Source organism: Oncorhynchus nerka, linkage group LG18 (genome assembly GCF_034236695.1).
Source record: "Oncorhynchus nerka isolate Pitt River linkage group LG18, Oner_Uvic_2.0, whole genome shotgun sequence".
Classification (NCBI taxonomy): Eukaryota; Metazoa; Chordata; class Actinopteri; order Salmoniformes; family Salmonidae; genus Oncorhynchus; species Oncorhynchus nerka.
The window spans coordinates 66,392,668-66,508,711 of NC_088413.1; the positions used below are offsets into that span (position 1 = coordinate 66,392,668).

Sequence of the window (116,044 nt, forward strand, 5' to 3'; positions counted from 1 at the left end):
GAGTCTTTGCCGGTGTCGGCCACAAACTTGTTCTTGAGCCTTTGATTGAATCTCTCTACGAGCCCATCCATTTGGGAATAGTAGGGAGTGGTCGTCAAGCATTTAATGTCCAGCTGTTGGTGGAGTTGAACCCCATGTCATGAGGTGAAGTTTGACCCTTGGTCCATCATGATTTCATCTGGAATTCCTACACGAGAGAAGAGCTTAACAGGAGCACTGATTATTTTTGCAGTGCCTAAGGAACAGAATGGGAAGGCTTCTGGGAACCGGGTGGCAAAGTCAAAGATCACCAGGATGTACTCGTAACCTGCACTACTCTTCTCCAATGGTGCAACAATGTCCTAGAGAGATCACTAGCAGTGAACAGAGAGGAGCCCAGTCAGACCTATGGACAGCATTGGTTTTCTAGCATGTGGAGCATGTTTTGCAGTATGTTTGCACATGAGTATACATGGAGGGCCAAAGGAAACGGGAGCCTGAGTTAGGTCTTATGATGCCCTAGATGGCCTGCCCATGGAACTGTATGTTCAAGATTGAGAACAAGTGGTCTACAATGAGACGGCACCACTAACTTCCTGCTATCTGCTTCTGACCCAAGGTAGAGTATGTGGTTGTCTACTGTGTAAGTTCCCCCACATGAAAATTGGCTGTCCCAAGCTAAAGCCTTGCCAAACAAAAGTTAATAAGGTTGCATCAGACTTCTGAAGTGTAGCAACATTTTGTGGAACATCCCATTGCACCTCTACCCCAGACACATCAGCAACAAGCACAGGAGTCCCCATATACTTCTCAAGATGCCATGACTTTCTGGGCCCTTTGGTTTCCCCTCACACAGACTATCACAAATCAGGCAGAGGTTGTATACCAGCTTTGGCTTGGGCATGAGTGACAACTGAGCATGACACATGAACATCAGACTGGCAAACTGACTGCTCATATAGCTGACCCCCACATTTCCCAACAGATTAGAGAGTGTTAGCTCAGTTGTGGGCTGCGACTGGTCACCATGGACACACTGGATCAGTGTCTGGTGACAATAATCAATGCCATTACCAGGTACATTACTTTTTCTGATCAAAGACAGGGAACTTCACTGGGCACATAACAGTATCCTGAGAGCTTGGATTTATGTAGTGAACATATTGAAGCTTTGTGCCCTTGCTGCTGACAGTAAAAACAGGTCAATCCCCTCCCATCAGAGCGAACTGCATGATCCCTTACCGCCCTCCTCCCAGACACATACCCCCAGTGTTACTTCCACCATCTCTGATGTTCTTTGTGTCTCTGAAACTCCTTAGAGTAGGTGCTGCAGGTCGTGGTGGGCCCCATTTACGTGCATTAATGTACTGCAGTGCCAGCTTGGCCGCCATAAGCCCATCCTTGGGCTCGTGCTCTCGTCCGTAAAGGCCCTTGAGGCGGTGGTACATCTCCGTCGGCGACTCACCCGATGGCGTCAATGCACCTCTGTAGAGTTGATGGTAGGTCTCCAGGGAGATGTCGAACTTCACCAGAAGTGCCTCCTTCAGGTCCTTGTAGACATTGGACGACCCCTCATTCATTGCTGTGTAGGCCTCTAAGGCCTTGCCCGTGAGCAATCGGACAAGCCTGCAGGCCCACTCTACCTCCGACCACGTCTTGGCCTTTCACTCAAACCTCAGCAGGTAGTTTTCAATGTCCTCCCCATGTTGGTATGAAGGCATCTTTGGCTCCTTCCTCAGGAATGCTGGAGGGTGGACGTTGGCACTGCTGGACTGGTCTCCTGGTGCTGGGGTTGAACTCAATCTTGGGTTCTCACTGACAAATTACGCTTGGTGAGGAGCTGTGAGGATAGATTGTCGTAGACCCCGGAACTCCTGCTTTAGGTCTTCGTCCCTCCTCTCAAGGCAGGTGAGAATTTTCTTGAAAATGGCTAACATGGTTGGGTGTGGTTCTGGTCCCCCAACTGCTCCTTCAGTCGGCTGATATTTTATGGCTGTATCTGGTGGTTCAATCGGCAGCTCAAGCAGTCCTGGTTGTGTTTGGTCCCTTGTTCGGGCTCCTAGTTTCTCATAATTGACCTCTTCTTCACCGGACAATTCAATGGTATTCCACACCTTTTCAATTTTAGGTAAAGTTTCTGACAGTTAATGCTTCTGCTGAGAAGGCAACCCTGTACGCTTTCCTTTACGTCTCATTTTGGAATTCACTGATGTGTCCCAGGGATAAATATACACTCTCCACGCAGACACACTTATTTTTGTTTGAGGCATTTTGTGGCTTGTTTGTTTTGGCACCTCTCAACACCCCTCATTATTACCATCTATGCATGCAATCACTCACATACACTACTGATTACTGACTACACACACCAGCTGTTAAAGATCGCTGAACACTACCAGGTTGAAATGACTGATAAACATTTTTTTTAAATGTTAGGTTGATAATCTGATGGAGAGTGGTGTACTTGTAGGTACCACTGGGGCATCTTCTGCTGAGGACTCGCCATCTCCCCAGCTGTCTCCCCGTTTCGCTAACAATGTCCGCTCCATCTGTTAGCCCTAGTAGTTTCTTTTGAACAGCAGAAAGAATTGCTTCTGTGACAGCTAGAGCATGAAAAAGCTAACTGAGCATGAAAAATCAAGCTGCAACAAGAGTGGCTTGAATTGGTTAGAGAAGGAAAGCTCTCGTTTGGACAGTTTGCTTTGGGGAAGTGACCATGATTTACCTAGGGGTCATGCCTTGGACACATTTGATATTGTTGGAAACTTACAAAATTGAATGAGAAGGACCCGGAGACTTTATTTTCGTTTGAGCGTGTTGCTGACTCTAGGAGTTGGCCTGATTCTGATAGCACTTTATTGTTGCAATGTGTTGACTGGTAAAGGGCAGGAAGCATATTCAGCTCGGTGTAGCTGACAGTGTCAGCTATGATAAAGGTTCAAATGGCTGTGTTACAGAGTTATGAATAGGTTCCTGAGGCTTACCGCCAACAATGTAGAACTTTATAAAGGCTGATAAACAGACTCATGTTGAGGTTGCGCGTGAGTTATCTTCACAGTTTAATTGCTGGACTTCCACCAGGGGCTGTGTGATCTGATTATGCAAGAGCAATTTAAGGACACAAACCCTTATGGCCACATACATTAACAAACGAAAAGTGAAGGCTGTCTCTGAAGCTGCAGTTTCCGCGGATGAGTATGTTTTGACTCACAAAAGTGGCTTTGCAGAGCTCCGTATTCAGAGTGAGTGGGGGCGTTCAGAGAGATTTGGGCCTCGGCCACCGAGATGCTCTGGTTTACGGGCAGAGCTTCATTAATCTAGAGTTGAGCCTGGCTTCTGTTGTAAAGCTGACTTCAGTCAATAGTGTCACTACTGTCAAGGTTCAGGTCATTGGAAAAATGAATGTCCTGTTTTCAGGGCTAAGGCTAAATTCAGTACTCATGCTAACGGTAAACCTAAGCCTACGTTATTTGCAACGCCGGTACAGCATCCTTTCACTCCTGTCACTCCGTTTCATGCCTAGGGGCATTTGACAGTCCCAATTGAGCCAGATGATTTACCTTTCATTACAGAGGGTTTTGTGTCTGTTAGGAAATAACGACCCAGTGCCAGTGATGATCATGAGGGACACAGGTGCCCCTGAGTCATTTGTATTAGCCTGTGTTACCCTTCTCTGCTGAGACAAATTCGGGGAATCGGGTTGAACACTGTCAGTTCCATTGCATAAACTGATGTTGGATGCTGAACTGGTGAAAGGAGAGGAAATGTTAGCGGTGTATCCTTCATTGACTATTGAGGGTATCAACGTTATTCCTGGGAATCATTTGTGATCAGGTATGGCTTGTCATGTTTCCATCTCTAGTGGTTTCCATTATGCTATCGGTTGTAGGGATTCCCCATGAGAGTATGCAGCGTTTCCCAGATGTGTTCTCTGCGTGCACAGTGACGCTGTCCATGAGTCGTGGCGGCCTGGTCACTGAGCCGGCTGACGATGATGTTACAAAGAAATCCGTCACTACTTTCCTTGTGATCATGTTATCTGTGCCCCACTCTGATTTAATTAAGGTGCAACAGGCTAACCACACATCAGAAGAGTTGCATGACCAAATTGTGCCTGTGGAACAGTTGGAAGATGTCGCCCATGGCTATTTTCTCCAGGATGATGTCCTGATGAGAAAGTGGGTTCCTCATAGTAGTTTTGTGGGGAGTCTATTAGTCAGGATGTTGTGCCAGTTAAGTTTCGTGAGTTGGTGTTAAACTTCCCACGGCAATGTTGTTGGACATCTGGGCATGAGGAAAAGCTACAATCGCATACTGAAACATTTATTTTGGCCTAGGTTAAAGTGGGATGTTTCCGCGTTCATCAAAACCTGTCACACCTGTCAATTAACAGGTTAACCAAATCTAGCAAATAAGCCGGTACTGTTGTTTCCTATTCTCGTACTCAGCCAGCCTTTAGATGATCTGATTATTGACTGTGTTGGCCCTCTGCATCACTCCAAGAATGGTAGTAGTTACCTGTTCACTGTAATGTGTTGGACCACTAGGTTTCCTGCTGCCTATCCTCTCCGGTCTATCATGACTAAGTCTGTGCTAAAAGCTTTGACTCAGTTTCTCCCTGTTTGTAATCCCCAAGGTTATTCAGAGTGACCAAGGTTCTAATTTCACCTCTAATCTGTTTGGTCAGGTTCTCAAACTATTAAACACAATTTGGCAAGCGCGCAGTCAATGAGCGCTGGAACGTTTCCATCAAACACAAGTCTTTGTTGATAGCTTATTGTACGGCGATGGATAAGGATTGGGAGGAGGGGTTGCCTTGGGTACTGTTAGCCGCCAGGGAAGTTTTAACAGGAGGGCACAGGTTTCAGTCCAAATTACCTAGTGTTCAGACATAGTGTACGTGGGCTTCTAGTGGTGCTCCAGGATAAATGGAAGTCTCCCGATACACCTCAGTTATCTTATGTGTGATTTCCGGCGACGCCTATACGCCACTGGTGAGAATATTTGATCGGTGAGCTGAGCCTCGTCATTTTAGTCCAGGTGACCAGGTTCTTGCTCTGCTGCCAATTGTTGGTTCTCCTCTTCAAACCAAGTTTCAAGGTCCATATACGGTAAAAATAAAACTATCTAGTTGCCACTCCGGAATGGAAGAAAGCACACAAACTGTGCCATGTAAATCTACTACAACCCTATTATGCACGTTCCTCTGGGGCCTGTTCTTTTGGCCGGTACTGCTACATCACTGGGTTCTTTTTGTCATGCTAGGTCCATGCATGGTGAGGATGTCCCTGGTCCCGAAAAATTCAGTCACTCTATGTTTTGGATTGCCTTCTCGCTCATCTACCTGCAGATAGGCAAGACAAGTTTGTTGTTCTAATTCGTTTTCAAGTTTTGTTTTCTAATACACCTACACATATCATCTTAACAGAACACAATATTGATGTTGGGGATGTTGACCCCATCCGTCAGTGGTTCTACAGAACTTCTTCTGAGAAACTCCATTGTCTGGATGCTGAGATTAGGTACATGCTGGAGTGAGCCTTCTTTCTCCAGCTGGGCTTCTTCCTGGATCTTGGTCAGTAAACCGGATGGGACAAACATATTTTGTACAGACTACCGTAAGGTAAACAGTGTCACTAAGCCAGATTCATCTCCTCTTACTCGGATGGAGGACTGCGTTGATCAGGTCGGAGCAGCAAAGTTTGTGAGCAGTTTTTACCTGCCTTTATTACACCCTACCGGTCTATACTGGTATTCGGTTATGAGTTTCAGTCTGTAATGCACCTGCCACTTTTCAGCTCCTTGTGAATAGGGTTGGCTCCAGTCTGGTCAGGTGCACTGTTTATCTGGACGATGTAGTGATTTATGCAGGTACTTGGGAGGAGCATCTGTCCAGTATTCAAGCCTTGTTAGTATCTCCTGGCTGCGGGTCGCCTCACTATCAATCTGGCTGAATGCGAGTTTGCTCAGGCGACCGTTACGTACCTTGGCAAGATGGTTGGGCAGGGTGAAGTGCACCCTGTTTGGGCTAAAGTGATGGCTATTGATGCTTTAACACCACCAACTACTAAAAAGGAACTGATGTGTTTCTTGAGAATGATTGGTTATTACTGTAGTTTCTGCAGGAACTTCTCTACCGTAGTCAACCCCTGACAGATTTGCTGAAAGCTAAGGTGGTTTACATCTGGTCTCCTCTCTGTCAACAGGCTTTTGAGAATGCAAAGAGGTTGCTTACCTCAACTCCGGTGCTGGTTGCTCTGTCAGTGGATTTGTCATTCACCTTGCAGGTGGATGCTAGTCATGTGGGGCAGGTGCAGTCCTGCTGCAAGCAGATGTGTCCGGTGTTGAGAGGCCTGTTCATTTATTTTACAAGAAGTTGAACCATTATAAGTTGAACTACTCCATGGTGGCAAAAGAAGTGCTAGCACTCATATGGGCGCTACAACACTTCGAGGTGTACGTCAGGCATAGTACCTATTGCGGTCTACACTGACCATAACCCTCTTACCATCTTGAGGTCTATGATGTTTCCTAATCATCACCCCTCATTATCACCATCTATGCACGCATCCACTCACTTACACTACTAACTACACACTCCATTGTTACTTGGATATAGTTTACTTTATTTAATAAATATATTTTTGTTATCTCCACATTATCTCCCTCTGTTACGGGCTACAAGCCAGCTCCTGACAGTAATGGACATCTCAGGAGTTGAAACAATGAAACAATGTATGCTATGTAGAACAAATGCTTAACTTTGACATTAATTGAATCTCTGGCCAAGAAGACAACATCTTATCTTCTTGTCCTTTGCTCACTGTGTGGAATCAAACTGGCTAGTTTGTGAATATTATCATAGCATTCAAATGGTCCAATCCACTAACTTCAGTCCAATCTAAGTTATCCTATTGGACATTTGAGAAGAGTACGCAGCATAGAGGACAGCATAGAAAACGAAAGATCACACAAAATATCACTTTGTATTGCATGTGCTGCTCGGCCTTCCCAATTAACAATGCAGTCACCTCAAACCCTATAAAGCAATAAATCATGCCCAACACCTTTGATCTCTGTCCCTAAAATCCCCTACTGTACAATTAAACAAATGGTATTTATACTGGTCCATCTCATTTCCTAGTGGACATCAGAGTGAACTCAATCATGCGTTGTGATATAAAGAATCCCAGTTCCCATGGGATGGTGCACAGGTGGAATTTCAAATGGTGCAGACATAAATAACCAGAAACAATGTGCCTTGAGCTGGCACCTAGGGAGAGGCTGCTGCTGATCTCCCAGCGTGGTTCGTCTCCATTCTGTCATGTCGGTGCGCACTGCTCTCTCCCAGCTCAGCTTGCAGCTCAGTACTACAAATAAACGGTACAGCATGGGTGTAATGACCCAGCGAAGGGTCGTCCTGTTTGTTCAGATCTTGAGCAAAGGGCATTGGAGCAAATGGGACATCTGACAGAGCGCTAGAGGAAGGTGATGGGACTGCATTAACAAACTAAGGTAGCCAACAAGACAATGACCAGTAGCAAAAGGAAGATTTTCCGGAACATCAGTTGAAGGCCCATTTGTTTATCAGGATAAACATATTACAGTATTTACTTTTCCTAGGGTAGTGTGTTATATACAGTAAATGATTTGTCTTTCTGGACATTTCCATAGTCAGCTCTGTTCCAGACCAGGTCAGTGGTGATTACCACAGACACACAGGAGGCAGGTCAGTCAGTGATTACCACAGACACTCGGGTCTGTGTGTGTCAGGCCAGTCGGCAGACCTAATTGGAGCCCTCAGTCCTTCAATTCCAAAAGCATGATCTCCCCACAGCAGCCCTGATAAACAAAGCACACAGAGGATCAATGTATGTTGCCCAGGGGGCCTTCAACTGGCACAAACACTGCTCTTTACATCTCTCACTGCACTTTTCCCATTCATTAACCTAAATGATCTGCCTTCCTGGGGGGGGGGTGATGTTAAACAATTATCCAATAAGCAATCTTTTGTCCCGAATGACCACTTGGGTATTGACTGGCTTAATGGCTTGATTGATACTTGTGCAGAGCAAAACAGGCACTTCATTAATGAATCAGAGTTTCCTGATACATCCTCTGTGTGATGGTGAAGTGAGATACTAATGTTGTCAGTCTAGGTTATCTAGTATCTGGTTGTTAATGTGCATTAATGCTTTAATTAGTCATTAGCCTGGGATTAGTGGTGTGATGTGTCTTTATAAAATCAATGCAATGGCCCATTTTATAATGGGCTCCCTAGTGGCACAGCGGTCTAAGGCACTGCATCTCAGTGCAAAAGGCGTCACCCTGGTTCGATTCCAGGCTGTATCATGGCCGTGATTGGGAGTCCCATTGGCCCAGCGTCGTCCAGGTTTGACCGGGGTAGGCCGCCATTGTAAATAAGAACACATGAAATGTGTTTTAAATCATTTTGTGGGTGGGAAGCCACCGAAGAACTTGTAATTTCCAAACATTAGGATATTTATGGATTGAAACAAAAGGGCTTGGTGTCGATGAATGGCTGGGCTTCAATCAGGACAGACACTGCATACCTGAGGTATATGAGGACAGGTCTATTGTATCTCGAGGTGACCTAGAATATGCCTTGTTTTGGCATTATATCGTGCAGTAGCTTTATACAAGTGAAATAGCAATGCTAGAATTCAGAGAATTTGAGATGGCATCAACAGGGCCCCAGTGTTGGAGAATGGGAACCCATAGGCTGAATCACTGAATGCAGACAGACACAGAACAGCAGGGTAAGGTTAGCCTCTCTGTATGTGCTGCAGGTAGTTCCCACCATTCATTTGATAGAGGAGTGAGGTGGTAAATGATAAAATTCCATCTCTTATTATTGACTTGATTCTCCCCCAGTTGTTTGAAGTTGTAATCTGACACTAAAAACCCTTTCATGCCAAGCTCTGGCTCCTCCACTCCCTCTCGCTCTCCCTCAGCCCTACTTGGAAAGTATAGTGCCTCGTTAGCTGGCTGATAAATAATTAACAAACCCCAAACTACAGAGAGAGAACTCTGTGGACTGACTATCATCATGGCATTAGGATTTTGCTGTCTGTCTGTCTGTCTGTCTGTCTGCCTGCCTGCCTGCTCGCTCGCTCTGGGTCCCGGGTCTTGCTAGTTCAGAGGCTTTAAAGACGTCAGCTAAGCTTTCATCCACACACCAGCCCAACCTATGCTGGCAGGAAACTTGCGTCATTAATGGTTTAAACATGACCCCGTGTTGTGCAGATGACGTAGTTGCGAAATTGACGGTTATTTGACCATAGCATACTCTTTTGAAATACCAGTTGGCCAAATATCACTTGCACAATGCCACATCTTTAAAGCATAAGGCAATAAAGCATGTATATACATCCTTAATGAACAGTTATAACTTTAAACTAATAAAAAACAATGTCCCTAGTAATTCTGTTTTCGTGCGTTTCTGCCTCAGTATCTGATTGTGTATAAAATCAATAGTTGAATTTTTTCCATTGCTGACCTTGACCATTTCTATTAGCCTGGGACAAAGGACTAAATAGCCCTGAAAAGGGAGGCCTTGCTTCCTTTCTCAGCTAGCAGATAATAATGATGACTTGATACGACTTGACCGCGATAATGATAATGACTGCGATAATGACCGCAATAATGATAATGACCACAATAATGATAATGACTGTGATGATGATAATGTGAAGGAATAGCATTTTACGAGACTTAAAGGTCGAGCAGGTGTTAGCAACCTGTAAGATGTTGCTCTCTAAGAATAATTTTATAGAGGTGCTATATTCCTCATAAGCCAGAGGTAGAGAAGCGTGGTACACTGTCTCTCACCGCCTCTCTCTCAGTTGCGTGACAAGGCAAGTTATTGCTGGCCACTAACTGAATCACAGTGCTTGTTTCAATTGAATTCACTGTAAATGAGTAATCTACCTCAACAACAAGGGGATGGCTTACAGTCTCTGTGAGTTGAGTTCTCCTACCACGTCACCCTGAAAGTAAAAGAAAGAACAACATCGGCCACCGTCGACCTCAACCCCAGCACTAAACACGCATGTACACACACATCTACCCTTAAACTTCCCATATGTGGACAGGAATGCTCTATAGACCATGTTGGTGTATGACAATACCTGCTGTAGTAAGGTGCCGTTTATATAGGAATAACAGTCAGACAGAAGCCTGCCTGTATTTGGCCAAAAGCATAGTAAAGGGAAGTATGCATTTTACCCTGTCTTTGTTTTAGTCTGTAACGAGAACAACTTGGACTCAATGTGGGCAGTGTTAAGAAACCACGCCATCGCCAGAGCATCATGTCCTCAAACTAATATAATCAGTCCCACTGAATGACATTAGGACCTGGTGATAGCAATTTAGTTCACTTATTCTGGGGCTTACTAGTCCTCTTGTAGGACCGGGTCAATCGGTCCAGTGTTCCTGCCACCTTAGGGAGTTCTCAGATGACCAAACAGCACCTCCTACTGGACAACATGAACTTTACAACAACGTGCCACTTGAGGTTCAAATGCTATTCTGCCCATTGAAGATAATTCACTATAACAATCAGGTTTAAGAATCTTCACTCCATTGACCCAGTTTAGGCTTATGGATCTAAAAAAAATGGGGGAAAACCAGAGAGATGGATGAGACCAATGTTGTGTTCGTCATGAATATCAATCATCCAGGGGTCAAAGATGCATACATATCGGCCATAAGCTGTTACAGTTGCACTATCTAGAGACAGACCATATTTGACCCACTCCTGTTCGAAACACACTCTTAGACCAGAGATTATGCCTGTTGGAACACAGCCTGCTGCACATTGGCCAAAGGCTGCACCATCCCACTGACAGAGTTAGCTCTATCTGTCTGAAACAGCCGACCTGCCCAGCAGCTATTCCAGATGGCACCCAGCCATGACAGGAGAGAAATATGACCCAGTCGTCACATATGTTCCATGGTGTTACATATATCAGGCTTTTGTTTCAGTAGTCCCAGGTATCACGTCTGTACTCTTAGCTAAACCTATCCGGTGGGCGTTCTCTACATCTCGGACATTCAAGAACAAGGCAGTACAACTGAACGATCGCTTTAATCACAGTGAGACAGACACACACAAAGAGATGCATTATTACTGTGCGGTAGTTTTGACTTTAGAACCCATCTTGGTTAATTACGTCTTCTTTCCACACATCACTCCAGGAAGTGTGTGGTTATTCCCTAGGATATTTTGCTTATCAAGATGGCTGAGACCTAAACTTCTGAGAGATAATTCTACTATGGCGCAGTAAGTCATAACACAATACTCTTTGAAAAAGGTTAACTGAGTTGAATATAAGGTTGTTTGACAGAAACACACAAAATGACTCGTTTTTATGAGACGTTTTTACATTGAAGTTTGCAGCTGAGTGATGGCGGACGCATGACAACTCCATGTAAATAATCATCATACTGTCTACAACTGTAGTGGAATGGAGCAATTTGCACGGAGCCCTCTTCATTCAATGGAAGTATGCCCTATTTTCCTACAGAAGCTACAGCAACTCTTAAGAATTGGTTTCTGCTCTATATCAACTGCGCACAAAATCATACAAGTTGCTGAGCATTTAAAAGCATTCTAACTGAACTGAGATTGCAAGGTGTGTGGTGAGTTGGAAAAAACAATCTGCCTATAGAAATAGGCCTAACGCCATCCCACCCCATTTCTGTCAACTTCTGATTTCAGTAAAAATTCTTGACAGACTAAGCTTCCTATAAAGTAGTTGATGAGTGGCCATCTGGAATGAGATTTTACCAAGTGCTGCAGATAGTTTAATGGACCATATTCAAGCTTCAGGAGGAAACAGAGGAGATCAATCAGGTGAGACTCCTTTCTGGAGGAATGTTACAACAGCAGTGTGCTCAAGCTCTGTGTCTACAGAGACCTGTCTGTAGTCTGTCCCAGGGAACACTGTCAGAACAATGTTATAGCAGCAGGAAGGAGAGAAAGAATAGTGTTTAAGAGAGAAAACATCTGTTATGTTATTTGAACCTAATTATCATAACATCCTTTGAGAGAGACACTTGTGATAGTCATTCTTCCGGACTTATTTATGTGTTTTAATAAATTGTTGCTAATACATTACAACATGTTTTATTTAACTAGGCAAGTCAGTTAAGAACACTTTTTTTTCAATGACAGCCTTGGAACAGTGGGTTAACTGCCTTGTTCAGGGGCAGATCGACAGATCTTTACCTTGTCAGCTTGGGGATTCGATCTTGTAACCCTTCGGTTACTAGTCCAAAGCTCTAACCACTAGGCTACCTGCCGCCCCAACATTGATTTCCCCAGAGACAAAAAAAGTAATAATAATAATAATCAGCTCTCCATTGTGCGTGGTAAATAGATGAGAAGATCATGGAGAACACATACAGTATACCAGGCATTTGACCAGGGAAACAAATCAGGTGTGAAATTTTCTCTTGGAAAGTTAGGTCTTGGAAGCTGTCATCAACACGTTTGTACCACAGTGTTAAACGGCCTACAATAATATAGCCATGATGAACCTGGCGCCATTTAATATTTATGTACTGTACATGGCCTGCTTTCATATGGGAACCGGTGTGAAATCTCAGGGAACCGTGCTTGAGTAACAATGCATACCAGATGTGGAGGGAACCATATGATCAGTATTAGACAAGCCCACAGGAGGGTCCATTGTCTTCCCATACTGGCAAACCACAAAGACAGCATTCCTGAGGAAGCTAGACAAGAAAACTAACCAACCAACGACTGTTCTTTAGGGAAGAGTTCGTTACAAACAGAGAGAGCGAGAAAGAGCGAAAGAGAGAGAGTAAAATGGATGCTATTCACCAAAGCACCAGCATGACATTCAACTTGTTGAGTGTGAAAACCTGCACTGTAAGCAATCAATGTAAAATAAAACTGTATGCATAATTGAAAGAAATTGACTGGAAAAGAAACAGAGATTCTCATAGACTGTTCATTGTGTGGTGTACAAAACACAGAAAAATACAACTCTTTTGGGAACATTTGGTAGGAAGGAATTTACCATTTATTTATTATTTTTATTGAACCCTTATTTTACTAGGTAAGTTGACTGAAAACACATTCTCATTTACAACAACGACCTAGGGAATAGTTATAGAAGAGAAGGGGGGATGAATCAGCCAATTAGAAACTGGGGATGATAGGTGGCCATGATGGTATGAGGGCCAGATTGGGAATTTAGCCAGGACACCGGGGTTAATAACCCCACTCTTTCGATAAGTTCCATAGGATCTTTAGTGACCACAGAGAGTCAGGACACCCGTTTGACGTCCCATCTGAAAGACAGCACCCTACACAGAACAATGTTCCCAATCACAAGGTGAGGGGTGAGAGTGGCACATGGACACGTGTAGACTCCCGAGTGGCGCACGGTCTAAGGCACTGCAGCTCAGTGCTAGAGGCGTCACTACAGACCCTGGTTTGATTCCAGGCTGTATCACAACCGGATGTGATTGGGAGTCCCATAGGATGGTGCACAATTGGCCCAGCATGCCTAGTTCAATAAAAGGTTCAATAAAAACTAGACAAATAAGAGAAAAGGACAGAAGGAAACCTTTTCATATCTTATGAAACAGGCAAGTGGTCTTTGAAACCAAACTTTTATCTAAACCAGCACAGCGGGAAAGAGACAAACATCACTTTGTTTGACATTCCTTGTAGGCACTTTACAAATTAGATTTTAGACAGGCACTAGTTAAGTAGCTTCAATGAAAAGTAATGGGGGCCACACTGGTAAAAGTTTGTGAGATTTTACATGAAGCATTATTTAAATTGGAGTGTAAGTGTTTCATTGTTTTTTGGGCTGATATGACATTTAAGTAGAACAGGAGCCAGCTTAATTATCATCTCATATTCAGTAACATATTTACATAATTTTACCCTAGTTTTGATTTGCAAAAGGCCACATTGAACATGACATGCTCTGCTGTGGCAGCGGACCAAAACCATTACTGCGTATTCATCTGTAAGTAGATCCATTTTTTTTTTTTAGTTTAATGCTGAATGACAACAAAGATTAAAGACAAATGTAATACTCCAACAGTGCTGAAGTTACATAAACATACTAAAGGATCTTTACTGATCATTTTGACAGACACATCCAGGCCCTTTTACAGCATGTCTTTATCCTCGCTCAGTGTTTTCAGTAAACCCTCCTGGAGCTTGTACCCTTGGCATGACCACAGACCTCAAATGAAAACCATGATTTGCCCCCCCTAATCTCTGTCCTCATTCCCCCTTGCTTTCGCTAACCTCCTGGGTCCCTAGAACACTCTCCAGTCTGCATTGCCAGATGGGAGGCAGATGATCGTCAGTGACGAAGCCCAGCTCAGAGTCTTTCTGGGGCAGACTGAACAGCAGCAGGTGGCTCCTCAACACCTAATCCGGACAGGACAGATGTTAGGAAAGACCATCAGGGGAGAGGGGAGGAGTGGCAGGAGGATAAGAAGGCCCAGGGGAAGGTGAGAGGAGTGAAGAGCTGGAAGGCCCAGGGGAAGGAGAGTGAGTACGAGTGTGTACCTCATCAGTCAGGTAGTAGTGAGTCTTCCTCAGGAGGCTGTGACGTGCTGTTTCAACCTACTGGAGAAGGGGGGGAAAGCCTTTCAGAGGGGCGTACAAAATAGTTCATATCCAAAGTACAGAGCGATTCTCAATTACCCTCAAATTGCCTAGCCCTGTTGAGCAGTATGACATTTCTAGGAACTGCAATGCAACACAGTCCAGTCAATTGTCATCATGTGGGTCTGAGGTGGGACAGAGCCACCACGTAGAGCACACGACACCAGCACCGCCACAGGTGGGACAGAGCCACCACGTAGAGCACACGACACCAGCACCGCCACAGGTGGGACAGAGCCACCACGTAGAGCACACGACACCAGCACCGCCACAGGTGGGACAGAGCCACCACGTAGAGCACACGACACCAGCACCGCCACAGGTGGGACAGAGCCACCACGTAGAGCACACGACACCAGCACCGCCACAGGTGGGACAGAGCCACCACGTAGAGCACACGACACCACACCGCCACAGGTGGGACAGAGCCACCACGTAGAGCACACGACACCAGCACCGCCAGTGTCCCCGTCACCAGCGCACGGAAGTAGAGTATCAGTGGGAGAGAATCCTCTGGGGGCGACGTGAACCTTTCCATAGGGATGGCCAGCTAGGAGGAACACAGAGAGGGGTTCATTTAGCCTATCTTTATGTCACATGATTTAGACACTTTGTCAAATCGCACAATTTTGCAGAAAGTGACAAGAACCACAGTGCTCTATCTACTGGCCGTTTACACAGAAATGTACCCTGTACCCTGACTCTCAATTATTTCAGTCCAGCATGTTAATTAACCAGCCTCCCTCTCACCTGTTCCAGTGTTACCCCCAGGGAGCGCAGCAGGCCCACATGCTCCACAAACACAGCCAACTCCATGGCCAACTCCATGGTGGCATTGAAGCATCTCTGCTGAAGTCGTCAAACAGGGGGTCCCCGACTGACACCGACTCAAACTGTCCAACCAGGGCAGAATAGAGGTAATTGAAGGAGGCCAGGAAGTTGAGTCAGGAAGTTCAGCCCAGGTGATGGTCCTCCTCTGGAAGAGAGGACAGAAGGCTCCATGTGGGCCAGGTGAGAGAGGTAGCAGCCCCGCACAGAGGGCAGCTGGACACAGGCTTCCCTTAGCAAAGGACCCAGTTCGGACAAGGCTCTGGGGGGAGGGGAGGAGCTATACAGCACTAAGTCCACATAAAATAGTGCCTTAATAAGAAGACTAAGGCTGGTTGGCAGTGGCACCAGAGGAATCCCAGCTATAGAGCAGTGATCTAACTGAAAGTGAAAAGGTCAGGAGTTAGATTCCCCCCCCGGACGATCAAGATAGGTCAAGATATTAGGTTAAGATATTATCCCTAGAGTTGGGTTACTATCGATTTCTGTAAATAATGGATGACAGTTTAGCTAATCAGGTAAAACAAATAGAAGGCCAGAGTTAGGGACCAGAACAGATAGACATAGAAGTTGGAGATATCCGAGCAGAACACATGAGAAGACTGTTTGTTAACCAAACCCGTATGTCCAAGATTTTGTGCCCAACAGGTGAATTACAGAAGGTGATTCACTCAATCCAACCAGGAGACGGGGGCTGAATCCAGTCCCAGAGGAGAATAGACTGGAAGCAGCCCCGTTGGGAAGGTCCATACCAGGTTCTGTTAAACCACCGCCTTTGCCATTAGAATAGCTGAGAGAGTCACTTGGGTCCATGTTACCCACTGCAAGAAGGTATGTACACATACAAGCACTGCTGATCACACACAGAGTTAGGAGAAGAACCGAGTACCAACAGGGTCCGGGGGTTACCTCCTTAACGAAGATTCCCTATCCCGACCGTTCATCACTGTGGGTGATCCTAGAAGTGTGAGTATGGGGTGGTACCTAGCAGACCGACTAAGGGAAGGAGAGGGTTTGGCGGTTTTTGGGAAGAGTAGGGGCTCTGAGCTGCATCATAGTCTTGGTAACCTTTCTGATACATCCAGATCCACCACCTTCCGGTACTAATTATATGATGCCATTGTCTTTGATAAGAAGTAAAAGATAAACTATATAATACACTGACCATCAAGGACGAGTGACTTACAGAATAAGGAGTCAAAGAAGATCAAGATGTAGGATTTCAGGTAAACAAACAATTCCCTAGGAAAGCAAATAACTTTACAGGGACTAGGTTGTCCAGATTGAGGTACTCGGCCAACCCACCTCTGTTCACTTTAACTCCTGATGAGTACCAGGGTTATAGACACAAGAATGGCACTGAGAACTTAGATGATTTTAATGGCAGAAAGGTAATCGTTAATGTGACTAAAGTTTGGAAGTACAGGAAAAAAATCTTAACCTAACAGCACCTATAACTGATGTTATATGTTGCTCGTACCAGCAAAGGACGCATACGACAGAAACTACCAGAAAGGGTGGTCAGGAACTTGTGCCCCGGGGTTATTGGTCCAACCAGTTTGAGTTAGTCATCAGAGGCCAGTTATAGGAGGCTAAAGTAGGCATAGGTGGAGTTTTGACCAGGATGGGAGTCTAGATGGATGCTATTGGCATCCTCAGGGAAGTTACCGATTAATACAAAGCTATGAATCAAATAGGTGAAGACTTTACCACTACGTTCTTTTGGTGGTTGACAATAAATAAAAATGTGGATTGGATTAATGACATTTATTATAATCAACAGAGATTTGTGAATGATACTGGGGATGCAGTAAAGGGGTTCTCTGACCAATTATCCGCCACCTCCCTCATGACCTGGTAAAATAGACTGACTCTCGATATGTTAATTGGCAGAAAAGGGCGGGGTATGTAGAATGATTGGGGTTCATTGCTGTACGTTTATTTTTTAATAACATTGTCATTGCTGTACGTTGATTTTTTAATAACACAGCTCCAGACGGATCAGTGACCAGGGCCCTGGCTGGTTTAACCACATTAGCTCACGAATTAGCAGAGAACTCTCGGGTGGATAATGCTCTAACAAATTTGTTTGACAGTGTGTTTGGGAAATGGAAAAATGTCATAATCACTGTGTTGTGGGCAACTTTCACCTGTATGAGTGTTTTGGTTCTGTGTGGATGTTGTTTGGTCTCGTGTATGAGAGGTTTGATAACCAGGACTCTGGAGAGATCAATGATGCAACAGATGGTGAGGTACAGACCGATTCTGAGCTCCGGCAAGTGGGATGACGAATACAGGCCTAGGAGATGGCTCCGTTTCTTTTAACTACGAGGAGGCCATGTTGGATGAGACTGTTTTTGATGTTTAAGAATGTTTTTTTTAATGAAGATTGTAATAGAAATCATAACAGGAAGCGTTATAATTGGATATAGGCCTATAACAATCATTGATGAATATCGGCTGTACATACATGTATTGGTTTGAATTATTATTGGATACCATTTATGTCTCTATGTAGTATTTGAGGAATCAGTGTGTATTATTTAGTCATTAAGGGTGGATTGTTAATGGGATTTATATGTTTAAATGAATGATTAGAATATTCCACCCTGAAACCATATGATTGTATGAAATTGATTAGAATCATGAGATTATTTTAATGGATGTGTGTGGTTTTAGTCAGTAGAATTATATATCCGTGAGTGTAGTTTTAGGCAGAATTAGGGTATAACAATATATCTGTACAATATGTCTATTATAGTATCTTAAAAACAGACTGTCTGAGCAAGATTCGGTGCCGACCTTGGCTGGGGGCCACTGAGAGTACTTCCCAGGGTCTCCCTATCTTGAGGGAGGACGGGGAGTGATTCTCACGGCCTCCCCTAATCTTTGTCGGCTGGGTAGCAGGACAGTATGTGCATAGGATACCTACTGTTTGTGTGGAAGTATGTGCGCAGCTATAAAATGGATGTCTTTGTATTCTTGACTTTAGAACGTTCGCTGAATAAACTGTACTAACCTTTTGCATAAGCTGAGTCTTTGACTAATTATAATTAAACCCATGGTCTTACAAACCTCTGGGATTGGTCAAAGCTATTGATTGATTGTTATTACCATTGGGATTGAAAAGTCTCCTGACAACATTCAGCCAGGAACATTCCAAATCACATAGACAAGGCCCGTGAGAGAATTCTCTTTCAACAGTGAGAACCTGGAAGCATTGAGTACAAACAGCTCAGTCAAATATTGCGAAAAGTATTATGGTCAACTATCTGTATCTGATATAATTAACAGGGGAAATTGCCAAGTATCCCAACAAGTGGAGACTTCACAGATGCACAGATTCACTACTTAACAAAGCCACCTGTCTGAGGAATACAGTGACTGAAGGACTAGATGAGCCTACTGTATAGGGAGATGAGACAGCCTGGCCCTGAATAACTCTATATGATGATGCTATATAGCCTAAGACTAGGGCTGTGGCGGTCAGCTGGTAATTATCATGCAACTGACTGCTGGTCCATTAATTAACATAAAGACCTTTAGCATCTCCAAGAAATCCATTTAATTTACACCACCACAATAAATCCATGATTTATTTTATGCAGGTCTAAAATAAACATTATGTGAAGAAAGTGTATTTCAGAATGTCACGCCTGCTCCTGCTCCCTCCGGCGCTCTACGTCGCTGGTCTGCTAACACCGACCCTGGCAACTATATTAGGCACACTTGTTCCCCATCATTACACACACCTGGTCATGATTTTCTCCTTGATTACTGCCCCTTTATTTAGCCCTCAGTAGTATCAGTCATTCGGTATTATTATTTATCTCACGTTCAGTACGCTTCTCATGTTTCGTCATCTGTATCAGTTCATTATTAAACTCACCTTCCGCACCTGCTTCCTGACTACACTTACACAGAAGAACATAATGAATGGCCTATTGTATGTGCCACACCATAGGCTGTAGTGGGCGTATTCATTTTGCACACAAGATATGCTTAAAATTACATGATTTTACATTAAGAAGAATATAATTGAGCTTTGCTGAATAAAATAGAAAGGATATGTTTTCCATTCCGGAGCGATACTGGCATGAAGTGGCGATGTTGAGCGTAAAAGTGGATCATTTGAAACAGGTCCTTTACGATAGATTTAGAGTTAATTGGCAACTATAGTTAATGATACAAATTTTAGAATGTCTTCGAAATGAAAACAAATATGGGCAGCATAATGCAACTATAATGATTTGAGAAAGTCACAAAAAAGCTTGCGCTCTGTTCCTTGACTCAGGCTGCTCACACTTCTCTCAAAGTGATCATATTTTTCACACGTCAGATTATTCTCATAGTAATCTGGTCTGTGCTAATATGTCAAATTTGCATCGATTTAGAATGGCCCATTATCAAATTGGCAGGAACAGGGGCAGGGGGAAAAAATACGTAATCTGTATGCACTCGAATAGCAAATGGAGGCTGCTTTCACTAGGTTTGTTTTTTAAACATGCCAGGTAGGCTACTCCGGTTTTCATAGCGGAGCATGTGCTTAATACTAGCAGCTGAGAAATAAATATAGTAGCAGCTGGGATCCTCTTCCTCTTCAAGCATCAAAACTAGAAAAGTAGAAATATCTGGGTTTATAAGAACATCTTCACTCCAGACGTCAACCACTGTTTGAGGAGCATGCTCTCGCTGCGCAACAGGTGATACTTCTTCCAAACTCTGTATGTCATGGGCTCTCCAACCCTATTCCTGCAGCTACCCAGTGAAATCTGTTTGAGAACATCGATAGTAACATATTTTCCCAATAAAACAGATTTAATTAAACTGTTAACAGCCCCTCTCTCTGCGAGCTCGAGAAAGGAATGGAGGAGAGAGAGAGGGGTCATGAGCAGATGAGCTCCTGCGTTTTCCAGCATGTTTTTAAAATATAGATTCTGAGTTAGATAAACTAACAGCAGTCTCTCTCATGACCTCAGAGCCCCTCTTCCTCCTCTTCCTGAACAGAGGAAAGTAGGACAGCCCATGGAATCATGAGTGTGCTGTTCAGACACAAGACAGGGACACAATAATTGGCTTTTAACCATGAGTTTATACACGTATAGCAAGCCATGGTATATTGGTGATGATGATACTGTAAGTTACTTCATCGTCTGAGGACACCAGGAGGGCTCTGGGCCCATGCACAGCGGCATACATCAGACAGTGATGGGGGCATGAGGGAAGCCCTACAATATTATGTTTTTCTAAGTAGTGAGAAAAGAGCAGGACATTTTGAAAAGTAATCTTTAAACATGTTGTACTTTTCTTGAATGCATTTTTGTAATTGACTAAAACAAGCAGACAATAAAATTGCGTTTGAGCCAATGGGTAACTTAAGTAACCACAGGTTGTTTTTCCCACAGTCAGGCGAGGCTGTTACGTTATATTCAATATCGACTAGAATATTTTTCAATCATTACTTATTGACGTTCAGGTCTCTCATCATCATCATCGAATCTCTGCTAACTAGCAGCATGCTGATGATTTGTTTAGCATAGCATTGTTGAATGAAAATAATGATTAGAATGAACGACTGGGTCAAAACATGAGAAAATAACTAACGGTAACAACTTCAGAATGCAACAGTTATTCGATGCGGGCCTATTGAGGTAAGGGAAATAACGGCTGTGAGTGTCCATCCGTGTGAGAGCTCACTCAATAGTTAGTTATTGGCTGAACAGAAAGCGTTGGAGTGCCATTTTAGCTGGCAACGATAAGAGTGGGACGTCTCATTCTCCGCCAAAGAAGAGACAAGCACTGACTGACTGTCTGTCACCAACCAGCGCCTGGACCATGCACGGATAGTTCTTCCACCTGTGTGCCATCAACGGACACGTCACCATTAACATAACCAAGCTATTTGGTAAGCTCGGACTCGCCAACCATAGTTGTTGCCTATGTACTGTAGGCTTAATGGATATTTATTCAATCATTATTTATTGAAATTATTGTCTCGCATCATCATCATCGAATCTCTGCTAGCTAGCTACATGCCAATTTGTTTAGCATAGCAACATCGAATGCACATAATTATTAGAATGAACAACTGGGTCAACAGTTAACAACAGCCCATAGTCAGGAGTTATCACAAATTATACCACAGCGTTGTTGAATATTCATTTCTCATTGGTTAGAAGTGCATTCTAGAATGGACATTAAAACCAGATAATGGGACAGTTAGTAGATATCGGGGCACCTTGCAATATGTGCCTACACAGGCAGACCATACTTACTACAAAGTTAGAGAAAGCTAAACCAACAACCACACCAACCTAAATTGGATTCATTGTAAATGCAGGTCCAACGGATAGTTATTTTTTGGGAGCATCTGATGACCTAATGTGGTAAGTGACGAATATGAATTTCTCTGGTCCCCATGTTGCAGTTATGACGCAGGTGTCGCTATGTTGTCAAATCCTCCCACATGTTTCTAGGTTGACCAGCTGTTTTCAGCAATTGGTATTTTTTAAATTCGGTTGTAATATTGGCAGGTTTGCTAGCAACAACTTATTTAGCTAGCTTAGTGTTTGATATTCAATGCGATCTCCTCGTAATGAACAGTGTCCTGATCAGAAAGCAAACTTTTCTTAGGCATTATGCATTCTAGACCGTGCATTATTTCCCTATAACGCATAGTATTATTTGCATGGTACAATTCAATGGATATAGTTCATTCTATGTTTGAGTTGCCTTTGAAAGGAAACGTCGATTTTTGTTGTTGCCATTGTTGAATTCGATCTTCATAATAGCAAGTTAGGACTGATCATTCGGGTAGCTAAAGTAGAAAGTCTGTTTGTTTGGTTACCAGGGCAACTTCTGTCACAACTTCTGCTAGCTACTTGTTGAACATATTTTTAGCAGCAAATGAACACATTTCTAGAAGAAAAATTTAAATTATAGCCATGGTATATAACGGATACTCAACTCGTGGCTCTATGCGTTCTCTGGAAAATAACTCCACAGAGTTAATGTGGAGTCATTTTTGGGATGTCCCTTGAGGGAATTTTACAGCGCTAGTACAACCACTATATAAAGTTTGGACTGCTTTATATAAAAAAAATGCTTTATATCAAAAAACGTATTGCTTTGAACATAAATCCATGTTCTACAGTGTCAAAAGCTTTATAAAAATCAACAAACATAAGAAAACTATCATCAAGGATGAGGTCATTATAGTCAATCATATTGTAGCGACCCGCACAGACAGCTGTGTGTTATGTGCTAGGCTAGGAGGTGGTTGTGTTGTACTGACCAGTACCCGGTGTTCGCGGGGTCCGACATGTCAATCAACCTGCTATCTGCCAATCACGGGAATGCCTGGAATGTTCTGATGCCGGGCATCCTGGTGGTTGGCGGAGTGGCGTGGAGGGGGGTTGGGCATTGGAAGTTAAGACCAGGTTCAGCCTTTGTTCTCTCTCTCTTACGTCTGGGCTTCACAAGAGAAGGTCACGATTGGCTTGTGGGTTATCTGTCATCTATTTGGCGTGTGCTACGGCCCAAACAGTAGCCTGTGTAAAGTTGGTTCAATAAACCGTCAATTCGCAAACTCAAGCCTCTGTCTGGACAATTGTTCATTTATGATCTAGTCAGGTCATTACATTGGTGTCAGAAGTAAAAACGTTGATACAAGTTAGCCAGCTAGCTAGCTGACTTATGTGGCTAGCTACCGTAGGTGAGAACGGGGATTGAAAATGCTTCGAGGAATCCGAAAGTGAAGGTGGAGGTAGGGGACGATTATGGCCAAGGAGGTGCGTGTGAATGGACGTCGGGGGTTCTGTCTGAGGAGATCGCCAGGGCGTCGGAGCGCAGAGGCCGCTTGAGGGAGGATGTTGGAGTGATGGCCGCTGAAGCGGGCATGAGTGCTTCGTCGAGTGTATTTCGCGCGGATTCTGGTGGGCGGACCGAAGTGGCGACGTCGACGCGGCGTGATGAGGAATCTGGGGCTCAGGATGTAAACAAACATGGCGGCGCCCAGTTCCCGGCTGCGTCCGTATCTGTTAAGACCCCGAAGTATTCCGGTAAGGCGGATTGGGAAGCTTTTCATGCTCAGTTTGAACTGTTAGCTCATTTTAGGGGGTGGTCGGATGAAGAAAGGGCACTGCAGTTGGCTTTATGCCTCACGGATGAAGCTCTGGCCTGTTTGATATTGATTAGCCCCGAGGACAGGCACGATTATGGTGCTCTAGTGGGAGCACTGAGGAGGCGCTATGGACAGTGTGTACAGCCCGGGCTACTGCGCTCCGAACTGAGTAATAGACGCAGGCAGCCTGGAGAGCCTCTACGGGTGCTAGCTAATGACATTGAGAGCCTCTCTCGGCGGGCATATGCTCACATGCCCCCTCCGTGCAGAGCGAGCTAGCACGGGACCAGTTCATACAGGCGCTCCCCTACGGAGCTGCGCATACAGACCCAGCTGGCTCATCCTGAGTCATTGCAGACAGCCTTGGAGATGGCTTTGGAGAGGGAGCTGGTGTGGGCTGGGGCTTCAGCTGGGGCTTTGGTGGGGGTGCAGGGAGACACACCCTCTGTGCGAGCTGGGGGGCAGAGCAGCCCGGAGCCGGAAAAGCCTGCTTGGGTGGCCGAAATGACAGAACTCATTCGGGCTGTGTCGCTACAGGCGGCACGAAACACAAGCCCTGGTCCCAGGGTCTGCTGGGGTTGTGGCCAGCCAGGCCATCTGCGCCGAGATTGCCCCATGCCCCAACCGAGCTCAGGGAAACGGCTCGGGGTCCGCATAGACCGGGTAGTGCGGACCCCTGGCTTTCTATCCCAACCACCATCATCTTCAGGAGGAGCCCACCGGCACAGACGGGGAAGCAAGGCTCCACTTCCCCCAGAAGCAGACGAGGGCAAGCGGATGGAGCCTGTTGTTGTGGTGGGCCGGACCTGTGTTGGGGACTTTTGTCATGTCCCTGTCACTGTGGAGGGGGTGCCCTGCTCCGCCCTGGTGGACACTGGGTCCACAGTAACCCTGGTGAGGCCAGATATTGTGCCAGGTTGGACTCAGTGTGAGCCTACAACTGTGCAGCTCCGCACAGTCACAGGTGAGCTGGCACCCATGAAAGGGAAGGGAATAATGACTCTGACTGTAGGGGGCAGGACTGTGCGTCATCCTGTGTGGGTGGCGGCTGTGCAGGACCCTTGTATCCTGGGGTTGGACTTTCTTAGGAGCACAGGCTGCCAGTTAGACCTAAATAGGGGCACACTGAGCTTCCAGGGAGGGACGGAAGTCACCATGGCCCCCCCTAATGTCACATTCACTCAACCCAACAAACCCTTTACTCCAACAGTTAAAGCAGCAGAGACTCATGGCTGCGCCCTCCCCACAGCTGTGTGTGACCTTTTCCCCAGTCCCCCTGTCACCTACGGCGGTGTGTTACATTCCCCAGCTACCTCCATGACACAGCCCTCTGTGAGCCCGGGCCGCACCCCCAGCCCAGCTACCCCAGATGGGAGAGGAGAGGACACTGTCTGCAGTGAGGAGATATGGGGAGGAACTGTGTTGGTCTTGACCCCGAGCAGCAGGAACGGCTGTGGCAGTTGCTGTTTGAATTCAGAGACAGCTTTGCGTTGAGTGAGGAAGAGGTGGGTCAGACCCATCTGGTGCAGCATGAGATCGACACAGGTGATGCTCGACCCATCAAGATGCGTCCCCGCCGTATCCCGCTGGCACGCCAGGAGGCGGCAGACAAGGCTGTGTTGGAGATGCAGCGGGCAGACTTCATTGAGCCCTCAGACAGCCCCTGGGCGGCGCCAGTCGTCATGGTTCCGAAGAAGGGGGGCAAGCTGAGGTTCTGTGCGGACTACAGGCGGCTGAATGAGGTAACCAGGAAGGACTCATACCCCATACCACGTATCGATGAGTCGCTGGACCTGGTTAGGGGTCCTCCTGGTTTTCCTCACTAGACCTCCGCAGCGGCTACTGGCAGGTGCCCCTCTCCCCAGAGGCCAGAGCCAAAACTGCGTTCTCCACTAACAGAGGACACTGGCAGTTCAAGGTCCTGTGCTTTGGCCTGTGCAACGCTCCAGCTACTTTTGAGCGTTTGATGGACAGGGTGCTGGATGGCATCCCCCGACAGCAGTGTCTGGTATACCTCGATGACATCCTGGCCCATGGCAGCTCCTTCCAGTCAGCCCTGGGGCGCTACGGCGTGTGCTGGAGAGGGTGGCTGCCGCAGGTCTGAAGCTCCACCCCGAGAAGTGCCACTTCATGAGGAGAGAGGTGTCCTTCTTGGGCCACCGAGTGGGGAAGGAGGGGATCAGCACCATGGAGGACAAGGTAGGGGCTGTCAGAGACTGGCCCACCCCCACCGACCAGCGTCAGCTGAAGAGCTTCCTGGGCCTGGCCTCGTACTACAGGAGGTTTGTACGGGGCTTCTCAAGCGTTGCTGTTCCACTGAACCGCCTGCTGCCGAAGGCGTTCAACACCCTCAAACGTGCACTGATCGAGGCCCCCGTGCTCGCCCCCCCTGACCTCACCTTGCCCTTTATCCTGGACACAGACGCGAGCAATGTGGGCATGGGTGGGGTGCTGGCCCAGGTGGGGCCAGAGGGGAGAGAGTGGTGGCGTGCAAAACATTTGACAAACACGAGCGCCGCTACTGTGTCACCCGGCGGGAGCTCTTGGCTGTTGTGGCTTCCGTCAAACACTTCAAGTACTACCTGGGTGGTCTGCCCTTTACTGTAAGGACTGACCACTCTGCTCTCCAGTGGCTCATGTCTTTCAGAGAGCCAGAGGGGCAGGTGGCACGCTGGTTGGAGGAGCTTCAGCCGTATGACTTCACGGTGGTGCACAGGGCAGGGGCACGCCACTCCAACGCCGACGCCATGTCCCGTCACTGCAGACGGCTGCCGCCACTGTGAGCGGAGAGAGGGACGGGAGAGAGCTGCGGGCAGAGGAGGGTGTCTGTGCCACAGTGTGTCGGGCGAGCGGGCCTGTCTGCTGTGAGCTGCAGACTGTCGACGTGGCTGAATGGCGGCAGCAGCAGGGACGGGACACAGACCTACAGCCAGTGCTAGTATGCCCGGAGACTCCAGGACCGCCTGGAGACAGCCCACACCTTCGCCAGAGAGCAGCTGGTGAATGCAGGTGTGAGGCAGAAAAGGAACTATGACGTGCACACCCGGGAAGGCACTTTGTGGCTGGGGAGCTGGTCTGGGTCTACAGCCCCCTAAGGAAAAAAGGCAGATGCCCCAAGTTGGACAGTCACTGGGTGGGACCCTGCAGTGTCCTGGAGAGGGTAGGGAGGTTGTGTACCGGGTGCAGCTTCCTCCCAGGGGAGAAAGGTGGCACTGCACCGGGACAGGTTAGCCCCATACAGAGGGGCCTCTTCTCCCCAAACCCCAGGAACCCCCACAATTCCCTCTCTGGCAATGACATTCTCCAGGCACCCACCCTCAGGTGCCGCAGACAAGGCTCCAGACAGCCCACTCCCCCTGTCTCCCCCTGTGTCACCGCGTGGTTCCCCAGAACCACGGACTGTAATACCATTCCCGCTTCCTTGTCCCCCATATCCCTGCCTTCATCCCCTGGTTCCCAGAGGGGCACTCTGCGACCATCACGGCCACGCAGGCAAAGGAGACCTCCGGGTCGCTTCAGAGACTTTGTTTGTTCCCTCGGGGACGAGGGACTTTGTGGTGGGGGGGCTGTGTAGCGACCCGCACAGACAGCTGTGTGTTATGTGCTAGGCTAGGAGGTGGTTGTGTTGTACTGACCAGTACCCGGTGTTCGCGGGGTCCGACATGTCAATCAACCTGCTATCTGCCAATCACGGGAATGCCTGGAATGTCTGATGCCGGGCATCCTGGTGGTTGGCGGAGTGGCGTGGAGGGGGGTTGGGCATTGGAAGTTAAGACCAGGTTCAGCCTTTGTTCTCTCTCTCTTACGTCTGGACTTCACAAGAGAAGGTCACGATTGGCTTGTGGGTTATCTGTCATCTATTTGGCGTGTGCTACGGCCCAAACAGTAGCCTGTGTAAAGTTGGTTCAATAAACCGTCAATTCGCAAACTCAAGCCTCTGTCTGGACAATTGTTCATTCATGATCTAGTCAGGTCATTACAATATCTAAGATCAACCTGATGTTATTACTAATGTGTCGACCATGCATAAAACCAGATTGTTCTTCGTCAATTATATGATGCAAGCCTTGTTTCAACTTCTTAGCAAATACAAGGGCAAATCATTTCCCATAAGTATTCAACAGGCTAATGGGTCTCCAGTTGTCAATATAAAGACTATCCTTATTAGGTTTGGGAATCAAAGTAATTACACCTTGCTTTAAGGAAGCCTTTTTCTTTTGATTCTTGGAACCTAGCAAGAATGAAAGGAATCAATTTATCATTGAATGCTTTATAAAACTCACTTATTAAACCATCATTTCCAGGGGACCTATTGTCCTTAAGGCTTTTAATGCAGTCTTTTATCTCAATTTCAGATAACTCATCATCACAAAAATCCCTGAAATCATTACCTATCTTCTTAGCAATGTTTGCTACATTGTCTAAGAAAAGATCCATATTGGAAGTTGACTGGGGTGATGTATTCAGATTCTGATAAAACTGGGCAACATGCTGAGAGATTTCTTTTGGATTTTCATTGGGAGTATTACTGATAATTAATTTACTTATTTCTTTTCGCCTGCCCTTTTTTCTAAATTAAAGAAATATTTTGTATTTTTCTCTCCCTCTTCCATCCATTTTCATCTTGATCTTACAAACGCTCCCTGGGCCTTTTCCTCATAGATACAGTCTGACTGCATTTGCAATGATGATAGCTCCAATAATTCTTGATTAGTTAGTTCAGTTTTTTTAGTATAATCCATTATTCCCTTTATGATGTCATATTCTTTCTCTCTCTTGGCACAAGCAATTTGTCACGCCCTGACCATAGAGAGCCTTGGTGACTAGGGGGGGTGTTCTAGTTTTCATATTTCTATGTTGGTGTGCTTGGTATGGTTCCCAATTAGAGGCAGCTGGTAATCGTTGCCTCTAATTGGGGATCATATTTAGGTAGCCTTTTTCCCACCTGTGTTTTGTGGGATATTATTTTGTGTTTTGTGCATGATAGTCACATTTCGTTGTTTCTTTATTGTTTTGTTGTGTAGTTAACTTACTTTAAATAAATAAGATGTGGAACCCAGATCACGCTGCAAGTTGGTCCGAGTATGCTTCCAACGACGATCGCGACTGAATATCCCACCACAACAGGACCAAGCAGCGTGCCCAGGAAGAGAAGGTATCCTGGACTTGGGAGGAGATATTGGATGGGAAGGGATCCTGGACTTGGGAGGAAATCCTGGCAGGACAGGATCGCCTTCCGTGTCATTTGTCCGGTGCCATGTGTGCCGGCTTTACGCACCAGGTCTCCAGTGTGCCTCCACAGCCCAGTACGTCCTGTGCCAGCTCCTTGCACTAGCAGTGCGAAGTGTGTCATCGAACCGGTACAATTTGTGCCGGCTCGATGCACCAGGTCTCCAGTATGCCTCCACAGCCCAGTACGTCCTGTGCCAGCTCCACGCATCAGGCCTCCAGTGCCCCTCTCCAGTCCGGTATGTCCTGTGCCAGCTCCACGCACCCGCCCTGAAGTGTGTCACCAGTCCGGTACCACCTGTGCCGGCTCCACGCACCAGGCCTCCAGTGCGCCTCTCCAGTCCGGTATGTCCTGTGCCAGCTCCACGCACTCGCCCTGAAGTGTGTGTCACCAGTCCGGTACCACCTGTGCCGGCTCCACGCACCAGGCCTCCAGTGCGCCTCCCCTGTCCGGTACGTCCTGTGCCAGCTCCACGCACTCGCGCTGAAGTGTGTGTCACCAGTCCGGTGCCCCCTGTATCAGTGCGTGGGCACTAGGCCTCCAGTGTGTACTTACAGTATTCACAATATATGACCTTTAAAGTTGCCTTTTAAAATGGCGACACCTGCTGACCATTTAGTACCAAATGAAAACCAAATATCATTCCCCCATTGACACTTCCAAAATGCAGTATCTGTTATGAGCGGAATTCTGATCGGAAAAGGGGGCAAATGATTAGGGTGAGGCACATTGGCTACTAACAGCTTACTACACAACATACACTTAGTATTACTTTCTTAGTTACAGTCTCCCTGGCATATTACATAATTTATTCAACAGCATACAATACATTTTTGGACTCATCTTGTTGTGCTGTGCTCACTTGAGCAGGAAGGTGACGCAGCAGTCCTTCAGGGGCAAATTTCATCACTAAACTTTGTTATCAAAGTCTGGCATTCTCTGGATTTATGGTGCTTTCAAGACTACTGGGAACTCTGAAAAAACAAGGTTGAATCATGAGGACGTCAATGATCATCAGGTCGGAGCTCTAGAAAGAGGCCCGAGTTCCCTACTTCCAATTCGAGTTGGATGACCTTGAAAACCTATTTTCCCAGTTGGAGCTCATTTTTTTTCAAGTTCCCAGTTGTTTTGAAGTCACTTAAAATCAGATTTCCCAGTTCTGAGTTACAGTTGTTTTGAGCGCGGCAGAAGTCATGCTGGATTGACAGCGTGGCCAATGTTTAATGTTTATCCTTTTAGCTCTTAAACCCATACTTGGGACACACCCACTCCACTGAATAGCAGGCTTGTGATTTCTTTGCAATGCTTGCAGTTAGCCACTGATTCCTTCCAAACCACTCATTGTTGAATTTGCGATTTCCAACTTGTTGTGTAATGTTTATGTTCAATGGCCGATGAACACTGATACGTTTGATCTACAATTTCTCTTCATTATTTCTCTTCTTATGACAAGGATTGAAAAGGATTTGCAAGTAGATTGTCGACTTGATTCATGATGATGATGATGACTGGTAGCTAAGATTTAGAAAGTGTGATCAGTCCAATCAAAGCTACTGAAGATATTTACTATGGGTGCATAATTTAGGAAAAATATCACTTTTTGGATCGAGGCTATCTGGCTGCAGACAACAAGTGGTGTCATGGATTGCTCAGCCTTACCTACAGTATTTAATGTGATGTAATGTAGTAATTGAACAGTCTCGTCTTCTTCTTCTTTAATGGGCTACAGATGCTGATGCTGCACATAGCCTACACACATCATTTGTGCGCATCAATTATTTTGAAATGTAAAATTCTGTTATGCTTTTTCCTGCTTGTAAAAAGCGAAATGACATCACTTTCTCTGTGCACAGAAGCCTACATTAGGATGTTTTGCCATTCATTTTAGATATCGGATCAGTGATCAGGCCATTTATTGTGCGCTCGTGTGACAGCGTATCACTTTCATCACTTTTGTTTTGGTGTTTCCGGGTTCAAGCGATGGGAGTTCCTAAAGCGGGATCCCCATTTGCCTTGGCTCCAGCCCAGATGATCTGAAGCTCTGTTGAGGACCAGAAAGGAGAGGGGGCTTGGCTTCGGGAAGCTTGGACTTGATGCTATCATGTCCAGACAGTAGCATGTTCTCTCCCAATTTGGAAGTTGATACCACTGCGGAAGACACAGCGCCCAACACCCCCAATGATGGAGACGATGCACCGGCCAGCATTGATGTACTGGAAGAGGTGAGAGTTAATGCAACATTTTCATTTAAATGCAGAAGGCTAAGCGTTTAAATGCAGATTACATGATAGGAATGACAGCATCATCCTGAAAGCGCATAATGGTGTTGCCTTTTTTATGAATTAAAATGTAATGATAGATAGCCTTCTACACGCAGTCTCGTAATAAAAGGCACACACTCAATATCTGTGGGCCTATACATGTAGCCCATATCATATATTGATTGTTGCTATTCATGTCATGTCTATTTCAGTCCTCTGCTCAGATGGAAGGAATTCTATACTGAGTGCAATTGGTAACCACAACATCCTTTATCTGTTCACTGGAGTCTAATAATCACTATTAATTCACCAGCAAAATACTATTTCATTTAATAGTTTCTCTGTATGATGTCCATCCCTACCATCATATCTACATGAATGTAATTCTGCATTCAAAAGTACTGTGTTATGTATAACACATTAAACAATGTAATTTCCCTAAGAAATACAAGTCATAGAAGACAGAGCCTAGTAATGACATGTATGCAAGGCTTAATACAGTAATTCTGAGAACCTGGATTTTGTACCCTTTAATGATGTGTACTCGGAATGCGAGAGCTTTACCTCCCGTCTGTAATAACACTTATTCCATCTGGGGAATTGGTTGTGTGCAGCTTACCGTGAAATACAGCTTCTATGAGAGACCATAAAATTACAAGAAGTTGTTTTTACCTCAAACCGACAGTATGTGCATGACCCAGAGGTCTTGACCTATGATGCTGTGTTGCCCTGTACCAGGATGCTCTAAAAAGGTCAATGCTATTTTGGATGTTTTGCTTGTGTTGTCGATGCCTGATTACATGTCCCGTCTGAGTCAGCCCTTTCTGTCTGGTCTGATTCGTTTGGTTCATAACCTTCATGTGAAACACTTTACCAGTAACACATTATTTTCTGTTACTGTACCACAAACTGAATTTTGATCTGCCCAGAGTACCCCAGAAGTACAGTACCACCTCATGTGCATTTTACTAGTAGGCCCTATGGTCTCATGAGTCTTCTCAAGTACCCCTTGTGGATAAACGAAGTACCCCTAGGGGTCCTAGTACCCCTGGTTGGGAACCACTGGGTTATTGGAACCAAGTTGACTGATGATTGACTCATGAATCATTGCTGACTGAGCTCTCCTTTGAGCACATATCAGTTAATGAGACGTTTTTGCATGAAGCAACACTAATTCTGAGAACTGAAAAGACCACAATGACACTTCCACTATGTTGTCAATGGATCTTAATGGGTGAATGGCTATAGACACCTGAAGGACCGTAATTAGCTGAATACAACAAGACAAAGTATAACTAAGTTAACCCTACCTATTTGTAATGTTTTCTGGTCAGTTGCCTTAGGTCTGACTCATTGTACTGGAACAAAATAGAGAAACTTTGTGAGAATGCCTCTGCTGAAGAGGAGACATTTCGTTGGCAGTCAGAATTGCAAATGTGAGCACTTTCGAAGACTGGTTGCTGCACTGAACTGTTCACTTGACACTCCGCAGATATAGGGCACACAGAATGTGTAATCCAATGACTTGTGTGTTTGATTCTGTTGTGGTCAAGTTTAGTATAGAAAGTCAACGTTCATTTTAGCAGCCGTCTGAGGTCCTAGATTATTTAACGAGTCACTGGGGGATTGAGGATACACATGCCTTGTTGGACATGGTGCATGCTTTCTGTAACCCATGCAAAGATGCTTGAAACATTAGCAGAAACATAGGGGGACTGAAAATACAGTTGTGAGGGAGGATTTTGGGACGAATGTTAGTTGTACATTGAGCTAATGTGATTAGCAGCTGTTCCCATTGCAGCATAGCCTAATTAAATTACATTCACGTGACCTACATGCTATCGCTCCAACCTCATTTACTGCATTCTGAGTTTGGAAAAGCTCAGCACATTACAGCCCTGTCATGTTCATTTGCCCACAGCAAAATTGGATCAGTGCCATTTTTTAGGCTCATTGGCGTGTGGACTCCCTTTTCATCATGTTTTACCATTCTCTTTCATGTGGTACTGTAGATCTATTATTCATGTGACACTGTTGCTTTCTGCCCCGTTAAAAACCTTTCAACCTGTATAGGTAAATATCAAATAGACTACATTGTAATCCAGCACGCCTTAAACACAGCCATATCATCGAACTGATTCATCAGACATAGTGTCACAGGAAAGAAGAAACGTGAATAAACTGTTGTACTTTTATTCGATTCTGTAAGTTCTTCAAACCATGTTCTCCTTTTAATCACACTGCTAAAAGTTATTTAAATGCAGCCTTTTGTCATACACATCTATATTTTCAAAGTTAGAGTATTGTATGCAAGCTTTTTTCTCACACTGTTTCTCTTTTTCCTCCTCTCTTTTCCTGCATCAGCGGCCTGCGAAGCAGTCCTTGAGTGCCTGTATGTGTCCAGAGTCCCACTGTCGGTGCCTTCTGCTCTCCCTGCCGATGTACAGCTGCCTGGGCGCTGTGGCTTGGTGCCAGCTCACCCGAGTCACCAAGCTCAGCTTCGACTCATCCGTCACCTCCCTGACTTCCATTTCCTCAATCAAGGAGGTTGGCATGGGAGGAGGCGCTATGATTTACCATGACAGCCCCTGCTCTGATGGCTATGTGTACATCCCTCTTGCCTTCCTGTTCATGCTCTATGTTGTCTACCTGGTAGAGTGTTGGCACTGCTGGGCTCGCAGTGAGCTACATTGTAAGGCTGATGTGGATAGCGTGTATGAGTACCTATTGAGGATGCGACAAGCCCGTCTGTGTGTTTGGTGGAAGGCCATAAGTTACCATTTTGTTCAGAGGACCAGACAGGTGACCCACTACCGGATCGGGGAAGCCTACACCACCACCCAGGTCTACCATGAGCGGGTCAACACACACGAGGGTGAGGGAGAGTTTGATTACAGTCGCTGTGGTATGTGGGACATCTCACGGGATCTACTTGGACTGGAGAGCCACCCGGCAACAAAACTTTGTTTCGGTTTTGCTGGGGCTGGACCAGAAAATAATGACCTCAACCAACGTGCCAGGTTCTTCTCAGAGATTGAGGGTTTAAATGACTACATGGAGGCTCGAGAAGGGTTGCAACTGAAAAATGTTAACTTTAAAGAGCATCTGATAGCCTACGTGGACCCTTACCGGTTGCCCTGGTATACTTCTCAGGTGTCGTTCTGGTCCACTGCTCTTCTCATGCTGTCCTGGCCCCTGAGGGTGCTTATATAGTACCGTACAGCCTTTGTGCACTACCATGTTGAGAAGCTCTTTGGGTTGGAGGACAGCCACAACAGCCCCTCTCCAATAGAGGAGGTTTCCGTCAGGAGAGTTCCCCCTCGGGTAGATACAGTGGATAGCCCTGAGCTGGAGTGGCACATCCTCTCTGAGGAGAGTTGTCCCTCGGGTAGATACAGTGGATTAGCCCTGAGCTGGAGTGGCACATCCTCTCTGAGGAGAGTTCTCCCTCGGGTAGATACAGTGGATAGCCCTGAGCTGGAGTGGCACATCCTCTCTGAGGAGAGTTCTCCCTCGGGTAGATACAGTGGATAGCCCTGAGCTGGAGTGGCACATCCTCTCTGAGGAGAGTTCTCCCTCGGGTAGATACAGTGGATAGCCCTGAGCTGGAGTGGCACATCCTCTCTGAGGAGAGTTGTCCCTCGGGTAGATACAGTGGATAGCCCTGAGCTGGAGTGGCACATCCTTTCCAACCGCCAGTTGAACCCCAGCTACTCAGAGGCCATGCTGATTAACCTGGCGTCTTCAGACTCTGGTACAGCTGAAGATACCAGGTCCTCTAACTACTTCCTGCTGGACAGCCACCCAGCCCAGAGCTATGGCATGCTGGTGCAGGACTGTGAGCACTGCTGCCAGCTTCAGAGCGAGGTTGGACAGAGGCGGGCCACCACCAGCTCCAGTTGTTCCTCCGTCTTCTCCCGTCATGTCTTGTTCTATCCCTGGACAACTCACGCTTCTCACTGTGCTGCATGTACGGTTCTCTGCACACCGTGGGCCTGTGGAGGAGCCTCAAGCCAGCTGGCTCTCAATGAGAGCCCGCCCACTTACCGGGACGCACGCTTCTTCCCCGTCCTCATTGTGCACCGGCCCGAGTGCTGCTGTAGTGGTGACTCCACCACAGAGGTGCTGCTCTACTTTGTCGGCCAGGGATCCACCTGCCTGGAAACCTCACTCTGAGAGGCCAAGAGACATTTGACTGATTCGGTTACAATATATTCCAAATAAGGAGGTTGTGAGTAGAGGTCGACCGATTAATCGGAATGGAGGATTAATTAGGGTCCATTTCACGTTTTCATAACAATCGGAAATCGGTATTTTTGGACACCGATTGTGCCGATTTTATTTTTTATTTTTGTTACACCTTTATTTAACGAGGCAAGTCAGAACACATTCTTATTTTCAATGACTGCCTAGGAACAGTGGATTAACTGCCTTGTTCAGGGGTAGAACAACAGATTTTTACCTTGTCAGCTTGGGGATTCAATCTTGCAACCTTACTGTTAACTAGCCCAACGCTCTAACCACCTGCCTTACATGCATGCAGTAAGAAGCAAAGGTAAGTTGCTAGCTAGCATTAAACTTATCTTATAAAAAACAATCAATCAATCAATAATCATTAGTTGTCACGTCCTGACCTTAGTTCCTTTTTTAGGTCTTTATTTTGGTTTGATCAGGGCGTGAGTTGGGGTGGGCATTCTGTTTTTCAATTCTATTGTTTTGATCTTTGTTGTATTTCTATGTGTTTGGCCAGGTATGGTTCCCAATCAGAGGCAGCTGTCAATCGTTGTCTCTGATTGAGAACCATACATAGGTAGCCTGTTCCCACCTGTGTTTGTGGGTAGTTGTTTTCTGTTTTGTGTGTCTTCACCTTACAGAACTGTTTCGTTTCGTTCACTCTCTCTCTTTGTTGTTTTTTTGGTTATTGCAGTGTTCAGTTTATTTCTTAAAATTAACATGGACATTTACCACGCTGCGTTTGTCTGATCCTTCCTATTCCTCATCCGAGGAGGACAACGATCGCTACACATGGTTGATGATATTACTAGTTTATCTAGCGTGTCCTGCATTGCATATAATCGATGCGGTGCGCATTCGCGAAAAAGGACTGTCGTTGCTCCAACGTGTACCTAACCATAAACATCAATGCCTTTCTTAAAATCAATACACAAGTATATATTTTAAACCTGCATATTTAGTTAATATTGCCTGCTAACATGAATTTCTAGGGAAATTGTGTCACTTCTCTTGCAACAGAGTCAGGGTATATGCAACAGTTTGGGCCGCCTGGCTCGTTGCAAACTAATTTGCCAGAATTTTACGTAATTATGACGTAACATTGAAGGTTGTGCAATGTAACAGGAATATTTAGACTTATGGATGCCACCCGTTAGATAAAATACGGAACGGTTCTGTATTTCACTGAAAGTGAAAATTATAGTTTCCGGATTCGACCATATTAATGACCAAAGGCTCATATTTCTGTGTGTTATAATTAAGTCTATGATTTGATATTTGATTGAGCAGTCTGACTGGGCAATGTTAGGCAGCAGCAGGCTCGTACGCATTCATTCAAACAGCACTTTCGTGCGTTTTGCCAGCAGCTCTTCGCAATGCTTCAAGCATTGAACTGTTTATGACTTCAAGCCTATCAACACCCGAGATTAGGCTGGTGTAACCGATGTGAAATGGCTAGCTAGTTAGCGGGGTGCATGCTAATAGCGTTTCAAACGTCACTCGCTCTGAGACTTGGAGTAGCTGTTCCCCTTGCACTGCAAGGGCCGCGGTTTTTGTGGAGCGATGGGTAACGATGCTTCGAGGGTGGCTGTTGTCGATGTGTTCCTGGTTTGAGCCCAGGTAGACGGCAGCTATACTGTTACACTGGCAATACCAAAGTGCCTATAAGAACATCAGAAATAGTCCTATAATAGTCCTATAATTCCTATAATAACTACAACCTAAAACGTCTTACCTGGGAATATTGAAGACTCATGTTAAAAGGAACCACCAGCTTTCATGTTCTGAGCAAGGAACTGAAACATTAGCTTTTTTACATGGCACATATTGCACTTTTACTTTCTTCTCCAACACTTTGTTTTTGCATTATTTAAACCAAATTGAACATGTTTCATTATTTGAGGCTAAATTGATTTTAATGATGTATTATATTAAGTTAAAATAAGTGTTCATTCAATATTGTTGTAATTGTCATTATACAATTTTTTTTTTTAATGGCCGATTAATCAGTATCGGCTTTTTTTGGTCCTCCAATAATCGGTATCGGTGTTGAAAAATCATAATCGGTCGACCACTAGTTGTGAGCGTGCAAGAGCATACAAAGACACTGAAAGTATGTTACTCACTATAGGTAAAAGGTTCAACATGTTTTATAAGTTATATTGTCATTGGTAAGCATTGACTGTATTTCAAAGGTTCTTGTAAAACTGATGTCTAAGTCGCTGACCGAGTTTTGGAATTTCTTCCAATCACAAAGAATTTTCCGTTCGGACCTCTGGATGTTGCATTGATTTTAGTGATACTTGAATTATGACACTTGAATCACCATTAATTGAATGATGTTTTGTCTCCCTGTGCATAGTCAGTAGATTTCAAATGTTTTGGTCTGCTGTGAAAATTCCAGATATTACATGTACCTTTTCAAATGTTAAAAAACAACACTATTGAAGTCACACTGTGTGCTCCGTCTCAGGCCTCTAGGTCATCAGGTTGCTCGCTATGGCGCACATCTGTCACCATTGTTACGTGCACCTGCGCATCATCAGGCTCACATGGACTCCATCACCTCCCTGATTACCTTATGTCACTCCCTTTGGGTCCTTCCCAGGCATTATTGTTTCTGTTCCAGTGTTAAGTCTGTGCGTTGTTCATGGTTCTTGATGTGTTTATTTATTTAAACACCCACTCCCTGAACTTGCTTCCCGACTCTCAGCGCCCATCGTTACAGAATAACGCCTCACCTAAGGGAAGCATCAGGGAGTGTTTCTTTTGTGGAATGACGTTGGGTCCGGGAGCCACTACAGGCTCTCGTGCCTCAGCCGCATCACCAGGCTCCCCTGCCTCAGCCGGCGACAGGTTCCCGCGCATCAGCAGGGGTGACCGGTCCGCTCCTTATCTCCGGGATCGTCCTTTGGGTTGGCGTCCTGCGGCTGGAGCTGAATGCGCCGGGGAGGGGGTACCATCAGGTATGTTCTCTCCGGCGCTCTAGGTCGCCATGCTCCTGCGTCAGCCGGATTGGCAGGTTTCCTGCGCCTCTGCAAAGGTGACTGGTTCGCTCCTGATCGGCTGGAGACACGTGTCAGTGAGGGGGTACTGTCACGTGTGCTCCCTCTCTGGCCTCTAGGTCACCAGGCTGCTCATTATGGCACACCTGTCACCATCGTTATGCGCACCTGCGCGTCATCAGACTAACGGTTTTGACTTGAGGTTATTATTTATAGGGGTGCCAGGTAGGTTGTGCCTACCAGAGAAAACATTGGTTTCTCCTTTTGGTTTGGGAGGGAATGAGTCCCAACTGGTCCGTCAAGTCTACACCAATACAAAGGACTTATGTAAAAGTCAGGATGGAAATAAACTTTTCATAAACCCTTAAAACATTGGAAAGAACTTAAACAACTATATTCTTTTGCGTGGGTTGTATTAGCAACATCAATGATTACACACACATATATCACAATGAGTTCTGGTTCCTCCAGAAATGTCCTGTACCTCGGGCCTAAAAAGAGTCCAGCCCGGTAAAGGAGTTAAGGGAACTCAAGTGACTTTTGTCACGCAATGTTTGTACGTTAATTCAGTGTGGCGTAAACCCAGTATTAATCATACAATCAACATAATTATTTTACCACAGAACTTTAAAGCATATCAACTCTTACTAAGTCCTCAACTACAACTAACTACATAAATCATCACAGTATACATCACATCAAAACAAATGAAATACCGTATACAAAAAGGTTGTAGTCTGTCGGTCAGTCAGACAATCCAATCCGTCAACTGAGAAAGGTCACGAAGAACCGAGAGGTGTAGTCCACGGACGCAAAGAGTGGATCCGATCCTGGGTAAACTCTATTAGGCTACAAAACAAACGGAATAGAGAAGCATCGGGAACTGAGCGTTGAACACATCCTCATTCAGGTCTCCATCAAAATCCTACTTTTGCGCAGCTGATGCTGGCTATTTAATTGGGTATTAAAGGGAAAGCGCCCTATTGGAAGGAGAAGCACTGAGAGTGTTCAGAAAAATTCAAGGCCGTCACAACATCACCTCCCTGATTCCCCTCCCTATAAATGACACTCCTTTTGGTTCCTTCCCCAGGCGTTATTGTTTCTGTTGTAGTGTTAAGTCTGTGCATTGTTCGTTTCTTGTTTTGTGTTTATTTATTAAAAACACTCACTCCCTGAACTTGCGTGCCCGACTCTCAGCGCACATCGTTACAGAATAACACCTCACCTCTGGGAAGCTTCAGCACGTGTTTTTTTTTTTGTATGTCAGAGTAAATACGTCGGGTCCGGGAACTGCTACGGGCTCTGATGCCTCAACCAGATCGCCAGGCTTCTTTGCCTCAGCCGGCTCGTCAGGTTGCCCTGTCTCAGCCGGCTTGTCAGGTACCCCTGTTGCTTCCCAACTCTCAGCACACTCGTTACACACATCTATTTATGTGAGAGTTTGAATAATACTACTAATTAATAATAATAATCAATTATTAATAATATGAATAATTTGTTACAACAAATGCAAGCCATGTTCAAAAGCTAACATGAGCCTACATACCTATCTTCTCACTTGTGCATGTTGAGATACTTACAATTCTCAAAGTTCGTTTCAAAAGATGAATTGTAGTCTATTTGTGAGTCCAAAGCAGTTAAATTATTGATACAGATTATTTTAATAGAAATCATGATGAGATAATATTGCTTTATAAATTACCATTATATTGCAAAATAACTTTATTGGATTAAATATGGAGTTTGAACAAAGTTATTGTCAACATTTTAAAAGCATACAGAGAGCGATAAAGAAATTGTGCCGTTTTAATTTGATTTAACTAGGTTAGTATCTTGAGTGCCGTTATAAATGGCAGTGACTGTTAATATTAAGGCATCTAACAAAATCATCTGTTTTGTGTAAGCATAAAATATCTGTTGGTTGTTGATACATTGTTGCTACAATCACAAAGACAGCAACAAAGCTATCCCTGGCAAACTCTCAACTGATTTGTTGCCATGACAACCAATGGTCAACAGCTGACACATGTTAGCAGCATTGAAGGTGGTGGTTCTTCCTGGATTATGTCTAGGTTGAAGATAACATTATAGATATAATATATATAAATATATTTTAGACCTAGTATTCTGTTTATTACAACAGGTATACAGACAGACAACAAAATATGCAGGTAAGTGTTTAGGCTTTTTATGGTTTGAAATGTTATGGTTTGAAACATGCATCTTATACTTCTAATTTAAGTGGGCTGATTAGCAGGCTCAAGATACAATATTCTAGCGATTTACATTATTCCTTATAAAGAGATTTTATGCATCCGTTTATGGTATTTTATTCACTCAGCAACATATGAACCTAGCAATGTGAGGCTTTTTGAATTTCACACAATTTATGTTAAAAAAATGTATGAATGGTTTGTTCCCCAAGAGGATACATTAAGCAACATGGATTTGGTAAAACGCACCAAATCAAAGGTGGGCTGTCTACAAAATCTGAAAGGACAGCAGCTCTACAGACAACTCCTCAACAATGCCACCTGCAGTCTCACCTTCTCCAAAGATGTTATATGGGAGATGGGGTCAGACAGTATACCTTACAGTCAAGCTGACTTCCACTGGCTTTTCAGTGCCTCTGGACCTCTGGCACCAAGTCCCAAGCCGAAGAGCACAGGGATAAAATCAATGAAAGGTATCCCCCTTCATCCTTCACCTCAGGATCCTGCCAAGAAGAGAGGCTTCAGAGACCCTCCCTCTATGCTCCCTGAATTACAAATATCCCATCTTGCGCCATTGACTGCCAAAGAGTCCTTTACACTCCCTAGTCACCAGGGGGGGCTCTTGGATTCCTTTAAAAGGACAGGACTACGAGGAGTTTCTAATATTTACAATTGTCTCGAGGAAGCATCTACAGGAGGCAGGGAGGACCGTTTAAAGAGCTGCCACTGGGATGAGTTTGTGCTAAAGAAGCTGACCAAGACCACAGCCCAGTGGATAGTGAGTCAACAGATTCCAAACCAGTGCCAGAATAAGACTCTGCTGCAGTCACTGCTGAGGAGTCAGTATGGTTCAGCCAGTGCCACAGATCTAGTCAATGAGGAGCCCATGTGTGAGGAGGATTTCTGCAGTTACCAAGATCTCCACAAGCAGACTGAGAAGCAGCAGGCTCTTCAGAGCAGCAAGGCTGAGACACCTCTTCCAGTATACTACAGGCAAGGAGACAAAACCTACCGTAATATTTAATGTTGACTTATTGAGTCCCCAGTCAGTTTTACGCCTCAAACAAATAATGTCTAATGCACTAAAGTTGATGTTTTATGTGAGTTTCTATAATGTGTAGATCATCAGAATTTGTATTCACAGTTTTATATCACTGATCTCTATTTTCACTTGACATACATTTACATTTACATTTAAGTCATTTAGCAGACACTCTTATCCATACCTGCTGCAGGGTGCAGGGCTACTCTCTTCCCCCTGCATGTTCTGATGAGCCTGGGGGTATGAACCAGACTGCCAACACTGTAGCAGTCAAGCACATTGAAACCCCTCAACCTCCTCGTCTTCAGGATAGCCTCAACCCCCGTGCTGGAAGCCATGTCTTGCACACAGAGAATAACTTTGAACAGGAGATATTTTCTGGTACAACTTCTCAATACACATGCAACTGAAATAGTATTTTCTATATTGGTTATTGATCTACATCACATTTCCTTGACTTTGCATGTTGCAGGAATAGCCAAACAGGTACATCAGCGAGATCCACGGAACCACGATCGCATCATCATGGACAACAATTCAGAGTACCAAAAGAACCTTCAAGACTTTTTCCCCTGTGGTCCAGATAAGTGGACAAAGGCTTCAGCAGAAACCATGCACAATGAGACACAAGGTTGGGGCTTTAACCAAGGTTGGGGCTTTAACCAAATAAATGCAACCCCTGTTAAAGCACGATTTTACTAAAATTCCATTGGGTAGGAATGCGACGGGTGGAGAAAGGTACTCGGCGGTGGGTGGACCTGCCAACCACTGCTGACTATGCCACAGAGTTGGGTTTGAGACCTCCTGACTACAGCGGGAAGGACACAGAGGTGCCCAGACAGCAACCCCACTACAACCCAATGGCCGAGCTCTCCTCCTTACGTTACGCAGTGGAGGGATGGAGGAGTGCCTGGAAGATCAGTAGGTCTCCTTGTCATTCAATATTGATGTTCTCTACGCATTTGTCAATATCACTGTGTTGTTAAGCCTAATTTATTTCACATCGTTACACTACAGCATGCCCAGATATACTCCAAAGTTACTGTATATTGTTACTTCATTAAAACTACTTCAGTTTGTCTTTAACCTGAGGAGGCTGTTCCTTCCTGTTCTAGAGATCACCTGGCAGAGTGTGACTATTGAAGGGTTGAAGAGGGCCCTTAAAGACCTGCACTACCACGTTCGCCTGTCAGCCATAGCCACTTGTGCATCAGGGGCAGTGAACAGACCGAGGGAAAAGCAACATCCCACAGATGCAGGTGACATGTAATAGATTGCGTCATCTCTCAACTCATCTTTTTTCATTTGTTTTGGTAATTGTGTGTGAGTACAGTTGAAGTCGGAAGTTTACAAACACCGTAGCCAAATACATTTAAACTCAGTTTTTCACAATTCCTGACATTTAATCTTAGTAAAAATCCACTGTTTTAGGCTAGTTAGGAACACCACTTTCTTTTAAGAATGTGAAATGTCAGAATAATAGTAGAGAGAATGATTTATTTCAGCTTTTATTTCTTTCATCATATTGCCAGTGGGTCAGAAGTTTACATACACTCAATGAGTATTTGGTAGCATTGCCTTTAAATTGTTTAACTTTTGTTCAAATGTTTCAGGTAGCCTTCCACAAGCTTCCCACAATAAATTGGGTGAATTTTGGCCCATTCCTCCTGACAGAGCTGGTATAACTGAGTCAGGTTTGCAGGCCTCCTTGCTCACACACACTTTTTCAGTTCTGCCCACAAATTGTCTATGGGTTTGAGGTTAGGGCTTTGTGATGGCCACTCCAATACCTTGACTTTGTTGTCCTTAAGCCATTTTGCCACAGCTTTGGAAGTATGCTTGGGGGTCATTGTCCATTTGGAAAAAACATTTGCGACCAAGCTTTAACTTCCTGACTGATGTCTTGAGATGTTGCTTCAATATAGCTACATAATTTTCCTCCTCATGATGCCATCTATTTTGTGAAGTGCACTAGTCCCTCCTGCAGAAAAGCACCCCCACAACCTGATGATGCCATCCCCGTGCTTCACGGTTGGGATGGTGTTCTTCATCTTGCAAGCCTCCCCCTTTTTCCTCCAAACATAACAGTGGTCATTATGGCCAAACAGTTTTTTTCCAAAAAAGTATGATCTTTGTCCCCATGTGCAGTTGCAAACCGTAGTCTGGCTTTTTTATGGCGGTTTTGGAGCAGTGGCTTCTTCCTTGCTGAGCGGCCTTTCAGGTTATGTCGATATAGGACTCGTTTTACTGTGGATATAGATACTTTTGTACCCGTTTCCTCCAGCATCTTCACAAGGTCCTTTGCTGTTGTTCTGGGATTGATTTGCACTTTTCGCACCAAAGTACGTTCATCTCTAGGAGACAGAATGCATCTCCTTCCTGAGCGGTATGGCTGCGTGGTCCCATGGTGTTTATACTTGCGTACTATTGTTTGTACAGATGAACGTGGTACCTTCAGGCTTTTGGAAATTGCTCCCAAGGATGAACCACACTTGTGGAGGTCTACAATTTTTTTTCTGAGGTCTTGGCTGATTTCTTTTGATTTTCCCATGATGTCAAGCAAAGAGGCACTGGGTTTGAAGGTAGGCCTTGAAATACATCCACAGGTACACCTCCAATTGACTCAAATTATGTCAATTAGCCTACCAGAAGCTTCTAAAGCCATGAATTTTACAAGCTGTTTAAAGGCACAGTCAACTTAGTGTATGTAAACTTCTGACCCACTGGAATTGTGATACAGTGAAGTAATCTGTCTGTAAACAATTGTTGGAAAAAATACTTGTGTCATGCACAAAGTAGATGTCCTAACCGACTTGCCAAAACTATAGTTTGTTAATTAACAAGAAATTTGTGGAATGGTTGAAAAACTAGTTTTAATGACTCCAACCTAAATGTATGTAAACTTCTGACTTCAACTTTATGTACACATATAGTGGACAAGGACAAAACATACATAGCACTTGTTTTTGGGAAACTCCCCCCAGGTCAGTATGGCCGTGTGTGGGACATCCAGCCAGTTCCTCAGGAGCTCCAGCCTCTTCTTCTCCTAGCTCTGGACGACCCTGTGAAGAGAGTTCAGATGGCAGCAGCAGTGTGCCAGTACGCCATGGGGACACCAGACTCCCGAGCCCGCGTAATCCTCTGCAATGCACTACATCAAGGTTAGGTCAGGTTGTATTGATTTTGGAGTACATTGTAATGACATATACCTTAGGGAAAAACATGAGGTGCAACTATGTTCTAACACCAAGACCCATACTGTCTGTGTGAATACTCACATCTGAATGGAATATAAACTGTAAATGTAACACCAATACTTTAAATAAATAACTTAGGTATGGGTTTATTATTCAAGATGAATTGCATTTCACTGACATCAAATGAAGAGTGTAGTGTTTTGTGTCAGACTCTGCAGGTGTAGGTGCAGACAGCTGGGTGGCAGCACAGTGCCTGGCCGTGGAGGGGGATTACAGTCGGCCAGTCATTCAGAGACTTCTCTCCCAGCACTTCGTCAGTGAGGTTCACACAGATAATAAACAGTCAGCCGCTCTACTTGCCAGCATCAGTAGCAAGACAGTGCGTAACTCAAATTTGTTCCCCTTAAATTGCTTCAACTAAATGATATACCCAGTCATTGGGGCAAGCATTATTAGCCTGTGTTCTTCTGCTTAATCACAAATCCATGATATCTGAAATGTCCTTTTTCTGGGCTTAACAATTTTTTTTAGACTCTAGTTCGCTCTCTGCTGGCTGAGGAGTTGAATTGTGCCAACTGGAGGACCAGACTCTTGGCTTGCAACACTATCTCCCAATTGAAAGGACCAATTAATAAGGTGTCTCTTGCAATCTCATAGATTTCTTGAGTCCCTAATTCTGTGATTTATTTGGTGTCTCAAATCAAACCTAAATTATGATATTGATATGTGATTATGTACTCATTAGAAATTATATTTTGTAGGACCTTGCAAACAAGTTGATCTACCTGATGTGGAATGACTGGAGTGTTAACGTGAAGCAGGCTGCAGCCCAGGCCCTGGGGAAACTAGGAATGGGAAGAGATGTGCACAACGAGCTGAGGTACCAGATTGGCATTTGGTGATCACTAATGAGCTGATTAGAGAGCATCTCACTCTTTTCCTAAAACCTCACCCATTGGCTGTTTCAGAATGAAGCTTGAGGAAGGTCCCGCCTCCTGGAGGGTGGAGGCTCTCATCCTCATAGCTCATCTACAGATCATGACCGCCAAGCTGCTGCCACCCTTTCTGAAATGTTTCAATGACAACTTTGTGGCCGTGAGGAAACAGGCCTGTCTGACTGCTGCAGCTCTAATGATGCAGTACAGCATGGTGAGAAAGGATGGAGGAGAGGCAGCAGTTTGCATACAATGTTTGTCTCGACTTCGTCTCGTGCCTAATACTCATGCCAATATATCCTATAAACCACGTCTTCTTTGGCAATATCACTTCAATATAGATAGACTATGGACTTCTGGTGGAAAAATTCCTTGTCTTTACTTTTTGGTTTTAGGTCTTGAATCAGCTGATTCAGCTAACACAGAATGACCCAGCATGGGAGGTTAAAGTTGTGGCAATCAGTGGTAAGCAGCATGGTGATGACCACTGGCCAACAGAGTGGATATTGATTGTAATGCCCGTGTGAAACTGCAACTGCACTAGATATGTAACTTTCTGTGATAGTGTATATAAATATACAGTATAAGTTTAGTGTCAGAAAGCAGATGTGTGAACGTGACGAGGCACTGCAATTGTTTGTTAGCTTTAGGGAAGATAGGTTGCCTCACGCCGACCCTCCAGGACCACCTCCTCTGGGCTTTACATCATGAGGAGAAACCCCAGGTACGCATCGCCGCCTGCCAGGCCCTAAAGATCCTTAAAGTGAAGGGACCAGAGCTGCAGAACCTCCTACAGGAGCGGTTTGTACTGGAACCCCACCCCCAGGTCCATAGGTGAGTCAGAGTTCAGATCAAAATCCATCCCACTGGGCACAGATGTCAATTCATTGTCTATTCCACGTTGGTGCCACATCACAAAGTTGATTTAATCAGTGTGTGCCCAGTGGGATATAATGTCGTGCCACATCTGTGTTAGCTTTACAGGTATGAGTGTTTATCTATGTATCTATGTCCATAACATTAAAAACAAACAAAAACGTTTTTTGTCTACAAGGCATATACAGGGGCTCCTCAAAAACTATGGCTACAGTATTGATGGAGACAGGGGCATGGTCCACAAAATCAAAGATCAGGTAAATGTGTTTCAAGGTTAGCCATGGAAAGTATAAGTATAATGTGTTTTTGTCGCAAACTGAGGGCCATCAGTTCCTTCCTCCTGGTTTGCAGGTTCAGAGGCTATGCACCAAGAGCATCATCACAGACAAAGTGCTGTTGATGGAGAAGCTGGAGAACATGTACCAGCAACAGAGGAAGTATCTGGTAAATGAGAGCCGGCCGGACACTACACCAATATCACAGCTGCTGCAGGAACGCTACAACAGTGAGTGACGGACTACTATGGTGTGTTAAGCTGAGTTAAATATTTAATGTAAATCTTGATGTGCAGTGAATTAGAGCCTTCTTATTTCCCGCAGATACAGTATATGCAGTTTTCTGACTGTGATGAATATCATTTTTGAAGAAGGTAACATGAAGCCATTGTGGGCATTGTCTTTTTCTAGGAATTAAACATTGCCCTTCCACAGTAAGGCCGACTCACTCCTCAGATTCCTCTGTGACTCAGGTATTCCCTGTCCTGAGTTACTAGTCTAGTTACAGAACTAGAGAACAAACCAGTTTGAAATGTACACTTTATTTTAAGCTAAATTGATGTATTATATAAAACGAACAGCTACTATTAATACAAGCAATTACTTACAAAACAAATATGTATTTTACAAATGACATGAATAAATCATAACCAGGATAAAAACAAACCGTTAAGGTGGATGTTGTAAATTAACAGTGCTCGTGCTTTTACACCTGCATTGCTTGCTGTTTGGGGTTTTAGGCTGGGTTTCTGTACAGCACTTTGAGATATCAGCTGATGTACGAAGGGCTATATAAATACATTTGATTTGATTTGATTTGAACTCCCCCTTTCTCTGTAGTCCTCCTCTGAATGCACGCTTGAATCAAGCCCTGTCAACAAATCCTCTTCATCTGCTTATCAAGATCATCAACACTCCATCGTGTGACAGTGGAGAAACTTCAGCACTCCAAGAAAATGAAGATAATATTTAATAACCATGGCCGCATAAAATAAATACAGTATTTGTTGACTAATGTTTGCTTTAGTAGTATTGGGGGATTATGTAGTTGTAAGGGATTGTGAAGGGGTTGATTTACTGTCAGGTAGTGATGTTATTGATGGAGCTGTGCTGCTAGCTCCTCCACTGCAGAACCTGTTTGCAGTTGTTCCACCGGTCACCTAGGCCAGGAGCTGAGCTATACCATTGTTCTGAAAGAGAGAACAACATATATGTGGGAAATACTGTAGGTCAGATTATGACTATGATATGCATGTTGGAACATGCATATGGCACATTACAGTGCCACATACATAGTTGTGATGAGCTTGTGTATGTAGATTCTGGAGGATATACAGTGATCCTTAGTAGAATGGACACCACAAAGACTACGACACAATGTACAGTGCAATATGCTTGTTCTATTCGCATCTGACCAGTATTCCACAGATTAAGGGCCACAATAATAGAAGCAACAACTGTGTGTAAACTCTAGATTTAAATACAGTATATAGCCCATCGATTATTGTGCATATACAGGATGTTCAGGACAGGACTCATTCTAAAGGATTCCAAAAATCCGTGACCCCGACCCGGAAGTGCTTAGTTATTCTTGCTGGCTTCACAGTGGTCTGGCTACCAGCCCCTGGTTAGCTAGATAACTAACTAGATAGTCTTGGGATGGCTGCAGAAAGAATCATATCCGCGGTTTCAGACTACCCAGAATTATATAACTCAACTTTGACTTCATATAGAGACCCGATAAAAAAATCGGATGCATGGAAGGCTGTGGGTAAACAACTGGGACTGAAAGGTATGGTCTGATTAACTAGCTAAGAACATTAGCATACATGTTGGCTAGCTAGCTAAGTTAACATTGTTACTCATTACTCACGTTAACGTTACTAGCTAAACTTGTTCTTCGCTAACGTTAGTTATTACGTTTGACATATCTGCCTATTGTGTAGACTAGCTTGCTATATTTTCTAGCGAACATTGTTCACACTGGGTTTAACTTCCAGGGCTATGCTAGCTAGCTACTGTTTGCCAGGTTAGTTTAATTGTTTGCGACCCTTAACTGTTCATCGCTCTTTATTGTCTTGTTAATTGCATTGGAATAGTTGGCTACGTTGTTGATTGATTAGTAATGTTGATTGCCGTGGTCAATATACGGTGTAAAGTTAGTTAACCACAGGGGGCAGTGTGTCACGGTTTGTTTACTAGTTAACGTTAGCTAGCTAACTCATTAACTTTCTACCTGAGGTGAACCAGTTGAGTGGGCACTCGTGATTTGCACCACAAGTGTAATGCCAACAAAAATGTTGGCTGCTACACCAGCAGTTTAACGGTGATTCGGTCACCGTTAGTATAAGAATATAATCCAATGATTTAACAATATGTCAACATTGGCGTAAGACTCATAGCTAGAGCAGTGCAAGCCATTTTATCCAGTGACAACATAATTCTACACTATAGAGATGGGGGCTTTTACGCGGTTAGTGGTTAGTCCTACACCATCCCTATCCCTCATCTTTAGCCCATATCCAAGCTAGGCCTAAGTGGAAGGTTGCAGTTGGGCAGAACAAAATACTATGTTTCAACTAACCAAATACTTAGAGGTGGTGAACAAATTGGAAGACTACGTTTGTGGGAACACATGGCTCATCCAAATGACCATGCATAAAGCACTGGTATAGCCATAAGGGAAAGTTAAGAACAGAACAGAGACTACTGTCAACTTGGATATCCTCTTTTTATGTTCCAGAGGAAGATGCCCGAAAGAAATGGAGAAACCTGAGGGATGTGTTCACAAGGAAAGTGAAAGCAGATCGGATCCGTGGTGCCACAGGGAAGGCCCTAAAAAAATGGAGATATAGTGAGTTAATGGCATTTCTGATCCCATACATACAGCGAGGTAGAGGAACTGGCGGCAGCAATAGCACAGAGGAGTTTGATGATGGAAAAGATGACACAACTAGCACCTCTGACGTCCTGATTGATCTAGATGGAAGTGTGGTTGATACCAAGATGTCACCACCTTTGGACAACAACTTACATGAGATGACATGGAAAGATTCCTGGCAAACAGCTGGACAAGGAGACAATGAGGATGAGATGTTTTTCATGAGCCTACTCCCTCACCTCAAGCGGTTACCTTACAGGAAAAAGTGTGCAATTAAGCTGAAATTTCACCAACTTCTCCACGATGCTGAATTTGAGGACACCGACTAGCCTAACTGTACAGTAAATATATTTTGTATCAATGAGTTGGGACTTTCTAAGGACAGAACATTTTGTTGGAAATACATTTGATCAATTTCCATTTAGTTACCTTGAGAAAGTGTCCAATAGTGCTTTGGAACCCCTCCCCCCACACACACAAACCTTCCAAGTTTGAGCCCACTGGTGATGTTTCAGTGTGGTAGTGATAGACAGGAGGGGGCTGTAGTACTTAACCGGACTAAGCTAGAAACATTATTTTTTGTTTAAAATGTTTTCTTTCTCCTAATATGTGGAAAGGGCTGCTTTTAGCCAAGACCCTTTATACATGTATTATATATACGAACACATTGGAGATGGTTTGTTACTTAGAATTTTATTTGTAAAAATATTGTAACAATGTTGGTCTGTTTAGTGTCACCTCTGGTCACATTCATACAGGCATAGCCAAGAGATGATGTTTGGGGGTGGGGGCTAATACAGGACGAGTAAAGGCCCAGTTCACTATTATTTTTTTAGGGGGTGCTTCAGCACCACTACTTCCCGTGGCTATGCATACAGGTATGCATTTTGTTTTCTCCTGTAATACTTTAGTCTGGTTCTAAAAATAAAAACATTTGATTAAATGTTCTCCATGCTAGTGCAATAGTTGCTCTTTTGACAATTTATATTTTGTCTTTACTTTTTGAAGTTGGCTATTTCATTCATGCATTTTAGAATGTTATTGAGCTTAATAAAAGTTGTGGTTAAATGCTGCCCCATTTCACTAAGGTGTTGATTCTGTATGTCAAGCAAGTTGTGTATGCAATTTTTTTTAACTTAAATGTCTGTCTGTCAAATAAAAATAATTGAAAAGTTCAACCATATATTTCCACTGCAGATGTAAAGTTTGGTAAGAGAATGACTGTGCTGTCATGTGTTTTTGTAACATTTTCAGTGGACATTAAGTAGTTCTTGTGTATAGAGTTGTGGTTTGACTTTGCATCACATGCATTATAAAGTGAAATATCGGAGTGTCCGCATCAATGTGTAAATGCCCATATGCTACAGGTAACTGACAAAGGCAGTGTTTTGACGGCTTTCAGCCACCGTGTAACTTCAGCTCTTGGAGTATTTGAATCTTTGTAGTCATTAAGCATTTGACTACCTTTTAATTACCTGTAAATGAATAAGCAGTAATGGTTTTGATCCGCTGCCACAGCAGAGCTTGTCATGTTTCACGTAGCCTTTTGCAAATCAAAACTAGGTGCACATGAGTTGTTTAAAGGATAATTGTGCTGGCTCCAGTTCTACTTAAATGTCATATCAAAACACTCTTAGTTACAATTTCAATACTGTGAAATCCCACCAACATTTGAGTGTGGCCCCAATTACTTTTCCATTGAGACTTACTAGTTAGTGTCTGTGTAATATTCATGTTTGACACAAGCAATGTCAAACAAAGGGATGTGTCTCCCTGCTGTGCTCATTTAAACTAATGTTTGGTTTCAAAGAATGGCACTTGTTCCACTTGCCTGATCCAAAAGATATGTTTTCCTTCTGTCGCTTCATTTTTCTACACATCTCACCATCCCTCTGTTCTCAATATCGTTTTGCACACCACACAATATACAGTCTGGCAGCAGGTAGCCTAGGGGTTAAGTGTTGTGCCAGTAAACAAACGTTTGCTGGTTCAAATCCCCGAGCTATGTGAAAAATCATTTGATGTGCCCTTGAGCAAAGCACTTAACTCACTCTGGATAAGAGCATCTGCTAAATGACAAATGTAAAATGAGGATGTTTCTTCTATTCTCTCAATTCAGTTTGATTTGCGCAGGTTAACTCCTAAACCGTTATATCTGTGGGGCGGGTGGGTTTAGAGTCATAAAATATTGTGTTGACTAAAGAGAAATGTCGTGTAATGTACAGTATCAGTCAAAAGTTTGGACACCTCATTCCAGGAATTTTATTTTACTATTTCCTATATTGTATAATAATAATAGTGAAGACAAAACTATGAAATAACACGTAGGGATTCATGTAGTAAGCAAAAAATAAGTAAAACCAATCCAAATATGTTATATTTAAGATTCTTCAAAGTAGCCACCCTTTGACAGCTTTGCACACTCCTAGCCTTCAATCAACCAGGTTCATGAGGTGGTTACCTGGATTGCATTTCAATTAACAGGTGTGCCTTAAATTCATTTGTGGAATTTCTTTTCTTCTTGATGTATTTGTGTTTTGACAAGGTAGGGGTGGTTTACAGAAGATGTTCTTTTACCAAATAGGACTAAGTCCATATTATGGAAAGAACAGCTCAAATAATTTAAGAGAAACGACAGTCCATCAAGTTAAGACATTAACTTTGAACGTTTCTTCAGGTGCTGTCGCAAAACCATCAAGCGCTATGATGAAACTGGCTCTCATGAGGACCGCCACAGGAATGGAAGACCCAGAGTTACCTCTGCCACCGAGGTTAAGTTCATTAGTTAACTGCACCTCAGATTGCAGCCCAAATAAATGTCCAAGTAAAAGACCCTCTTAACATCAACTGTTCAGGAGAGGCTGCGTGAATCAGGCCTTCATGGTCAAATTGCTGCAAATAAACCACTACTAAAGGACACCAATAATAAGAAGACTTGCTTGGGCCAAGAAACACAAGCAATGGACATTAGACTGGTGGAAATCTGTCCTTTGGACTGATGAGTCCAAATATGAGATTTTTGGTTCCAACCGTCATGTCTTTGTGAGATGCATTGTAGGTGAACGGATGATCTGCAGCTGTGTGGTTCCCACCGTGAAGCATGGAGGTGGGGGTGTGATGGTGCTTTTCTGGTGACACTGATTTATTTAGCATTCAAGGCACACTTAACCGGCATGGCTACCACAGCATTCTGCAGCGATAATCTTGTTTGCGCTTAGTGGGACTACCATTTGTTTTTCAACAAGACAATGATCCAACACACCTCCAGGCTGTGTAATGATTAGAAGGAGAGTGATGGAGTGCTGCATCATATGACCTGGCCTCCACAATCAATCACCCCACAACCCAATTGAGATGGTTTGGGATGAGTTGGACCGCAGAGTGAAGGAAAAGCAACCAACAAGTGCTCAGCATATGTAGGAACTCCTTCAAGACCGTTGGAAATGCATTCCAGGTGAAGCAGGTTGAGACAATTCAAGTGTACAAAACTGTCATTAAGGCAAAGGGTGGCAACTTTGAAGAATGTTTAACACTTTTTTGGTTAATACATTTAATAGTTTTGATGTCTTCACTATTACATATTGTAGGAAATAGTCAAAATAAAGAAAAACCACTGAATGAGTAGGTGTCCAAACGTTTGACTAGTACTCTATGCATACATACAGTTGTCGTTCATCGTTTACATACACTTAGGTTGGAGACATTAAAACTAGTTTTTAAACCACTCCACAAATTTCTTGTTAACAAACTAGAGTTTTGGCAAGTCGGTTAGGACATCTACTTTGCGCACGACACAAGTCATTTTTCCAACAATTGTTTACAGGCAGATTAATTCACTGTATCACAATTCCAGTGGGTCAGAAGTTTACATACACTAAGTTAACTGTGCCTTTAAACAGCTTGGAAAATTCGAGAAAATGTCATGGCTTGTGATAGGCTAATTGACATTATTTGAGTCAATTGTGGATGTATTTCAAGGCCTACCTTCAAACTCGGTGCCTCCTTGCTTGACATGGGAAAAATCTAAAGAAATCAGCCAAGACCTCCACAAGTCTGGTTCATCCTTGGGAGCAATTTCCAAATGCCTGAAGGTACCACGTTCATCTGTACAAACAATAGTACGCAAGTATAAACACCATGGGACCACACAGCCGTCACACCGCTCAGGATGGAGGTTCTGTCTCTTAGAGATGAAAGTACTTTGTTGCGAAAAGTGCAAATCAATCCCAGAACAGCAGCAAAGGACCTTGTGAAGATGCTGGAGGAAACAGGTACAAAAGTATCTATATCCACAGTAAAACGGGTCCTATATCGATTTTTTACAATGATTAAATGTCAGGAATTGTGAACAACTGAGTTTAAATGTATTTGGCTAAGGTGTATGTAAACTTCAGACTTCAACTGTACACTCAGCAACAAAAAAAAACGTCCCGTCAACTGCTTTTATTTTCAGCAAACGTAACATGTGTAAATATTTGTATGAGCATAAGATTCAACAACTGAGACAAACTGAACAAGTTCCACAGACGTGTGAATAACAAATAAAATCTATTTTTTATTTCACCAGGTAGGCCACTTGAGAACAAGTTCTCATTCACAACAGCGACCTGGCCAAGATAAAGCAAAGCAGTGTGACAAAAACAACAGAGTTACACATAAGTGTATAGTCAGTAACAATATAAAAATCTATGTACAGTGTGTGCAAATGTAGAAGAGTAGGGAGGTTAGGCAATAAATAGGCCATAGAGGCGAAATAATTACAATTTAGCATTAACACTGGAGTGATGGATGTGCAGATGATGTGCAAGTAGAGATACAGGGGTGCAAAAGAGCAAGAGGATAAATAACAATATGGGGATGAGGTAGTTTGGTGTGCTATTTACAGATTGGCTGTGTACAGGTACAGTGATCAGTAAGCTGCTCTGACAACTGATGCTTAAAGTTAGAGGGAGATATAAGTGATTTTTGCAATTCGTACCAGTCATTGGCATCAGATAACTGGAAGTGAAATATACCTACTGGAGCGCCTGTGTGTTGCTATGGTGACCAGTGAGCTGAGATAAGGCGGGGCTTTACCTAGCAAAGACTTATAGATGACCTGGATCCAGTGGGTTTGGCATCGACTATGTAGTGAGGGCCAGCCAATGAGAGCATTCAAGTCACAGTGTTGGGTAGTACATGGGGCTTTGGTGACAAAACGGACGGCATTGTGATAGACTACATCCAGTTTGCTGAGTAGAGTGTTGGAGGCTATTTTGTAAATGACATCGCCAAAGTCAAGGAACAGTAGGATAGTCAGTTTTACAAGGGTATGTTTGGAGGTTTGTTAACACAGTGTCCAAAGAAGGGCCAGATGTATACAGAATGATGTCTGAGTAGAGGTGGATCAGAGAATCACCGGCAACAAAGGCGACATCATTGATATATACCGAGAAGAGAGTCCATCTGAGAATTGAGCCCTCTGTCCGGACAACAGAGGGCCAGAGGTCCGGACAACAGGCCCTCCGATTTCACACACTGAACTCTGTCTGAGAAGTAGTTGGTTAACCAGGCGAGGCAGTAATTTGAGAAAACAAGGCTATCGAGTCTGCTGATAAGATTGCGGTGATTGATAGTCGAAAGCCTTGGCCAGGTTGATGAATACGGCTGCACAGTACTATCTTTTATCGATGGCGGTTATGATATTGTTTAGGACCTTGAACTTGGCTGAGGTGCACCCATGACCAGCTCAGAAACCAGATTTTTTAAATGTATGTATTTTTTAACCAGGTAGGTTAGTTGAGAACAAGTTGTCATTTACAACTGCGACCTGATCAAGATAAAGCAAAGCAGTGCGACACAAACACAGAGTTACACATGTAATAAACAAACATACAGTTGTCGTGTCTTTGGCTATGCCGGATTAAGTGATATGACATGCTATTCTATAAAATAATTTCTCCGTAATTAATATTACCTGATTGAGCTAATCATGTAAATGTAATTAACTAGAGAGTCGGGGCACCACGAAATAATATTTATAGAGCTGTTGTCTTCCAAATAAACTCTTAAAGACCTAGTAATATTTTACATCAATAGCAGTCAATCTTAATTCAGTTTCATCTGAAAGTTGTAAATTCTTGGTTATCTGCACGAACCCTGGCTAACAAGTTGGATCAGCAATATTAAAATTGAGTTTAATTATTTATTTACTAAATACCTAACTAATCACACAGAATTACACATACACATAATTCAATCATAACTTGATTACAAATTACATCATAAAGGAAAACGTCCATAGCGGGCGGAACAGATATGACAGCTGGTCACACAAAAGAAAAGGGGCTGGGTTTGAGTGAAAAAGCGGGAAGATTGAGGAACAAAGGGCGAAGCGGTGCTATCGTAAATACAGTATCTTATGCATTCTAAATTACCGCCCATTTGGAAAAGGAAAATGCAATAAATATTTACTCTGAGCTGCGCGTCGGCAGGTTGGTGGTAGATGGAAGACCGTGTTGCCCAACCGAGTCCTTTGAAGAATGTCTCTGCTGGTAAATTGGATACGTTGTAGTAACATTGTTGTGTGGTAGACGGATACTCTGTCTTTTCCTTCCGCAGCTGCGGTTGCTAACTCAACGGCTAGGAGGTATCACTTCTGTAGTGAATAAGAGTTCAAAGTTCATACCATACCAAAGCTCACGCTCATGTTGGCTTCGTTCTGTAGTTATTATCTGAACCATTCTGACATCGGACCGTCGTCCTCACATCCTCGGTTATAACAGGTTATAACCCTACCCACTGGCAAACGTCATGACACAGTCAATAATACAATAGAAAAAGTCTATGAGGTAGGATAAGGGAGGTAAGGCAATAAATAGGCCATAGTTGCGAAATAATTACAGATTGCATAGTGGAGAAGGTACGGTGGGATTCTAAATGGTCGGTGATCTGTTTGTTAACTTGGCTTTCAAATATTTTAGAAAGGCAGGGTAGGATGGATATAGGTTTATAACAGTTTGGGTCTAGTGTCTCCCCCTTTGAAGAGGGGGATGACCGCGGCAGCTTTCCAATCTTTGGGGTTCTCAGACGATACGAAAGAGAGGTTGAACAGGCTAGTAATAGGGGTTACAACAATTTTGGATGATCATTTTAGAAAGAGAGGGTCCAGATTGTCTAGCCAAGCTGATTTTGTAGAGATTGAGATTTTGCAGCTCTTTCAGAACATCAGCTGTCTGGATTTGGGTGGAGAAGCGGGGGGGGGGGGCTTGGGCAAGTTGCTGCAGGGACTGCTGAGCTGTTGGCCGGGGTAGGGGTAGCCAGGTGGAAGGCATAGCCAGCCGTGCGAAAATTGTTATTGAAATTCTCAATTATCATGTATTTATCGGTAGTGACAGTGTTTCCTAGCCTCAGTGCAGTGGGCAGCTGGGAGGATGTGCTCTTATTCTCCATAAAGTTTAGTGTCCCAAAACCTTTTGGAATTAGTGCTACAGGATGCAAATTTCTGTTTGAAAAAGCTAGCCTTAGCTTTCCGAACTGACTATGTTGGTTCCTGACTTCCCTGAAAAGTTGCATATCGCGGGGGCTATTCGATGCTAATGCAGAACACCACAGGATGCTTTTGTGCTGGTCAAGGGCAGTCAAATCTGGGGTGAACCAAGAGTTATGTCTGTTCTTAGTAATACATTTTTTGAAACGGGCATGCTTATTTAAGATGGTGAGGAAGGCACTTTTAAAGAGCAACCAGGCATCCTCTACTGATGGGATGAGGTCAATATCCTTCCAGGATACCCGAGCCAGATCGATTAGAAAGGCCTGCTCGCTGAAGTGTTTTAGGGAGTGTTTGACAGTGATGAGGGGTGGTCGTTTGACCACGCGGACCCATTACCCACACAGGTAATGAGGCAGTAATTTCTGAGATCCTGATTGAAGACAGCAGAGGTGTATTTAGAGGGCAAGTTGGTCAGGATATCTATGAGGGTGCCTATGGTTACAGATTTAGGGTTGTACCCGGTAGGTTCCTTAATAATTTGTTTGAGATTGAGGGGCATCTAGCTTTGATTGTAGGACGGACGGGGTGCATATCCCAGTTTAGGTCACCTAACAGTATTAACTCCAAAGATTGATGGGGGACAATCAATTCACATATGGTGACCAGGGCACAGCTGGGGGCTGAAGGGGATCTATAACAAGCGGCAATGGTGAGAGACTTGTTTCTGGAAAGGTGGATTTTTTAAAGTAGAAGCTCGAAATGTTTGGGTATAGACCTGGATATTATGACAGGACTCTGCAGGGAATCTCTGCAGGAGATTGCAACTCCGCCCCCTTTGGCAGTTCTATCTTGTCGGACGATGTTATAGTTAGGGATGGACATTTCAGGATTTTTGGTGGCCTTCCTAAGCCATGATTCAGACACTGTTAGGACATCAGGGTTGGCGGAGTGTGCTAAAGCAGTGAATAAAACAAACTTAGGGAGGAGGCTTCTAATGTTAACATGCATGAAACTAGGGCTTTTACGGGTACAGAAGTCAACAAATGAGAGTGCCGGGAGAATGGGAGTGGAGCTAGGCGCTGCAGGGCCTGGATTAACCTCTACATCACCAGAGGAACATAGGAGGAGTAGGATAAGGGTATGGCTAAAGGCTATAAGAACTGGTCTTCTAGTGCGTTTGGAACGGAAAGTAAAAGGAGCACATTTCTGGGCGCAGAAGAATAGATTCAAGGCATAATGTACAGACAAGGGTATGGTAGGATATAAGTGCAGTGGAGGTAAACCAAGGCATTGAGTGACGATGAGAGGTTTTGTCTCTAGAGACACCAGTTAAGCCAGGTGAGGTCACCGCATGTGTGGGGGGGTAAAACAAAAGGGCTATCTAAGGCATGTTGGGCAGGGCTGGGGGCTCTACAGTGAAATAAGATAGTAATCACTAACCAAAACAGCAATAGACAAGGCACATTGACTTTAGGGAGAGGCATGTGTAGCCGAGTGATCATAGGGTCCAATGAGTAGCACTAGATGAGTCAAGGAGCTGTAGTTGCTAATATGCTAGGCGATCTGGAGACATGGCGATTCAGACAGCTAGCGGGCCGGGGCTAACAGATGGGCATCCGACATCGCCAATTGGCAAAAGAGGTATTGTAGCCCAAGAATTGACTGCTGGACCTCTTTGGCGAGCTGGGAGATGGGCCTAGCTCGAGGCTAGCTTGTGCTTGCTTCGGGATAGAGATGTTAGCCAGGAGTAGCCACCCGGGTGGCAGCTTGCTAGCTGGGATGATCCGGTGTCAAGGTTCAGAGCTTGCGGTAGGAATAATGTGTCCCTGAACAAAGGGGGGGGGCGGGGGTCAAAATCAAAAGTAACAGTCAGTATCTGGTGTGGCCACCAGCTGCATTAGGTACTGCAGTGCATCTCCTCCTCATGGACTGCAGCAGATTTGCCAGTTCTTGCTGTGAGATGTTACCCCACTCTTCCAAGGCAAATGCAAGTTCCCGGACATTTCTGGGGGGGGATGGCCCTAGCCCTCACCCTCCGAACCAACAGGTCCCAGACGTGCTCAATGGGATTGAGATCCGGGCTCTTCGCTGGCCATGGCAGAACATTGACATTCCTGTCTTGCAGGAAATCACGCACAGAACAAGAAGTATGGCTGGTGGCATTGTCATGCTGGAGGGTCATGTCAGGATGAGCCTGCAGGAAGGGTACCACGAGGGAGGAGGTCTTCCCTGTAACGCACAGCGTTGAGATTGCCTGCAATGACAACAAGCTCAGTCCGATGATGCTGTGACACGACGGACCCTCCACCTCCAAATCGATCCCGCTCCAGAGTACAGGCCTCGGTGTAACGCTCATTCCTTCGATGATAAACGCAAATCCGACCATCACCCCCGGTGAGACAAAACCGCGACTCGTCAGTGAAGAGCCCTTTCTGCCAGTCCTGTCTGCTACAGCGACGGTGGGTTTGTGCCCATAGGCGACGTTGTTGCCGGTGATGTTGTAAGGCAGGTCCTCACCAGACAAGCCTACAAGCACTCAGTCCAGCCTCTCTCAGCCTATTGTGGACAGTCTGAGCACTGATGGAGGGATTGTGCATTCCTGGTGTATCTTGGGCAGTTGTTGTTGCCATCCTGTACCTGTCCCACAGGTGTGATGTTCGGATGTACCGATCCGGTGCAGGTGTTGTTACACGTCCACTGCGAGGACGGTCTGCTCTTCTCCCTGTAGCACTGTCTTAGGCGTCACACAGTACGGACATAGCAATTTATTGCCCTGGCCACATCTGCAGTCCTCATGCCTCCTTGCAGCATGCCTAAGGCAAGTTCACACAGATGAGCAGGGACCCTGGGCATCTTTCTTTTGGTGTTGTTCAGAGTCAGTTTTCATAACTGTGACCTTAATTGCCTACCGTCTGTAAGCGTCTTAACGACCGTTCCACAGGTGCATGTTCATTAATTGTTTATGGTTCATTGAACAAGCTTTTACAATGAAGATCTGTTAAGTTATTTGGATATTTACAAATTATCTTTGAAAGACAGGGTCCTGAAAAAGGGACAAGCATACTTCCAAAGTTGTGGCAAAATGGTTAAGGACAACAAAGTCAAGGTATTGGAGTGGCAAAGCCCTGACCTCAATCCCATAGAACATTTGTGGACAGAACAAAAAAAGCGTGTGTGAGCAAGGAGGCCTTCAAAGCTGACTCAGTTACACCAGCTGTCAGGAGGAATGGGCCGAAATTCACCCAACTTATTGTGGGAGGTTTGTGGGAGGCTACCTGAAACATTTGATCCTAGTTAAACAATTTAAAGGGCAATGCTACCAAATACTAATTCAGTGTATGTAAACTTCTGACCCACTAGGAATGTGATGTGATGAAAGAAATAATAGCTGAAATAAATCACTCTACTATTATTCTGACATTTCACAATCTTAAAATAAAGTGGTGATCCTACAACAGGGAAATTTTATTAAGATTAAATGTCAGGAATTGTGAAAAATGGAGTTTAAATGTATTTGGCTAAGGTGTATGTAAACTCCTGACTTCAACTGTATGCATTTTTACTGCTCTAATTACATTGATATCCAGTTTCTAATAGCAATAAGGCACCTTGGGAGTTTGTGGTATATGGCCAATGTACCACACCTCCTGGGGCCTTATTGCTTAAAACATACCACTGGTATGACAGAAAATTACATTAATGTTGTTGATAACCAGTTTATAATAGCAATAAGGCACCTCTGGGGTTTGTGGTATATGGCCAATATACCACGGCTAAGGGCTGTATCCAGGCACTCTGCGCCGAGTCGTGCATAAGATCATCCCTTAGCTGTGGTATATTGGCCATATACCACACCTCCTTGGGTCTTATTGCTGAATTGATCACATTTTTATTCATGACATTTCCACAGAGGTCGCAGTGGTGTAAAACTACTTTAAAGTACCTCTTAAGTAGTTTTGGGGGGTATCTGTACTTGACTATTTATATTTGACAACTTTTACTCCACTACATTCCTAAAGAAAATAATATTATTTTTACTCCTTACATTTTCCCTGACACCCAAAAGTACTAATTACATTTTGAATGCTTAGTAGGACAGGAAAATTGTCTAATTCACGTCCCAGTCATCCCTACTGCCTCGGATCTAGACTCACTAAACACAAATGCTTCATTTGTAAAGGATGTCTGAGTGTTGAAGTGTGCTCCTGGCTATCCGTTAAAAAAAATGTAACCTCTAATATCATGCCGTCTGGTTTGCTTAATTAAAGGAATTAGAAATGTATACTTGATGTTGTTAAAGTAGTTTTTTGCGATTACTTTTGATACTTAAGTACATTTAAAACCAAATACTTTTGGACTTTTACTGAAGTAGTATTGTACTGGGCAACTTTCATTTTTACTTGAGTCATTTTCTTTTAAAGTATCTTTACTTTTACTCAAGTATGTCTATTGGTACTTTTTCCACCACTGTGAGGTTGATATAACACTGAAATTGTGAAAATTATGATAATGCCCTTTTTGTACAAGAGTCCTTTGAAGAAATTGTCTGGAATTTCAGCCTGTTCAGGTAGGATGGACCTTTTGGCCCACATGCCACAATGTGATCTTATTATAATAGACCAATGACTGTTCATCTGGGTAAAGGCTCCAGACCATCCTATCAGCCAATCAGGCCTATGTATATAAATATCTTCACATTTATTTCCTAACACCCACGTGATCATACTGAGCATTTCAAACACCAAAAGGAGGCTCAGGGAAATAAATTAAACACAGAGTTTTCATTAAATTAACACTGATCTATTCAACATACAGTGGTGATTTAAAAATATAATTACAAAGACTGAACGGGGCCTTTAAGGATTCCAGCTTTAACACCCCAATACACTAGTTAAGACTGCTTTTGTAAAGACAACTTAGAAATTGCACTTCATCCGACATTGGTTGAAATTCAAATGAATGTGTACGTTTCTGCACCACCTCTGCCCGCAACCTGGAATTTCTTGCAAACGAAACAGCACTTGTTACAATAATGTAATCAAAGCTCACTAAATTAAATGTATCACACACACACAAATCAGCTTTTAGGGACACTCAAGGCCAGAGGGACAAAAGTGAAGAAAAATACATTCAGGGTTAAAGAGCATTTAATAATTTTATGAATGTTTGGTACGAAAACCATACAAATTATTCATAGTAGATTACTATTGAGCTTCATAGGAAATCATATATTATAACCACATGGAATGTTCGATTAAACTGTCATTAATAAAAAATTATACATCTGTTAAGCCAAATCAGTTTTGTATAGCATAAGTTTAAGCATAACAATGTTTAGCTATAATAACTCTACATCAACCACTAACATTGAATTGGTTCAAAAGCTTTGATTACTGCATGATGTTTTCTGGTGTTTCTTTTAAGTTGTGCAAAGTCCTTCTTGCAGTCCGAGCAACAGTAAAGCTTTTCTCCAGAGTGAACACGCTTGTGTTCTTTTAATACTGAAAAGATATTTCAACATTCAAGGTAGTGGTGGGACTTCTCTCCAGTCTGCACACACCAATGTTGCACTAGGTGAATAATTTGCCACAGTCAGAGCAGCGGTGTGGTTTTATTCCAGTGTGTTGTATCGGATGACACTTCAAATTAGAGGACTGGGGAAAACACTTCCCACAGTTTTTACACATGTAAGGCTTCTCACCACTGTGAACCCTGTAATGCATTTTCAACTGACGTGATAATGCAAAACCCTTTCCACAACCAAGACATTTCAGACTTCTCTCCAGTATGCAAATACTTATGACTTCAGGCCTGACATTTTTACCACAGTTGAAGCATTGGAACCGTTTTTCGCCAATAGGCTTGGGTGTGTGTTTGGTTTTCCAAACCGGCCACAGGAATAAGGCTGATCGTCTCTATGGAATACCAAGTCCACCTTCAAGCGAGATTTTGAAATAACATTCCACATTCAGAGCAGCATTACAGTTTCTCCCTAGTATGCATGCGCTGGTGGGTCCATAAGTTAGCCAGTTGGGAAAACGTTTTCCCACAGTCAGAGCAACTGTACGGTTTCTCTCCACTGTGCACTCTATTGTGTGTTTTCAGAAGAAACGTTGATACAAATCTCTTCCCACAGACAGTGCAGTGGTGGGGCTTCTCTCCTGTGTGTGACATTTTGTGTAACCTTAATCCTCCTTTGGAGGCAAAGGTCTTCTTACACTGACCACATGCTACTCTTTCTCCAGTATGCGTGTGCTCATGCTTTCTCAAGTCTCCCAGGCCTTTGAACTTCTTCTCACACTTAGAGCAGTGGTAAGGTCTCTCTCCTGTATGCACCCTTGTATGACCAGTAATTTCATGCAAGGTTTTGAAGCTCTTGTCACAATGAATGCAGTTATAAGGTTTCTCCCCAGTGTGTATTCGCATGTGCCTCACCAAGGGACCTGAAGTGGAGAAGGTTGCATCACAGAAAGTGCAGTGGTAGGGCCTCTCTCCAGTGTGTATCCGCATGTGTACCACAAGATGTGCCTTTATGGTAAAGCCCTTCCCACAATGAGAGCATGGAAAAGGTCTTTCACCAGTATGTGACCGCTGGTGTGCTTTTACAGAGGATGCTGCAGAAAATCTCTTTCCACAGTCAGGGCAAGAGTAAGGCTTCTCTCCAGAATGAATGCGCTGGTGTATTTTAAGATTACTGAGACTGGAGAATGTTGTCCCACAGTCACGACACTGGTAAGGTTTCTCTCCAGTGTGCGTCCTCTGATGAGACTTTAAACTTGAAGCTGACTTGAATCTCTTATTACAGGCTGCACAGTGGTAGGGCTTCTCTCCAGTATGATTCATTTGATGATACTTCAGGCCCGCTGATGAGCCGAAACTCATCTCACAATCAGGGCAAGAATAAGGTTTTTCTCCATTATGAGTAAGCTGGTGAGATTTCAATGCCTCGGATCTGGCAAATCCTTGCCCACAGTCAGAGCACTGGTATGGCTTCTCACCAGTATGGATTCTTCTGTGTCTTTTCATAAGTCCTGCCGTAGTGAAGCCTCTCCCACAGTCAGGACAGGGGTATCGCTTCTCAGCGGTATGAGTTCGCCGATGTTTATTCAGATAACGTTGTGTTATAAAGTTCTTTCCACAGTCAGGGCAGCTAAAGGGTTTTTCTCCAATATGTCTTAGCTGATGTTCTCGTAGGCTTCCCATGTGCTTAAAATTCTTCCCACATTCAGAGCACGAGTAAGGTTTCTCTCCTGTATGAACTGTCCGATGAACTCTCAAAGCACTTAAGATAGAAAAGTACTTTCCACAGTCAGAGCAGTGGTAGGACTTTCCTTTGTGCACTTTCTGATGATTCCTTAGATCTTTATAATTACTAAAACTCTTGCCACACTGTTTACAGTGGTGCATCTTAATCGTGAAAAATGTTTGTTGTTGTTTAGGCTTTACTGATGTAGAAGAGCTCTTTCTGTTCTTCGGCTGTTTGCGGCTAGGGCTCCGTCCTGTGTGATTGAAACAGTCTCGGGTTAGATAAAAGAACAGATCAATGTCTTAGGAAGTTTAATTAAAGACAGATTAATCAAGAAAATCAAGCCATGTCGATTAATCCAAAACTGTATTAGGATATTTACAGCCGACAGTATTTAGTCCAGGATTAAAGGGAAACTGGTTTTCAACGTCATCTTCATCATCTCCAGCACAATACCAGTTAACATGTCTAAACGGCACATTTCTAAGTTTTGTAGAGAAGTTCTACCCCGGTGACATCAAAGGTTAAGACACTTTGTCATGGAAATTCTACCTAAGGACACTCAAAGCAATTAATAAATTGTTTATCGGAATGCTAACGAGGTCGCAGTCAAACTTAGATACATAAAGTCCCGTTCTGAAGTGAGCTCTCCAAAAGCGTTCCCTTTATACGGCTACATAAAAACCAACCAACATGATTTATTGGGTCCTACATGTGACTGGCTCCATCTCCTATCTTAACTTAAAGAACATATTCTGTGCATTCTGCAAAATGGTCCTAAAGACCCCCCCCCCTCCTCCTCATCATATCTTTACCCAGCACAAATAGGAACCAAGGATTGTTTATGACACAAAAGACAAGATTAACATTTTCAAGACTGTCTCTTTACACAAGAAAATTTCCTTCACAACTTGCCAAACACCATGAGATTTGCGATGATGTGGGGAGCAGGACAATATCCTCCCTTGGGCTAGAAACTTGTTGCAGGATTTGAAAAGCACTTTTAATCTTACCTTATGTCACAGAGAAGCATTTTTTGGGGAGTCTTGTCTTTTTAACTACAAACACCTTTCTCATATGAAGACATTGGTTTGGTGCTGGAATTGATCAAAGCAGGTTAAAAAGTGGAGTCTCTGTCGTTTAATCTGTGTCCATGAAAGAGGCCTACAGTGACCAACAATTTGTTGCAAAAACATGTTACTATATATTAGGGCTGGGCGGTATACAGTATTTTATGATACTGTATTGATACAGGGACCGGTTTGGGTTTTTACAGTACCTTCTATACCGGAATTTGAATGTTTGGTTTGTTAAATGTGATACGCCATGTGTAATATAAATTTTTATAGTTCACTTCGCTACTTGAGTCATGTCTCTTCGCTCTTTCTCTTCTTGCCACTTTCCACACATACCTAGCCACGCCCCCTGTCACTCAAGGAGCACATTTGACGTTCCTCAGCAACAAGACATTTGCATGCATGCAGCACATGCAACAATGTTGATGACAATGCTGTTTTCACTTTGCTTCTTAATATAAATCCACTAACATTCTAGACATACCTCCAAACTACATGCCACCCTAGACCCTCTTCAATTTGCTTACCGCCCCAATAGATCCACAGACGACGCAATCACCACCACACTGCCCTGTCCCATCTGGACAAGAGGCATACCTATGTAAGAATACTGTTAATCAATTTCAGCTCAGCATTTAACACCATAGTACCCTCCAAACTAGTCATTAAGCTCGAGACCCTGGGTCTCGACCCGATGAGACAAGATAGTAACTACTAACAATTGGATACCACGAAATTGGGGAGAAAAGGGGGTAAAATACAAAAAAATAAAACACAAATAAATGTACATCTCACCCATCTATACACAACCACAAAGTGAACAAATGTTTATAAATATTTGCAAATTGATTGAAAATTAAATACAGAAATATCTCATTATATTAATAGTCCCACCCCTTTGCCATGACACTCCAAACTGAGCTCAGGTGCATCCAATTTCCTTTGATCATCCTTGAAATGTCACTACAACTTGGAGTCCACCTGAGTCCGCCAACTCAAATTGTTTGAAGATGATTTAGAAAGGAACTGGTCTATACAAAGTTCCACAGTTGACAGTCCATGTCAGAGCAGACACTATACCATGAAGTCCAAGGAACGGTGTGTCGATCTCCGAGATAGAATTGTGACGAGTAATATCTGGGGAAGGGTAGAAAACAATGTCTATAGTGTTGAATGTTTACAAGAGCATGGTGGTCTTCGTCATATGGAACTACCCAGACTCTGCCTAGAGCTGACCGTCCGACCAAACTGAGCAACAAGGACCTTGGTCAGGGGGTGACCAAGAACCCAATGACCAGTGTTCCTTGGCTGATATGGGAGAAACTGCCAGAAGTACAATAGTCTCTACAGCACTTCACCAATCTGGGCTTTATGGGAGAGTGGCCAGACGGAAGCCACTCCTGAGAAAAGGGCACATGACAGCACACCTGGAGTTTGCAAAAATGCACGAGAGACAGATCATAAGGCAAAAGATTATATGGTCTGATGAGAGACAACTTGTACTTTTTCGGCCTGAATGCAAAGCGCTACATCTGGAGAAAACCAGGCACAGCTCATCAACCGTCTAACACCATCCCTACCGTGAAACATGGCGGTGGCAGCATCATACTATGGGGATGCTTTTCAGCAGCATGGACTGGGAGACTGGTAAGGAAAAAGGGGACAATGAAGGGGGCCAATTACAGGCAAATCCTTGATAGTTTGCCCTTTGAAGCAGGTTATCTTAGACTGGGGTGAAGATTTACATTCCAGCAGGACAGTGACCCCATGTATACAGCCAAAGCAACAGTGTAATAGCTTCAGAACAATATACAGAAAATGCTGAATATGTCAAGGGGTATGGATACTTTCTGAAGGCACTGTATTATGAAGGATACAACCTTCTGTCTCTTGTAACAGATATTGCAGTTGCACAAGTCCCTACACATCGCATTAAAGAAAACTATCTGCGTTGTGTGATGTAGGCTAATCTTTATAGTTGCTGCCATATCGAAGCCACCAGCCAGACTTGCCTCCTTCTATAGCCAATGTTTGCAATGATGTCTGTATCTTGCCTGTGTTTGATATGCTGCCAGGATACATGCATGTAGCTCCCCATAAAAAAAACTTTAAACCACACACAGGCCCTGCTACTTCGCCTTTCAATGATCACGAAATACAGTGGTTGCTCCTTTAAAAGTTGCCATACTGCAGCACACAATGCAGGCTGCTGCAGCATTCTGTGGCATGTTGTCAGCCATTTTTTCTGTAAAAGCAAGTTAGTCTAGTTTGACCACCAGATAGCATCTGAGAAGCTTGAGTCTTCCAAATAGGCATTAGCAGAGAACTTAAAAGCTTTTTTTGTAATAACATAGTACAGTTGAAGTCAGAAGTTCACATACACCTTAGCCAAATACATTTGAACTCAGTTTTTTACAACTCCTGACATTTAATCCTAGTAAACATTCCCTGTCTTAGGTCTGTTAGGATCACCACTATTTTAAGAATGTGAAATGTCAGAATAATAGTAGAGAATTATTAATTTCAACTTTTATTTCTTTCATCACATTCCCAAGTGGTTCAGAAGTTTATACACTCAATTAGTATTAGGTAGTTGTGGAAAGCTTCCCACAATAAGTTTCCTCATGACATGGCTGGTGTAACTGAGTCAGATTTGTAAGCCTCATTGCTCGCACATGCTTTTTCAGTTCTGCCCACAATTTTTTTTAGGGTTGAGGTCAGGGCTTTGTGATAGCCACTCCAATACCTTGACTTTGTTGTCCTTAAGACATTTTGACAACTTTGGAAGTATGCTTGGGGTCATTGCCCATTTGGGACCAAGCTTTAACTTCCTGACTGATGTCTTCAGATGTTGCGTCAATATATCCACGTAATTTTCCTCATGATGCCATCTATTTTGTGAAGTGCACCAGTCCCTCCTGCAGCAAAGCACCCCCACAACATGATTTTTCCACCCCCGTGCTTCACGGGTTGGGATGGTGTTCTTCAGTTTGCAAGCCTCCCCCTTTCTCCTCCAAACATAACGATAGTCATTATGGCCAAATAGTTCTATTTTTGTTTCATCAGATCAGAGGACATTTCTCCAAAAAGTACAATCTTTGTCCCCATGTGCAGTTGCAAACCGTAGTCTGGCTTTTTTAATGGCGGTTTTGGAGTAGTGGCTTCTTCCTTGCTGAGTGGCCTTTCAGGTTATGTCGATATAGGACCCGTTTTACTGTGGATGTAGATACTTTAGTACCAGTTTCCTCCAGCATCTTCACAAGGTCCTTTGCTGTTGTACTGGGATTTATTTGCACTTTTCGCACCAAAGTTCGTTCATCTCTAGGAGACAGAACGCATCTCCCTCCTGAGCGGTATGACGGCTGCGTAGTCCCATGGTGTTTATACTTGCTTACTATTGTTTGTACAGATTAACGTGGTACCTTCAGGCTTTTGGAAATTGCTCCCAAGGATGAACCAGACTTGTGGAGGTCTTGGCTGATTTCTTTTGATTTTCCCATGATGTCAAGCAAAGAGGCACTGGGTTTGAAGGTAGGCCTTGAAATACATCCACAGGTACACCTCCAATTGACTCAAATGATGTCAATTAGCCTATCAGAAGCTTCTAAAGCCACGACATCATATTCTGGAATTTTCCAAGCTGTTTAAAGGCACAGTCAACTTATTGTATGTAAACTTCTGACCCACTGGAATTGTGATACAGTGAATTAAAAGTGAAATCTGTCTGTAAACAATTTTTGGAAAAATGACTTGTGTCATGTCATGCACAAAGTAGATGTCCTAACCGACTTGCCAAAACTACCATTTGTGGAATGGTTGAAAAATAAATTAATGACTCCATCCTAAGTGTATGTAAACTTCCGACTTCAACTGTCTATGGGATTAAGAAATTTGGCTTAATTAATTTGATTAATATTATGGTGTTTCTATTCCGAGAAAAACGAAACCCTCAGGGGTTTCCTTTAGGATGGCATGGAAAATATTGTGCTGTACAACGTGACGGTCAGGAGAAAGCTTCATCATAATAGGATTCTGAATTGTTTGCCATCATTAGACAACTTTGTTCCAATATTTCTGTAAATCAGTGATATTTATTCCCATAGTAATTCGTTATGGATCCATAACTAAATCAACATCTGCATTTTGAAAGAGTTATAATTATTTACAGAAACTTCTGAGACAGTATTAATGAACACCCGGACTTTCACTGGTAAGCCATATTTGCCTTGGGATCCATCCCAGTTTTCTGTGCCCACTCGTGGTCTCTCTCTTCGGTTACACATCCTTGGAATAGCAGAACAGCATAACGGCACCAGCCACTGTTCACCTATTGATTGCGCTGCGGATAATGCCAGTTTGTTTTTAAAATGTAACCTTTGTTTAAACTAGGCAAGTCAGGTAAGAACAAATTCTTATTTACAACTGTCTACGCCGGCCAAACCCGGATGACGCTGGGTCAATTGCTCACCACCTTATGCCAATCCCAATCACGGTCGGATGTGATACAGCCTGTATTCGAACCAGGGACTGTAGTAAAGCCTCTTGCACCGATATGCAATGCCTTAGACCGCTGCGCCACTCAGGAGCCATGACCAATTAATATATATTTTTCCCCCAGAACATTAACCATCTGTAGGTAGTTGTGGAAAGGTAGATACAAATGATTTGTTGCAGGTTGGGGAGGTCACACCTAGTTCGGCTATTAGACAGTTCTTTAGTAAAGGTTGAAAAAAGCTTGTGAAAAACGAATAATAATACTTTTCCCCCTTTCCACATGTTAAAGATTCCAATTGATAGTGTTTTTAGCCAGTCGGCCACAACCCCAATTAATACATTTGGGCACAGTCGATAGCGTGCTGTACTTCAGACCAGAATGTTGAGGGTTTGAAACCGGACGCAAAACGAATTTGTCCAACGATAACAGCCCGTGATGTATGGGCGTAATCGGAGTTTGACGGCTGTCAACATCAAGCATATCACATGTCAAGGGATGACTACAACACAAACCCAGCTACCTGGGGGGTGAACATTGTAACATTCTAGCAATAGTGTCTTGGAGTTGAGTCTGGATATGCAAAATTATACACACTTACATGCTGTGATCACAACATTCCAAGATCAGAATGACAGTTTAATCGCAGCGATTCAATAAAAGTGGATAAAGCTAAATGATTACATCCTACAAGGTTTTTCAATCCCGTTGTGAAGTATTCAACAATACAGTTGGTTTGTCTACACAGAGGCAAATAATTATCTTCTAAATTCAAAGGAGTTCATCTGAATACAAGGTCATTCAATATCTGATGACTTGCTTGTTGTTTTTGCTGTATGTGTTATCACTGGCAGGGATGTAGACAGTATAGGCCTATTCTCAGAACATGTTCTTTAGAATCTTCAAACATGCTTATGTTGCAAAACTGTTACGACACTTAAGGGAATTTTTATCAATGATGACTAATTATGTATACATTTCAATCAGGACTGACTAATCAGAATACTATTATGTTACTGTATATGTACTAATCAGAATACTATCATGTTACTGTATATGTATGAATTTTCTTTTTAAACTTAGTACTGAATATAATATTTGCAAATATAATCAAGATTTAGAACAATGACTGTCTGTACTACGGTAGAAATGAATTAACTCATGGCCAGTCTGGCTAGAAGGCTTATCTACACAAGCATGGCCTTGGCTCGGTCATATATTATCTTAAATAGGGAGAGACATGCGAGAACCATACAGCCATTGTACTACAGCGGAAATGACATGGGCTAGTACTGAAACTAATGACGTCATTTTCAGTTTATAACCTGTGGTAAAATGTGTAATGGGCAGTACTCTCGTGAATAAAAGCTGCTGTTTGACTTTAAGACTGGGCTCTGTTCATTTCTATAAAATAAGGGTCATACAAATCCTTATGAATTGACAGTGTTTGATTTTAATTGGGTGTTAAAACATGGAGGAATTAAATTCCTGTAACAGACACCAAAGCTTGTACGAACATGTTGATCACAGGGCCGTAGCCAGGGTCTGAGTTTTAGTGAGGTCCAAATATAGATATTTAAGTTAAAGCTCATTTACTGCATTTATATACAATTTAAAAACTCTAAAATGCTTTCTGTTACCAGAAAAATGTGAACAAATAAGTTTGCTTTACAGCTATTTTCCTGAAATTCTACACATTTTGCCATGACTTATGCCATGTTAATATGATATCTTAGTGAGAGTGACTAACAAAATCAAATGTGGGGCCCCCTTGGAGGTCAGTGCCCAGCCAGTAATTAGGCCATGATTACAACAAGGTAAGATAGCTTTTAAAAAATGTTAACAGACATGGACTAATTGAGTGACTGTCAGTGAGCGACATAACAAGAGGAAAACTGCTGATGCACAACCAAGTTTCAAAATTGCACTTTGTGTATTCTACTATTCTAACTATCAACAGTAAGTTGAGACCCCAACAGTTCCCCCAAAACTATGCATTAGATGTTTTATTCTGAAAAATGACTGAGGTCCGGACATCGGTTTCCTCATGTGTAGCTACAGCCCTGGTTGAGCATATATTTTGTGTATAGCTGCATCTAGCCTAACACGCACATCACACAGTCCACGTTGAGTGACAGAGTTGCTAAATAAATGTGCACATACATCAAATCATTTTACACACACTGCTCACATGCATTAACGAGCATCTTCATAGCCATAGCTTGGTTCTATTGGAGATGCACCACAAGTCCCCTCCTTACTGGATATCAGGAAGATACAAACCCACATGGGTTTAACTAACTAAAAACTAGGTTTGCCTTTTTATCTGTGGATTAATTATCAGAGTGGAGGAACTGCCCCTAAATTAATATATTTGATTCACAATTGATTTTGGTAATTTAACTTGCATGTCATGATTAGAGCTCGACTGATTAATCGGAATGGCCGATTAATTAGGGCCGATTTCAAGTTTTCATAACAATCGGTAATCGGCATTTATGGACACCAATCATGGCATTGCACTCCACGAGGAGACTGCGTGACAGACTGACTACCTGTTATGTGAGTGCAGCAAGGAGCCAAGGTAAGGTGCTAGCAAGCATTAAACGTATCTTATAAAAAACAATCAATCTTAACATTATCACTAGTTAACTACACATTGTTGATAATTTTACTAGTTTATCTAGCATGTCCTGCGTTGCGGTGTCTGTTAATTTATCATTGAATCACAGCGTACTTCGCCAATCGGGTGATTTAACAAGCGCATTCGCGAAAAAAAAGCACTGTCGTTGCACCAATGTACCTAACTAACCATAAACATCAACGTCTTTCTTAAAATCAATACACAAGTGTATATTTTTAAACCTGCATATTTAGTTAATATTGCCGGCTAACATTCATTTCTTTTAACTAGGGAAATTGTGTCACTTCTCTTGCATTCTATGCAACAGAGTCAGGGTATATGCAGCAGTTTGAGCCGCCTGGCTCGTTGCGAACTGTGTGAAGACCATTTCTTCCTAACAAACACAGCCATCTTCGCCAAACGGGCGATGATTTAACAAAAGCGCATTTGCGAAAAAAGCACAATCGTTGCACGAATGTACCTAACCATAAACATCAATGCCTTTCTTAAAATCAATACTTTTAAACCTACATATTTAGTTAAAAGAAATTCAGGTTAGCAGGCAATATTAAACTAGGGAAATTGTGTCACTTCTCTTGTGTTCATTGCACGTAGAGGCAGGGTATACGCAGTTTAGGCCGCCTGGCTTGTTGGGAACTAATTTGCCAGAATTTTACGTAATTATGGCATAACAGTGAAGGTTGTGCAATGTAACAGCAATATTTAGACTTATGGATGCCACAGAACTGTTGGGGCGGATTAATCATAATGAGTTGGGTAACATAGATAATTAAGATGTTTTAGTTGCATAATATGCTTATGTGAGATACTTGTCATTAGAATGTATCCCTTTGGACTCTAGTGTTGGCAGTTGGACTTTTCCCTCAGCTAGGGCTCAGTCACTTGGGGCCCAGAGAGGGGAGAGGTCAGGCTTGTCTTTCACATGTCCCTGGTGCTATGCAGAATATCAGAAAGGGAAGAGGACAGAATGGGACATTGTCTTCATATGTGAATGTGTCTTTACCTATTCTTAAACAATGTGAAGGGAAGGCGTGATTAATGCGGAACCAATTACTTGTCTCCACAATGTCTGTGCGCAAGTCACTCCCCTCAGTGAGCTTGTCCAGGAGTGGGGTCAAGAGGGGGTTTACTTGAGACTCTAAAGTTGACAATTGATATATACATTGGATTAGTTGGTGTTTTTGTACTATGAAGTACCAGGAACGAGATTAGAACCTCATCTTAGGGACCAAAATGAATGATAATGTATATTGAATGCTATCTGGCTATAGGATACTCCTCTCTCAAGTAAAAGTCTTTCTTTGTGAACAGTTCCTAAATATCTGTGGTTTGTCGTGTCAAAGGGGTGTGGATCTTTGCTATAAAAGATCTCAGTAGCCATTGTGTTGACACTCAACGGTTCATTAGAAATGGCAAATCATTGAAAGTCAAGTGCTAATGCAGATGTAGTTTAAGTATAACTGACTGGTGTGTGAAGTTTGTCTCTCTCCTCATGTGGTAATACGGTTCCGTATTTCACTGAAATGATAAGTCATTGATATGGTCAAATCCGGAAAATAAGGCACATTTCTGCGTGTTATTATATTATAATTAAGTCTATGATTTGATATAGCAGTCTGACTGAGCGGTGGTAGGCAGCACCAGGCTCATAAGCATTCATTCAAACAGCACTTTACTGCGTTTGCCAGCAGCTCTTCGCAATGCTTCAAGCATTGAGCTGTTTATGACTTCAAGCCTATCAACTCCCGAGATTAGACTGGCAATACTAAAGTACCTATTAGAACATCCAATAGTCAAAGGAATATGAAATACAAATGGTATAGAGGGAACGGTTGGGGCGGATGAATCAGAATTAGTTGGGTAACATAGGCCGTCATTGAAAATAAGAATTTGTTCTTAACTGACTTGCCTAGTTAAATAAAGGTTAAAAACTATATATAACAAAATTAGTCCTATTATAACTACAACCTAAAACTTCTTACCTGGGAATATTGAAGACTCATGTTAAAAGGAACCACCAGCTTTCATATGTTCTCATGTTCTGGGCAAGAAACTAAAACGTTAGCTGTTTTTACATGGCACATATTGCACTTACTTTCTTCTGTTTTTGCATTATTTAAACCAAATTGAACATGTTTCATTATTTATTTGAGACTAAATTGATTTTATTGATGTATTATATTAAGTTAAAATAAAAAAGTGTTAATTGTTCATTCAGTATTGTTGTAATTATCATTATTACAAATATACATATAAAAACAATCTGCCAATTAATAGGCACCGGCTTTTTTTGGTCCTCCAATAATCTGTATCGGCGTTGAAAAATCATGATCGGTCGACCTCTAGTCATGATCATGTCTGATGGGGACAGACAAAATCAACATGTGCATGATGACACGCGCACGATGACACGCCGGCATGGCCGGTGTAGTCAGCATACAATTCCTCCTGAAAAAAATAGCATGCAATCAACTTATGCTTAATAGCCTGAGGCGATTAAACATGTCGACATGCCTTTTGTGTACAACATTCATCGTCGATCAAGGAGGGGGAGGAATCGGCAGCGAAGCACGAACAGCCCCCGAGCAACAGCTACGTAGGTAGCGGAGTAGGCAGCAGCTACGTTATTAAAAAATAAAATCCTGCACATGCACAGAAATCTCAGTATCTTTAACCACGGAACCTTCGGGTTCCAGGAAAATCTGCAAAGATAGTCACGTCGTATAAAAAACGGTAATGATCCAATGACTTCAATTCAAAACAATGGAACAATACAATGAAATCTGTTAACTCTTATTATATCTTCTAAAATTAAGGCACATAAATACTTTCCAAGCACTTTTATCTCAGAATTGTTATAAAGAACACAACTTAAAACAGAATACCCCAAAAATATATATATTTTGACCCAGTTTGGCACATTGAATTGGCTGCTTTTTACACTACTTCATAACAAATACACTTACCAAGAGGAATTGAAGCCTCAAATCCACTCTCCTCTCTTTCACATTGTCTGAAACGGTCTCCCAGTAAATTCCTGCAGTCCTCCAGTATCACTGAAACCTTTCTAAGAGTCGGCAGGGGCGGTTTGTCTTTTGCGTGATGGGGCGGAGTTATGCTGAAGTTGTCCTTACAATCCTGGAGTGAAGGGCGGGAAAAACATTTACTGTAAGTAATCTACAGCGCTCCGGAATCATTTGGGCTGTATACTCCTGTAGAGAATGGAGACACCAAAAGCACAGCAGGTATATTTCATACTGTACATAAACGTATTGTGAAAGTATCATTCAAAGAGGATTATATTCATTCAGATGAGATGTCAGGGCTAACCATGCAGATGGAAAGACGTCTCATTGTGTCCGTGCCATTATGGCATCTGTGACAGCATGGGCAGCGCCATTAAGGCCATCTCCATTTTGAAGTATTACATTTTCTTGACAATTGGCTGATCCCTTCTGATGACCTGGTTAGACAACCTAACTTTAGCAGGCGTAAAAGAAATGCCTAAAACTAAATCCCCCCCACATTCTGGTCTTGATGAGAATAAAATAACTGTCGGGGATGATCTCTTCTGCATTGTTCAACCAATCCAGTAAATGTGGAGGAGGAGTTAATATTGTCGCCTTGTTAAAGTCCAAAAACAGTAGTCGCGTCACAGGGTCTCTTCCATTTCCCTGAAAACCGGAACACCTGGTTGTTGACGACCAACAGGGTAGGTTAGACATGACTAACAGGGTCACCAGGGACGACCAACAGGGTAGGTTAGACATGACTCCAACAGGGTCACCAGGGACGACCAACAGGGTAGGTTAGACATGACTCCAACAGGGTCACCAGGGACGACCAACAGGGTAGGTTAGACATGACTCTAACAGGGTCACCAGGGACGACCAACAGGGTAGGTTAGACATGACTCTTAACAGGGTCACCAGGAGGGATCAGCCAATGAAGTTGGAAGTCCCACCCAGTTGACGACAATAAAACGGTGGAAGCCCTCAATAGATAGCAATAGTAATGGTGTCTTTTTGTAGGCACCAACTCCGCCATGGTTCGTTGGACAAAGCCTATGGGACGGGTTTTGGGATAAACAGCTAAAACAATCTGAGGTTAACAGAGAATTAAAATCTCTTATACTTTTAGTTCTATGAGATAATATCAGTCAGTTAACATGACCTTTATGAATTATGAAGCCTGTGCTTTTCTTGATTACATAAATGCTTCAAAATGTAAAACAAGCGATGTATGAGATCATCTTCATCACATAACATCACTTGTTTTAAATTTTGAAGCATTTATGTAATAAAAAAAAGCACAGGCTTCATAATTCATAAAGGTCATGTTAACTGACTGATATTATCCCATAGAACAAAAACATAAGATCTTCTAAACGTCTTAACCGCAGACATTTTTTGGGGCATTTATCCCAAAAACCTATTCTTTCCCCATTTGAATGGCTGAACGAACCAGAGGTAACCCATTTCCCACTTGTTAGGACTACAAGCTGGCGAGCTCTGTGGCACTGTGTGCCAAAACTTGGTCCTCAGGACCCCAAGGGGTGCATGTTTTGTTTTTTGCCCTAGCACTACACAACTGATTCAATTAATCAACTGATCATCAAGCTAAAGCCACTGAAGGCCTCTATCATTCTCTATGGGGCTAACAACCTTTGAAAAATATATATATATATAAAATCTATGCTAACTGTTATGTTCTGTTAATTACTGATGTCCCCTTTAAGAATGGAGCATCCTTGGTCAAGCGCAGTGTAGTTCTATGTTATTCTGGTACTAACTCGTTTGAGTAAATGTGAAGCTCCAGTTCAATTGCTTGTATTCAGAGTCTTTCTTATTACATAAATAAGTACTAAGTGTTAAGACACTACACTAACAACCGGATTTTTCTTTCTAAATATTCACAGCATGTGATTAGCATTAGCTTCATGGCAGCAACATTAGTGTCCCAGCAGCAACATTAAGACTGACGGTTTCCGATTTTGCCTTCAAAATAAAAGTCTGCGGTAAAATGCTGTGTATGATACGAAATCAAGTGCAATGTTCAAATGTTACCAAAAATCTAAACTAAAAGAGAATTACTATATATAACAAATATTATAAGGTGAAGCACATTGATAAATGGTTGGAGCTTAAGTAAATTATTGTAAAGAACAGTATTTTACAGACTCTATTGATCTAGTGCTAGTCTACACTGAGTATATACAACATTAAGAACACCTGTCTCTCCATGACATAGACCAGGAATATTCAACTCTTACCCTACGAGGTTCGAAGCCTGCTGGTTTTCTGTAATACCTGATAAGGAACAATGAAATGCAGTGGAACTGACTTTGAGGTCTAGGACATCCAGACAACGTGATAAACTGTGGGACACAATGGAGTAAACATGGGCCAGCATCCCTGTGGAAAGCTTTGAATTTGTACTGAGGACAAAATGGGAGGGGTCCAACTCAATATTAGAAAAGGTGTTCCTGAGGCCTCCTACGTCTAAGGCGTCACTACAGACCCGGGTTCGATCCCAGGCTGCGGCCACAAGCGGGAGACCCATAGGGCGGTGCACAATTGGCAAAGCATCGTCCGTGTTAGGGGAGGATTCAGCCGGGGGGGATTTTTTAGCTCATCGCGCTCTAGCGACTCCTTGTGGCAGACCGGGCGCCTGCAAGCTGACTTCGGAGGTCAGTTGAAAGGTGTTTCCTCCGACACATTGGTATGGCTAGCTTCCGGGTTAAGCAGGCTGGTGTTAAGGAGCACAGTTCGGCAGGTCATGTTTCGGAGAACGCATGACTCGACCTTCGCTTCTCCCGAGCCCGTTGGAGTGCTTCAACAATGAGACAAGATCATAATTGGATATGAAAAAAATTGGGGAGAAAAGGGGTAAAATAAAAATACAAAAAAAAGGTGTTCCTAATGTTTGTTTGTGTTATTATTTGGATGACTCTGGTCTAAATACCCAGCAGCCATTTCTACTTTGTCCAAGCACCAGCTTACCCAGCAGCCATTTCTATACCCATTCCATTTGTCCAAGCACCAGCTTTCAGAGCAGCTCACAGATCACTGCACGTGTACATAGGACATCCAACTACCTCATCCCCATACTGTATTCTTTATTTTTGCACCCTAGTATCTCTACTTGCACATTCATCTTCTGCACATCTATCACTCCAGTGTTTAATTGCTAAATTGTAATTATTTTGCCACTATGGCCTATTTATTGCCTTACCTCATTTGCACACTGTATATAGACTTTCTCTATTGTATTATTGACTGTTTGTTTATGCCATGTGTAACTCTGTGTTGTTTTTGTCGCACTGCTTTGCTTTATCTTGGCCTAGTCGCAGTTGTAATTGAGAACTTGTTCTCAACTAGCCTACCTGGTTAAATAAAATAAAACATTTTAAATAGACATATTTGCTTATGGAGAAAAAAACTATTCTATGTGCCGATTTAAAAGTGGGGTGAGTAGTACTCAGTAGGGTCTGTAGAATCTATATATGGTGTCATTTCACAGGGCTCTGAATAATACTGAGTATTGCCAGCCTTTTACGGTCATCAAATACTGTGGCTTAAAATGGGGTGCAGGACTCTATACGATACATAAAGTATTATTTGTGCCGACGTAAAAGTAGGGTAAGGAGGAGTACTAAGTAGGGTCTGTAGAACCTGTGGTGTCATTTTATGGGGCTATGAATAATACGGAGTGTCGCTGGCCTTTTACCACGCCCATTACATTGGGCACAAAGCAAAGTATTCTGACGCCTTGACTTTTTCTACATTTTGTTAGGTTACAGCCTTATTCTAAAATGATTTTTTTTATCCCTAAAGCTAAAACAGGTTTTTTTAGAAAAGTTTGCAAAAAAAAAAACTCTTTACTCAGTACTTTGTTGAAGAACCTTTCGCAGCGATTACAGCTTCGAGTCGAGTCTTCCTGGGTAGGAAGCAACAAGCTTGGCACACCTGTATTTGGAGAGTTTCTCCCATTCTTCTTTGCAGATCCTCTCAAGCTCTGTCAGGTTGGATGGGGAGCTGCACAGCTATTTTCAGGTCTCTCCAGAGATGTTCGATAGGGTTCAAGTCCAGGCTCTGCCTGGGCCACTCAAGAACAGTCAGACTTGTCCCAAAGCCACTCCTGCGTTGGCTTGGCTGTGAGTTTACAGCCGTTGTCCTGTTGGAAGTTGAACATTCACCCCAGTCTGAGGCCCTGAGCGCTCTGAAGCAGGTTACCATCAAGGATTTCTGTACTTTGCTCAGTTCATCTTTCCCTCGACCCCGACTAGTCTTTCTCAGTCCCTGCCGCAGAAAAACATCCCCACCGCATGGTGCTGCCACCAACATGCTTCACTGTAGGGATGTTGCCAGGTTTCCTCCAGACGTGACACTTGGAAATCAGGCCAAAGAGTTCAATCTTGGTTTCATCTGACCAAAGAATCTTGTTTGTCATGGTCTGAGAGTCCTTTAGGTGCCTTTTGGCAAACTCCAAACGGGCGGTCATGTGCCTTTTACTGAGGAGTGGCTTCTGTCTGGCCACTCTACCATAAAGGCCTGGTTGGTAGAGTGCTGCAGAGACTGTTGTCCTTCTGTGGAGATGGGAGAAACTTCAAGAGGAACTCTGTGATCATCGGGTTGTTGGTCACCTCCCTGACCAAGGCCCTTATTGGTTCTAAACTTTATCAATTTAAGAATGACGGAGTCAACTGTGTTCTTGGGGACCTTCAATGCTGCAGGAATGTTTTGGTAACCTTCCCCAGATCTGTGCCTCGACACAATCCTGTCTCGGAGCTCTATGGACAATTCCTTCTACCTCATGGCTTGGTTTTGCTCTGACATGCACTGTCAACTGTGGGGCAATATGTGTGTGCCTTTCCAACTCATGTCCAATCCATTTAATTTTCCACAGACGGACACCAAAGCAAGTTTAAGAAACATCTCAAGGATGATCAATGGAAACAGGATGCACCTGAGCTCAATTTCAAGTCTCAAAGCAAAGGGTCTGAATACTTAGGTAAATAAGGTATTTCTGTTTTGTAATTTTTTATCAAAATGCAATTTTTTTAAATTAAACTGTTTTTGCTTTGTCATCATGGGGTATTGTGTATAGATTGATGAGGAACATTTTTTTTCAATCACTTTTAGAATAAGACTAACGTAACAAAATGCGAAAATGTCATGGGGTCTGAATACTTTCCGAATTCACTGTATATAGAGTCTACAGACCTGACTGAGTACTACCCACCCCACTTCGATTTCAGCACAAATATTTTTTCCTGAAACAGTGCTATATTTGTACCATAGTGTCCAGACACCTCATTTTAACAACAGTGAAAGGCCGGCAACACTCTGTATTATTCAGAGCCCCGTGAAATTGCCATGTATACACTGAACAAAATTATAAACTTAACATGTAAAATGTTGGTCCCATGTTTCATGAGCTGAAATAAAACATATGTGATGTGTTCCATACACACAAAAAGCTTAGTTCTCTCAAATTGTAAACAAATCTGTTTACATCCCTGTTAGTGAGCATTTCTCCAAGATAATCCATCCATCTGACAGGTGTGGCAAATCAAGAAGCTGATTAACCAGCATGATCATTACACAGGTGCACCTTGTGCTGGGGACAATAAAAGGCCACTCTAAAATATGCAGTTTTGTCACACAACAATGCCATAGATGTTTTAAAGGAGCATGCAATTGACATGCAGACTACAGGAATGTCCACCAGAGCTGTTGCCAGAGAATTTTATGTTAATTTATCTACCATAAGCCACCTCCAACGTCATTTTAGAGAATTTGGTACTAAGTCCAACTGGCCGCAAAACCTCCGACCGCGTATAACCAAGCCAGTCCAGGACCTCCACATCCGGCTTCTTCACCTGCGGGATAGTCAGAGACCAGTCACCCAGACAGCTGATGAAACTGTGGGTTTGGACAACGATTGAATTTTTGAACAAACTATCAGAAAACGTCTCAAGGAAGTGCATCTGCATACTCATCGTCCTCACCAGGTTCTTGACCTGACTGCAGTTTGGCGTCGTAACCGGCTTCACTGGGCAAATGCTCACCTTCGATGGCCACTGGCACACTGGAGAAGTGTGCTCTTCACAGATGAATCCCAGTTTCAATTGTACCGGGCAGATGGCAGACAGAGTGTACGGAGTTGTGTGGGCCAGCGGTTTGCTGATGTCAACGTTGTGAACAGAGTGCCCCATGGTGACAGTGAGGTTATGGTATGGGCAGGCATAAGCCAATATGTATTCCATATACAATGATTAACATTGGGGTCATTTATTTGACCATGGAAGATGTCCTAAACCCAAATGTCAATTAAATATGAACAAATATTAATAATGGTTCATGTTTACACAATTACTTTTCATGTATCATAAATGAATACAGGTTAATTATACTTTTCTACTATTACGTGGGGGACTTATATTGGGACGATTTCTGAAATTCCGTAACCCGGAATTACTTTTTTAGTGTTGTGGACGCAACGCTGATGTGATTAGCACTACTTACATTAGCCTTGGAGAAAACGGAATCTTTGGAGTCTCTGTCCTGAAACGCCCCATTCATCAGCCTATACAGGAATCCTAGTGCAGTGTTCTCCTGTTGCAGAAAACATGTATTAGTTAATTAAAAGCATCATAACAAACAAGATGACGGAAAACATCAAAATTGCCACAGAGTAGCACGATCAAACCATCACTGATGATAGGACATCTCCATTTAGAATTATAAAAAGGCAAATTAGTTTTTTTGTTGAAAAATGAAATCATTATGACATAAGTCGATACAATTATGCACTTCTGCAATACGCAACCAATTGCACACTTAACATATCATACAAGAAGCCAACAGTCAGCCAAATGAAAACAGCCGCGTGGCTAGCTGCATTCCACAACAAACACAATTAGTTGGTAATCCTGCACGAACGTTCAAACACTACGCGGTATTTTATTGTGATGAGGCACATAAAACGATCATTTTTATGTCCTTAAAAAAACATTATAACTGATTTTATCTTTAAAGTTTGCTGAGTGGAAACGTACCTCAAAGACAGGTTTCACTTCTGACGCCATCATAGCATGAACAGAAGCTTCTCATCCTCTCTCTTTGCTAGTGTGTGCAGTGAGTAGCTGGTGCATCGCAATATCGCCCTGTCTGTATGGGAGTATAATGACATCTGGGAGTCACAAAATACATTTCCTTAAGCGATTCTATCTATTATCCTCATGAAGTGGTCATGCTACACAATTTTAGGCCAAACTCATCCCGAATTATTCACAGAAAATCATGTGATCCAACAAAATCAAAGTTGGATACGACAACAGTTTTTAAACATTCAGATAGCAACGATAATCGTGCATTTTAAACATACAGTGCCTTCGGAAAGTATTCACACCACTTTAATTTTTCCACATTTTGTTACGTTACAGCCTTAATCTATTTATTTATTTATTATTCCCTCATCAATCTACACACAATACTCCATAATGACAAAGCAAAAACAGTTTATTTATTTTTTGCTAATTAATCATTTAAAAAAATGAAATATCACATTTACACAAGTTTTCAGATCCTTTACTCAGTACTTTGTTGAAGCACCTTTGGCAGCGATTACAGCATCAAGTCTTCTTGGGGAGTTTTTGCTTTGTCATTATGGAGTTATGGGGAGTTTTCCCCATTCTTCTCTGAAGATCCTCTCAAGCTCTGTCACGTTAGATGGGGAGTGTTGCTGCACAGCTATTTTTCAGGTCTCTCCAGAGATGCTTGATCGGGTTCAAGTCCGGGCTCTGACTGGGTTACTCAAGGACATTCAGAGACTTGTCCCAAAACCACTCCTGCGTTGTCTTGGCTGTATGCGTAGGGTCGTTGTCCTGTTGGAAGGTGAGCCTTCGCCCCCAGTCGAAGGTCCTGAGAGCTCTGGAGCAGGTTTTCATCAAGGATCTTTCTTTGCTCCATTCATCATTGCCTTGATCCTGACTAGTCTCCCAGTACCTTCCGCTGAAATACATCCCCAATTCATGGTCCTGCCACCACCATGCTTCATCATCTTGGTTTTGTTAGACCTCGTTTCTCATGGTCTGAGAGTCTTTAGGTGCCTTTTGGCAAATTCTAAGCGGGCTGTCATGTGCCTTTTACTGAGGAATGGTTTCCGCCTTGTCAATCCACCATAAAGGCCTGATTGGTGGAGTGCTGCAGAGATGGTTGTCCTTCTGGAAGGTTCTCCCATCTACACAGAGGAACTCTAGAGCTCTGTCAGAGTGACCATCAGGTTCTTGGTCATCTCCTTGACAATGGCCCTTCTCCCCTGATTGCTCAGTATGGTCAGGTGGCCAGCTGTAGGAAGTCTTGGTGGTTTCAAACTTCTTCCATTTAAGAATGATGGAGGCCACTGTGTTCTTGAGGATCTTCAATGCTGTATATATTTTTTTGCTACCCTTCCCCAGTTATGTGCCTCGAATCAATCCTGTCTCTGAGCTCTAAGGAATATTATTTTGTCCTCATGGCTTGGTTTTTGCTCTGACATCCACTGTCAACTGAAAATATTTGGCATGGGCCCCCAGATCCTCAAAAAGTTCTATAGCTGAACCATCCTGACCAGCTGCATCACCGCCTGGTATGGCAACTGCTCGGCATCTGACCGTAAGGCACTACAGAGGGTAGTGCGAACGGCCCTGTACATCACTGGGGCCAAGCTTCCTGCCATCCAGGAACTATATAATAGGCGGTGTCAGAGAAAAGCCCATAAAATTGTCAGACTCCAGTCACCCCAGATCCTCAAAAAGTTCTATAGCTGAACCATCCTGACCAGCTGCATCACCGCCTGGTATGGCAACTGCTCGGCATCTGACCGTAAGGCACCACAGAGGGTAGTGCGAACGGCCCTGTACATCACTGGGGCCAAGCTTCCTGCCATCCAGGAACTATATAATAGGCGGTGTCAGAGAAAAGCCCATAAAATTGTCAGACTCCAGTCACCCAAGACTGTTTTCTCTGCTACCGCACGGCAAGCGGTACCAGGTCTAGGACCAAAAGGCTCCTCAACAGCTTCTAACCCCAAGCCATTAGACTGCTGAACAATTCATAAAAATCACCACCGGATTATTTACATTGACACCCCCCCTGCACACTGACTCAGTACCGGTGCCCCCTGTATATAGCCTCCACACTGACTCAGTACCGGTGCCCCCTGTATATAGCCTCCACACTGACTCAGTACCGGTGCCCCCTGTATATATCCTCGTTATTGTTATTCTTATTGTGTTACTTTTTATTATTACTTTTTATTTTAGCCTACTTGGACGCCCAGGGATGTTCTCTGTTTAGTGAATCCCCCAGATCAGAGGCAGTAGGGACGCCCAGGGATGTTCTCTGTTTAGTGAGTCCCCAGATCAGAGGCAGTAGGGACGCCCAGGGATGTTCTCTGTTTAGTGAGTCCCCCAGATTAGAGGCAGTAGGGACGCCCAGGGATGTTCTCTGTTTAGTGAGTCCCCCAGATTAGATGCAGTAGGGACACCCAGGGATGTTCTCTGTTTAGTGAGTCCCCCAGATCAGAGGCAGTAGGGACGCCCAGGGATGTTCTCTGTTTAGTGAGTCCCCCAGATTAGATGCAGTAGGGACACCCAGGGATGTTCTCTGTTTAGTGAGTCCGTCAGATCAGAGGCAGTAGGGACGCCCAGGGATGTTCTCTGTTTAGTGAGTCCCCCAGATTAGATGCAGTAGGGACACCCAGGGATGTTCTCTGTTTAGTGAGTCCCCCAGATCAGAGGCAGTAGGGACGCCCAGGGATGTTCTCTGTTTAGTGAGTCCGTCAGATCAGTGGCAGTAGGGACGCCCAGGGATGTTCTCTTGAGTGTGTGAATTGGACCATTTTCCTACCTGCTAAATATTCAAAATGTAATGAGTACTTTTGGGTGTCAGGGGAAATGTATGGAGTAAAAAAGTACATTATTTTCTTTAGGAATGTAGTGGAGTAAAAGTAAAACTTGTTCAAAATATAAATATTAAAGGAGTACTTTAAAGTATTTTTTATGTACTTTATACCACTGATGCCAACTGAGCCTAAATGCTGCAATTGTGATGGTGAACATGCACCCAAATTTCTGAAGTGCCCGGTAAATAATAAAGGGTGAAGGAGACGGGTGTGGCAAGAATGTCTCCTATCCGGAGGTGGTGTGAAGATTGGAAGAAAGGAGTGAAGTTGAAGAAATAATGTTAGTAGGAGTATAGACACCAGACAATATTCCTTTTCAACAGAGGGATCCTGACATGTCCCATGAATTTGGACGACTTTGCATCATTTATTGCAATGGTCATTAACTGTACAGCGCAAAAAGAGAGGACATCAGAGAAAATACGCTTTGTTGTGAGTACGGCTGAGTGTTTTGGGGGATTTTACAGCAGAATCATTACAAGCAGCAGAGCCCCACCTGTTTTGAGCCCCACATTTTTTGTAAAAAATACATGTTTTGCATGTTATTTGGGCATTAATACATGTCACATATCAGTTTGCAAACAATGTAAAAAAATATATAATTGAGTTAATAAAGCCGTATACAAACATGGTCTCTGTTTTGTTAAGTAAGGCAACTCCAAAATGCAGGTGTTTCAGCCTAGCTCAGTGCTTTCTGTGGTGGTGCGGCAAGCCAGCAGAAAATACGGAGCGTTGCGCCCTGATTGGCTCAGTGTTCTGTCACTCATGGGACACTATGTCAACGCCAACTCTAAGAGTAGAGCTAGAAAATTCTAGCCCCTTGGGTGCTGTCATAGTTACATTAGAAGTGCCCATCCAAGAAGGCTCAAGGTCATTGGCCCCAGATAAAGTGATGTCAAATCACGTTATATGTACAGTAGCTTTGATTGGACTGATCATGTCAACATCATACTTTCAAAATCTTAGCGAGCAGTCATCATCATGAATTAAGTCAACAGTCTACTGGAAAATCCTTTTTAATCCTTGTCATATGAAGAGCAATATAATGAAGAGAAGGTATAGATAAAACGTATCGGTTCTCATCGACCATTGGATATAAACATTACACAACAAGTTGGAAATCGCAAATTCAACAATGAGTGTTTTGGAAGGAATCAGTGACAGTGGCTAACTGCAAGCATCGCACACCAATCATTAGCCTGCTATTCAGTGGAGTGGCTGTGTGATCCCAAATCTAAGATTAAGGGTCTCTTTTCCAAGTTTAAAATGATAAACATTCAACGTTGGCCATGCTGTCAATGAAGCATGATTTGCGCCGCGCTCAAAACAACTGTTAACTGCGGAAACTTGACTTCTGTGAGTTCAAGACAACTGGGAAGTCGGGATTAAACAAGCTCCAACTGGGAAAATATGTTTTGAACAGTCATCCAACTCGAAATTGTAAGCACCATAAATCCAGAGAATGCCAGACTTTGATGACAAAATGTGCCCACAAAGGGGCGCTACCTTCCTGTTCAAGTGAGCGCAGCACAACAAGGTCCAAAAATGTATTGTATGCTGCTGCATAAATGATGTAATATGCCAGGGATATATGTATACTGTAGATAAGAAAGTAATACTAAGTGTATGTTGTGTAGTAAGATGTTAGTAGCCCATGTGACTCACCCTAATAATTTGGTATATTAATCCCTCTTAATTTCACCTACTGTTCTGACTTGGTGGTGCCCATGTAGCCTATAACCTGTTTTAGATAAATGTAATCATTGAATACTGTAAGAGCTTTCATTGTCGGCTTATATGCCCCCTTTAATTATCCTACGGTTCTACAGGGAGAACACTGTAAGTACAGCCCATGTTCTGAATTCTGTCGCTGTACATTTCAAAAGTGCTAAACGAATAGTTATATTGACTACGTCTGTCCTAACTCGCTTGTTAATGTCTTAATCGAAATTATGGATTGTCTCTCATCTGCTTGTTTAAGCAGGTCAGCCATATCAGCTATGTTTTTTTAAAAGGCAGTAAATGAGGCAGAATAAACCCTGCCAGACAAGGCTCCGCTGTGTAGCAGTGGTAAGATGTTGTGACTGCCATTGGGACAGCTTTATGTAGGCTCGAACAGTTTGTGGGCACCTTTTGTCACCGTTATTGTGCAATTAATGTATTGTTTAGTGTTGTGTTGTGGCTTTGCTGGCATTCATCCCATTTTTTTTTTTTTTTTTTACATACCAAAATCGCCACTGTTGTAGGATTGTGATTTGAACTGTGACTGAAGGAGTGGGATTGTTTTAAATGTATTTTGTATGATTTAATTTCACTACCCCATACAGTAGGTGGTGGAAATACACGTATAGGCTGCCATAAAACCTTAAAGAAGATCTTCATGACCGTCAGGAAGAGGTTCAGAGATGTAAACAGTGCTGAAGTCCTTGCTGCTGTCATTTCTTCAACTGCTGCCGGGACATGAAGAGCATAAAGAGCCCACTGAAGATACATGTCTGTTGTTAATTGTTTTGTTAATTTATCAAATAAGGATGTGACAATGTAAGTGTGAACATCTATTTTTCTTCAGAGGTGATAATCACTCATCACATGGTTTGTTGGAGAACATTAAGTTATCAGCTCACATCCAGGTAGACCTATTCAGCCATATTAACTAATATTACAGTCATGACAGAAAGACATAAGAAATAATCTAATATGGGTGATGTGATATGGCCTGGTTGAGCTGTAGTGCTTCATTTGAGCTGGTGTGAAGACATAACTCGATCTGGTGGAATACGACGATATGAGCGATCCGTAAGCCACGCTCCAGTGGCAGAGCTAGGCATGTTGGACTGGGGCACGTTTTAATAAGATAAAAAGCTTCTCATTTTACAGTGGGTCCGCCAAGATTCTGTGCTGCCTAGTTATGCTAATATCTTTGAGACCAGTGTAATTGCAGTTGTTTCATCGTTGACTTAATAAGTAAAATATCGTTGAGTAGTAAACAGGGAAACAATAGATCGCAATAGATCGTTTACTAGGCTACCGAAATTATTGGGATCATCTGGCTACAAGTCCTTGAAATACATTGAGCTCGTTGACAAAACAGACCATGGAAGCCCTATTCACACGAAGGTCCGCGGTGGGTCTGTGTAAATTATGCGATTATACTAGAGACAGGTTTATAGCAGTGAATGTCATCTATTCATTTACTCTGATAGTATTTCTAAGTAGAAGCCTTATCAGCCAGGGAAACTAATTGTTCTCACTTTATGATTGAACATTCAGATTTGTCTGCCTGACTGAGGTTCTTTACCTGAATGACTAGAATGTTATTGTGATCGCAACACGACTACATATTTAGCTCAAATAGAGATATAATTAGATCGCCAGGTCCTCGAAAAAGTTTAACAGCTGCACCATCGAGCGCATGGTTGCATCACCACCTGGTATGGCAACTGCTCGGCATCCGACCGTAAGGCGCTGTAGAGGGTAGTGCGTACGGCCCTGTACATCACTGGGGCCAAGCTTCCGCCATCCAGGACCTACAGTATATGCTCGGCGCTGTCAGAGGAAGGGCCAAAACATTGTCAAAGACTCCAGTCACCCAAGTCATAGACTGTTGTCTCTGCTACCGCACAGCAAGCGGTACCAGAGCGCCAAGTCTAGGTCCTTAACAGCTTCTGGCCCCAAGCCAAAAGACTGCTGAACAATTAATCAAATGGCCACCCGGACTGCTTGCATTGACACCCCCACCCCCCTTTGTTTTTACACTGCGGCTACTCTCTGTTTATTATCTATACATAGTCACTTTACCACTTACCTACATGTACAAATGACCTCGACTAACCTGTATCCCTGCACATTGACTCTGTATTTTAATGTCTTATTTTATATTTTACTTTATTTTGTAAATACTTTCTTAACTCTATTTTCTTAAAACTGGATTGTTGGTCAAGGGCTTGTAAGTAAGCATTTCACGGTAATGTCTACTACACCTGTTGTAATTCGGCGCATGTGACAAATAAAATGTATTTGATTTGAGATGGTGTTTTCTTTGAAAAGATGGGCCTGGCTGAGAATTGTATTTATTTTTTATTTAACCTTTATTTAACTATAGATTATAACATTCAATTTTCTGCCTGAGAGTGGTGCTGTTTACCGCAATTTTCTGGATTACCTTCTGACCAGAACAATATTACATATTTTACTCAACTAGAGATATAAATAAATGGTGTTTTAGCTAAACAGGTGGTGCTCAAAACAGGTCCTGAATGACCGGTCGCCACTGGTTAAGAGAGTATGGTATTTGGGCAGTCTGCCCGGTCTAAGCAACTCCTGGTTCTACTCATCTCCATATCCGGTGTTTATTAACTGCAGCTCGGAAAAGATAACCACGTCGCGCGTGAACATGCACTCATATGCCCGTGCACGTAATGAAACTCGCGCTTTCCAGCAGCCACCTCTGTGGGGACCAGTCCAGACAATATATGGGTGTGATGGCACTCTTCATAGGCGCACATCATTTTAAAACAAGACAATTATTATCTAGTCTCTCAGTAAAGGTTTAGTTACAACTCTGAACTAATGCAAGATGGAAAACAATGGATTGACATTGACTAGTGATGTATATATTGCATACAAAATGTTGATTAGCTGGGCGTACTGGGCAATGTGGATGCACATCTCTCAGTACATAATAACCATCAAGTATTCAGCCAAGCCATAGCATAAATAATATTTTATATTTGAAAATGTATAAAAGGAAATCTGGGGGAGCCAGTTTGAATGGACCTGATGCAGCTGATAAAATTAATAATAGTATTGTTATCTATAATTTACAGGTGCTATGCGTTTGTCAGTAGAAAGGATGCTGGATCATCAGCCAGTACAAGCAAAGACTCAGTTGATCTACATCCAGCCTCAACCAGTACTAACACAGACCCAGTACAGCTGGCTTCAGCAAATACTAACACAGACCCTGTACTGGAAGCTTCAGCAAGTACTAACACAGACCCTGTACTGGCAGCTTCAGCAAGTACTAACACAGACCAAGTACAGCTGGCTTCAGCAAATACTAACACAGACCCCGTACTGGCAGCTTCAGCAAGTACTAACACAGACCAAGTACAGCTGGCTTCAGCAAATACTAACACAGACCCCGTACTGGCAGCTTCAGCAAGTACTAACACAGACCAAGTACAACTGGCTTCAGCAAATACTAACACAGACCCCGTACTGGCAGCTTCAGCAAGTACTAACACAGACCAAGTACAGCTGGCTTCAGCAAATACTAACACAGACCCCGTACTGGCAGCTTCAGAAAGTACTAACACAGACCAAGTACAACTGGCTTCAGCAAATACTAACACAGACCCCGTACTGGCAGCTTCAGCAAGTACTAACACAGACCAAGTACAGCTGGCTTCAGCAAATACTAACATAGACCCAATTCACCCATCTTCAGCAAGTACTAACACAGACCCAGGTAAAGTACAGCAGCCTCAGCCAGTACTAGCACATCCAGAGGTGTACAGCCAGCATCAGATACAAGCAGCTCAGACCCTAATAGAACAGTTGCTGCTCCACCAAATGACCCAGCAGATTGGCCCCCAGTCTTAACATACTTTATAAGGACTGAGTTAGTGCTCAGAGGTCCATTCAACCAGGACTGGATTTTTCTTACCCTAAAGACAAGTCTAGCAAAGACTCAGTTGGCTGAGGCTGCCTGTACTTCACCTGGGTCTGTGTTAGTTCTTGCTGAAGATGGGTGTATTGGGTCTATGTTAGTATTTGCTGAGGCCAGCTGTACTTGGTCTGTGTTAGTTCAGGTTTATTACAGAGACAGCTGTCAAATGGGGAAAAGATTACCAGGAGCTGGCTTTCATACTCACTCATTCCGGCTTCCGGCGCCGACAGAGATGGCCGCCTCGCTTCGCGTTCCTAGGAAACTATGCAGTTTTTTGTTTTTTTACGTGTTATTTCTTACATTAGTACCCCAGGTCATCTTAGGTTTCATTACATACAGTCGAGAAGAACTACTGAATATAAGATCAGCGTCAACTCACCATCAGTACGACCAAGAATATGTTTTCCGCGACGCGGATCCTGTGTTCTGCCTTACAAACAGGACAACGGAATGGATCGCATGCAGCGACCCAAGAAAACGACTTTTGTCTTCTGGTCAGACTCCGGACAAGGGCACATCGCGCACCACTCCCCAGCATTCTTCTTGCCAATGTCCAGTCTCTTGACAACAAGGTTGATGAAATCCGAGCAAGGGTAGCATTCCAGAGGGACATCAGAGACTGCAATGTTCTCTGCTTCACGGAAACATGGCTTACTGGGAAGACGCTATCCGATGCGGTGCAGCCAACGGGTTTCTCCACGCATCGCGCCGACAGAAACAAACATCTTTCTGGTAAGAAGAGCGGCGGGGGCGTATGCCTCATGACTAACGAGACATGGTGTGATGAAGGAAACATACAGGAACTCAAATCCTTCTGTTCACCTGATTTAGAATTCCTCACAATCAAATGTAGACCGCATTATCTTCCAAGAGAATTCTCTTCGATTATAATCACAGCCGTATATATCCCACGCTGAGGTCTGTCCAACGCTGGTCAGACCAAGCTGACTCCACACTCCAAGACTGCTTCCATCACGTGGACTGGGACATGTTTCGTATTGCGTCAGATAAAAATATTGACGAATACGCTGATTCGGTGTGCGAGTTCATTAGAACGTGCGTTGAAGATGTCGTTCCCATAGCAACGATAAAAACATTCCCTAACCAGAAACCGTGGATTGATGGCAGCATTCGCGTGAAACTGAAAGCGCGAACCACTGCTTTTAATCAGGGCAAGGTGTCTGGCAACATGACCGAATACAAACATTGCAGCTATTCCCTCCGCAAGGCTATTAAACAAGCTAAGCGTCAGTACAGAGACAAAGTAGAATCTCAATTCAACGGCTCAGACACAAGAGGCATGTGGCAGGGTCTACAGTCAATCACGGACTACAAGAAGAAACCCAGCCCAGTCACGGACCAGGATGTCTTGCTCCCAGGCAGACTAAATAACTTTTTGCCCGCTTTGAGGACAATACAGTGCCACTGACACGGCCTGCAACGAAAACATGCGGTCTCTCCTTCACTGCAGCCGAGGTGAGTAAGACATTTAAACGTGTTAACCCTCGCAAGGCTGCAGGCCCAGACGGCATCCCCAGCCGCGCCCTCAGAGCATGCGCAGACCAGCTGGCCGGTGTGTTTACGGACATATTCAATCAATCCCTATACCAGTCTGCTGTTCCCACATGCTTCAAGAGGGCCACCATTGTTCCTGTTCCCAAGAAAGCTAAGGTAACTGAGCTAAACGACTACCGCCCGTAGCACTCACTTCCGTCATCATGAAGTGCTTTGAGAGACTAGTCAAGGACCATATCACCTCCACCCTACCTGACACCCTAGACCCACTCCAATTTGCTTACCGCCCAAATAGGTCCACAGACGATGCAATCTCAACCACACTGCACACTGCCCTAACCCACCTGGACAAGAGGAATACCTATGTGAGAATGCTGTTCATCGACTACAGCTCGGCATTCAACACCATAGTACCCTCCAAGCTCGTCATCAAGCTCGAGACCCTGGGTCTCGACCCCGCCCCTGTGCAACTGGGTACTGGACTTCCTGACGGGCCGCCCCAGGTGGTGAGGGTAGGCAACAACATCTCCTCCCGCTGATCCTCAACACGGGGCCCCAAAGGGTGCGTTCTGAGCCCTCTCCTGTACTCCCTGTTCACCCACGACTGTGTGGCCACGCACGCCTCCAACTCAATCATCAAGTTTGGGACGACACAACAGTGGTAGGCTTGATTACCAACAACGACGAGACGGCCTACAGGGAGGAGGTGAGGGCCCTCAGGAAAATAACCTCACACTCAACGTCAACAAAACTAAGGAGATGATTGTGGACTTCAGGAAACAGCAGAGGGAACACCCCCTATCCACATCGATGGAACAGTAGTGGAGAGGGTAGCAAGTTTTAAGTTCCTCGGCATACACATCACAGACAAACTGAATTGGTCCACTCACACTGACAGCGTCGTGAAGAAGGTGCAGCAGCGCCTCTTCAACCTCAGGAGGCTGAAGAAATTCGGCTTGTCACCAAAAGCACTCACAAACTTCTACAGATGCACAATCGAGAGCATCCTGGCGGGCTGTATCACCGCCTGGTACGGCAACTGCTCCGCCCTCAACCGTAAGGCTCTCCAGAGGGTAGTGAGGTCTGCACAACGCATCACCGGGGGCAAACTACCTGCCCTCCAGGACACCTACACCACCCGATGTTACAGGAAGGCCATAAAGATCATCAATGACATCAACCACCCGAACCACTGCCTGTTCACCCCGCTATCATCCAGAAGGCGAGGTCAGTACAGGTGCATCAAAGCTGGGACTGAGAGACTGAAAAACAGCTTCTATCTCAAGGCTATCAGACTGTTAAACAGCCAGCATTGAGTGGCTGCTGCCAACACACTGTCATTGACACTGACCCAACTCCAGCCACTTTAATAATGGGAATTGATGGGAAATAATGTAAATATATCACTAGCCACTTTAAACAATGCTACCTTATATAATGTTACTTACCCTACATTATTCATCTCATATGCATACGTATATACTGTACTCTACATCATCGACTGCATCCTTATGTAATACATGTATCACTAGCCACTTTAACTATGCCACTTTGTTTACTTTGTCTACATACTCATCTCATATGTATATACTGTACTCGATACCATCTACTGTTTGCTGCTCTGTACCATCACTCACTCATATATCCTTATGTACATATTCTTTATCCCCTTACACTGTGTATAAGACAGTAGTTTTAGAATTGTTAGTTAGATTACTTGTTGGTTATCACTGCATTGTCGGAACTAGAAGCACAAGCATTTCGCTACACTCGCATTAACATCTGCTAACCATGTGTATGTGACAAATAAAATTTGATTTGATTTGATTTGACTCAAAACAATGCTGTGTAATTGTTTTACTGTATGCTCTTTTCTACAAAATACTACAAAATAATAAAGGAACGCATGAATGACTGGTCAAATATCAACACCATTCTGAAACACCATGAGGGTAGTCCTGAACACACAGACAATGTGATTAAGTGGAGAGAACTTGATCCGCACCTAACGGACTCGAGAGAGGTGAAGGTTGAGAGCCATATGTCCTTCAAAACACAACCCAACCTAGCCGCACTGCTTCTTGACACAACGCACACCCAACCCGGAAGCCAGCCGCACCAATGTGTCGGAGGAAACACCGTACCCCTGGCAACCTGGTCAGCGTGCACTGTGCCCGGCCCGCCACAGGAGTCGCTAGTGCGCGATGAGACAATGATATCCCTGCCGGCCAAACCCGCCCTAACACGGAGGACGCTAGGCGAATTGGGCGTCGCCACATGGACTTCTCCCGGTCCCGGCCGGCTGCAACAGAGCCTGGGCTCGAACCCAGAATCTCTGGTGGCACAGCTAGCACTGCGATGCAGTGCCTTAGACCACTGCGCCACCCGGAGGCCCCAGGGACAGACTCTTGACCAGATACAAATTACAATTTTGGAGACTGAAAAAACAGATGGCAGGATGTCCATACACATTTAAGTATCACCCAGTCTCTGGCTGAAAGAAACCTAGCATTCAGGGGTTCAAACTCTTCTAACCAGATAATGGAAACTTCCTAAAAGAGTTTGAATTACTGGCAAAATTTGACCCTGTTTTGGAAAATCATCTCAGCAAAATTAAAGATGGAGAGACACATGCTCATTACCTTGGGAAGCGCACACAGAATGATCTGATACAGATTGTGTGTCAAGATTCTGGAAGCAATAGTGACTCAAGTAAGATTCTCAAAGTACTTCTCCATTATCTTGGACTGTACACCTGACATTAGTCACCAAGAGCAAAAGTCCATTATTCTGAGCTGAGAAGCGTGGGTTTAAAAGGAAAGCCAGAGATCAAGGGGCACTTTCTCGGCTTTGTGAACATTGAGGTTACAACAGGATTGAATCTGTCCACTGTCATCTAAGATAAGCTGAACAAGCTGAAGATTCCATTTGAAGATTGCAGTGGGCAAGCTTATGATAATGAGACCAACATGAAGGGCAAGCACCATTGAGTACAAGCCAGACTGCTCAAAAAAAATCCCAGAGTAGCGTTCATCCCATGTGGAGCACATACTCTAAACCTTGTCATTGCAGATGCTGCCAAATCTTCAAAAGATGCAGTTGGGTTTTTTGGGCATGTGCAAAAGCTCTTCACCTTCTTTTCAGCTGGCACACAAAGATGGAGTGTTTTGAAAAAACATGTGAACATAACTGTGAAATCATGGAGTGACACAAGATGAGAGAGTAGGCTCCAAAGTGTTCATGCAATCAGGTATCAGACTTCTGAGGTTCGGGAGGCATAACTGGAAGCCAGACAGACGATCAACGATCATATGGCCAAAGTGGAGAAACAAGCACTTGCAGAGGAAGTTGTGTCCTACCGCTTCTTGATTTGCTGTGTCGTATGGTGTGAGATACTGACAATGACCAACAAGGTGAACAAGCTCCTCAAATCCACCTCAATGCAGTTGGATATTGCAGTGAATTAAATCGCAAATGCAATGGCCTCCCTCATTACATACCGGGAAACTGGATTCTCTGAGGTCCAGACAACAGCCAAAGCATTTGTGAAGAAATTAATGTGGAGGCTGTTCTGAAAGAGAAGAGACTGAGAAACAGCAAGAGGCATTTCAGCTATGAGGCTCCTGATGAACCAGTGACTGATGCACTGAAAAACCTTGAAGTCAACTACTTCAACATTGTGGTCGACTCCTGTGAAATCCATGGATGAGATATTTGAAACACTCAACCAGGTGAAAACCAAATATGGCGTGCTGCTGAACTTCAGCACTGCCTCTCAGATGTCCAGTGAATCTTTAAAGGCTCACTGCATGGAAGTGGAAAACACTCTAACCTTCAGAGATGACTGTGACATCAGTGGAATGGATCTGGCACACGAGATTCAGAATTGACCTGATCTGCCATCATATACGATGACTGCCTTTGAGCTGCTTTCCTTTCTCTGTGAGACAAACCTGGAGTGTCTGTTCAGTGTCTGTTCTTTTGTCCATCTTAATCTTTTATTTTTATTGGCCAGTCTGAGATATGTCTTTTTCTTTGCAACTCTGCCTAGAAAGCCAGCATCCCGGAGTCGCCTCTTCACTGTTGAGACTGGTGTTTTGCGGGTACTATTTAATGAAGCTGCCAATTGAGGACTTGTGAGGCATCTGTTTCTCAAACTAGACACTCTTTAATGTACTTGTCCTCTTGCTCAGTTGTGCACCGGGGCCTCCCACTCCTCTTTCTATTCTGGTTAGAGTCAGTTTGCGCTGTTCTGTGAAGGGAGTAGGACACAATGTTGTACGAGATCTTCAGTTTCTTGACAATTTCTCACATGGAATAGCCTTAATTTCTCAGAACAAGAATAGACAGACGAGTTTCAGAAGAAAGTTCTTTGTTTCTGGCATTTTTGAGCCTGTAATCGAACCCACAAATACTGATGCTCCAGATACTCAACTAGTCTAAAGGCCAGTTTTATTGCCTCTTTAATCAGCAGAACAGTTTTCAGCTCTGCTAACATAATTGCAAAAGGGTTTTCTAATGATCAATTAGCCTTTTAAAATAATAATCATGAAGACATCACAACTATCAAATAACACAGATGGAATCATGTAGTAAGCAAAGAGGTGTTAAACAAATCAAAATATATTTTACATTTGAGATTCTTCAAAGTAGCCACCCTTTACCTTGATGACAGCTTTGCACACTCTTGGAATTCTCTCAACCAGCTTCATGAGGTAGTCACCTGAAATGCATTTCAATTAACAGGTGTGCATTGTAAATTTGTTGAATTTCTTTCCTTAATGCGTTTGAGCCAATCAGTTGTTTTGTGACAAGGTAGAGGTGGTCTACAGAAGATAGCCCTATTTGGTAAAAGACCAAGTCAATATTATGTCAAGAACAGCTCAAATATGCAAAGACAAATGACAGTCCATCATTACTTTAAGACCCAGATTTACCTCTGCTGCAGAGGATAAGTTCTTTAGAGGTAACTGCACCTCAGATTGCAGCCCAAATAAATGCTTCAGAGAGTTCAAGTAACAGACACATCTCAATATCAACTGTTCAGTGGAGACTGTGGGAATCAGGCCTTCATGGTCAAATAGCTGGGGGAAAACACTACTAAAGGACCTATAAGAAGAAGGGACTTGCTTGGGCCAAGAAACACGAGCAATGGACTTTTTTTCTGATGAGTCCAAAATATAGATTTTTGGTTCCAACCACCATATCTTTGTGAGACGCAGAGTAGGTGAATGAATGATCTCCGCATGTGTGGTTCCCACCGTGAAGCACGAAGGAGGAAGTGTGATGGTGTGAGGGTGCTTTGCTGGTGTCACTGTCTGTGATTTATTTAGAATTCAAGGCACACTTAAGCAGCATGGCTACCACAGCATTCTGAAGCGATACGCCATCACATCTGGTTTTCGCTTAGTGGGACTATCATTTGTTTTTCAACAGGACAATGACCCAACACACCTTCAAGCTGTGTAACGGCTATTTAACCAAGAAGGAGAGTGATTGAGTTCTGCATCAGATGAACTGGCCTCCACAATCACCCGACCTCAACCCAATTGAGATGGTTTGGGATGAGTTGGACAACAGAGTGAAGGAAAAGCAGCCAACATGTGCTCAGCATATGTGGGAACTCTTTCAAGACTGTTGGAAATGCATTCGTCATGAAGCTGGCTGAGAGAATGACAAGAGTATGCAAAGCTGTCATCAAGGCAAAGGGTGGCTACTTTGAGTAATCTAAAATATTTTTGGATTAGTTTAACATTTCTTTGGTTACTACATGATCTCATATGTGTTATTCCATGATTTTGATGCCTTCACTATTATTCTACAATGTAGAATTCGACGGACGGACGGACAGATCTTACACTCTCCTCCTGGTCGTAGCAGTCTGTATACTTCTGGCCCTTCCTTGGACACTGTGCTAACAAACCTCCAAACGAGCTTCAATGCCATACAACACTCCTTCCGTGGCCTCCAACTTCTCTTAAACTCTAGTAAAACCAAATGCATGCTTTTCAACCGTTCGCTGCCCGCACCTGCCCGCCCAACTAGCATCACCACCCTGGACGGTTCTGACCTAGAATATGTGGACAACTATAAATACCTAGGTGTCTGGCTTTGATACCAAAGCACCTTATACCACCCACCACTGCGACCTGTATGCTCTAGTCGCCTGGCCGTCGCTACATATTCGTCGCCAGACCTACTGGCTCCAGGTCATCTATAAGTCTATGCCAGGTAAAGCTCCGCCATATCTCAGTGGTCACGATAGCAACACCCACCGGTAGCACACGTTCCTGCAGGTATATCTCACTGATCATCCCCAAAGCCAATACCTTATTTGGCAGCCTTTCCTTCCAGTTCTCTGCTACCAGTAACTGGAACGAATTGCAAAAATGGCTGAAGCTGGAGACATATATTTCCCTCACCAACTTTAAACATCAGCTATCTGAGCAGCAGCTGTACATAGCCCATCTGTAAATAGCCCACCCAATCAAATCAAATCAAATGTATTTATATAGCCCTTCGTACATCAGCTGATATCTCAAAGTGCTGTACAGAAACCCAGCCTAAAACCCCAAACAGCAAGCAATGCAGGTGTAGAAGCACGGTGGCTAGGAAAAACTCCCTAGAAAGGCCAAAACCTAGGAAGAAACCTAGAGAGGAACCAGGCTATGTGGGGTGGCCAGTCCTCTTCTGGCTGTGCCAGGTGGAGATTTATAACAGAACATGGCCAAGATGTTCAAATGTTCATAAATGACCAGCATGGTCGTATAATAATAAGGCAGAACAGTTGAAACTGGAGCAGCAGCACGGTCAGGCGGACTGGGGACAGTAAAGGAGTCATCATGTCAGGTAGTCCTGGGGCATGGTCCTAGGGCTCAGGTCCTCCGAGAGAGAGAAAGAAAGAGAGAAGGAGAGAATTAGAGAATGCACACATAGATTCACACAGGACACCGAATAGGACAGGAGAAGTACTCCAGATATAACAAACTGACCCTAGCCCCCCGACACATAAACTACTGCAGCATAAATACTGGAGGCTGAGACAGGAGGGGTCAGGAGACACTGTGGCCCCATCCGAGGACACCCCCGGACAGGGCCAAACAGGAAGGATATAACCCCACCCACTTTGCCAAAGCACAGCCCCCACACCACTAGAGGGATATCTTCAACCACCAACTTACCATCCTGAGACAAGGCTGAGTATAGCCCACAAAGATCTCCGCCATGGCACAACCCAAGGGGGGGGGCGCCAACCCAGACAGGATGACCACTCAGGTGACGCACCCCTTCCAGGGACGGCATGAGAGAGCCCCAGTAAGCCAGTGACTCAGCCCCTGTAATAGGGTTAGAGGCAGAGAATCCCAGTGGAAAGAGGGGAACCGGCCAGGCAGAGACAGCAAGGGCGGTTCGTTGCTCCAGAGCCTTTCCGTTCACCTTCCCACTCCTGGGCCAGACTACACTCAATCATATGACCCACTGAAGAGATGAGTCTTCAGTAAAGACTTAAAGGTTGAGACCGAGTTTGCCAATCTACCTACCTCATCCCCATATTGTTTTTATTTACTTTTCTGCTCTTTAGCACAGTATCTCTACTTGCACATCATCATCTGCTCATTTATCACTCCAGTGTTAATCTGCTAAATTGTCATTCTTCGCTACTATGGCCTATTTATTGCCTACCTCCTCATGCCTTCTGCACACACTGTATATAGACTGTATTTGTTCTCCTGTGTCAGTAACTTGTTTATTGTGTTATTGGCTTGTTTATTGTTTATTCCATGTTATTCCATGTATAACTCTGTGTTGTTGTCTGTGTCACACGGCTTTGCTTTATCTTGGCCAGGTCACAGTTGTAAATGAGAACTTGTTCTCAACTAGCCTACCTGGTTAAATAAAGGTGAAATCGAAAATAAATCAAGTCAATGATTCATTCACTGAGAAACAGAGTAGTAGAGGAACACCTGGAGCTTCTCAGTGAGAGAGTCTGGAGTCACACTATAGTGCTGTTCACCACTTGGGAGACTCAACCATTGAGCGGCACATTGAGAGTGAAGGGAAGGTCCTCCAGTGGCTTGTTGAAAAATGATGTCACAGAGCTGCTGGAGAAGAAAGAGGAGGCGGTGTCAGGAAACAGAGGAGGCGGTGTCAGGAAACAGAAGAGGCGGTGTCAGGAAACAGAAGAGGCGGTGTCAGGAAACAGAAGAGGCGGTGTCAGGAAACAGAAGAGGCGGTGTCAGGAAACAGAAGAGGCGGTGTCAGGAAACAGAAGAGGCGGTGTCAGGAAACAGAAGAGGCGGTGTCAGGAAACAGAAGAGGCGGTGTCAGGAAACAGAAGAGGCGGTGTCAGGAAACAGAAGAGGCGGTGTCAGGAAACAGAAGAGGCGGTGTCAGGAAACAGAGGAAACAGAGGCGGTGTCAGGAAACAGAAGAGGCGGTGTCAGGAAACAGAAGAGGCGGTGTCAGGAAACAGAAGAGGCGGTGTCAGGAAACAGAAGAGGCGGTGTCAGGAAACAGAAGAGGCGGTGTCAGGAAACAGAGGAGGCGGTGTCAGGAAACAGAGGAGGCGGTGTCAGGAAACAGAGGAGGCGGTGTCAGGAAACAGAAGAGGCGGTGTCAGGAAACAGAGGAGGCGGTGTCAGGAAACAGAGGAGGCGGTGTCAGGAAACAGAAGAGGCGGTGTCAGGAAACAGAAGAGGCGGTGTCAGTAAACAGAGGAGGCGGTGTCAGGAAACAGAGGAGGCGGTGTCAGGAAACAGAGGAGGCGGTGTCAGGAAACAGAGGAGGCGGTGTCAGGAAACAGAGGAGGCGGTGTCAGGAAACAGAGGAGGCGGTGTCAGGAAACAGAGGAGGCGGTGTCAGGAAACAGAGGAGGCGGTGTCAGGAAACAGAGGAGGCGGTGTCAGGAAACAGAGGAGATGGTGTCAGGAAATAGAGGAGGCCATTATTAGATAAAGAGAAAGAGACTAGAGAAGAAAGAAGAGAGAACGAAGGTAGAGGAAGAGAGAGCAAAACAGAGACTGATGAAGGTTCAGGAACAGAGAGAGACCCTCAGATCACTAATGGGTAAGACATATTTATTATATACTTTACAAGACCATCGCAAAGCATGGTGAGAAGGTGACAACAGTTGGTGCGATTATTCGCAAATGGAAGAAACACAAATGAACTGTCAATCTCCCTCGGCCTGGGGCTCCATGCAAGATCTCACCTCGTGGAGTTGCAATGATCATGAGAACGGTGAGGAATCAGCCCAGAACTACACAGGAGGATCTTGTCAATGATCTCAAGGCAGCTGGGACCATGGTCACCAAGAAAACAATTGGTAACACTACGCCGTGAAGGACTGAAATCCTGCAGCTCCCGCAAGGTCCCCCTGCTCAAGACAGCACATATACATGCCAGTCTGAAGTTTTCCAATGAACATCTGAATGATTCAGAGGACAACTGGGTGAAAGTGTTGTGGTCAGATGAGACCAAAATGGAGCTCTCAACTCGCCGTGTTTGGAGGAGGAGGAATGCTGTCTATGACCCCAAGAACACCATCCCCACCGTCAAACATGGAGGTGGGAACATTATGCTTTGGGGGTGTTTTTCTGCTAAGGGGACAGGACAACTTCACCGCATCAAAGGGACGATGGACGGGGCTATGTACCGTCAAATCTAGGGTGAGAACCTCCTTCCCTCAGCCAGTGCATTGAAAATGGGTCGTGGATGGGTATTCCAGCATGACAATGACCCAAAACACACAGCCAAGGCAACAAAGGAGTGGCTCAAGAAGAAGCACATTAAGGTCCTGGAGTGGCCTAGCCAGACTCCAGACCTTAATCCCATAGAAAATCTGTGGAAGGAGCTGAAGGTTCGAGTTGCCAAACGTCAACCTTGAAACCTTAATGACTGAGAAGATCTGCAAAGAGGAGTGGGACAAAATCCCTCCTGAGATGTGTGCAAACCTCGTGGCCAACTACAAGAAGCGTCTGACCTCTGTGATTGCCAAGTACTAAGTACTAAGTCATGTTTTGCAGAGGGGTCAAATACTTATTTCCCTCATTAAAATGCAAATCAATTTATAACATTTTTGACATGCGTTTTTCTGATTTTTTGTTGTTATTCTGTCTCTCACTGTTCAAATAAACCTACCATTAAAATGGTAGACAGATCATTTGTTTGTCAGTGGGCAAATTAACAAAATCAGCAGGGGATCAAATACTTTTTTCCCCTCACTGTACCAGGCGGTGTCAGAGAAAGGCCCTAAAAATTGTCAGACTCCAGTCATCCTAGTCAGACTGTTCTCGCTGCTACCGCACGGCAAGTGGTACCGGAGTGCCAAGTCTCGGTCCAAGAGGCTTCAAACCCCCAAGCCATAAGACTCCTGAACGTCTAATCAAATGGATACCCAGACTATTTGCATTGCTTCCCCCCTCTTTACTCCACTGCTACTCTCTGTTTGTTATCATCAAATGCATAATCACTTCAATAACTCTACCTACATGTACATATTACCTCAACTAACCGGTGCCCCCGCATATTGACTCTGTACCGGTACCCGCCTGTATATAGTCTTGCTATTGTTATTTTACTGCTGCTCTTTAATTACTTGTTACTTTTGTTTCTTATTCATATATATATTTTTAAATATACTGTATATAAACTGCATTGATGGTTAGGGACTCGTAAGTAAGAATTTCACTGTAAGGACTACACCTGTTGTATTCGGCGCATGTGACTAATAACATTTGATTTGTGATATATAATGTCATATAAACAGCAATCATGTCTAACTTTTTCCTCAGAGCATGGTACAGATAACATAGGTGTGTACAATGACTTAACTTTAGTGTTTTTATAACTCTCAGATGATTAAAACATATGGCACGTGTCTAAATAATGATTTGCTTTGTGTCCCATGGGGATGTTCCATGGGAATTTACAACAAAAAAACATTGTTCCCTTAGTGGAAACTCCTGAGCTGGTTAAACAGGAGATTGTGCTCAGTGTGTTTCTATGTCCCCCAGGACCCCACACTCTCCTGGTCATATGGGGGGATCATTCATTCACTGAGAAACACAGAAGATCAAGAGAGGAACACCTGGATCTTCTCAAGGAGAAAGTCTGGAGTCACACTATAGTGCTGTTCACCTATGGGGACTGTCTGGGAGACACAACCATTGAGCAGCACATTGAGAGAAGGGGAGGCCCTCCAGTGGCTTGTTGGGAAATGTGGAAACAGGTATCATGTCCTGAATAATGAGAACAGGGGTGATGTCACTCACGTCACAGAGCTGCTGGAGAAGATGGAGGACATGGTGGCAGGAAAGAGAGGTGGTGTGTTTCAGCCTAATGAAGAGGAGCAGGAACAATCTGCTATAATCAGGAAGACAGACAGCATGAAGGGGCTTCCTCCAGTCATTAAGAAACATTCTAACGAACCTGCATTGATATACTAAACTGTATCACTTTAATTGATTGCATATAGTCTTTACTTCAACTGCTTTATGTCCATATTATTTTTACTTGGTCGGGTCACTCAAAAATGATACATACTGTAGCTTTAAGTACACATACATTTGATGTAATTCATTCAGCATTTAACTAGGTTTGAACTACCATTGACCTTATGTTGTTTTTCTCAATCACATCCAAGCATAGTTTGGAACAATGTTGTCGGTTTTCAAAACTGTGTTCACAAGACACCGAACTATTTGGCATTTTGAAAAACAATACGGGCCTGATTCAGATTTAGAAAATGTACTCTTTCCCCTGCACACATTTCCTACGCACTTCTCAGTAGTTGGTATTCAGACTTACCTTATGCAGGTGCGTAATGTGCTTTGCAGGCCTGGTTCCCTTGTGTGCGCTGAATAAATGTAATTCAAGCACTGAAAACCCGCCCACTTGCTGGCCAACAGATTTTCTCATGGAATTTTCATTTAATAGGGTTTTCAGTACATCCCTTTAAATACGGTGTACCTCTTAATTAGACTTTTGTAGACACCAGAAAAAGGGAAAGGGGGATACCTAGTCAGTTGTACATCTGAATGCATTCAACTGAAATGTGTCTTCCGCATTTAACCCAACCCCTCTGAATCAGAGTGGTGCAGTGGGCTGCCTTAATAGACACACGTCATCGGCGCCCGGGGAACAGAGTTCAGTATATAGGGATCAGTGAAAGAAAGCAATCTAAATATAACAATATTCAGCTCCATTTCTGCACCAACTGGCAGATAAAAAAATACTCTTGATTTTGTAGATTCTTTGGACAAATTTTACGGTTAGGAAAGTATGTATGTATGAATCATAATAAAAAAACAGGTTTGGAGACCCTTCACCCACAAAATATATTGATGAATAAAAAAAAGTGTTTTGATTCATCCTGAAAGTTGTCATATTCAATTTCAATACATTAAATATTGGAAGGTGGAAAAAAAGTGTACAATATGGGTTGAACAATAGTCCTATTAATCTAGCCTAATCATGGGACTGTATGGCAGCGATTACAGCCTCGAGTTTTCTTGGGTATGATGCTACAAGCTTGGCACACCTGTATTTGAGGAGTTTCTCCCATTCTTCTCTGCAGATCCTCTCAAGCTTTATCAGGTTGGATGGGGTGCGTCGCTCTACAGCTATTTTCATGTTTCTCCAGAGATGTTTGATCGATCGGGTTCAAGTCCGGCCTCTGGCTGGGCCACTCAAGGACATTCAGAGACTTATCCCAAAGCCACTCCTGGGTATTCTTGGCTGTGTGCTTAGGATCATTGTCCTGTTGGAAGGTGAACATTCACCCCAGTCTGAGGTCCTGAGCGCTCTGAAGCAGATGTTCATCAAGGATCTCTCTATACTTTGCTCCGTTCATCTTTCTCTCGATCCTGACTAGTCTCCCAGTCCCTGCCACTGAAAAGAATCCCCACAGCATGATGCTGCCACCACCACGCTTCACCATAGGGATGGTGCCAGGTTTCCTCCAAACGTGACGCTTGGCATTCAGGCCAAAGTTTTCAATCTTGGTTTAATCAGACCAGAGAATTTTGTTTCTTATGGTCTGAGAGTCCTTTAGGTGCCTTTTGGAAAACTCCAAGTGGGCTGTCATGTGCCTTTCAGTGAGGAGTGGCTTCCGTCTGGCCACTCTACCATAAAGGCCTGATTGGTGGAGTGCTGCAGAGTTGGTTGTCCTTCTGGAAGTTTCTCCCATCTCCACAGAGGAACTCTGGTTACCTCCCTGATCAAGGCCCTTCTCCCCCGATTGCTCAGTTTGGCTGGGCGGCCAGCTTTAGGAAGAGTCTTGGTGGTTCCAAACTTCTTACATTTAAGAATGATGGAGGCCACTGTGTTCTTGGGGACCTTCAATGCTGCAGAAATGTTTTGGTACCATTCCCCAGATCTGTGCCTCGACACAATCCCGTCTCTGACCTCTATGGACAATTCCTTCTTGGCTTTTGCTCTGACCTGCACTGTCAACTTTGCACCAGGCGCAACGGGCTCAAGGCATCCTGCCTCTAGCCCATCCGTAAAGGATTTTCTGAATTTTGGGAAGTGTGTAAGTGGACGGATTTCCTCGTCCTTCTCACCAGCCGTGATTTTGGCCAGCTCCATGGTAAAAAATGTGACCTTCCTGTTGCAGAAACGTCCTATCCCCGAGCTTGAGTAAATTACATTACGAAGCTGCTCCCGAATGTAGTATATCCGAACATGGAAATAGATTCTATTGTGGTCCATGTGGGTTTTAATGATGTTATGAAGGGCAGCACTGAACAGTTGAAACTGGATTTTAAAGAGCAGATTGACTCTTCCAGATACCCATCATATCTGGCCCCTGTGCCCTCTCTGAATCATGGCATTTAACACTTTAGCAGGATTCAAACTCTTCACAATTGGCTACGTGATTCTTGCAGCTCAATGAGTGTAACTTTTGTTGACAATTGATACTTTTTTAGAAACAATACACATTATATGAGGATGTGATCCAACCAAATCATTTGAGTTCCTGGATCCTTTCACAGCAGTATAAGGCTGCGTTCAAACAATTTAAAAATGTTTTTTTTTTTTACCTTTATTTAACTAGGCAAGTCAGTTAAGAACAAATTCTTATTTTCAATGACGGCCTAGGAACAGTGGGTTAACTGCCTGTTCAGGGGCTGAACGACAGATTTGTACCTTGCCAGCTCGGGGGTTTGAACTTGCAACCTTCCGGGTACTAGTCCAGCACTCTACCCTGCCACATTCAAACAATGACCCAAGCCCAGATCAGCTAATCCCTACCATAGTGGCAAATATACATTACACCAGGATTGTTGGTAGACACAATAAAGGTAACCTAATTGATGTCTCTCTAACTGTCCTGAATGCCTCTGCTGATCCTACAGCTATTGTATGCAGTAATCATGTGCCTATGAACCAGATTTATACTATTAGCACTGAGGCGGTGTGCCCTTGAAGGAAGTCTGCAGCACACCCTGCACTAACATAAATAACATGGACATATCTACTTCTGCTAAGCTTCCCAGTAAAGCAATGAAAACAAGTAAGCATCCCAGAAGAAAAGTGCTCAAAACAGCCCACATTAACATATATAGCTTAAGAAACAAGGTTCATGAAATCAATCATTTGCTAGTTACAGGTGACATTCATAATCTGACTATATCTGAAACTCGCTTAGATAATACCTTTGATGATAGAGTTGTAGCAATACAAGGTTATAACATTTACATGAAATACCAATGGTGGAGGTGTTGCTGTTCATAATCAGAACCACATTCCTGTGAAGGGGCTCCCGAGTGGTGCAGCGGTCTAAGGCACTGCATCTCAGTGCTTGAGGCGTCACTACAGACACCCTAGTTCAATTCCAGGCTGTATCACAACCAGCCGTGATTGGGAGTCCCATAGGGTGGCGCACAATTTACCCAGCGTCGTCCGGGTTTGGCCAGGGATAGGCTGTCATTGTAAATAAGAATTTGTTCTTAACTGACTTGCCTAGTTAAATAAAGGTTAAATACATTTAAAATACAAAGATTTGAGATGACCTCATGTTAAATGCTGTTGAAGTAATATGGCTACAGGTTCATCTGCCTCACCTAAAGGCCATTCTTGTGGGAAGCGGCAAGAGACCAACTGCTAACAGTCAGTATCTGGATAACGTGGGAAATGCTTGATAATGTATGCAATATTAACAGAGGTAGATTTTCTGGGTGATTTAAATAGACTGGCTTTCATCAAGCTGCCCACTCAAGAAAAAAATTCAAACTAACCAGTGCCTGGAACTTGGTTCAGGTTATCAATCAACCCACCAGGGTAGTTACAAACAGTACAGGAATGAAATCAACTTGTATTGATCACATCTTTACTAATGCTACAGAAATGAGCTTGAAAGCAGTATCCAGATCCATCGGATGCATTGATCACAATATAGGAGCTATACCTAGGAAAACCAAAGTTCCAAAGTCTAGGCCTAATATTGTGTATGAGAGGACATACAATATGTTTTGTAGTGATTCCTATTTTGTTTATGTAAAGAATATTTGTTGGTCCATGGTTTGTAATGAGTAAACAGATGTTGCACTTGGCACATTTAAATGGCTTATTCCAGTTACTAATAAGCACACACCCATTAATAAAATTACTCTAAAAACTGTAAAATCCCAGTGGATTGATGAGGAATTTAACAACGTTATGGTTGTGAGGGATGAGGCACAAGGAATGGCAAATAAGTCTGGGAGCACAGCCAATTGGCAAACGTATGGCAAATTGACAAATCATGTGAATAAAAAGAAGAATAAACTACACTATGAAACAAATATAAATGACATGAAGAATGATAGTAAAAAGCTTTGGAGCACCTTAAATGACATTTTTGGGGGAAAAAGCAAACTCGGCTACATCATTAATTGAAGCAAATGGCTCATTCATCACAAAACCAACTGATATTGCAAACTACTTTAATGATTATTTCATTGGCAAGATAAGCAAACTTAGGCATGACATGCCAGCAACAAACGCTGACACTACACATCCAAGTATATCTGACCAAATGAATTAAAGACAAACATTGTAATTTAGAATTCCGTAAAGTGAGTGTGGAAGAGGTGAAACAATTATTGTTGTCTATCAACAATGACAAGCCACTGGAGTCTGACAACTTGGAGGGGAAATTACTGAGGATAATAGTGGATGATATGGCAAATAGGAGTTGCACTATTTTCAATTTAAGCCTACTAGAAAGTGTTCGCCCCCAGACTTGGAGGGAAGAAAAAGTCAGCCTGTTACCAACCCGTAGTAAAAAAAATAATTAAATTGTGTTTGACCAGATACAATGCTATTTTACAGTAAACAAATTGATAAACTTTCAGCATGCTTATAGGGAAGGACATTCAACAAGCACAGCACTTACACAACTGACTGATTGGTTGAAAGAAATTGACAATAAAAATATTGGGGGGGCTGTTTTGTTAGACTTCAGTGCGGCTTTGACATTATCAATCATAGTCTGCTGCTGGAACAACATGTGTGTTATGGCTTTACACCCCCTGCTATATTGTGGATAAAGAGCTACCTGTCTAACAGAACACAGTGTTCTTTAATGAAAGCCTCTCCAACATAATCAGGAATTCCCCAGGGAAGCTGTCCAGGCCCCTTAATTTTTTCAATCTTTACTAATGAAATGCCACTGACTTTGAGTAAAGCCAGTATGTCTATGCATGTGTATGACTCAACACCATACATGTCAGCTACTACAGCGCCTGAAATGACTGCAACCCTTATAGAGCTGCAGTTAGTTTTAGAGTGGTTGGCAAGGAATAAGTTAGAAATATTTAGGACTAAAACTAAAAGCATTGTATCTGGGACAAATCATTCACTAAACCCCAACTAAGTCCTGTAATAAATAATGTGGAAATTGAGCAAGTTGAGGTGACTTAACTGCTTGGAGTAACCCTGGATTGTAAACGGTCATGGTCAAAACATATTGATACAACAGTAACTAAGATGGGGAGAAGTATGTCCATGATAAAGCACAGCTCTACCTTCTTGACAGCACTATCAACAAGGCAGGTCCTACAGGACCTAGTTTTGTCGCACCTTGACTACTGTTTAGTCGTGTGGTCAGGTGCCACAAAAAGGGACTGGGGAAAATTGCAATTGGCTCAGAACAGGGCAGCACACCTGGCCCTTGGATGTACACAGAGAACTAATATTAATAATATGCTTGTTAATCTCTCCTTGCTCAAAGTAGAGGAGAGATTGACTTCATCACTACTTGTATTTATGAGAGGTTGAATGCAATGTTGAATTAAACATATTGAATGCACCGAGCTGTCTGTTTGAACTACACAGAGAACACTGTGTTGTGAAAATGTTTTGTAATGTTTTTAAACTGCCTTAATGTTGCTGGACCCCAGGAAGAGTAGCTGCCGCCTTGGATCCATAATAAATACAATCTGTGGGACCTTATATAGGCAGCTGTGCCTTTCCAAATCATGACCAATTAATTGAATTTACCACAGGTGCATCCAGTTTACACAGATCATCCTTGAGATGTTTCTTCAACTTGTTTAGAGTCCATCCACTTGGAGTTTGCCAAAAGGCACCTAAAGGACTCTTTGACCATGAGAAACAAGATTCTCTGGTCTGATGAAACCAAGATTGAACTCTTTGGCCTGAATGCCAAGCGTCACATCTGGAGGAAACCTGGTACCATCCCTAAGGTGAAGCATGGTGGTGGCAGAATCATGCTGTGGGGATGTTTTTCAGCGGCAGGGACTGGGAGACTAGTCAGGATCGATGGAAAGATGAATGGAGCAAAGTACAGAGACATTCTTGACAGGGGGGGTGGCACACAGAAAAGGCAACGCAGAAGTGGCTTCGGATAAGTGTCTGAATGTCCTTGAGTGGCCCAGCCAGAGCACGGACTTGAACCCGATCTAACATCTCTTCAGAGACCTGAAAATATCTGTGCAGCAACGCTCCCCATCCATCCGACAGAGCATGAGAGGATCTGCAGAGAATAATGGGAGAAACTCCCCAAACACAGGTGTGCCAAACTTGTAGCGCCATACACAAGAGGACTTGATGTGGTAATCGTTGCCAAAGGTGCGTCAACAAAGTACTGAGTAAAGGGTCTGAATACTTACGTAAATGTTTGTTAGTTTAAAAAATATATTATTCAACGTTTTGTTTTGTCATTATCAGGTATTGTGCGTATATTGACCAAGGGAAAAAAATATATTTAATCCATTTTAGTATAAGGCTGTAATGTAACCAAATGTGGAAAAAGGTAAGATGTCTAAATACTTTATTGTATTTCAAGTTTTGCAAAAGTGGGTCTAAGATATGAAATCCAGATACAAAGGCAAGAAAATGATCAGACATTCTGAAAACGTATTTAAGAATCAGACCAGTTGTTTTCCTATAGATCCACCACAGAGTCAGACCAGCTCAGGACCCACAGGAAGCAGAGACTAGGGTCTAAAGAAGTTGAGAGCAAGGAGCAAAGATATATTTGATCCAAACAGTGAGCGTTACAGTTTTCTGACTAACCCTGGAGCAGAATCTATATTCTTAGTATTGTCAATTGCCCAGCTCCCATTCATTGAGAAACATGTAAACCGCCACATTGTTTTGTTCCACTGTGAGTGGAGATGACATTTCTGAGCAGTCTCGGAGAAGCTCTGCATACGGCTCCCTGACATCACCCACAGCATCTGAACACCGCTCTGCGTTTGGGTCAGAGTTATAGAACCCCATCCATGGTCTAGAACTCTCTCTGAGTTCTATAGCTGAGGCTGGGAGAAGTTTAGAGACCAAAGAAGATCCAGGAGAAGCCCTGGAGAGACACAGGGTGCTGTAGTCTGACCAGACCCTGAGACATGAGAAGTGCTCCATCTACATCTCACACTTTCAACAGGAAACTCCTCCTAGTGTACCTCCTGACATTCTTTTCTGTGGCCAGGACAGAACACAAATACTGATTCCATTGAGCTTTGAGGCTCAGTCAGATCTTAGAAAATTCTCAAAATAGTTTAAATGTTGACCTTTGAATAATAAGGGGGATTACATTTACTCAGTCTGACAATTACTCTTAAATCAAATTAGTTGAACTTTGTTGCTTATTTTTTCCACAAGAATCACTTAAATTCAATTATGTTCATGTGGAATTTGAATATGATAGATCTAGGAGCCTTTGCTTCAGGAGGTTGTGACTGAATATATTGATGGATGTATTCATGGAATTCTTTGAAGTGATGGCAGATGTATATCACTGTTTCACTATCTAATAAAACTGAAAATCAGGGATGAGGAAAAGAGTTTTACACTTTCGTGGAAATCTTTTATTTTACATCTAAATTAAACACATAGGTCTGTCGGTTTATCCAAAAACACATTCACTACGATTAACTAAACTAAATCAGATTCAACTAAATCACAGTAATAACAAGCCAGACAAGATAAGCATTGAACAACATTTAAAATAATTAGAAAGGACCATGGTGACATTTGTCCCATGCATAAAAAGCATTTCGACACAAGTCAAGACAGTACATAAGGCAGTAATTTAATACTGCAACTAGAGCTTGAATTTAAAAAAATGTATTACTAACTTTACCACACTGCAGAGTATTGTGATGTGGTCTTCCACAGTTCAGTGCTGTTTTGTGAGGAAAATGTCACCCTCTGGGCCACATAAAATCTGAGATCAAAGATCATGGGGAAGTCGAAGTCATTGACTTTCCAACAAAACAAACCAACATAAGTGTCAACAAGTCAGTCTAGAAACACAGGAAGACACGTCCTATGTGCCGATTAGAGGAAAGTAATATTAATTAATAAATGCTTATAGGTTTACTAAATTTGATCAATTACCTGGATGAGTTGAACCTCTGCTATCAACAACCTCAACTTGTATAGATTGTGCATTTGGCCCCAGCTTCTTCCTGCAGTCCTCCAGCTGTACTCGAACTCTCTTGAGAGGCAGCAGTATCCTTCGAGCTCCACTGTTACAGCCAGGACTCAGTAATTTCCTGCAGTCCTTCAGCAGTACGGTCACCCTCTTGAGGGGCGAATTGGGATCAGGTTGGTGGGGAAGAGACAGGCCGGGACTGTCCTCACAATCCTAAAATAAAAGACAACATAAACAGACACTGTAGGTGGTGTCAAATGGAACAATATACATTGATGAACTACATAATTTTGTAATGTATGCTTACTACACTACCTCCTCGAGTTTCATAGACTCTGCATTTGGCCCCAGCAGGTTAATGCAGTCTTCCAGCAGCAGTGCAAGAGGCGGCAACGTGCACTGAGCGCCACTGTTACAGTCAGGACCCAGTGTGACCGTAGGTTCAGGATCAGGTTGGTAGGGAAGAGACAGGCTGGCACTGTCCTCACAATCCTAGAATAATAACAGATATTATGTAGGCTTGTCAAGTTCAATATTTGTATAGAACAAACACTAGATTTCTGAAAAGGTGTAGCAAGAGGGACGTTATTGAATTGCGGTGGCATTTGGGCATGGCATTTTGGAAAAATGTACATCAACTAATATGGCAGCTTAATGACCAAATATTTTACCTTATGACAACATTGTGCCACCAGCAAGGTAGTAATACATTTTAGGTAAATTAAAAAAACACATTTTATGGGGACCAGAGATCCTCAAATCGAAGGTCATTACACCTTTAAAGAACAATAACTAAAGTAATATGATTAGTAACTTTTATCACAATGTCATTTCATTTAAATTGAGTAACACCAATTGACACTTTGGTTATAGACACCAAATTGTCAATGGAATTATCAAATTTATGACATAAAAGGATGTGATTATCTTATTTTTTTCTAGACCCCTCTCCCGATGGAGTTAATACTCAGGATCCTTCTTTGTAAAGAGCAATTTAAGGCAGAAACACCAGTGACAAAACTAAGGGACATATTATATTTTGTAATAAATTAAATGAGGTATTTGGAATATACTTTGTTTTCATTTATTTAAATACTGGTTTACGTTCTAGCATTCAAAATAATAGATATATCCCTAAATCATGTCACTACAACTACTGGGACAAGCCAAATGTACCCTTAGTAAAATGCCTGAACATTATTGATGAAAAGTTCATTATCAACAAAAACATTTATGTTCTGTAACAGTTAGTCATTTTAAAGTGTTTTACATGGTTGCAATGGCGAGGGGTGCAAATTCCACCACAATTCAAGAACAACCCAAGTCTTATGTTTGGCAAATGACACACACATGAAGAGGATAAGCTAGCAAACCCAACAAGGTCTTTGCATTGGTGAAGAGTAGCTATCATATTCCTGCAAAAGAGTGCACTAGCTAGCTATCTTTTCTTTATGGGCTGTTGGAGGAAGCCTCCCAGGACAAGCTTCGCTTGGTAACATTCCTGTAAAATCAACCAGCAAGCTACAATTCGGCCTATGTTAAGGCAGGGCAAACCCTTTCTGGTGATTTCTGGTATATCAAATCAAAAATGTAAATTTTATTTGTCACATGCGCCGAATACAACAGGTGTAGACCTTACAGTGAAATGCTTACTTACAAGCCCTTAACCAACAATGCAGTTAAGACAAAAATAAGTGTTAAGAAAGTATTTACTCAATAAAAAATAAATAAAATACATTTTTAAAAAGAATAGAAAAACAACAAATAAGGTTAGTTGAGGTAAGATGTACATGTAGGTAGAGGTGAAGTGATGATGCATAGATAATAAACAGTAGCAGCAGCATAAAAATGGGGGGGATAACTCTGGGTCTTAATTGAAAAGGATGCTGCTACCAGTTGACATTACTACATGATTCCATATGTTATTTCATAGTTTTGATGTTTTCACTATCATTCTAAAATGTAGAAAACAGTAAAAAAGAATGTGTCCAAACTTTTGACTGGTAATGTACATGTGCAACAGTAATCATATTACATATTACTACTTTTTTTTACGAGAAGCTTTTAATTAAACTGCACACACACCAAAACAGAAAGAAACACTGCTTTGTCAATCACTCCTATCAATTATCACTTTGAAATCAATTGCACGAGTGGGATTGCACATCCTGTTAACACAGTTCAAAAACCACACGGAATCTGGGAATAATGTATACGTCACTGGTTAGAGGACAACTTGTAGAAGACATTTGAAGTGCTGCATTTTGATTCAAGTGGGTCGCCACGGGATGGGCATGGTGTAAATGTAACACCATGCCCATCCCGCCATCATGCGCAAATTGATTTGTCTCCCCACAACACGCCGGTTGAAATATCAAAACCAATTATATTAATTTGGGGACAGGTCGAAAAGCATTAAACATGTATGGCAATTTAGCTAGCTAGCGTGCTGTTGCTAGCTAATTTGCCAGGAATATAAACAGAGTTATTGTACCTGAAATGCACAAAGTCCTCTACTCCGACAATTAATCCACACATAAAACAATCAACCGATACGTTTATAGTCATCTCTCCTCCTTCCAGGCTTTTTCTTCTTTGGACTTTATATGATGATTAGCAACACACTTTCATAATAAGGTCCTCAGTTCATCTTTCAAACACCCACGTGGGTATAAGCCAATGAGGAGAGGTAGGTCTTGCATTGCGTTCAAATAGAAGCAACTTCTATTTTAGCGCCTGGCAATGCATAAGAGTAGTGTGGGTGCAATGATTGAATAACATGCATGTGTAAATGTATTTTTGTAACAAATGACCAAACAGGGGTGTAGCACTGTTTCAACACTATTCAAAGGCCACATGGAAACTTGCAATAGCCTCTACATGGTTGGTTAGATGAGCATTTGTACAAGGCTTCTATCAATATTTTGGAATGGCAGATGTTGATTTCGGGAGGCTGCAATCAAGGAAAATGGAACGACCTGCCAATCAACACAACGACCTGCCAATCAACAGTGACAACGGCTGGTTGCTTTTAAGTGATAGTTTGACTTTAAAAATCAGTCTATTGATGTGTGGCCAGTGACTGACTTTTTTTTGACGCTCGTCAACGTTAACACATCGCTTGCCTTACGGTTTTAGAAACAAATACTATTTCATATCAGCGAGAAATAACAATAAACATGTTAAATTACTACACACCTTTACAGGGTTAGTTGTTCCACACGGCCATGTTACATCGCTTGTTTAGGGAAGACCTAGGTGGCCACCTGTGTTAATTACCACCTACCTCACTGATATGAAAGATAAGGGGGAAATCAGCATATGTTTAGGAAA

At 43.3% G+C, this 116,044-nt stretch overlaps 4 protein-coding genes and 1 pseudogene across 7 annotated transcripts; 4 read left to right on the forward strand and 1 right to left on the reverse strand.

Moving 5' to 3' along the window:
• Window positions 1-17,601: 17,601 nt before the first annotated feature.
• Window positions 17,602-36,123, forward strand: LOC115146510 (transmembrane protein 151B-like; annotated as a pseudogene).
• A 4,462-nt stretch (window positions 36,124-40,585) lies between these two features.
• LOC135561913 (uncharacterized) lies at window positions 40,586-41,595 on the forward strand. The gene has a single exon (XM_065004282.1). The coding sequence runs from the start codon at window positions 40,745-40,747 to the stop codon at window positions 41,579-41,581; it is 837 nt and encodes a 278-aa protein (XP_064860354.1). The 5' UTR covers window positions 40,586-40,744; the 3' UTR covers window positions 41,582-41,595.
• Window positions 41,596-41,772: 177 nt separating this feature from the next.
• On the forward strand, window positions 41,773-47,820 carry LOC115146365 (HEAT repeat-containing protein 4). Its single transcript, XM_029688396.2, has 15 exons — window positions 41,773-41,980; window positions 42,072-42,230; window positions 42,317-42,520; window positions 42,715-42,858; window positions 44,584-44,760; window positions 45,006-45,175; window positions 45,328-45,432; window positions 45,558-45,676; window positions 45,765-45,945; window positions 46,127-46,196; window positions 46,376-46,565; window positions 46,786-46,864; window positions 46,959-47,112; window positions 47,294-47,355; window positions 47,723-47,820. The coding sequence occupies exons 1-15, from the start codon at window positions 41,842-41,844 to the stop codon at window positions 47,807-47,809; spliced, it is 2,040 nt and encodes a 679-aa protein (XP_029544256.2). The 5' UTR covers window positions 41,773-41,841; the 3' UTR covers window positions 47,810-47,820.
• Window positions 47,821-47,839: 19 nt separating this feature from the next.
• LOC115146366 (gastrula zinc finger protein XlCGF57.1-like) lies at window positions 47,840-82,862 on the reverse strand. Of its 4 annotated transcripts, none has more exons than XM_029688400.2 (4): window positions 82,756-82,862; window positions 82,223-82,312; window positions 75,659-75,830; window positions 47,840-48,072 (listed from the first exon to the last, which is right to left on the reverse strand). In XM_029688400.2, exons 1-4 carry the CDS (start codon window positions 82,786-82,788, stop codon window positions 47,996-47,998), a joined length of 372 nt encoding a protein of 123 aa, XP_029544260.2. In that variant the 5' UTR covers window positions 82,789-82,862; the 3' UTR covers window positions 47,840-47,995. The 4 variants fall into 4 exon arrangements, with proteins under 4 accessions (XP_029544260.2, XP_029544261.2, XP_029544259.2 ...); XM_029688401.2 differs by lacking the exon at window positions 47,840-48,072 and adding an exon at window positions 49,595-49,717; XM_029688399.2 differs by lacking the exon at window positions 47,840-48,072 and adding an exon at window positions 62,364-64,733.
• Window positions 48,448-50,941, forward strand: LOC115146368 (transcription factor Adf-1-like). The gene is made up of 2 exons (XM_029688403.2): window positions 48,448-48,674; window positions 49,626-50,941. Exons 1-2 carry the CDS (start codon window positions 48,542-48,544, stop codon window positions 50,090-50,092), a joined length of 600 nt encoding a protein of 199 aa, XP_029544263.1. The 5' UTR covers window positions 48,448-48,541; the 3' UTR covers window positions 50,093-50,941.
• Window positions 82,863-116,044: the final 33,182 nt, after the last annotated feature.

Bases quoted from the DNA above. Each gene is read 5' to 3' on its own strand.
- LOC115146365 (XM_029688396.2), top strand. From the start codon at position 41,842: ATGAACCAGACTGCCAACACTGTAGCAGTCAAGCACATTGAAACCCCT. The intron at 42,231-42,316 runs GTTGGGGCTTTA...TCCATTGGGTAG, and splicing joins CATGCACAATGAGACACAAG to GAATGCGACGGGTGGAGAAA. The intron at 46,865-46,958 runs GTAAATGTGTTT...CCTGGTTTGCAG, and splicing joins TCCACAAAATCAAAGATCAG to GTTCAGAGGCTATGCACCAA.
- LOC135561913 (XM_065004282.1), top strand. From the start codon at position 40,745: ATGTATGAATGGTTTGTTCCCCAAGAGGATACATTAAGCAACATGGAT.
- LOC115146368 (XM_029688403.2), top strand. From the start codon at position 48,542: ATGGCTGCAGAAAGAATCATATCCGCGGTTTCAGACTACCCAGAATTA. The intron at 48,675-49,625 runs GTATGGTCTGAT...TTTATGTTCCAG, and splicing joins TAAACAACTGGGACTGAAAG to AGGAAGATGCCCGAAAGAAA.
- LOC115146366 (XM_029688399.2), bottom strand. From the start codon at position 82,788: ATGATGGCGTCAGAAGTGAAACCTGTCTTTGAG. The intron at 75,831-82,222 runs GTAAGTAGTGCT...CCTTCACTCCAG, and splicing joins CCGTTTTCTCCAAGGCTAAT to GATTGTAAGGACAACTTCAG. The intron at 64,734-75,658 runs GTAAGTGTATTT...TCAATCACACAG, and splicing joins TGAGGCTTCAATTCCTCTTG to GACGGAGCCCTAGCCGCAAA.